Consider the following 144179-nt stretch of genomic DNA (forward strand, 5'->3'; position numbering starts at 1 on the left):
TGTGATGAATAAGCTCCAAACCTAACCAGTTAACACACCACTGAATAAATTGTCTCCTCCCTGCAAATTGTCACATAAGTGTGCTCTCACATTTCACTTTCTGCAGTAGAAAATATTTTTTCCATGGAAAATAAGTTGACAGGCATTGGGCAGCTGACAGTCTTTCAGTCTAATTCTCCTCAAAGGGAAGTTGGGAGGATAATGTGAGGTAATGTACTCATGCTGCTTTGAGCTCCTTAGGTGGAAATAAATAAAGCTACAATCTTGCAAACAGTGGCTGCAAACGGGGAGAACTGCATATGCCGCTGAAGTGATGGTGGTGGTCTTTGAATTTTCCAAATTCCACAAACTATTCTGGAGTTTTGGCAGATCAGAATGGATTTATTGCTAGCTCTGTTAAACTAGTGGAACATCCTGCTCATCCCTAATTTATTTATACCATGCCTTTTACAATGGAATTCCAGCTGGTATACAAAGGGTTGTTTTCAGGCTAGTACAACCTTATGAGGTAGATTAGGGTGAGAAACCATGATCTGCCAAAGGATAGCATGGTCCCATAGAATTCAATATGTTACAGACCACACACTGTGGCTGGTACAGTGTAACCAAGTGTCATTTCATCCTCTTTTGTAATTGACAATCCTTGTTGCTTTAGTGGTTCTTGCAAGGAAGTAATATTTTGCTGGGACACAATTTAGAAAGGGCAAACAGGCTAGAGGCCTCAGGGGATGGAAGCTCCCCCCCCCACTGCATGCACCCCAAACCTTCCCCATATCTGCTCCAGGTAGAATAGATTGAGGGGGTACACAGGGGGAGAAGAGGAAGAGAATTGTCCATAGTACAAGCAGAAATCCTTGCACAGATGGGAGAATTTATTTAGTGCTCCATTGGATTCCACCCTTAGCGCAGTAGAGGCTGAATAGCACCTATCTCCCATACTATTTCACTGAACCGGCAAGAACATCTAGAAAAAGACAAGTCCTGAATCTGTTCCCAAAGGGCTTTCTAAAATCCCAGCTAGAACTCATAGGTCTGGCCTCAGCTGACATACAATTCCACCTCCGTCTCACATTTGTTATATTACTGATTCACCTTACAGGTAGGATAACGAGACAATGTGTATGATGTTATTAGACACTCTAAAAGAACTCTTTGAATGCCAAGTATTGTGAGCAAATAAAAAAATCATGGCAAATAGAAGGGGAAGAAATGGAAGCAGTGAGAGATTTTACTTTCTTGGGCTCCATGATCACTGCAGATGGTGACAGCAGTCACAAAATTAAAAGATGCCTGCTTCCTGGGAGAAAAGCAATGACAAACCTAGACAGCATCTTAAAAAGCAGAGATATCACCTTGCCAACAAAGGTCCGTATAGTTAAAGCCATGGTTTTCCCAGTAGTGATGTATGAAAGTGAGAGCTGGACCATAAAGAAGGCTGATCGCCGAAGAATTGATGCTTTTGAATTATGGTGCTGGAGGAGACTCTTGAGAGTCCCATAGACTGCAAGAAGATCAAACCTATCCATTCTGAAGGAAATCAGCCCTGAGAGCTCACTGGAAGGACAGATCGTGAAGCTGAGGCTCCAATACTTTGGCCACCTCATGAGAAGAGAAGACTCCCTGGAAAAGACCCTGATGCTGGGAAAGATGGAGAGCACAAGGAGAAGGGGACGACAGAGGACGAGATGGTTGGACAGTGTTTTTGAAGCTACGAACATGCGTTTGACCAAACTGTGGGAGGCAGTGGAAGACAGGAGTGCCTGGCGTGCTCTGGTCCATGGGGTTATGAAGAGTCAGACACGACTAAATGACTAAACAACAACAACAATTGTGAGCAATGACCATGTTCACTTCCGTAATTCTCCCTGCAAGTTGTAGGCATTGTAATGAACGGTAAAAGGAGGCAGCAGTTTTAGAATGGAAAGAGGATGTAAATACTAGCCTGGAGGACAGTGGAAATATGTGGGATATAATGGGATATGATGGCAGACACATTGGGTTAGCTGTGAGAGAGGTCTGAGGACACATGACTGCAACCCATCTGCTGAAGTCTGGCCTTGGGCAGTTTCAGGATGGCAGACATGCAGGCAACCAAATGGAAGCTGTTCTGAGTTCTTTGTAAGAAGAGCTGTGCTCAGGTGTAATAAATAATTAAGACAGCATGACAAGGATCTGTGTGGAACACCAATTCTTTTTACCCTCTGGCCCAGCGCAGCCCTTAGTCTGGATTCTGCATATCTCTAGTGATATCACTGGTTGCATGTTTTCAGATCTCTCTTTGAAGTAATAAAAGGGCTATAAAAAAAGAAAAGGGAGTAGTGTCAAAGTCCATCTGGATAGATATATACAATAGACATATATAGCCTTGCTACATGATAAATCTTTAGTGATTTCTCTCCCTAGCACTTAAAAAAAATATTTGTGAATTCTCTCTCTCTCTTTCTCTCTGTTGACTTTGGAGGGTGGTGTTTGGAAACAGCCTGCATCAGATACAGAGATAGGGTTGGGATATATACATATATATTTTTAAAAACATACATTTGGAAATGTGGGAAATGAGATTTGGAATAGTGACGAAGGTGCAACATTTAGGAGTCGTGATAAGGGGGTGTTTATTTCCTGCTATGGGTAGGATAACAAAAGGGTAACATCCTCTGTCATATGACAGGCATTAGTACCTTCTGATGTCATATCCTGTTTTTTTAAATAATATGATCCAAATGAAATGGAAAAAGTGCAGCTCCAGATTCCAAACCCATGTTGCAAAGGTGAGGAATCATGTCTTTCAATTACTGAACTAAAAAAATAAAAAATAAAAATGAGCCATCAGGCATAGTCAAGATCAAAATGCTCTAAGTAGTAATTTCCTAGTCTAAATATTTAAATATAATAGGTTTGATAAATTAATTATTAAATATTTTACATTATGCACAGAGGATGGCTTTTAGATTATTGAAGCTCCTACTAAACACCCCAAAATTAATATCAAATCATCCTTGGGTTCATTGCAAATCTCATCCCACACTCTGGTATTTAAAAGATTAACCATACATTATTCAACTATAACCAAGAATAAGGTCACCAGGAAGAACATTAATCTCAGCAAGCTTTCGAATAGTTCTCGTTTACAGCTATACTAATCATTCATGCCAATTCTAATTTTTGCTTATTCTAAATAGGACTGTAGATTGAATGGGCTCTTCTGCTCATTTATTTATGTTCATGCATCTACTGCTCCCAGTAGGTGTATTCCTTTAGTTAAAGCAGAAAAATAAGGAGGACAATCCAAAATCCAATTTAAATGGTGTGTGTACACCATGTTATGTGATTGATTATGTGGAGCAGGTATAAATAAAAATTATTATTATTATTATTATTATTATTATTATTATTATTATTATTATTATTATAATTATTAGAGAAGGAAAGGAAGAAGGCAAATGGACAAAAGAGAATACTGAAACATTTGAGCTCTGCGGATCAAACCTGACAGATCCTAAGCTATTTACTTACAATACAGTGTTCTGGCCTCCTCAAAAGCAAAGCAGCAAGCATAGTCAGTTGCAGGCTTCCTGATGGTCAGTGATGGATGGTGGACCCCAATGGTAGGATGGTAGGAAGGAGACGACAGAACCTGATGTGAGAGTCTGGGACAAAGGCTTGTGTGCCATTGTTTTCTTTGAAGGACTCTCCCACCCACATTGGGTTGAGTGATACCTGGGTCCTTCTGACCCACCTTGTGAGTTCCTCTCATGTTTGGCAGGTAATAGAGAACTGACTCCTTTCAGGGAGTGGAGGGTGAGTGGTAGACACCCTCCAGGATAAGAGGAAGATGGTGATGTTGATGTTAATTAATGCCTGGATTTTCCCTGAGTTTCTGCAAGATAGAATCCATTGCTAACTTGTGGGGGTTTGATGGGAATTATGTACTGACCTCATGTGAGAAAACTAGACAGGTCTGGGCCTCTCTCAGGCTTCAGGGAGGGCAAGAATCACCTTGCTCAAGAAAATGGAGGCTCAAGAAACTGGACTTTGGTCAGAATATGAAACAGCAAAAAGGTTAGTTGTTCCAAGTTAATACCCAAGCTACACATACCTATGTTGGCTGGACCATTAGCTTATGTTTACTCAGTTACTAATACAGAGATAGAAGCAGATGGAGGGTGAAAAGTTGCCTTATCTGGAGCAGGGCAGGTGTGTGGAAACTGGCAGGATTGCTGATGAAACCTAAACACACAAGGGGCAATTCCTGTATGCAAATGACTGGGGATTAGATTATGTGAAGACAGGAAAATTTGAGAAGTGAGAAAGGTACAGAAAGGAGCAATGAACGAGACGCCAATAATTACCAGTCCTGAGGAAGGGAGACTAAGGTGGTTCTTGAGTTTCACTGTGACCTGCAGGTGTGATGTTATGGCTGTATATGGGTTCCTGGCAGCAGTTTAGTTGATTAGATGGTTGCCTCTTCCAACACAAAGAGTTGGTTAGCGCTGCCTCTGTTTTCTGGGAAATACCCACAGGGTCAGGCCCTTAATAAGGCATCCATTCAGCCAAATTCCAAGGAACACCCTGCTGTGCTTTAGAATCTTTCTCATACAGTTCAAAGATCGAAAGAGGTTTCCTCATAAAATGGGTAACCAACATGGTGCCCTCCAGATGTTTTGGACTACAACTCCCATGATTCCCGAGTATCAGCTGCACTGGCTGGGGCTGATGGTTCCACAGCATGTGGAGGGCGCCACATTAACTACCTCTGCCTTGTAGGACAACGTATTGGCTTATGCTCCCTGCAAGATCCTGACTAATATGAGGAAAACAGAAAATGTGACTGAAAAGGATAGGGAGAGAAGACAAGGGAAAGGAAGCTGGAGAAGTCTTGCTCCTACAGGAATCCACAGGGCTGGAGTAGGCTTGAAGAAGAGAGAAGTGGGGACAAGCTCAGCTCCTATTGCAGATATAGGTCAACTAGAACCAAATTGTGCATATTTTTAAAAAATTGTTTCCAATAAAAACCATTGCCTGATATGCTGGTTCGAATGAACAGGAGACACACAGGTCCCAAGAGGGAGCAATATCAATTTACTGCTTTCAACTGCTCTGGCCAGAGGAGAACTATCCAAACAGCTTTATTTCTAAGCATTTGATGCACTAGGGACATTCCAGTTTTCTTCTAAGCAACAAACAGTGCAGACATTTAAAAGAAACGTCAATTTTAGGGTGTGTATGCAGCTATCTGTTAGCCATAAAGGCTGGCTACAATCCAGTAATCATTTAGAAGCTTCAATAAAATCTAACATCTGATTTGACCAGCTGTCCTGAACATTTCCCTAAACCATGGAGATCCAGAATTCCTTTCACTGAATCAAGGTCATGAGCAACATGTCAGAAGAATAAGAAGAGGGGTAATAATGATGAGCCACAAAGGAAGAAGAAGAAGAAGAAGAAGAAGAAGAAGAAGAAGAAGAAGAAGACGAAGACGAAGAAGAGGAAGAAGGGAGGGTCAGCTACATTTATTTTAAGTGACAGTCTTAATGCAATGTTGATATAAAAGGCGGAATTCCACATTAACTTGCATATGCAAGTAACAAAAGCCAGATGGCCGCAATTCCAGGAAAAAGCAGATTTAGGAGGGGGATTTAGGCTGCAATCCTATACCCACTGGAGAGGTGTGTGTTTTTGGGCTGCAGCACTACACACATGGAACTCAGTGGGAATTTTTAGTAGGCAGAAATAGGATTGTATTGTTAAGAGAGGAGAAATAGTAAAAGAATGTGATGCTTTGCCTCCCTTGCCTCTTATCAACTCCCCTCATCTCCAAATGCATTCGTGCCATCTTTGTTTTTTGTGCTGTGTATTTCTTTGGTGTGAATTTTTTTTACGAAGCATTGATTGTGTTTTTGTGCTGAATTTTCTTTTTTCTTTTCAGCTGCCTGTCTTGAGCAATGTTTTATTGGAAAGGCAGGGTGTGTGTGTATTCTTAACAACTAAGTACTATACGTAAGAAGTACATTGTAGTTAAGCCCTGCTGTAACTGTAGGGCCTTGGACTGCAATACTCACCTCACTTACCTACTGAATTCACGTCACAACAGCCATGGTTAGGCTTGTGCTGGAAATCTGTAGTGCATCCTAATATAGTTCACACTGCTATTCTAGACAGCCAGGATATGCATAGACAGAACTATATAACTTCATTAATAAGAACAGTAACTTGAACTTGAGCTTTAGCTTGCTTTTCCTTCCTTCCTCCTCTTCCTTTTCCACAAGTCTTTTGTCTGTTTTAGATTATGGACTTGAGGGAACTGCCTTAGAACTGATATCCATAAGCTACCCAAAGAGCCTTTTTGGCTAAAGGGCAACATCTAAATGCCTTAAATAAATAACAGCCAATAGGCAATTATGGAAATCTCACTTCCTGCAAGGGTCTTACCATGCCAATTGCCCTTTGCTGCTGTGTGGGAGAGGGACTAAAACTAAGGCCCTTCCCTTCACAAATAGCAATGGGAGCCACGGCTCCTTTCATTACCGAAGGAAGGAGAGAAAACAGAATGTTTCCTCCAGGAACAGAAAGCTGTCCTATCCATCTCTCCCATCTGCTACAAAGAACTCAGACCCACAGCTCCCACTTGTGCAAACCCAGCTTGTGACCTTCCGAGTGTAACTGTAGACTTGCGTAAATAGCATTTCTGTTTAGATGAGCAGTTAGATTTCGGAATCCAAATGTTTGAGATGTCCGTGAGACCATTAGATACATTGCGGTCTGCATTATTTATAGAAATGTATAAGATATTTCCATATTTGTTTGGGTTCCCTGCCCCCTGTCTGGAGAACATGAACTCATAACATGGTTCACTGGCTGTTCCAAGGAAATGGGCTTGCATAGTATTGTTATTTGCTGCACAAAAGTCCTGTACAGTACATTGAGAAAATGAATCACGTTGAAAGCTGCTTACAGACATTGTAAGTAGCCTTTTGTATCCATATCTATTTCACTTCATTTTTATTGTGAATTCTGTTAAACAAAGTTGTAGAACAGGGATGGTTGGTGTTGGGACACCAGCTCCCATCAGTCCCAATCTAGCCAATGGTCAGGAATTATGGGAGTTATAGTCCAATGGTGACTAGAGGACCACAGGCTCCCCATCCTGTGTCTAGAGACTGGATGATAAGTAGTGCCAAGATCAAAGTTAAGAATGCAAGGTTGTAGCGCCTGACTCAGAGTACCCCCATTGAAATTAATGGCTTTGGCTCACTTAGATTTATTGATTTAAATGGATCATCTCTGAGTAAATGTTGGTTGATTACAACAAAGTGTAAGAAGTACTAATCTAATGTTTTCAGTAAGACTCCTTCCTCAGTTGTTTCTTGTGGTTTTGTGCATTTTAACTATGTAATTTAAGATGATTTCATTTGTTTCCACTAGATAAAAATTCTGCATGTCTCCGGGTGTTTCTAGGCTGTCACTATTTTGCAGGAAGTATTCAAGCATGTAGGGGAAATTTAGGTTTGTGCCCTTAAAGTGGATTAGTTGTACCAGGGCAAAATAATACTTTAATCCACAATTTTTTAAGGCAATGAAACAAAACATCCAACTCATTGCAGTTAGGAAAGCGATGAGGAAATGCACTGAAAACTGTGGGGCAAATGAATGAGCAACATGAAGATGTATAAGCAACTCAGGGTCAATGTTGTATAATCACCTTTCAAACAAACCAGAATGAATGCTCAAATAAGGCTGGAGATAATCTAACCTCTGCATAGAGCCAGTGTGGTGTGAGAGCCAGTGTGGTGTAGTGGTGTAGTGGTTAAGAGCGGTAGTCTTGCAATCTGGTGAACCGGGTTCGTGTCTCCGCTCCTCCATATGCAGCTGCTGGGTGACCTTGGGCTAGTCACACTTCTTTGAAGTCTCTCAGCCCCACTTACCTCACAGAGTGTTTGTTGTGGGGGAGGAAGGGAAAGGAGAATGTTAGCTGCTTTGAGACTCCTTAGGGTAGTGATAAAGCGGGATATCAAATCCAAACTCCTCCTCCTCCTCCTCCTCCTCCTCCTCCTCCTCCTCTTCTTCTGCATATGTTTTGGGTAAACAAGTCAGGATGAATGGTCAGTAAACAGGTTATTTGGAGGAGCCCTTAAACTGGATTTGGGATTTCTTCCTTACTGTGGAACTACCACAGTTTCCAGATCTGGTGTTTCATAAGCAAAAAGCTGTATTGCTCATGGAACGGGGATCATATTCCTCACTCCCAACTATTTGTGAGCAAGCATTACTTACTTCCTGTTGTTGCTTAAGGGTAGTGAAGTTTTACCTTCTTCTTGCCTGGGAGTTTGAGTGATCAGAAAGCATGATGTGCTGACACTATCATGCAGTGTGCTGGTTTGTCTTTTCTTTCCAACTCTGCCTGTAGAGGACCAAAATCTGGTTATTCATTTTAGACTTACTGGGTCCATTTTGACTTCACTATGTCCTCTTCCCTGACTGGACTAGATTTAGCAGTCCAGAGAAGAGGGGCAGGGATGTCTGATTTCTGGGGTGGCCACATGTTCTACTTTACAAAGGAATATTCTCTCTTTGAAGGTGTTTTCTACTTGAAGGGCTGTCTGGTCCAAGTCCAATAAAGAACTACAAAAGAGCAGGGGCTTTGAAGTTGCCCATCAACAGCTAGCATCTGAAGAGCAGGTTGAACAGGTACACAGATCACCTGCCTCACTGTGTTGAGATGAATTGCATTTCCATTTAAATTACAGTAATTATTTCCATATTTGCATATATACATATAAAGTAGAATAAGCAACTTTATACAAAACTGCATATAACACTCGACTGGAAGCTGCCCAAAGTGGCTGGGGAAACTCAGCCAGATGGGTGGGGTATAAAAATAAATTTTATTATTATTATTATTATTATTATTATTATTTTTATATATATATATATATATATATATATATATATATATATATATATATATATATATATACTGTATATATTTTGGCAATTATGTCCTGGTCTTGTGGTGATGCATTTTCTTGAAACTGAGCCCCTGTCTTTAACCTTTGTTAAGCAGCTCCAATATTAACACTATCCATCAAATTCGCTGAAATTATTAACAATGGAATTGTTAAAAACTAATAAGGTAACAAATATTCTCATATTTTGCATACAATTCCTTCACAGTATTTGTGAAAAGCACAGTTCATAAATGTATGTAACTTCATTAATAATATTTAGCTGTGACTTCAGGTTAAGTCAATTTTTAAAACAAAAACACAAAAACCAAATGAACCACCCCCTAGGCATCAATAGATCAAACTTTACAATCATAGTACCATAAAATTCTCTTGCACTTGCTGCTCACTTGATGGATGAAGGGAAATTCCTCCCGGATTTAGCCTGTTAGCAATAAAACCAAGCAGATGATCTGCTGTGCCTTCCCTTGGCAGTTATAAACTGGGGGCTGCTGCAAGCCACATGATTATATTACTCTACAAGCCATGCTGCAAGTCCTGTGGGTAACCCCAGACTGCAGCAAACACGCTCTAACCTGGAAGCAATTATCCAAAAAATCCTGCACCACAAATCCTTTTACCTTCAGTCATAGCAGTTCCCTTTGCAATCCTATAGCAGTGGTCATCTGTAACAAACTCCCTTTTTTAAAGGGGGCTAAGCAAAAAGCCACCTGTGAAAATGTGCTTGAGGCTAAATAAACTGGCAAGCTGTTATACTTGAGGGAACAATCAGGGAAAATATATCAGATTTTGCAGTAATTACGCCTGTCATTTTGAGGCTATATGGATTTGGATGGGAGGAGAGGACTGAAACTGAAAACTGGTATCTGCTGAGATGCAAGGAAAACAGTGTATCCAATGTAGCACTAAGTTGAAGTCACTTAGCAGTACGTATTCTGCTGCCAATTTTTTTTACTCCAGCAGAATGTTGTTAAGCAAGATAATGCACAAGCAGGTTCCTGGTAGCTTTGTTATAGGTGAGATGGCGCAACCTGCTGCACACAGTTCTGCCAGCGCAACTGTTGCATTGGATATCTCTGTAGTGTAAAATTAAAACTCCCCAGTCTGCTAGTGCAAGGGTCCTTGCACTAGTGGGCAGGGAATGCTGGATACATACCTATGGCTTCTATACTTTTATTAGAAAAATAAAATGACAATATTTGAATGAACATGTAAACATTAGATCAGGCAGCATTATAGGTCCTTGTGGGGCATCAATACTAGGAGCAAGATCACGTCCCTGGAAGTCTTGCAAGTTGTTGCAAAATGAGATGTCATTACAAAATGAGATGGATGTCTCAGGCTACTTTATCCTACCCACTGCCTTTGGGTCTTATAAGAAGCTGTTGCAGGAGAGAGACATAATAGGAGGGGTGTTTCTGGGTTCAAGTTGAAACTGTCAAGCTCCCTTGTTATTTGTTGCTACTTCCATCCTGTTAATATAATCTTGTTATATTTATGGTGCTGAAAATTGGTTTTTTCATGTTCTTTCATATTTGCTATTATGTTGCTATTTTGCCCTGTTTTGGAATTGTTTTTGCAATAGTTGCTTTAGACATGTATCTTTGCTTTTTTTGTTGTTGCTTTGAGCAGGAATCATTTTCAGACCCACACAGCCACAACTGTAGCTTACAAAAATGATGGGTAAAAAAACATCACTATGTGCAGGCTGCAACATTAACCCTACACGTTTGCTCAGAAACAAGTTTCATCCAGTTCTTGAGGGGTTTAATCTTATCATCTTCTTCTTTGGCAATCACTCGGAGCTGAGTAAGATTGTCTTCTATGAGCACGGTCTTAACAGTGAGTCCGTAAGGACTGTGGAGGCCAATTCTGGATCCACACATCCTTCCACAGTGGGGACATAGGTTTCCGGGTGGGAGTTGATCACAGTGAGGGTTTGCCAAACGTGTCTTCCTCTTAGCTTGTTTCTCCTTTTCGCCCTGAGTCCATGCTTCTTCAAAGTTCATGACACCTTTGGTAAAGGCTCTTCTCCAGCTGGAGCGCTCGCAGGCCAGTGTTTCCCAGTTATCAGTACTTAAGTTACATTTTTTAAAAAGATTTGCCTAGAGAGCATCTGTAAACCTCTTTTGTTGTCCACCAGTATTTCGCTTTCCATTCTTGAGTTGGGAATAGAGTAGTTGCTTCAGAAAATGATAATCAGGCATCTGAACAACATGACCAGTCCGACAAAGTTGATGTTGGAAGAATCATTGCTTTGACACTGGTGATGTTTGTTTCTTCCAGTACACTGGCATTAGTTTGCCTGTCTTCCCAAGTGATGTGTATTTTTTTCTGGATAAACACCGTTGATGGAATCTTTCAAGGAGTTGGAGATGGCGTTTATAAGTGGTCCATGTTTCACAAGCATACAGTAAAGTTGATAGTACGATAGCTTGGTAAACAAGCATTTTGGTTTCCCTGCAAATGTCCTGGTTCTCAAACACTCTGCATTTCAGTCAGGAGAAAGCTGCACTCGCAGAGCTCAAGCAATGCTGGATTTCGGCATCAGTGTCTTATATATAAGTGTAGGATTGCAGCCTTAGGTTATAAAGTAATGATAGTTGGGTTTTTTTTAAAAAAAGGTTGTGGATTGAGTGCTGCATATGGACTAGAAAAACCCTATTATATCATGAAGATCATTGGGAAGGTCAACCACTGGGTGATATCCAACATTTGTTTCACTCAGGATAGACCCATTGAAATCAAGTCCATTATTTTAATGGGTCTACTCAAGAGTATTATTTACTTAGCTCTCACCCACTGTTTCTCAGCCTAACCTGCTCTGCTGGTGTGCTGTGAAGGTAAAAGAAATAGAACTCCATTTAGTGCTAAAAAGTGTAACTTTCAGGGGCCCTGACTACCAAGATCTTCCCAAGGGAGCCCCTACCATCTAAGGCATGGTGGGGAACAATGAGGAGCAGGGCCTTTTCTCTAGGAATTCCTCTCCTTATTTGTCTGTCAGCCTCCGCCATTTTTATGTATTGGAAGCAGGTAGATATATTTTTGTTAAATAATATTTGGTTTTAATGAGGCTGATTGTCTTATCTGTTCTGTTTTATTGTGGATTTTGTTATATTATTGCATGTGTATGTACACATCTACAAACACAACCGAAACCATATAGCTAGCCATCTGTGGAATCACAGATCGAGAGGCAGTGTATTCATACATAAATAAACAGACACTGATTTGAACTGCTTGGTGAGGGATAAACGCAATCTTTATAAGGGACAAAAATTCAAATAAACTGATTGCATTGCTTTGCATTGCAATAAACAGTCCAATTCTGAGCAGCCCATTTCTTTCTCTTCCCATTTGCCTGGTACATATAAGCTTTAATGAATATAAGCCACTGCTTCAGAAATGCCCTGGGCCTTATCTTTTGTTCTAGTGTGGCAGGCAGAAATTACAACTTTACAGATAATCATGGGTAAACTTCACCACTCAAATGTCTGCCTATTACACTTGTGGCCTTGCCAAGGGGGAAAGGGTTTCTACCATAACAAAAGCACAGTTCATTTTTGCATGGAAATAAATGAGCCCAACATCTCTCTTGCCCCTTTCCTTTTTAAATATATAAAACTTGAATATAATTCTCCAATTTATTTTGAAGAGGTATACCTCATATCCCCGTCTATTGTTGTTTCAACTTTTCAAAAGTCTTAAATTATTATTTTTCTTATTTTATTGTCAGGGTGGCTCACCTGGCACCTTCATTACTTATCATTAGGTGCAAGCTGAAAACATTCCCCCCCAAGCCTTGGACTAATTAAACAATCAATGGCCTCTAAAATCAATGGCCTCTGTATGTGTGTTCGTGGGGGCAGTGATTGTCTGCTAGATACTTTTGTGTATTTTTGTGCTTTTACAGTGCAAATCTTCCTGCGTTCCTCAGATGAAGAGCGGTGTATTATATCATGGGCGTAGTCAAGGGGGGAGCAGGGAGGGGCAGCTGGCCCCCAAAATAAATAAAAATCAATAAAAATACATAGCAAGCTGAGGTTCTGAGCCCCCTAACAAAAGGCCTATTAAAAATATTGGCTACGCCCATGTATTACATATAGCAATAAACAGTGTTTTTTCTGGGGGTACGCATACCCCTAAACATTTTGTGAATCTTTGTACTTTCGTCCATTTACTGTATTTGTTTTCCTCGACGGTGATTTTCTTGAGTCAAAATGAGAGTGCCCCTAAACTTTTTTTTAAAGAAAAAAAGCGCTGGTAATAACTAAAATTATCCATTTATAACAAATTTGTTTTTGTTTTTTTTGTAAGCGGCTTTGAGGGATGTTAAATATCAAGCGGTGTGTTAGATCTTATGAAATGGCTAAAATAATTTCCCCGGGCGACTTTTCTTTCCTTCTGCCTCGCACACCAGCTAACAACTTAAGAAGCTCAGAATGCCAGAGCCAAGGGAAGCCCCCTTCCTGCTTTCCTTCCCTCTTGCGGGCGGCGAGCATGAATGGGAGCCGCCGCCGCGACGTCACTGACGCGGAAGCGGAGGTTGCTCCGCCCCTTCCCTTTCCCCGGCCTCGGTGGCTCACGGGGTTTGGAGACGTCAGATTTGCATGGCAGCCTCCCGGAAGCGCTGAAGTAAGGGAGGCAAAACAGTAGAGGCGGCCAGGTGAGCGATCCGAAGGGCCAGGATGGCCGCTGGGTACAAACGGGGTGGCGCGTCCGGGAGGAGGGCAGGGGAAAAGAAGGGACGCGGAAACTGCAGCTTGATGCATTGCAGGGGACCTCTGGGAAACAGAGGACCCGGCTTTCCAGCAATCTGAAACAAACTAATAAAATAAAGCATTTCAGGCTGTGAAGAAAATGGCTAGGCTTTAATTTCCCCCTGATCTCTGTGCAAAGCCCAAACGGAAGAGTCTTGTGGCATCTTAAAAGAGCAGCACGTTTTCGCTTCCTTGGAGCACAGCTCATTTCATCAGATGCAGACCAGACTTATTAAGTGTGTGCATGCATATGTACGAGTGTGGCGTGGTGTGCATCTATCGGATCCAGTGTATTTTCATTGAGAAGGAAATCCCCATAGGTTCACTGGGGCTTATTCCATAGTAAATATGCAATAGGATCCCAGCCTTCAATGGATATATGCTGAACATTGGCTTCATGGGACTTCCTGAAACACCCCCCCAAATGTTGCTCTGTGTGCTTTCACTTATTAGGAATTTTTTTTAAAGCAGCTGATGGAGCCAGAAGGAAAATATGAGCTCTCTCTTAAGAACAATTGTTTTATTAATGAAACTGAAACTGCATTTGAGTATGACTGACGGGCCAGATGAGAAGCTTTCTTTTCTTTTACAGTAATGAGCAACAAGAAAGAAAAAGAAGAAGCTGTTCTGTTAAGGTTATAATGCAAGATTTCAGGTGTGCATGCACCTGAGAAGCAAACAGAATTTTAGACATACTGACCACTTTATTCTAGCATTGGTTTAGTATTCCTTAACTAGTCTTCTAACAAGAAAAAACAACACTTGGCTTGTATGAAGTCAGCACTTCTAAACTCAGGGTGCCAGGTACTTCACAGAGTTCCCCGAAGTAGTGAAGATGAAAAAGACAGGTTGTTCAGTGAAAAGCTTTATGCCTCAAGCTAAAATCCTGTGAACACCTGCCTATTGAAACATATTGAACTTAGTGGGATTTATTACTGAAGAAACATGTATGGTTGGACTGTAAGTTGCTTATGTAGGCCAGAATGTGTCTTAATGGCAGAATTCCCTAATGTACAGTCCTGGGGACCCATTTCCTGAATGCCCATGTAGCAGCCATAGTAACAGTTTCATAAATAAGCTATTTTATATACTCTGCATATTTTGTGGAGAACTTATTTTCCCAGGGGCTACTTAAAGACCCTCAGTGCACCCTGAAGGAAGGTGGAAGAGGAGAAGCTATGAACAGAGAGTTCATTTCACCAGCTCCTGAAGATGCCACCAGAAAAAAAACCCTGCTTTTTGTGGTGTGTGTGTCTTTTGAACCTGATTTCTGTTACAATGCTACCTCAGGTTACATACGCTTCAGGTTACATACGCTTCAGGTTACAGACTCTGCTAACCCAGAAATAGTGCTTCAGGTTAAGAACTTTGCTTCAGGATGAGAACAGAAATCATGCTCCGGCAGTGCGGTGGCAGCAGGAGGCCCCATTAGCTAAAATGGTGCTTCAGGTTAAGAACAGTTTCAGGTTAAGTACGGACCTCCGGAACGAATTAAGTACTTAACCTGAGCTACCACTGTATTACTCATTTATAGGCCTCCCTTCCACCCCATTTAGTATGTTACATTTCATTGGGGGTATACAAAGGCAGTAGATAGGTAGATAAATAAAATACAGATAGTGGGTAGGGCTATTTTTAGCTACTATTTATTCTATTCGATTGGTTAGATTAGTAGAATTGTAGAGTTGGAAGATCATCTAGTCCAACCCCACCCACAAGGCAGGAAACCCCCAACAATTAAGAATATAAATAATCAAACCAAAATCTTGATTATTTTGGTTTGATTAGTTATATTTTTGTTGAAAACAGCTTTGATGGTTTTTAATAGAAAAGCAGGGTACACAAATTAAACAGGCGCACTGCTATTTTAGCTTAGTTAGCCTTAGTTAGTTAGTACTCCTGCCTGCCCCCAACAGCTCACATGTGTGCACACAACTACAATGTACTTTGTCCTCCTTGCAAGTGTTGCCATCCCCCGTTATGTTTTCTAATCTGTAGCCGTTCCAGAATTAAAGTCTAAACTGATTACATATGGCCTGGACCTTGCTGACATTTATCACAATTTGGATCCTTCCACCAACCTAGCAGTCTGAAAGCACATCAAAGTGCAAGTAGATAAATAGGTACCGTTCTGGCAGAAGGTAAACGGCGTTTCCGTGCGCTGCTCTGGTTCGCCAGAAGCAGCTTAGTCATGCTGGCCACATGACCTGGAAGCTGTACGCCGGCTCCGTCGGCCAGTAAAGCGAGATGAGTGCCACAACTCCAGAGTCGGTTACGACTGGACCTAATGGTCAGGGGTCCCTTTACCTTTTTATCAAGCAGTTCAGAGTAACATAAATGGAACCATTTTGTGTATCTTCATAGCAGCCCTGTGAGGAAGGGGCGTCCCTCTTGGGAGTTCTACCTCCCTTAGATGTTTGGGTGTGTGTGTGTGATGGCCTGGGAGGGGGCCTCCTCTGTGGCAGCCCCTAAATTGTGGAATTCCTTTCCCACAGAGGTGTGCCTGGCTTCTTCGCTATACAACTTTCATTTCTTTACCCTGGCCTTTGACCCCCGACTTGTGTGATTAAAGGGCCCACCCTAATCCTCTGATTGTAATCTGTTTTGAGTTTCAAATTGTAGATTGTGGTAACCCACCCTGGAGCCTGCTGGAGTTTAATGATGATTATGATAAAAATCAAGTTTCACGTGGCCTTGAGCCAGCTGACTGGTTTGAGCCCAGATCTAAGCGCAGCCCTCTCCCCTCCACTATGGCACAATGCTTTCTGTTCTGGTGTTGTGAACTGCAACTAGAACAATCCTATCGCTGCAAGGATCGCTGCTTGAGATTAACCACTGTGGGAAGAGAAGGGTTATTGTGGCAAAAAGTCTCTGTACCTTTGAAATATTGCCCTTTGCTTTGTCAGGCACTGCTGAGTCAATGAAGAGCAAGGAAGGAGCTGAATAGTGTTTGTGCTGTCCAAAGCTGGGGAACCCAGGATTTCAAGGAAGGACTAACCAGGACAGGTATTTTTTTTTTTGGGGGGGGGGCATGTATAGACTGTGGTTCTGTCCTTTAAACTGAGGTGGTATTTTACACTGATGAGAAAATGTCGTTTAATTCCAACTTTGTTTGTCTTTGAATACCACAGGGGCAGATGATAGCAGGGAAAGAATTAAAAGTTACTCCTTGCCTATAATTTAGTGCTGTCAAAGTGATGGAGGTAAATGGCACCATTGGGAATCTAGTGAAATTGGACTAAATGACCACCCAAGGAAAATGGAAGGGAAAAGAAAAAGAGCAGCCCCCTCTTTTTTTGCTAGAGGTCGAATAGGACTGTGCCAAAGATCTTATGGACACACAGTTTGAAGGTCTGGTCTTCTCAAGTCAGGAAAGAGGCACACAACACAAATGAAATGAGAATGAAAAAGTTTCTTTTTTAAAACAAAACCAAAATGTACTTAGCTATCCATGGAAAAAGTAAAATTGTTACTGCTTAGTTCTCTAACGGTTTCTTTATTTAGAAAAAAAGAGAGCAAAACAGCTTAATATTGTGAGATACATTCCCTTGAGTTCTGAAGGATTTGTTTCCTTAAGACTGAATTCTTTAAGAGGGAAGCTAATATAGGGAAACATAAGTGAGGACTTGTGGAACTGGGCAGATCTAAAGTGAGAGAGTGATTTGCAGGCTGTGAGGAACCCTGTGAGGAATCTAACTGTTTTAGAAATATAAACCTTCTAGTCCTCATTGCTGTGGGTTTTTTTTTAAACTGTGGTATTAAGGGGGGCTTTTTGGCAGTAGAATTTTGTCTTGGCAATAAGGATATAAGGAGCTGGTTTAGGACAGTATGGATAATAGTACAGTATTGGCCTGACAGGCCACCAGAGGCTCTTCAGGAAGTTCTGAGACAGTGACCTGTCTCATAAAGATATTTTACAGACAAGTGGACTAGAGGCTCAGGAATAAACTAAATGTGTGACATGACACACACTGTTTAAAGCAGCTGGGGCGGGGGTGGGAAGAGGAAAGCATTGGATTGGGAAAACAGTGCTGGCGAGGCAGGGAATTTTCCTGATCAGAACTGCCTCATCTAAAGCTAGCTGCTATTTGCCCTGGGGGAGACAACGTACACACTTACCCTGGCAATATTTTCATTACAGTGTTGGAGTGACAATTTGGTCTTGCTTAATTATTATTAGCTTTTGCACCATAGCTTTTCAAGGGAAGGAAGTTTAGATTGGAAAATATATGTGTGTCTTTGGGGGGAGGGTTAACCCCTTCCCCTAGTCCTGCTTTCTGTCCAATTCAAACCCCTCCCCCCCATGCAGCTACTTTTACCTTTGGGAAAAATACAGGAGATCTGATTACAGGTCTCCCAATGTCACATGCAGTTTGGCCCTCAAAAGCGAACCACACTGGAGAAATGCTTGTGACATTTTTGAAGCGTTGCAACTGTGAATGTATTAGCACAGGAACTAGGTCCAGCCTCATGGTACTTACACTTGATTTTTAATAGGAAACCTTTCCCCCCCAAAGCAGATATGCTTTTAAAAATACCCACAAAAGTGGGCTAATGAGAGTAAATTTGTTACTTGTGTGCACTCCCAAACTATTTTTTTTAAAAGAGCTACTGTCATGCGTTACCCAAGTTGTTTCAGACCTTGCTGTGTCAAGATCGCAGTTTTGGAGTGTGTCATTGCCTTTTGATCCCAAATCCTCCTTTCTGGTTGGACAATTGAAGTTAAATGCCTTGGTCTGATTTTTGCTTCACAACTGCACTTCAATCACATTCATTGGCCACGTGCCATACTCTTGCTGAGGGTTAGCATGCAGCAAGCATACCCCATTTTTAATACTGGGCTTTGGCTGCTGAAGGCCCTTTCTATTTTAGTGGCTAATCAATGGCCATGGAAGATGGTGGCCTGGTGACATGCAGGCAAGGCCATCTGTTATTGAATTTCTATCGACAGAGGAGGCCGGTCCATTAGGGCAAATGAGACACTGCCTCATCCAACCTCACTGTGTCCTCAGCAGTCCCACTTGCTTGCCTTCCTTATTACAAGCAGTCAGTCCTCAAAAAGCATATTGTCCTCACCACAAAAAGAATATTGTGCAGTTGGAAAGAGTTAAGGAAAGGCATCCAAAATGATCAAGCGACTCTGCTGTGGGGAGAGGTTGTGGCCTTGAGAAAAGGCAGGCAAGAGGAGACATGATAGATGTTCATACATTTATGCACGGCACAGGGGAAGTGGATAGAGAAAAGTTCTCCTCCCTCTCTCACAATGCTAGAACTTGCTGACATCCAATGAGGCTGAATGTTGGAAGGTTCAGGTCAGATAAAAGAAAACACTTCACACAGTGCATAGTTAAACTTTGCAACTCATTCTCCCCTCAGAGGCAGTGATGGCCACCAACTTAGATAGCTTTAAAAGAGGACTGGACAAATTCATGGAGGATAGGGTTACCAGTGGCTGCTAGGCCATGATGGCTATGCTCTGGTTGGAAACTGTAGGAGGGGAGAGAGCTCTTGTGCTCAGATCCTGCCTGCTGGCATCTGGACAGCTACTGTGAGTATTGGAGGCTGGACTAGATGGACCATTGGCCTGATCCAGCAGGCTGTTCTTATGCCAGCCCCTCCCCCTCAATCTGCCATTGTAGAACTCAGCAGGGAGAAATAGGGGGGCAAAACTAGAATTAGTTGGCTCTACTCGCCATTGACTGATGGCCTCTCTGTTTTCTGTCCTACGGATCCCGATGGGCACCAGCCATCGTCGTCAATCAGCAATGGCTTCATGCCCTCATGCCAAGGCAAGCTGCAAGTTCCAATAGAATCCCCATGGAGGGATTCAGTAAATTGGTGATATGGTAGTGAGCTCCAGTTTCTTTAAGTAGTATAAAGAAAAACGAATTTCCACTGGCACAGTTCCCCCGCCCCCATCACAATGTTGGAATAAAAAACAACCCTGCACTCACTGAACATTGTTCTGCAGAATAGCTCTTCCAAAGATAGAATCTTGGTCCCTTTTGGAAAATGGTTACCTGCCCTGACCAGATGGTATGTTCCTAATTAGAAGTATGAACTTGTAGCTTCTGTGTCATGCTGAATGAATATTAGTGACTCAGTAGCAGCTGATTCAGGGCCAATTCCAGTGTGAAGTTGCTTATTGTATATGCCAGTTTCCCCTTTCCCCCGTTTCAGATGTTAATTGACATATCTGAATGAGCATCCACTGTTCTTTGTGAGTGCCAAATTAATAATGTAGATGTGAGCCCAGTTTAATCTGCAGATGGACCTGCATGATTTTGTATAGTGAATATTCCACTACCACTGGAATAGTCCAAAATAACTTCAGTCTTCTGGGTAATGGAGTCATTTGTTAATGCACAAATGGTGCCAAAAAGAATTGTAATCCTGAATTGTAATCTGGGATGGGGATGATCAACGTATGCTGCTTTCTGGGATAACCGACCCAAGACTGTTTTGGCATTTAGTGGCATATAAATAAATGATAATGATAACTAGAAAGAAAGGGTTTTACACCTGCCAGATCATCTATGATGAGAGGCAGGGTATGAATTTTATAAAAATTAATAAAAATATAGACATATCTTCCAGTAAAATGGTAGCTCTGGGGATTCAGTAATCTGTGACACATGAATTGGCCAGAGAATATTATTATGCTCGTCTTATCTAAATACACTCCCCCAACAAGCCATGTTTCTTATTTCTCTATTTATTTTGTTTATATCTTGCTTTTCCTCCATTGAACCGCAGGGCAACACACATGTTTCCCCCCTCCCCATTTTATCATCGCAACAATCCTGTAAAGGAGGTTCGGTTGAGAGATAGTGGCTGACCAAAGGTTCATGGCTGGTCGGGGATTTGAACTGCCAGTTTCCCACATCGTAGCCCAAGATACTAACCACTACACCACACTTACTTTGATTTTGGGAAGGAGACATGGAAAGTTGCAAGGGTAGGGCTGCCAGATCCAAACTTGGAAAAATGAAACGTTTTCTTTCCCTTGGGAAACGTGTTGCTGAGAAAGGAGGGATTGTGGAACCTACTGACTGTCCTTGGCAGTAAATTATAATACGATGGCACATAGGAAGCAGTGAGAAGCTCTAGGAACATTCCCCACAACTGAGAGCAGCAGCAGCAGCTTGTGAATTGCTTCCTTCCTGTTCGATGTCCTTGCCCTTCTCACATGCCTCAGAGCATCTGTTGTGCTTCGTTTCCTAAAGTTTCCCATGCACAGTACTTCCTCCAATCTGCCACTCATGAGGCATCCACTGCCAAGAGATTCATCATTACAAATGCAAGGTCCTGGAAGTTGGCCGAGTGCGGGTGGGGGTCAAACTGTACTACAGTAAAGTTGCCTGTGGGAGAAGAAAGGGAGGGAGGGAGGGAGGAGAAAGAGAGTTCACTTGCAGGTTCTGATTGGAAAACATGGAGTTTCTTTTACATATTTGAAATATTTAGGTATGAAATCCACAGGACTCTCAGGCTTTTTTTTTAATTAAAAAAATATATAATTCCAAATAGGAATATGGCTCCCAAGAAGACTACAGAGCTGCTTCATCTGCTTCGACAAGCAATGAGAAACTCCAAATACGTTCCAGAACCGATCCAAGCCTACATTGTACCCTCCGGAGATGCACACCAGGTATAGGATTCAGCAGAATTGTCTTCTGTTGGTAGAATTCTTCCCTCCCCCGTGCTCCAAGAGCTTTAGCCAAGAGCTAAAGATTAAGTTTCTTTAGCCCAGTGTGTTTAATATGTAGAGGTATCCCTATTCTATGCCACCATATCCCAGGTGATGCACACTGTAAAAAGGTCCAGTGTTCTATTCTCACAGTGGGAATGTTTATGGGAGCCCACAAATAGGCTGGGAACACAGTAAGATTCCTGTCCCCCAGCAGCTACCACCATCAATTTATTAATCACCTTCTGAACAGCCGTCTCAAGGCAATTTACATAACACAAAATCAGCAAATACATTTAAAACAAGACTGAAACCCTAGGAAAGCAGACACTCGTGGTTAAGGCCCATTTCTTTGACTGGGAATAAAAAATACCGTATTTTTTGCTCTATAAGACTCACTTTTTCCCTCCTAAAAAGCAAGGGGAAATGTGTGTGCGTCTTATGGACCGAATGCAGGCTGCACAGCTATCCCAGAAGCCAGAACAGCAAGAGGGATTGCTGCTTTCACTGCGCAGCTATCCCTCTTGCTGTTCTGGCTTCTGAGATTCAGAATATTTTTTTTCTTGTTTTCCTCCTCCAAAAACTAGGTGCGTCTTGTGGTCTGGTGCGTCTTATAGAGCAAAAAATACGGTATCTTCTGTTGTTTCCGGAAGGTGCAGGTAGTGGGGCAAAAGGGGGGCAGCCACGTGGAAAGCCCTGCTCCAGGATGAATGGCTACTCCATTGTCCACGTTTTATGCTGTATGCAGAGAACAGTGCCTCCAGCTGCCAGTGCGCAGTGTTCTTCATCTAATCAAGCAAGCAAACCAAACACGCACACAGCTATTCTGCTCTCAAGTTGCCGCAGGCAAGAGGGTTTTATTTTTATTTTTTTGCAGCTGCTACAGGTGCTTCTTTTCCTGCCTGAGCCTGCTTCTCTGTAGCTCTGGTTACACTTGTGAGACTTTTAATATGTTCCTGTGGATCTTGGAATATGACCTGCAAGTTTCTTTATTTCTTTGTGTTGCTTTAGGGAATGCAGTAATGCAAAGACCTCGCATTATGCTTTTCCTGCTCGGCAAGTTTATCAGGTTTGTTCTGTTCTGTTCAGAGAGCTGAATGGACAGGAAGAAACCCACCCCTCCTTATTTTGTATCCACTAGATTTGCTGCATAACATGACTTCAGCAAAACCATGTCCCCCCATGTACATGGTTTAAAGTCTTGATTCTCGGGACACAAGTACATGTGTGCTGAAGTAGACAGAGTGACCAAGGAGTCATGGGTTCAAAACCCCACTTGGTCATGAAACTCACTTGAAAGTTCTACATTGGCTCCCAGTACGTTTCCGAGCACAATTCAAAGTGTTGGTGCTGACCTTTAAAGCCCTAAACGGCCTCGGTCCAGTATACCTGAAGGAGCGTCTCCACCCCCATTGTTCTACCTGGACACAGGTCCAGCGCCAAGGGCCTTCTGGCAGTTCCCTGACTGCGAGAAGTCAGGCTACAGCGAATCAGGCAGAGGGCCTTCTCGGTAGTGGCACCTGCCCTGTGGAACGCCCTTCCATCAGACGTCAAAGAGAACAACTACCAGACTTTTAGAAGACATCTGAAGGCAGCCCTGTTTAGGGAAGCTTTTAATGTTTAACAGACCACTGTATTTTAATACTTTGTTGGAAGCCGCCCAGAGTGGCTGGGGAAACCCAGCCAGATGGGTGGGGTATAAATAATAAATTATAATTATTATATTCACTGGGAGATCTCGCAATCTATTAGTCTACCCTACCTCGCAGAGTTGTTTGGAGGATAAAAGGGTGAGACTGCCAATGCATGGTTCCCTAAAACTTCTTAAAGGAAAGGTGGGATAAATGAATTAAGGGGGAGGGGGAGTGAAGAAGAATGAACTGCCGGACTGATTTTCTACCAGTGTTCCTCAGCAAGGCTTCAAGTGGGGTGGTGGTGGTGGTAGGGCTACCTACCATTTCACAGCATCAAAGTTATCTTATGCAAAGTAAGCATATATACTTAATTTCATAAATTATTTGTGGGGCTGGATGGAAGCTGATGGTGGTTAGCTGTACTAGCCATGGTTAATGCTAACCAGAGGTCCATTGGAATCAGGGTTTGATGCACTTGTAAACCTCTGTTGAAGGGTACCTGGCTAGGTTGAAGCATGATTAGCGTTGATAAAAATATCACGGTAAACCATGATTCAGGCCAACAAGAAAATGGAAAATAGGAAGAGTAGGAAGGATGCATTCCCTAGGTTACCTCAGTTTGCAACCACTGTTTGCATGGAGCTGGTATTGTGACTGCACTAGTCTGTGAACATCAGAGCTGAAAAGCTACCTTTCTCATAGTTTTAGAAAAAGTAGATTCTGCCTTAGCAAATTAAGTTCTGAATTGCATGGGGTACATGCCGGCAGTGGAGACTTCTAGGCTTCTTTGCTTTGAGCTTATAATCAAGGCCAGAACAGCTTGTTGTCAGTGGTTGAAATTCTTAACGAGGAGATTTTAGGCAGACACCCATTTTTGAACACTTCTCATAAAATCCAGTTAGAGGATGCCAGTAAAATAAAGCAAAGGTTACAGATTTGAGGCATATCATCTATTACAGCTTCCAGGATCAGAAGATATTGGGGGCGTTTCTTCCGCTTGTGTTGCCACATCAAAGGCCTGACTTGTTTGGCGGACAGTGGTGTGGTCAAGAGTGAAATAAACATGAGCGCTGGGAGAAATGTCAGGGAAAAGTACTGCAGATCTGAAGTAAACAAATGAAGAATAAACATGGAGGTTTAAATGTCTCAGCGGAATAATTATATGAAGGCAGCCTTCCCCAGCCTGGTGCCCACCAGATGTCTGGGATTCTCACCAGCTGTGCAGAGGAAGAGCTTGTTCAGATTTTTAAGTATTTCTTTGCATCTGGAAGAGCACCTGATAGGGGAGCACAGCTAATTCAGGAAGCATGTTCTGCTGCTCTTGGTGCCTCTCTCTGCTGTTGTGCATCATTAGGCTCACTTTCCCCCTTTTCTTTTCACTATTCATTTCTAGAGTGAGTACAGTGCGCCTTGTGATTGCCGAAGACAGTTCATCTGCGGGTTTGATGGCTCAGCAGGTATGTTCCCAGAACTGTACTTGACCCCGTCACATTTGACAGTTCTTCAGCTTTGAATGCCAAGCTCCTCCTCTGAGGTTCACGGGCCAGAACATGAATCTCTCCAACTTCCTCTAAAGCTAAAGTGCTGTATGGTTGTTGCTGTTATTTTACATCCAATCTGGATGTGGCTATTTAATAATCTCCGTGTAATTTGCAAAATGTCTTGATACACCCACCCACCCACCGCTTAAGACAATCTCTAAGTGGTTTACAAAATGCATTCAAGATGTATAGATAACCCAACACTGAAACTGCAAAACTACAATATAATACAATGCAATAAAGCAATAGCATTCCTAAAAACATCAACATAGCAGCTCACTTTGAAACACCGTTAGAGTCAGTTCCATTCTCTCTTCTTCCTTCCTCTTGCCAAAGCACATCCTGACTCACGAAATACAACACCCATATACAACACTTGCGGGGTGAATCGGGAGCAGAGAGAGGTGTGGCATAGGGATATGGGGTGTGGTCTGAGGAGGATTCTCAGAGCAAGACAGGGACACAGGCTTTATGTTCTCTACCCCTGGTGTGTAGGATTGCAGCCTTGATCATAGTGGCATTTGTTGTATAAATTAAAAATGAAATGGGGAAGGTGATGTCAGCGTCTGTTTCCTGATGCTTTTATATACCAGAGAGAAGTAGGGACTGGTCCAAACCTGGCTGCTGTTGTGTGTAACTTTTTAAGGGGAAGAAATCAGTCCCTACCATGCAGCATAAACCGTTCTCTCCAACACATTTAAGGCAGACTTGGTATATATTCCATATTACATTCTCTGGGCAGATAAGTCCATAGCAATGTTGCTGCTGAACTTTGGTATGTGCGTAGGGGTGGGGTGGAGAGAGTTGGCTCAGCTCACTTCTGGAAAAACTGTTGTGCTTTGCAGTTTGCGTGCTGGGCTGAAAGAAAAACACGAAGGAAAAGTTTGACTTGTCCCTTCCCCTTTCAGCATCCACACCAGCTGGAATGGTGACGTAATACCCGTGTAGTAATGAGCTTTTGCCGACCCCCAGATGACCCTTCAATAAAGTGAAAAATCCTGTTAACTGTTTCATACAGTGATCGCAGCTTGCCTTTCTTTTTCCCTCTGCGAAGCCAGTGGAAACAGATTTGCTTGTAGTTTGGCAGATTGGGGGATTAAGCGGTAAACAGTGTTGGTTAGCCAAGTTCAATCTTCTTAAAAAACATTTTTTTCTGCATCTGAAATCGCTGGGCATTGAAATTCGGCTAATGGGCGGGAAAAGCCTTGTTTATCTTTCATAGGGACAGTGTGTTCTGTGTAGCAGCATGTCCTGTGGTAACACGCATTAAACTACAGCTATGAGATGTAGGTTCCATTTCAAGCTGTGTGCGTGATATATATGCATTGCAAGCATTGTCAAGCCAGCCATTCTGTGGGGCTTTGTTTACCCCTTACTGTAAAACAGCCAAGTCCAGGTGTCAGCAGCCTAACTATGGTTTATGTCCCAGGAAGTATTTTAGCTCAGGCCTTCTCAAGGTAAACTCTACTGCTCTGGCCTGAATTTCAGATGCTTCGGAACAAACTTAATTCAAGTTTGATCATTTTATTTCCCTTCATTTATTCAACTGGCACCACTGGCCATGTGTGTGTGTGTATAATATATGACCACCTCTCCCTTCTTCACTCTTTCTCAGGAACCGCCATAATAACAGCACAAGATGCTGCCATGTGGACCGACGGACGCTACTTTCTCCAAGCTGCTGAGCAAATGGATACCAACTGGACACTCATGATGATGGGTGTGTGAGAGCCCAAACTAGTGCTTTGCTTTAGGTCTCCTCCACGGTTCCTTTGGCTGTGCTTCTTAACCCATTCACGTTCCCTTGTCCCTGTTGTTACATGGAGAAAAGAACGTTTTCTTGAACATGTTAACAGGAGCAGGGCCTCTTGCTTTCCCTTCCTAGTATATCTGCCCAAAGTCAGTGGTTATTTGCAGGCAGAAAGCAGGCAAATCCTAGTTGTTAGGCTGTACCCTTCACCAAGTGTGAGTGTTCTCTGGAAAAATACAATAGCATTTATTGTGTGAATGGTATAAAAGTGAGTTGCAGCTTCCTGTACCAACCCTATGAGAAGAATATAATGGAGTTTGCTTGAATGCAGCCTGAGTGATTGACAGCTGCTGAGCACAGGCGATAAAGGTGATGTGACCTTGCCCCATAGTGACCTCTTCATTTTGTGATAGGTCTGATTACTTCCAGGCTCACTTGAAGGTGCAGCTGGGGGCCTGTGAATTGGGCACCCAGCTTTCCAAATGCCACAGTAAAGAGCCATACTGTGCTTGCAGAAAGTCTGCATTTAATATCTGGACATGTAACTCAACATTAAGAAAACTTTTGTAAATTTTTTTGGGCATAATTCTAGCTATGGAAATTGTACTGAATTGCTGTCATTTATATGGGCGTTTTGGGGAAAGATTGAGGAACAGAAACTGTGTGTGTGAGAGGCATGACATTAAAATGTTGCAACGTTCAGGGTACCCTGAACCACAGAGATGGTTTCAGCTTCCCCAATGGAGGCACTAAAACAAGGCATCAGAATTTCTGACTAGTCCAGCATTCCTCATTCTCTTCCTTGTGCTGACCCCCCTTTCACCATTGGGCTTCCCGAACACACCAGTTCCTCCTTTATTGCTGAACTTGCTGCCAGTACTTGCAACTTGTTGTTCCTCGGCCCATCCCTTGGTTGCTTAGCAACTGCAGTGCTTTCTGACCTTAGTGAGAACAAAGGCTGATGAGGGAAGGGAGATAGGAGAAGGAAAGAGCTCGCATGGGCAGCACTTCTCTTTTCAGTGGTACTCAAATCAGTGGAGGCAGGCAGGGAAAGGAAGGGTGCTCTGTTTGGCTACCTCCCAGGTGCTTTGCTCTTGGGGATAGCAGTAGCTATAGCTGAAAGGAACCATGCTTCAGTGTGAGGAGCGCATGGTTTGCGTGCAGAAGGCTTCAGGTTCAAGGGTATCGGTTGGCAGAAATGGAAAAGTTCTGATATCTCCTAGGTGGTGTAGGCAACACTGGTCCATCTAGCCCAGGGTTCTGACTCAATTGTTCTCTGAAGCTGATTGCTCATATCATTTCCCAGGGCAAATAGTAGGGAACAAACTGAGTTATTAAAGGGGCAACATTCTGGGCCACACTGCACTGTATCACAGTGCTCCAAGCTCCAAGTCTGCAGTGTTTTTAGGAGTATGGAAAGGAATCCATAAATGGGGTTTGTTTTGGGAGCAGAGGGCTTCTATGATAAAGGTTGGTGAGGGGTCATGGTTTTGGAGTATCTGTTCCTAGGGATTTACACATGGTTTGTTTCCCCAAAATACTATTGGGTATTCCAGGCATGAGGAAGTAGATCTGACCTGTGTGCTGGGTCCTTATCTCCCTCACAGGGCAAGTTTGACAGGGGAGAGGGCACTAACCACCTGTCGGTAACCTGTATTGCAATTATGTGCGCAGCACTTTGAAGTCCTGACAATTAGTCGACCGCTGCAACTTCAAAGAGCCTTGCACAGCTCTGTGCAATCACAGCTCATCAGCCGATTGGCAAGGCTTTCAAAAAGCCACGGGCAGGGCTCTATTGCGGTGTTTCCCAACTGGGTGCCATATGGCTCCCTGGGGGGGTCTAGGATATTCCAAGGGGGCCACTGGTGAAAATCGTGTGAATGTGGAGCCGCAGCACAAGGCTAGGGGGCCACAGAGGGAAGTGAGCAGTGAAGAAAAGAAATCATTTTTTAGCCTTTAGCTGCCCAAGAAGGGTGTGGCTTGGCCAAAATTGCATTGCGGCCAAATAGGGAGGCCTGGTGGGCTGGAAGTTCCCCACTGCTGGTGCTATTTCCATCTCTGGCACTGCAGTCTTACTTGGGGTTTGGGCATGCATTTCTGCACTTAAATTTGGTTATAAACCGCTGTGTTGAGGTTTACTGCTCCCTGGTCTTGTGATCAAGGTCTCCATGCTTGTGTTCCTTTTCTTTAAACTTTGCAATCTCTCTTGAATTCTTTCTTGCCTTCAGGTCTGAAGAACACTCCCGCGCAGGAGGACTGGCTTGTGAGTGTTCTCCCCGAGGGTTCCAAAGTTGGAGTAGATCCTTTCATCATTCCAGCAGGTTAGTTTGCCCTTAAATGCCTTCTGATTTGTGTAAATGGTTAGATTCTCCTGACCTGTGCTGCTTCACCACACAGCATCAAGGGGTTGGCTCTAACCAGGGTAGTTGAACTTGTCTTTAAACCCTTTATCTGCAACAAGGTAGTTGGGGGTAGGGAGGCTGATGTTTTTCCAAGGAGTCAGTGAGATATCCTGATTATTCAAGAAGGAGGTGGATTGGTTGCCCTATCCAGTTTCAACTGCAAATGAATCTAGCAAACTTTTCAGTTGGGAATTTGAAGAAGGTCACAGGAATCTGTTCCCCCCAAATCTGGTTAATGGCAATATTTTTACTGCTTTCCCTCTACAATCCCACAGTGGTTTGTAAGCTAACCATTCATCTCCAGTTTCTTCTTCAAAACCATAAGGCGTAAAAACTTTTGTTTCTTTAAAAATGGAGAGCGATAAATTGTCTGAGATGTGATACGTTTCTGGTCCAAAGTTTTCTGATGAAAGTCTAGGGTTTAGTTGACCCTAACAGGAGAAGTTCTTGTTCCCTAATTCTCGTTGTAATGTACAGAACATGCGCACACAATTTTGTTCAGTTTTTTTATTGATTTTATATTTCATGAATGCAAATGGTGAGGTTCTTAATAAAATACTTTTTAAGAAATGCAGTGGATAAATGATTCTGTTACCAACCCATGTGTTTAGATGTGTACTGTATCCCCCACCTTTCTGCTTACACAATGTCGCTTCACAGGGAAAGCTAGCAGGCTGGAGATCTCAACAGCAGCATGCTTCTTACGTCACTCTTTCTGTCATCCCCAGATCAATGGAAGAGGATGTCCAAAGTTCTGAATAGTGCTGGCCATACTCTTGTGCCTGTCAAAGACAACCTAATTGATGTCATATGGACAGATCGACCACCACGGCCTTGCAAACCCTTGATGACTCTAGGCTTGAACTACACAGGTTAGCAGGATCCCAGTCACGGCCGTAAGAATGTTGTTGATAATGAAATGACAATCTCGACAGGCTCCCCGTTGAATTGCATATTGGGCGGAGGTACTGTGTGTGTGGAAAGGATGAGACTAGTCCGGCTGCAACCATCATTTAATATCCCTAAAAGCAACTGAGATGAATTGGGCATAAACGGCACCTGTGTGTAGATAAAAGAACTGCTTTGTTACATTAACCCTAGAGAATTTGGCCGGATTAAGTTCTCGCTTTCATTGCATGATGCAGGGATCAGCTGGAAGGACAAGATCACAGCCCTGCGGGGGAAAATGGCTGAGAGGAAGGCTCCGTGGTTTGTGGTGACCGCCTTGGATGAAGTGGCTTGTGAGTACAAGTATCCTGTTTCCTTTAGCATTGTTCAATTCCATGTTCATTATCTACTCAGGAATCTCTACGCAGCTGGAAATGAGAAACCCTTCGGCATCCCCAGGGGTCAGTAGGACTGTGGGCCAATTTGGACAATAGAAGTCTGTCCCGGTGTCATCTTTGGAACGTAGAGATTTCAGTTGCTGGCTGTTCACTGGTCAACCTTGTGCCATTTCCAGGAGGGCTGCTGCTGGGCTCAGTATTACTAATTACCACGAATGGATGGAAAAACCACCTTGTGCTGCACTTGTGGGTAGCTGCTGCCTGCTTACAGTCTGCAACCACTTAGTTCCCAAATACCCACCAAGCACAGCTGAGGAGCAGCCAGGAGCCCAGTAAAGTGCAAAACAGGAAGTGGCATGTTTGCCTATTGGGGGGCAATGGGGCCCAAAGGATAACGTGTTGGATTTGATCTGGAGAAACGGCTCGGTAGGCTGTGGGCTTGTCTAGTGGCCTGCTTTCTGCAGGGCTTTGCTGCGCGAGTGACTTCACAGTGGCAAACATGTTTGCACACCCTCACCAAGCAGAGTTGAACTCCCTCCCCATCATCAGAATGACTGCCGGGGCTGGTGGTGTAGCAAAATGCTTGTGTTCTCCTCTCTGGGAGCCTGGCTTGGCTTAGTGTGATATGTGAGACCGGTCTCAGTCTCTAGAGACAGATGTGAGTAATTCCTGGATTTTACATTTTCAATAATAAGGAGTGAGCCGCTGAACCATTGGATGTTCTTTTGTTTTTGTGTATAATCCCAGGTGTAACCTGCAACCTGCACAGCAGCTCCATTACGTTCCTTATCTCTTCCTGCACTTGGTCACAGGACTGAAACCAATGCAGACTTTATGGTTTTAATACCAGCCATGTTCCCTCTCCACCATCCCACTCCTCCTGCTTTGCTTCCCTCATCCTCCAGCCTCATAAAGCGATCTGGAGACCTTGAAAGTTTGCTCACTCTTTTGTGGGTGGTCCTAATAAATACAGGGTCCCGCTGTGGATTTTCTACTTTTTCCTTATGGTCCAACTTGGCTTCCTTTGTACTTCGTTTGTCTTATTTTCTTGTTACCAAAAGATCTTCCTTGTGCGTAGTCTGGACTTCTAATGCCATCTTGTGGCAAAAGCCCCTTATTGTTCATTTAAGTGGTTGTGTTGCATCTCACTATGGATGGTGCTTCCCCACTGCTTTCTTAAAAGAAAAGAAAGTACGGTGGTACCTCGGGTTACATATGCTTCAGGTTACAGACTCCGCTAACCCAGAAATAGTACCTCGGGTTAAGAACTTTGCTTCAGGATGAGAACAGAAATTGTGCAGCAGCGGCGCGGCAGCAGTGGGAGGCCCCATTAGCTAAAGTGGTGCTTCAGGTTAAGAACAGTTTTAGGTTAAGAACAGAGCTCTGGAATGAATTAAGTACTTAACCTGAGGTACCACTGTAATGTTGAATTTTAACCAGGTTTGTGACACCGTCTTCTCCGTCCTTATTTTTTTAGGGCTCTTTAATCTCAGAGGCTCGGATGTTGAGTACAACCCGGTCTTTTTTGCTTACGCCATCATAGGAGCCAATACAATCAGGTAATGGAAAAGGAGGCTTTCTCATTTATTTTGCTCACATTTACTCTGATGGTCAACATGTGTATATATTTTCCTTCAAGAAACTGATTGGGTGAGTGGGCAAGGACAGCAGGTCTTAAAAGCAATAGGCTGCAGCCTCTGAAGGGGGAGGAATGGCAGTGGTGCTTGCCTAGTGGTGGCACTGCACTCACTGGGAAAGAAATAGGCAGAAGTGAAGTCTGGGGAACTTTGAGTAGACAGCAGCCCCACAAGGCAGGTGTACCTGCAGAGACATTACTGTCCAAATGAATGAGGAGGTGGAGAATCATGTACGACACCTTGATCTCTTTGGCAAAAAGATGCAAATGCAATAAATAAAACATTGTTCAGTCATTCACTCTTTATTTAATTGTGTGTCCCACAAGGCTCAGGCTTCTTTTCTCTCTCTCTCCAATATATTCCTCTAGGTTGTTCATTGATGGCGATCGCATGTCCGACCCAGGCGTGAGAGAGCATCTGTTGCTGGACTCTGCTCAGGACCCTGAGTTCAGCATCCAAGTGCTGCCGTATGACTCCATCCTGACCGTTCTGAAGTCCATCTGCGACACCCTTTCTCCCCACGAGAAAGTTTGGCTCAGTGACAAAGCCAGCTATGCCCTGACCCAGGCCATCCCCAAGGTCCGTAGGCTTTGGCAAGGCAGCAAATGCCTCTCACCCCCCCCCCCCAGCTCAGGTCTGCAGCTATGCACTTCCACTTGGGGCGGATGCTTCCAAGCTTCCTTCCGTGTGGGGCTGTTGCAGGCCTCTTGTCCTCTGCTGCAACGTGGCTTTGAAACCCAAGCCAAGCTCTCCATGGGTTGCTTATAACCCCTGTGGCAGGAGGAAATGACTAACTCATTAAAAGAATTTATCTGAAAGAGTGTCAGATTAGAATAAGGCAGGGATTTGGAAAAAAAAATTGGCCCTGCAGCAAAAAAACTACTTTTGCGGATTGGGCTGGAAAACATTCTAGCAGAGAGGAATAAAGAGGTTTTGTTTTCATCGTTTTGTTGAGGGACGACGACACAGCAGCCTCTTCTGGCTTTCTGTGGGGAGGCTGTGACAAAACGCACCGTGAGACTTACTGTTATCCCATGTGAGGCATTTTCCTTCTTCACCTGTATGTAGAACATGAATATAGAAACCTCCATTAGCTAGAGCAGTGGTAGCTCTTGTGGTGCCTTCAGATGGTGTTGGACTCCAACTCCCCTCATCCCTGGCCATTGGCCATGGTGGTGGGGGCTCATGGGAGTTGGAGTCCAACCACACGTAGAAGGCACTCCACCGGCTACCCTGGGCTGCAGGAGCATGCCTTCTGTTTGAAATGGGCTCTTCTTTTTCTTTTTCTTTTCTGTGCTGTGTTACATACCTAACACAGAGTGCAAGAAGATTCTAAGGTACTTTTAGTTCAGTGTCCCATGTATATGGCAGTGTTTTGGCACAGTCCGCAATGTTCTTTGAGACCAGACTTCGCCCTGCTTCCTGCTCAGCTCATAAAGTGGCTTGCACAGAGCTGGAGACTTTCCAGAGAGAACTATATGCAGAGGTGTGTCCGCTTCATGGAATCATAGAATTGTAGAGGGACCTCACAGATCATCTAGTCCAGCCCCCTGCAATGCAGGAATCCTATCTAAATATGTAGATCCATGGAACTGTAGGCTTCAGATGGACCATCTCCTGAAGGGCTTAGAACTGTCTGAGCAGAATCGAGGGGAAATGACTGGAAAAGGTGCAGGAAAGGGCATGCAAAATGATCTGGTGGTCCCTTGTAAGGAAAGGCTACACTTTGCCTTTCATGCAGACAGAATATGATAAAGGATGCTCTTGGCTTGCCTGCATCCTTTCTGTCTGGTCCCTGAGGCTTGGAAGGATACAAAGATGTAGCTAGCCCACTTCGGTGTAGTCTTAGTGGCCAGACAGCTCCAGGGTCAGCAGGCAGTTTGGGCTCCTTGCCAAATTTTATCTTTTCCTTTTGGTCTTAGGATCACCGCTACCTCACCCCCTACACTCCCATATGCATTGCAAAAGCTGTGAAGAATGCAGCGGAGTCAGAAGGCATGAGGAGAGCTCACGTAAGTGATCTGCCCAGTTTAGTGGCTCTTTTCTGTTTCAGAGCTGCAAATTATTAATTCTACTGAACTCTGCAATAGTTTTTGCAGAGTGCAGAGTGAAGTACAGAAGTTTCTGCTTGGAAGTACAAATGTCGTCTTTTTGCTGCTGCCTACTAATATATTCCTTCCATTAAAATGTTTGGGGCCAATTTTTCAGTGGGTTATTCCATACAGGTGTATTTCATTAATCCCTTTACCTTGTTTCTTCTTCTCCTTTTATTAACAGATTAAGGATGCTGTGGCCTTGTGTGAGTTATTTAACTGGCTGGAGAAGGAGGTATAGTTTTATAGATTTTTACTGAGAGAAGACTGTTACTGTATAATAGAAGATTGCATGAATATAAGCTTTAGTATTGCTCATGGTAACTACTGATTACCATGGCTTAGAGGGACGGAGAAAGCCACTGAGACTTTTAGGGGCTGTGAAGGCTGTTCATATTTCCACCTTGAGAGGAAATGATGACTTTTGGAGACTCTTTTTGCTTCCCTTGTGTGATCGAAAGAGGAATGGTGAACGATCGGCTTGCATACAGGAGAAAAATCATGGCAGAGATTGCCATAGTGGAATTTTACTGGAAAGCACCAAATTCTCTTCTGTTTTTTTATATGCTATATTAGTTTTCTCACAATGGCCATGTTCAGATATCACACTAAACTATGGTGCTTAGCACTACGTAAATGGGCCTGCGTTAGCCTCAAACACTTTCCCCTCGCTCTGCTTTTCCAGTGCAGCCACATGCAGGGGATCAGAAGCTTTTGCTGCTGTTTGTCACCAATCACAGCTTAGTGGAATGTCCAAACTCAAACAAACTGTGTCTAGTCTTAACCATGGTTTATTGAAAGAAGTCAACTTTGGAAATCAAACTATAAAGCTGGTTTCAATATATAGCATAGTTAAGATTAGCCACAGTTTTAAGTTTTCCAAGGTAACACTAATATTCAATAGCTGTAGTCTACTGAGGAGAAAGTCCCATTGGTTTAGCCACTGCTAATGTCGTTGAGCCCTGATATTGATGCCCAAGGATAGCATGAGGGATGGGGAGTCAACAGTGGCCTCTAAGGGAAAAGAGAGGGTGACTGGGCAAGATCCCATGAAGGCTACAACATGCTGTGTTTCCATTGTTGTTTACCAGGCTGCAATCTTTTCTATTAGGTTCCCAAAGGGAATATTACTGAAATAACAGCAGCAGACAAAGCAGAGGAGTTCCGTAGGTAAGAAGATAGACAGATGTGGGCAATCTCTGGGTCATTATAGGCACTGAAGTTTTATATAGACTTTGGGGGAAACAGGGTCCATTTGTTTTATTGAGAGGCTGCGGAAAGAAGGGGTCCGACTTCCAAGGCAGGCAGTTTAAAGAAGAGCAAACCTTTAGGAACATAAGAGCATCGGAAGAGCCTGCTGGCTCAACCTCACAGTGACTAGCTAGATAACTTTGAGGAAAGCCACGAGCAGGACCTGAGCATAAGAGACTCTCTTCTCCCTCAGTTTTCAGCACCTGGCATTCACAGGTGTGGCTGCCTCCTGGAGGGAGAGCATAGCCATCATGGCTAGGAGCCCTGGATAGACTGATCCTTCATTAATTTGCCCAACCTTCTTTTAAAGCCATCCAAGATGGTGGATGCTACTGCCTCCTGTGGGAGTGAGTTTAACTATGTGCTGCATGAAGAAGTACAGTGGTACCTCGGGTTACATACGCTTCAGGTTACAGACTCCGCTAACCCAGAAATATTACCTCGGGTTAAGAACTTTGCTTCAGGATGAGAACAGAAATCGTGCAGCGACGGCGGCGCAGCAGCAGGAGGCCCCATTAGCTAAAGTGGTGCTTCAGGTTAAGAACAGTTTCGGGTTAAGAATGGACCTCCGGAACGAATTAAGTACTTAACCCGAGGTACCACTGTACTTTCATTTGCCTGTCCTGAATCTTCCAACATTTGGCTTGATTGGATGTCCACAAATTGTTTCGAGAGAGGGTCCATGTCCTGCATAATTTCATGATCAAACTGTTGCCTTGTCTTCTCCTTGTTTGTCTTGCCTGGTTTCATACCTCTGTCTTAGACAAGCTCAGAACAATATTATGCAGTTCTTGGCCTTCAGGCTTATTCATCACATAGAATACTGTGCATGTCATTTTGGGCAAGCAAAGTGAACCCTGTATCTAAGACCAGATTGGCAAACGTGGCTAGGGAGTCTGCCGTGCATGATGTGGGGAAAGTACACCAACTCAATATGTTTCAGTACTCCAGCTGATACCTTTTTGGATGAACCAAGCAGAGGGTATAGAGCAAGCTCTGGTTTGAGATCATCACTAGTCCAGTTCCCAATCTTCTTTTTTGGGTGGTAAAATAGGAAGCTTCTTTATAACACATCATCACACCATTGGTCCACCTAGCGCAATATTTTCTATACAGAACTGCAGTGTGTCTCCAAGTTTTTAGAGGGCATTCCCAACCTTACCTGCAGATGCTGGGATTGAAGCTGGGACCTTCTGCATGAAGAGCATATGCTCTACCACTGAGCTACAGCCCTTCCCCATACTTTAGGTTTGATGTTCATTGTCTTGCTAGAACAACCTGAGCAAGTTTTGGCCCAAATGGTTAATCGAGACAAATTGCAGGAAGACTCGCCAGGGTGATCATGAATGATGAAATCTCAATGAAGGGCAATGGCAGAAAATGAAAACCTTTGTTCTCATCCTTTGAGAGGCAGGATGTCTCCTTGCTGTAGAAGTTCTAAATGACCTTTGCTCATGAAATTTCTCTTTTTTCCAGCCAGCAAGAGAACTTTGTCGACTTGAGCTTTGCTACAATATCAAGTACAGGCCCAAACGGTGCTATAATTCACTACAAGTAAGTAAGAGCAACAGAGTCCTTGCACTGGACACTTCACTACATAGTTGGAAGAACCTAGAGCACCATCATGCTAGTTTATCGCTGCTTAGTCTAGATTAGGAAATGTTCGCTACTGTTAACCTTCAAGTTGGCTTCTATGACCAAATCTTTTCTCCAGGATCCCATTGCCCTTGGTGTGGACCCCATCTGAGGCTTAACAGAACTTCAGGGAATCACGTCAGTTGATGTTATTTTCCATCTAGTGATATAAAGAGAGTTTGTGGCTGAAGCAGCAGAACAATGTATCTTGTTCCATAACCATCTACTGTGGATGTCCAAATTGTTTTCAGGCGGTTGGCTTCATGAAGATCGGTTGTCCCTGTTTGGCTAGCTTCCTGTTTTTTCCAAAGTTACTAATGAGAGAGTTTGAGGGGTGGAGTCATTGTGGAGGGCTGAGGTTATTTGCTGCTGCAGAATGCAGAGACTAGAGGATTTCCTTTTGTCCTTTTACAAGTTTCTCAGGGATTGCATGATGTTGAGGCTGGAAGTGGTTTTTTTAAAAAAAGAAAAGATCTTGACATCCACTGATTCAGTGAAAAATTTAACCTTGTCCCAAAGTGCAGCTTTCAGTGCAAAAACTGATAACAGTGCAGAATTTAGCACAACCCTAGTTGAAATAATGGTTGAATGAAGTGCAAATACATGCAAATACTTTACTTTATCTATATATATATTTTTGAAGTGTTGGAATATTTCTTGGTGGCTCATAGACCTGTCTCCTGTCAGCTGTAGAATTTTCAATAGAGAATCATGTGATCAACAAGTAGGTGTAGATAACAAGCTCTTCCAGCCTTCTGATCGTCATTGTGAATGTGCTTCCACCACCAAATATTGCGATTCTATACAGCCTCTTATATAAGTTACAATAGTAAACACATGCTGTACAATGCTGAAGATGCCCTCAGACACATGATGCTGACCTAACTGGGCAGCTGATTTGATCCAACAATCCATGAAAATTTACTAAGGACAAATACACTCGGCCCAGAGTTCATAATTTAATTGTATAATTGAAGGAAGAACTTGTAATTCAGTCTGTTTTCACTTGCTGGTTTCAATGAAAAGGTGAGACAAATCATTTTTCTTTTCTTGAATAGGCCTACACCTGAGACAAATAGGACTTTATCCATGAATGAAATCTACCTCCTGGATTCTGGGGCTCAGTACAGGTAAATGAAGCTTATAGGCTACTTTACATCGGTGAACCTACACTAAATCAAATCTCACCTCAGATATAGATTTGGTATGGAAAAAGACACAGCCGTATACTGTACTTGTTTAAGATAAACATCATGGAGAAAATATGAGTCATAGCAATATTATTCTGGCAAGTTGGGGGCTGTGCAGTTGCCCTTTGCTTTGAAATAGTGCTATTTCACATACAGTATAATTTTTTATTTAAGCTTAGAGTGAGTGGCTTGCTTAAGGCAACCTAGTGTGCTTGCAGAGGTGAGATTCAAAAGCTGGGGACTTAATTTCTTAGCCACAGCAGCATTAAGATGAAAACTATTTTGTTCAGCAAGGAATGGAGCGGAACTGATCTGTGGATGGAAATTGCTTCTTTAGAACTGGGATGGGGAACTTGTGGCCCTCGAGATGTTGTTGGACTACAAGTCCCATTATCCTTGACCATTGGCTGTGCTGGCTGCTGGGAACTGGAGTCCCATAGCACCTGAAGGGTCACAGGTTTTCCCTTCCTGGCTTTAGAGGCTTGGCATTTTTGTTTTTTTGAAATTTTAATGGCCCCCCTGAATGGGAACTGTGTGGATAAAACTTGTACAATGAGAGCCTTCTTCTCAGGCAGCCTAATTATCGACTTCCTCGGTGCCACATTGTGAAGCAGCCACTTGAATATAATGAGTTATGCATCCATGACATTCTCTAGGCTGTGGGGCAGCAGGGCTGAACTGGCTGATGTTGCAAAGTTAACTCAAGTGTTTTTAAAGTCATGTGCTAGGGCAGAGTGCCTGGAGAGAGACTTTGCACAAATCCGCCCCCCCAGGGGGAACTTCTCAAGGTCCTGCTTAACACCTGTTAATGTCAACAGAGGTTGTGGAAGAGGAGTTATGTGTGGATTGTGCTCTTTATTTTCAAAAGTATGGATAATTTGGGAATTCTCAGAGAAATACAGATCCTTTGACTTTTTTTCAACACGGTACATATAGCTAAATTCGATGCTTGAACAAAGCTCCATGACCTTAGGACCATAGAGATGAAGGAGGCTTCCTTGGTCAGCGATCCCAACCCATTAGATAGAATTTCTTGATGAACTTGAAAACCTACTTTGCACCGGGGCCATCTAATGAAATTAAGTGTGCATTGCACTTTCTGAACTCCCAACTTTCAGACTCTTAAGGATTTTCCACTGTACCTGCCTTTTTCTCCCCCCCCCCCATTTTTTAAAAAAGTGTTGCTTAACACCCAGTCTGCAGAAGAAGTTCTGGAGAACTTGAAATATTTGCTCACTCCTTTGGGACAGAGTAGAGGAGTTATGCAGGGGTCCTGATAGCTTCCAACCCCCATGGATCAAATCCTGCTTGACTGGCTTTGAATACTTCCCCAAGCACTGCTCACATGCTCTCCAGCTCGCTTTCCCTAGTGCTGTCCTCAGAAGGTTGATTTTTGTTCCTTTGTGCTTCATGCACAGAGCTGCAGGATGCACATTTTGCCCTGATTTTTATTGGATTGGCAGGATTTATTTCCCTTGTTTTTGTTGGTTTGACGTAAGGAAGTGTGCCCTGCTTTTCTCATCCTCTGAAACATGCCCCACAGTACCAAATTATGTATCATTTATGAAACATAGCATCCCAGAGCCTTGAGTTGCATCCAGTGACTTCAGTTTGTATGCTGGCAGAGCTAGCCGGGGGGGGGAGGGGGGCAGAGGTCGTTTAGTACAATCTCTTGTGCTGGAGCCAAATCCTTTGTACCTCAGCTTTCCGAACAGCTTGCCCTGTGCAGAGACAACAATGCAGATGGTTATCCAGATTGGAATGTTCCATAAGCAGAGAGCAGGAGGAACCAACGGACACCAGGGCCGGGATAGCTGGAGGGATAACAGAATAGATTTGTTGGAAGAGAGTTCATTTCCTCTGAGCTACAGTTACAGATTCCGCTTGACATCTCTCCAGTGGCCTTGCAGTCTGTGAAAGCTTACTTGAGCATGCATTAACTAGAGAAAAGTTGGGATAGGGCTGGAGCCAGCTTCTAGAAGCCGCTCCCTTTAAAAAATAGCGTAACTAAATAGATTATACTTTGAGGTGTGGCAGAAGACACCTGGGTGTCCATTGGCTAGCTGATACCTTATCTCAGTAGTGCGGGAGAAACCATCTGCTTTGGGGGTCTCTAATTGGGAGATCTCTTGCTAGCAGGTTTGGAAGGTCACAACTGCCACGACCAATTACCCGTCTTGTTATTCCACCCTCTGTAGGCATACCTTGTCCTTCTCCTGCCCCGTGAACTTCTGTTCGTTGATTGCTATTTCTGCACTTTCGATTCCAGTAAGAAGGACAAGGCCCACAGAATATCTTGCTGTGTGAGCTGATTGGTGGGCAATGGTCTCCTGGCATTTCAATGAGGAAATCTTGACCTGTTTCGTAGCCTATTTCGATGTGACCCAGCAAGGCCAGCAATGCCCATTCTTGTTATAGCTGAGCCTTACCTACTGCAGAACAGTAGGAGAAGAAGCTCACAAAATTTTGCACTAGGCTGGCTATGACTTAAAGTATATTCTTGACTTTTCCGGAAACTGCCATAGCTCAGTGTTAGAGCATCTGCTTTGCCTGCAGAAGATACCAGCTTCAATCCCCAGCATATCCAGGCAAGACAGGGAGAGACCCCTGCCTGAAACCCTTGGGAGTTGTTGCCAGTCAGTGTAGACATCACTGAACTAGATGGACCAATGCTCAGATTCGGTATAACACAACAGCTTATGCCTCCACCTTTCCCTTTTGATAGTTAGAATGTGTTTTTCTCTTTCTCTTTTTGGAAGGGATGGAACTACAGATGTGACAAGGACAATGCATTTTGGCACCCCAACAGCTTATGAAAAGGTATGCAAGAATTCGGTTTTCATCGTTGATTCCACCAAACGGGTTGACTTAGGCAATTTTAGATACAATAAGCACTGTAGGTTTGTTTGTGTGCAGATTTCACTTACTACAATGGACCGTGAGACGATCAAGTAGCTCTGCTTGACACCCCCCCCCCAAGGCAAGGATGGCCTTATTGTCTCTGGGCACCTGCAGCAACTCTCCCTCTTTATGGGTCCTGGTTTCATTACCCCCCCCCCTTGTATCTATCCATCGGGAACCTTTTGGATATTCAGTTTTGTGGCATTATTTTTTCATAATCAAAACCACCTGAATATTTATAGAAGCAGCATTTTCTCCAAAGGGGGTGGGGTGGGGCAGATGTTCTGGATGCCAATGTGTACAAGAGCCAATTAAAACGTCTGGGGTGTAGTCCATATGTAAGTTGAACATCCAAGCTCTGACCACTGCTAGAAATTGCCCTCTATTTCAGCCCTCTTCCCTGCGCACACACACATCTTAGGGAGATGAGATATACACTGGTCGCTTTTAGTATCAAACTGAGCTGCTGCTTCAAATATATTGGCAGATCCCAGTCCAGAATTCTTTATGCACTTGTTCTAGGTTGCAAGTGACTTGTGGGCCAGGCCTTCCAATGCCTTCTGTTTTGTTCATCGTCTTCCCTTTCCTTCCAGGAGTGTTTTACCTATGTGCTGAAGGGTCACATAGCGGTCAGCGCAGCCATATTCCCCAACGGGACCAAAGGTTGGTCAGTTTCCCTTTCCTCTTCCTCATCTGCAGTGACACTCGGAATCAGATTTGTGTTTGCTCTGTTATCTAGTCATCAGGCCTTCACGAGGGAAGGGTTTAATGATGTGGAACTACAAACCTGTATAAAAGTAACTTAGGATGAATAGAATTGCCACAGACGCAGGTAAAGCATATATACAAACTAAAGAAACTTAAAACTAAAATTGAATATTTCCCTAGCAAATCACAACAATTCCCCTTTAAAAACGGGGTTCCTGTTTTAACACGTTAAGGAAAATAAAATTGACACCTGAAATTTAAGCCTGAATAAAATTATATGGAACCTGAATATAAGAGTGTTAAGAAACTTAGAACATAGGAAGTCGGCCTCTTTCTATGGAGTCAGACCATTGGTCCATTCAGTTCAGTATTGTCTGCTCTGACTGGCTGGCAGCTGTCTAGGATTCCAGGCAGAATTCTCTCCCAGCCCCGCCTGAGGATGTGGGGGGACCCTTGGCACACAATGCCAGTACTCAAGCCCTGAGCTATGGCCTCTTTCCCCTCAATTTACAATTCTGAATCTCTCAAGCAAGATGCAACATTATCCCTTTAAAAAAATGAATCAATCATGCAGATAAAAGGGGTATCTGTATTGTTCCCTCAGCATAGTACACAAAAGGAAAGGACACGATTATCTACACATCACACAATGGTCAATTGCTTTATCTGAGAAATTAGCTAAGAGAGTACATGCCCCAATGATGCGACTGATACGGATGAAATACGGCATCCCTTTATAAAGTATCCAATTGAACTCTGATGACTAGCATCCACTATATATGCATATAGATTTATGGGGAAATTTGTTGTATGAATTAGTTTTTGTTCTGGGGGAGTGGGAAACCAATTGTTTGGATAATATTATGGTCATGCTTAGATCCTGTTTCCAAAGCTTTTTTTTTAAAAAAAATCATAGTATATAAAGGACAGTATAAAATTGTATGCACATCTTTTTCCACCTGCAAGTTCAGGATATGACTGTCACACATAAGGCCGCTTGCTTTCTGCTCAGCTTGTTAATATATTGTGGACCTGCAACTTCCTTTTGTGTCTTGTAGGTCACCTCCTGGACTCCTTTGCACGCTCTGCATTGTGGGACCAAGGCTTAGATTACCTGCATGGCACAGGACACGGAGTTGGGGCTTTCCTAAATGTCCATGAAGGTCCATGTGGCATTAGCTACAAAACCTTTGCAGATGAACCTCTGGAAGCTGGGATGATTGTTTCTGATGGTAATTAATTTATTCCCATTGACTCATGACTCTTGTTACATGAACTAGTGTCTTCTGCCTCTTTGGCTTTTAATATAAGAATTTCATGTGATCCTCTTGGCTCTCTAGGTTGTTGTTTCTGGGAAAGAATGGGAGGGTGGCACCTCTCCAGTCCTTAAATATCAACAATGATTATATTAATACTTAGCATTTATATAGTGCTTGCAAGTGTCCAAATATATTTGAATCACAGACTCATAGAATTGTAGAGTTGGAAGGAACCACAAGAGTCATATGGCCCAACCTCTTGCAATGCAGGAATTATTTGCCCAACGTGGGGCTCAAACTCATGTCCCTCAGATCAATAGCCTCATGCTGTACTGTCTGAGCTATCAGTTTGCATGCACTGATCTCAGTAACCCTTACATTCCTGTATGGTAGCTCAGTATTATCATCATATCAGGAGCAGCTTGCCCAGTGGGGCATCAAACAGGCTTTTAACACCTCCTAGCCACCCCCTCCTGGTAAGCATCAGTAACTCCATGATTCAATGAGAAAGAAACATTTAAACAAACAAGAAATTAGACCCGCTTTGAGGAGGAAGGAAGTCTATTAGAATAGAATAACAATCAAAAATTGAAAATAGGGTAACATAAGTCCGTGTGTAAGAGCTTTCAGATTTATGGTTATTTGTTTGTCATTTGTTTTGTGTTTCCTTTTTTAGTTTGTTTCTTAAGTATCATGTTTTTATGTGTTGTAATAAAAAGTTAATAAAAAGCATAATAAAATAAAATAAAGTTAAGTAACTCCATCTCCAGGAAGCTGCTGCTCTGAACTACTCTTGCATCATTTGATAGATGAGAGCCTGAGAAATGGTGCCAGGGCTCACCTAGCAGTGAGTGAGGTTTAAGGCAGGGATGTCCCTTAGCTGTTATGGTAGCAATTTGTCAGCCCAGGATGTATGCATTAAGGTCTGTTTTTGCTGGCACAAGTGTTTAGTAGATTTGGTGCACATTATCTCTTGTCTGCCATGTGAATTTTGTGGGGTTTTCAGGCAACATTGCTGTTCAAGGGCTTTGGTTCTGCCCCTGAATAAAAAAATCATCCATCCTGGTTTCCTTTCTTACGGTGCTGGGATTTTCACCCCCAAGTGCTGCCTCACCAATGCAGCCTCTGTGATCAAGCCATAGAAGAAGCCTTTACTGCCTTTCTCTACGAAAGGTGTAGATGTGTCTTTGGGTGTGATATGGAAGATTCTTTGAACTCCAAAATCTTCAGGTTGCTTGAGCAGAAAAGTTGGGCCTTACTCCCAAGGTTGTTAGGGGGTTTGCCCTTTGGGGGAAATTTTTCTAACAGTGTTCCTGGCTAACTTTGTCTCTGCAGAGCCTGGTTATTATGAGGCTGATGCTTTTGGGATCCGAATAGAAAACGTTGTCATTGTCGTTCCTGTTAAAACCAAGGTGAGCAGTTTCTTTGCATGCCTGAGAGAAGCAATGTCTCCTTGCTGTGACTTGTGAGCACGATGTCTTTCCAATGGGGAGTGAACCTGCCTTCTTCCAAATGTTGTTGGGCATCGTGGTCCATCATCCCTCACAACGGGCCATGCTGGCTTGGGCTGATGGCAGTTGGAGTCCTCCAGCATCTCAAGGGCTACAGGTCCCCCACCAAGGATTTCAAAGCCACAGCTTTTCCATCCTTGCAGTGCTTGGTTGTTTCTGCCGTCCTGGAAGCTGAAACATAACTTTGGAAAGTATCCTTAATCTTCTATTAACTTTCCTAGTTGCCGATGAAAGGGAGTTTTTATGTAGGAATGAGAAACGTAAGAGAACATTGGGTTGAAACATGGGGTTTGGCACAAGATGGCCAACCTTCACATTAGGACCTTCAGTGGTGTCCAAACTTGTTTCAAAGAGGGCCAGATTTGATGAAGTGAAGGGCTGTGAGGGCCGACCAAAGGGCCAGCCTTTTTTTAGGATTGAAGTTTTTTTTAATGATTTTACCCCAAAGTTGTTGAGCTCTTTTTAGGATTGAAGTTGTTGAGGTTTTTTAAAGGATTTTACCCAGGAAATAAACTGCCACAGGGGCCAGATTAAACCAACTGGCGGGCCGGATTACACCCCCGAAATGGACTTTAGACATGCATTACGTTACTTGACCGAAAACATTTTTATAAAAGTGGTGAGAACAAATCTAAAGTCAATTTTATGCACCAGAGGCATGGATAACATGTCTGGATTTGCTTAGTTGAACTCTCTCAGAATATACCCTTAATTCCACTGTTCTCCAGTTTTCTGTCATCTCATGAGAGTTGGAGGACACCAGAATGGGGAAGGCTGCATTATGGGAAATCTGTGATGGTGAGAGGGGCACTTTTACTCAACTAGAAGCTTTCTCCAATGACTAGGATATTTTACCTCCGTAGTATAACTTCAGCAACAGAGGGAGTTTGACATTTGAGCCTTTGACCCTGGTTCCCATTCAAACCAAAATGATAGACGTTGATTTGCTAACTCCAAAAGAGGTAAGGAAAATAATAACTATGTTGTAAAACTTGAGGCTTTTACTGTGAGGAAATGGGCTTGGTTTTCTTCCCCCTGATTTCCAGACAGGCCAGGTCTTGATGAAAACCTCCACCTTAGTACTTAGCTGTCTTAGTTTTTACAGCCAAACCTGTCGTGGTCTATTGCCAAACCTGACAGGATACTAGTACAAATGGCACCATGGTTATTTTGAGGATAGAAGGTGGGGAGGGGAACTCCCAGATTGGCAAATATTTCAGGAACTGAGTATATATCAGGTGAAATTCCGGGGCATTTTGCCATTGAGGTTGTTCTGTAGTGATGCATTCATATGTATCTTATACTTGCCATGAAATCAAGAGCTGGAATTTAAAGACAAAACAGAAACATGCTTGCTGGTACTCTTCCTGCCCAGCTTTTCTCTGCGCATCACAGTAGAGGGCATGGCTAGCTGCCTGGAACACTGAACCTTCCACGCTACAACATTTTGCTGCGGGTTCAGCTTGCCCTTGCAATTGCCTTTGACCCCCCATCCCTCCAAAAGTGATGCACAAGGGATTATTGTATTCAGCTGCACTTCCCCATAGACATCAGTACACAAAGGGCTGCTCTTCACTTCAACTATTTGAGCTTTTTAGACATATATAGTCCCTTTCCCCCTTGCAAGTAGCATTCACAGTGGCTGGAGATCAAGGTGCTCTCCTTTCTCTTTAGTGCGACTGGGTGAACGAGTACCACAGAAAATGCCGCGAGGTGGTCGGGGCAGAGCTCGAGCGACAAGGACGGCAAGAAGCTCTCCGGTGGCTCATTAGGGAAACGGAGCCCATCTCCAAGATGCACTAACAGCAGCGCACGTCTCTTTGTGTGCCTATGTGCGTTTCTGCGAGAAAGTCATTCCTTTTTACAATTGCAAGTGCAGTATTGGTTCGGCTTTACAATAATATACCATGCCTGGGGAGGGAGAGTGAAGTGGGGGGAATGTGAAAACCCTTTCCTATCCATCAGGAGAGAACTTGGTGCTGGGGCTGGGTGGGATTGAATATTTTTTGGGGTGGGGAGGGGATTTCTTTCCTTGTGATTCTTTTATTATTATTTTCTTGATAATGAGCAAAAATAAATTGGGAGCTATGGAGTCTGTATCTTACGGAGAAGATGGGTCAGTGGAGAACAGCACGAGGTCACTGAAAACTTGCTGAATCACTGGATTCTATTGTTTATGCAACTGCCAAGCTTATGCAGCTGACTGAAAACTACCTGGGAAGTGTGCAACATGATGCAAGTTAATGGTTGTGATGTCCTGCCAAAGCACTACAGAGAACAGGGCTATGGATCAGGTGGAGATGCGTAGTAAAATGGGTCTTCTGTAGGGGCCTGAGAACAGGTGTTCCCAAGGACCCTGTACTGAAAACTTCCAAAGCCTTGCTTTTCTGCATTTTGCACCTCTCAGAAATGCAGCTCAGAGCAAGTTCACATGTACACAGTGACTGCAGCATCGTGTTATCTCTTGGCTGCTGTGAAGTGCCCCCCCACCCAGCTCAGTCCTGTGCATGTCTACTCTGAAGAAAGTTCCACTGTGCTCAGTGGGTCTTACTTCCAGGTAAATGCACAAAGATTTGCTGCCACAGAAGAGAATGTCCAGATAGTCTTGGCTTACCTTGAGCAAAATTATTTTTCAATGGATGCGGTTGTGTGTCATTGAGCAATAAGTGATGGGGAAAGGTACCTTCTACAAACCAGCCCCGACTTGCAGCGTCTGTAAGTTGCTTCTTGTGATGAAAATTGTTTTGGACACCTGTGGTGTTTAAGCATGTAGTATAATGCAATGGTAGCCACTTGGGTTTTTGTTTCCCCCCAGCTCTGAGGGTGTGGGCTCCTGGGTGTGACCATTAAGCAAACATTTAGTGTTGAGGATGGAGAATGTTCAAAAGCAGCCTTGATTGTTTTGAGTGAACCTTTTACACGACTAGGAACATGTTTTGCTCTACCTGCATTCAAAATCTGGAAGTGCCAATAAACATCATATACTTCTTTACTGCTGTGTCCAATTTCACAGATTTCTAAAACCCCACAAATGCATCCCAAATTTCTGCAATGGGAGCAGGCTGTGGACACTTAGGCATTTCCCCCCTTAGTTCAATGCAGTCTGATTGAGCAATGTGAGAAGCTTTGGAGGCAGGAGTAAGGGTTTTAGTCTTCCTTAGGATCAGAGATCTGAATGTGAGCTATCTACTCTTTCACTCACAAATTAGAGTGGACACGTAAAAGTTAGATCTAGTTTATTTGTTAACATTGTTAACTCACCATTCTCCAAAGAGCTCTGGGGGTTCTGTCAAGTCCACCCTTCAGTCCAAAGATACAAACCAGGTAGCTCTTAATATTTCTGCAAAAAAAAATGTTTCAGCTGGGAAGTTGGTGCTGAATTGCTCTTGCCTTGGGCCACTGAACAAATATTCAACATTAAAACTCTACTCCATTCCAGCAACGGAGAGTGCCAGGAGAGAGCACACCCACACCCATCCACAAGTAAACACGGGAAACAACTTGCTGCAAAATATTCTTGCATACACAGTTCTTTTCCTTCCATTTTATCTTCACAACAACACTTGAGAGGTTGGATAGGCTGGGAGAGGAGGACAGGTCCAAGGTCATCCAATCAAATAGGGTCTCATTGTTGTATGGGGATTTGAACTTGGGCCTCCCTCATCCTATTAAGGCATTTTAACCACTGTATCACATGGGGTCTCTTTGTACTCCAGACCATGCACTTTCTATATTATTGAGCCTGGTCTGAATCTTTAACAGGAGGAATTGCTGCATGGGCACTAAATAATGAAACAATTCTCCTAAAATAATGGTATTCCAGACAAACACTCTTCAAGCAAATCTTTGTTGAGGCTCAGTGTCATTAATTAAAAATGGAACAGGCTTTCGCAGTCCTTAAGAAGTTAACAGCGACCTGTCTCTTGCTGTATTTCGTCTGATTTCTGTTCATGCAAATCCTCTTAACTCTCCCTCACGGTGGCAATTTGCTAGTGCGGCTGCCATAGTCAGGCCCATATTGATTCCTACTAATATTAAAACACATCACTCTCTGAGGCAGGAGTTTGATGGAATTAGACCGGGTTTTGCAAGACGAACGCAAAGGTGCCACACAATTAAAAGAATCCTTAAGAAGTGCCCAGTCATTTTGTACGAAGAAACGGACACATCAGGATGAGAGAAGACACTCAAAGGCATGCTGAGGTGAAGATAGAAAAGCAATTAAATTTTTTTTTTTTGGGGGGGGGGAACATGGAGTGAAGAACTGCCATTCGGCACCAGAATCAAACCAAGGGTACTATTGAAGAGGGGGCAAAATATCCCTTCCAATACTGGGATAACCACAGGATGGGGGCAGGATTTCCCCCTCACCTTAAGTTGTCCTCTCCTGCACTTCCTCTACTTTTCCCCACAGATTAGAGTCATTTGCTTCCATGTAGGAGATGTGAACTCTCCCCATACAGTGACCTAGTGGACGGAGGCGGCTGCTGTGGTTTCCATTGCAGTGATACCAGACATTGCAGCCTCTTTATGCTGCAGAGACTAATGGGAGCCATTTGTGTGTACAGGAGAAGCAAAGGGTTCAAGGACAAGAAGAACCTCACTAGATCCTGACCCAGAGACCCATCTAGTCCACCATTCTGTTCCCACAGTGGTCAACCAGGTGTTAATAGGCAGTCCACAAGCAGGACATGAACACTATAGCACCCTCCTGTTTATGTTCCCCAGAAACAGATTCAGAAGCACACTGCCACTGATGCTAGAGTTGATCTCATGACTGGTGGCCATGGCTAGTTTTCTTTTCCCTTAGTGTGTGGAATCCCCTTTTAAAGCCATCTTAAGTTGGTGGTGATCACTAGGCCTTGAAGCAGCAAATTCCAGTGTTTTAATGATGTGCTGCTGTGTTATTTTTTTGTCTGCCTGAATCATTCAGCTTCACTTGCATGACCTCAGTTTCTAGTACTGTGAGAGAGAGAGAAAACTGCCACAATTCTACTTTTTCATATAAGCAGAGACTTTTAGGGAGGCTTTTGGGTCTAGCTGAAGTTACGGTAGCAATAAGAAAAGCACATAATAAGAACTTCACAGGCTACGAAAGGCACCGTGTTGGCATTTTAATTAGCTTGCCTTTTTAATGCTTGTGTACTAGCTTGGAAGAATTTTAATACAACAATTAAAGCCGGGGCCTATCTCTTCGCTGTTCTGTGTCCTTGGGGGATTTCCAGTGGAAGCTTCTCAGACTGGGGGGAGGGGGGAACCCACTTTGCTTTTCTCATTAAATTTTTTCAAAATGTGGGTTGCTGCAACAGATGCATACTGATATAATAAGATGGTGAAGTAGGGAGAAGTTCTGAGAAAAGGAACTTTCTCTGCCATTTTTGAAAGGAAATCAGTGCCATGAACAATATTAGCTTATATATCTTTTAACTGCAAGAATGAGTGTGCCACATATAACCTTAGCTCAGACGAAATTCTAATTCTGAATCTTTGGGGATACACCTGTCCTATCAGAAAGAACCTTCTAGAACCTTCTGTAATTATTATTTAAAAGCCTGCCAGTTGAATATCAGATTTAAGACTAACTCATATTGGCCCAAGTTCCCAAAAGCTGGGAAACTGGAAACTAAGGCTAACGCCTTGTGCTCATATGACACAAATATGTAATATGTTCAGACCTTCTGGTCAATAAACAATAATCTGGCTGCTGCATTCTTTACCAGCTGTAGTTTCCGAACTGTCTTAAAAGGCAGCCCCAGGTATATAACGCATCAGTGCAATCTAATCTAGATGCATTTGAAGATGCTTTGCAATTTTCTGGTATCCTCCCCCCCCCTTTCTCATAGAGGCCCCTTTCTTTAGTGGGCCTCAGAAGGAAAGTATATTCAGAACTGAAATTTTGATCTGAAACCTTGTTTAGGCTAAAGAGTTTCTGCTGCATTTGAGATTTGAATAAATAATCCATTCAGCAGTCAGAAAGACCTGGCATTTGTTCGGCACGCCTAAGGTATCTTTGCATGGCTTAGAATAGTTGATCCAGCAGACAAGCGAGCAAGTCTATCCAGGCATTTGGGCTAAGTGCAAAGTTGAATGAAGCATCCTCTTGTATCTTATTAATATTTAGGATCTTCTATCAATGATTCATTTCTCCAGGGTGTTTTTTCCTCATCTCAGTGCCATCAGCTTAACTTGCATAACTTCCCTGGGTACTGAGATAAGAACTTTACTTCTTGCATCTGCCAAGGCTTTTTCTGAGAGAACTTCTACAGACATGCCACATATTGTCTGATGTCAGGGAACGAAGGATCAAGGAGAGAAATGTAGAAGAAGCTTCACCACTGGGATTTCACAAAGTAAAAGTAAATCTACTTTTTAGAATCATTCCTAATCCTGATGAACAACAAATTTCAAGATGAATAATAATAATCCTGTTTTTTTAAAAACAAATATACCTAATAATCAAGGTACAAAAAACTATAGAGTTAGTTCTATGAGGCCAAGAGGATCTTTCAGCACCGTCTTAAGCATGTTTACTTGGAAGTAAGGTTCACTGAGTTCAATGTGTCTGACTCCCATATGCATGGGATCACAGCCCTAGCCTTGTTTTCATTAAACAATAAAACTTCACTGCACTGCAAACTGCTTTTGAAATGGAAAGGGGTTTCCAAAGCAGTTTGTGTTATGGCAGGGGCCACAAATGTGGTGCCAGGGAGGTGCCAAGTTCTCACTAATACATCCTATGGCCCTTGCAAAAGGTCTCAATAAATATCCGAACTCAGTTCCTGTTTGCATTGGTTTAACTATGTTAAACCACAGCCCCTTGAACATGGTCACATTTCATTGGATGCCGGGATTGGACAGCCATCTTTCATTCCATTCAGCAACAGAGGAGAAATGCAGAGTTTTCAAGCAGATTCTGCACAAAGAACCAGGAGGGAACGTGATTTCCATTTCCCCACCAAAAACTGATAAAAGTATGCCCTTGTGGGAGAACCACTGCTCTCATCTTTCTGGAATTTGGCAGGCTTTATTGCCTCAGAACAGGGAAACGTGTCTGGAATTTGCATGTACTTATGGCAAAAATTTAAAAACTCATCGAAAAGTTTCTCTGCACAACAACCCCCTGGGTGAATCAGCACCTGAAATTTGGTAGGCTCAAGCTATTCTGGAGGGACTCTTAACTGCAAATTCCAGCCATTTCTGTAAAAAAGGAGAGCCATATTTATTTTCTCTATCATTGTCAATGGGGAAAAGTAGAGTTTCTGATTAAACAGGTCAGATTTGGGTCCTGGATAACAAACTGAATCAGAATGACATAAGCAGATCTAAAACCTTATCAGGTTGTTTCCAAGTATTACAGACACAAGGCAAATTCTGAGGGTGCTGCTAACTTCTTATTTCTATTAACATCCAAATTATGCAGATTGATTAACCCATATGATGGACTAATATTTCTTAAATTGGGGGATAGCCTAATGTTTAGAGGATATGCACTGTTCTTCTGAGACCTGCCAGACATTTCTGATGCCAACACAACAAACCCTGGCTTTACAGCTGTGATCCTAAAGCCACTCACAGGCTAGTAAGTTACACAGTAATCAGCAAGACTAATTTCTGAGAAAACATGGTTTGTACTACACTGTTCCAAGCAGCTCCTTCCACTAGGAAGAAATTGGCCTGTCCCTGACCAAGCTATTATCTATCTTTATCCACTGGCAGCAGATTCAACCCTCCATTGTGGACAAATTTGATAAAAGGAGGGGAAATCTTTTGGCTCTGGTTTTTAAGCGTTGCACTCCTGTTGACAAGGTTGTGTGTTTCATTGCTGGTGTTAAAAGTGGCTGCGTTGGCATTCAGAAGCAATTGGCTCAGCAACAATAGTCAGGAAAGCTGTTCTGTATTGCTTTCAATAAGGACTCCATTATACCTCAGAGGTCTAACATGAGGGAGCTATTTTCCACCACATTGTTTGTTTGTTTTTGTTGCAAAAATACCCTCTCCTGCTGATATAGCAGCCATTCCACACTTTAAGAATTTATAGCACTGGCTTTCCTTAGGAGTTTATTCTCATTGATCATCAAGAGTCCTAATACTGCACTTTCTAAGGAAGGGAAGAAATAAAACAACTTCCTTTGATCAGGTATTCTACTATATACGGAATTGAGAACAGATGCTCTGAGTATTGTCAGTGAGCCTAAATAAGAAAATATCAATTACTGGGACGTGTATCATCAAATGCATGGTCATGTTGCATCTAGTGTCTAGAGTCCTGTCTGAGGAAAGCAGTTGCAGCCAAACTAGGCAGGGGACAGGCTAAATTTGAGTACAAACTAAAGTCAAGTCAAAGTGGCCAGTGGTAAGGCACTCTGTACAGCAGTGACAGGAGACTTGCAGGCCTCCAAATCTTACTGGATTCCAACTTCCACCAGCATATCTGCATGGCCACATGTTCCCTCTCCCTGCTATACATAAAGTAGAGGTTAGGGTAGCAGTCTAAGAAAGTACTTGTGGTTACCAATGTTTGAACACCTCACATACTCATGATAATAGCACATTGCTATGTATCTGGCCAAATGAAGTCTACAAGCATGTTAAGGAACAGGCAGTTTCACTGTTCTGCAATCAAGGGCCCAATACCTCTCAATGGATTTCTGGCTAGAAAATGTGTGCAGACCAGGTTGTGCTAGAAGCTGTAGCACTTCCATATTCAGCTATGAGACACCCTGAGGTGTCTATATGCCAAACTTGTATTGCTGCTCACATGCATTCATTTGGAAGAACTAATCTCTTTCCCGTTGCGATTGCTAAAGCGAATATGAACCCCACCCCCACTTTCATCCCTAGGTATGCACTGAGGGCTTATCTACACTTCCTCTTGTTCTGCTACTTTCCCCTGGGGAAAACTGCTCTTTAGTGCTTAATAGGAGCAAATGGCAATTCAGTTTTTCTCCGGATTGCCATTTGCTTTTATCTATTGCTAAAGAGCGGATTTTCCCTTGAAAAGGAGCAGGGCAGAATAAAAAACTTCCCAGACCCGTGCTTTCTATGCATGGTGTGGATGAGCCCTGAAAAGAGTAGAAAAGTATACCTTTGCAAAACAGCGAATGCTGTCCATTAAAGAGTATTAAGCGGAGTAAACAAGCTTGTGTTAGGTGATCTTCAGTGTGTGCCTTGAGTCCTAAGGGGAAAATAACAATGACATGTCCCTATGGGGGTGACAGGGATAGTTTATAGTAGATTTTCTCTGACAGGAAAGTGAAATGTGTGGTCACCTGCGTGTCTCTGACTATCAACATCACAATATGTGGAAGCTTGTTACGCGTCTGCAGCAAGAACACAGAAAGTGGTGGTGATTTGCTGCTTGCACATGCCAAGCTGGTCATCTACAGAGGAGTTTAATCCCCACAGGAACACTCACTCCCAAATGGAAAGATGGGAGCCAGCCTTATTTCTTGCAAGCCACCTGAGACCCTGCTCACCAAGCAGAACTCTCAAATTTTCAAAGAACCACGTCGGCAAGTGTAAATCTAATGGCTCACAAGAGATACCAACGCCTCACTCCCAGAAGCAGGGCGTGGATGCTGTTAAAAGCAAGTCGGAAGCCTGATGCAGTTTTAATGCAAAGGAAGTGTATCAAATAGCAGCTTGTTTTTTATTTTTAATGTTCCAGTTCTTTCCTTCCCTTTCTTTCTCTCCCCAGTGTAGAATGAGAGGAAGAAATAAACAGGCCCTAAATGCAACCAAATCAACAAGGCAGCTAGCAGACCCTACGTATATATTTTATTTATATACACCACGACTAGCGACCTCGTAGACAATAAAATGGAAAACCCATCTCCAGCGAAGTGTTTTTGACCTTTCTCTCGGTGTGAGAGCGCGAGAAAGCGAGAAAGATTTTAATGACAGAAGTGAAGAAACTGTATAATATGTCCTAAAGACAAAGAATATGCAGTGAAAGCTGGCAAAAAAGGTGCAAAGCCTAATGAGAGAATTAGTCTTCTTGGACATTCAATAGATATACTGCATCTAGCTCCTCACCGTGGAGGCACCTGAAAATTAGGGCCACCCTGATCCACCCTGTCATCTCTGGATCAGACTGATTCAGTAGGTCTCTCCTTTTCATGGTTTCTCCTTTTTCTTGCTCATGCCTTCTTCTCATTCCTTCTTGATGCCCTGCTCTCTGACAGCCCTGGATGACCCAGGCCTCCTCAACAAGTAGTGATCCAGGGTTGTTTCAACCCAACCGAACTGAGGCCCAGATCCTGCTCTGATCCTTGGCTCAATTTGGATTAGGATTCAATCTGGTGTACCACCCTGCTGAAAACCCATTGAGTATCAAAAAGATGATAGACCATCAATCGTTTGCCATTACAGTCTTTCCTTGGATCCCGAATGCCTTGCAAGTCAAACGTTTTGACTCCCAAACGTCGCAAACCCAGAAGTGACTGTTCTGGTTTGCGAACATTATTTGGAACCCAAACGTCAGACATGGCTTCTGATTGGCTGCAGGAACTTCCTGCAGCCAATTGGAAGCGGCGCCTTGGTTTCCGAACATCTTGGAAGTTGAACGGATGTCTGGAACGGAGTCCGTTCGACTTCCGAGGTACCACTGTAGTTTTAAATAAAATACTCTTGTTTCAAAAGTCACATCAAAATGTACGTCAGTCATATGAAAGGCCTGAGCTAACATGCATCCTGTGACTAAATGGGAGAGTTTCAAGAGTATGGCAACTGAGATCCATCTTTTGATTAATTATCCACGCTACAATGGTTGTTTGCACTTTCCTCTTTTGCTTGTTAGCAAATAAGACAGTATTTACTATTCATTGCTTGATTAATATTTTACACAGCATGCACAAAGTATCAATCAACTGCCATTAGACAGTGTAGCTTGATTTCCAAGTGTATGTCCATACATACATCTAACCCATTACTGTCAGTGAAATCAAATATTCAAGTTACACGTGTTCCATTAAGCAAAGGAGTAAATAGGTCTCAACTCTCTTTTTAAAGATATAATGAGCCCCACCACACACACAGACACACGCAAACACTGTTTACCACATACATAAGCCTCAGATGCTCGACAGCCATCTCAGTGGTGCAAGCAAAGTGAACCTTCTGACATTTCATATTCCTGCTTGCATATCCTTTCTAAGGTTGCAAGTCTGTTTACACTTACCTGAGAGTCGGCACCACTGAGCACAGTGGGACTTCCAAGTAACCATATACATTGTGCTCTTGGCCACCTCCAACATAAGCATCATGTTAACAGTGTGAGGGGACGTTCTGCTGTATTTACCTCTCAAAGTGTTTAATCTTCGCCCCATGAGCAAATCAGGCCAGAAGCTGCTTTCCGGCATGTATTCAATTCATTCCGTTTTTCTTTCACACCACAAGGGGTCCTTCTTCTACCAGAGACTTGCTTGTTCCATCCCATCAGTATTCCACGGGAGTCTTTTTAACGGTGGCCTTTGTGTACGCTGCTTGAAGATATAAGGGATGCGTTTTATTTATTTATTTCAGTTTATATCCTCGCTCCCTCTGCCCATAGGCTCAAGGTGGCTAGCATTTTCACGGGACTCGCCATGTTGCACAAATCTCATGTAAATATTTCCCTCTCCTTTCAGATTTCCCTGCCCTCCTTTGAATGTCAAGGGTGTATATTTTCCCAGATAGATTTTAAAATATTTTAAAGATCAGACATGCAAAATAAATGCTTGCCCTGATTAGTACTCCACTCATATAAGTTTCCCTCCTTGCTCAGCTGAGTTTGTTTGGTTTAAAACATGCCGAGGCTGGGTTTTATGTTTCTCACTGTGGCCCAAACTATACCTCATATAAGAGGGTCTATGATCAGATTCCATGACATTTGACTGCACCCTGAAATAAGGTATAGCCGAAAATTCAACTGCAGCAGCTGTTCTGGGATAGGGCAAGCTTCACCCTTCTTGCCATGCTATTTCCCCATATTAATTTATTAGTCCACCTAACGAAGAAGAAAAATACAAGTATCAGAGATGCCAATGAATCAAGCCCATATCACACTGTCTACACCCAAGTAATGAACAGACTTGTCAAAACAGTGTTGCTAGTGTGTCTTGTGCTGTGACGGGAACTCAAGAATCAAGACTTTTAGCATATGCCAACTACAGTTCTCTGTCAATGTTGGGACTTTTTAAGGAAGTACTCAGGAATTGCATATAATCGGATTGCTGTGTATAGGACAAGCATGTCCACAAGGGCCAAAGAGGCCAATGCGACCAACGCTTAAGAATATGGAGGGTGCAGAAAGGTGGGAGTTGGTGATAGGGCAGGTGGAACAGGACGGAGAGGTTTGCAGGGTTGGAGTAGGCTGGTATGCCAGATAGCAGCTACCTGTCTAGGCAAAAGCAAAGAACAGAGCTGAAAGCCAAGGTCACAGGAGACCTCTGGTAAGGTTGTGGGTGAAGCAAAACAGAATGCAACCTATTCCTGATTCCTTCTAGTAGCTTGAATGATACTTGAGAAATGTTTCTGGTAGGAAAATGAGAAAGGTCATTTGCTGTAGAGACCATCTCTTCCTAATGCATAGGTATAAGGGTTGATTTATGAGCCAAAAAGCAAGAGAAAATTAGGTGTGCCTATGGGTATGTCTGGGACGCGGGTGGCGTTATGGGTTAAACCACAGAGCCTAGGGCTTGCTGATCAGAAGGTTGGCTGTTCAAATCCCTGTGATGGGGTGATCTCCCATTGCTCGGTCCCTGCTCCTGCCAACCTAGCAGTTTGAAAGCACGTAAATAGGTACCGCTCCAGCAGGAAGGTAAATGGCGTTTCTGTGCGCTGCTCTGGTTTGCCAGAAGCAGCTTAGTCATGCTGGTCACATGACCCGGAAGCTGTACGCCAGCTCCCTCGGCCGGTAAAGCAAGATGAGTGCCACAACCCCAGAGTTGTCTGCAACTGGACCTAATAGTCAGGGGTCCCTTTACCTATGGGTATGTCCAGACAATCTGTTTATTGAGCATTCATCCTGATTCACTTGTACAAAAAGCTTACATGCAGGTTAGATTATGAACAGTGGTCACCTAACTTTTGTTCAGAGTAGATCTATTGAAGTTAATGGACCTAACGTAACCGTGTTCATTAATTGAAATGGTTTACTCTGGGTAAGCCTAGTCTCAGTTTATCAGCCCAACATAACATTTGCCAAAGAGTGGATTGGTAATACTCTGTTGATTGCAAACATATAGATGGCTTTTGCTCACTATGACAAAAAGCAACTTTTTCTTTCTCCTTGCGGTGAAGCTATATCAACAGCAGATGGCCTAAATGCTGCTGAATTTATCCGGTGTTCTCTCCCCCATACTTAGGAGGGCACTGAAGGCCATTTCCCAACCTTGCCTTTGACTCACTCATGTCTTAAGATGTGAAGCACCTTCAGAAGATGAAGAAGATGCTTTGTAGGCTTCCCATTGGCAACTGATTAGCCACTATGAGAACAGGATGTTAGACTAGATGGGCCTTTGGCCTGATCCAGCAGGGCTTTCCTTACGTTTTTATGTGCTTTCTCACTAAGAGAAAAAGAAAAAGAAAACCACCATCAGCATTGTCTCCTGGAGTCTTCTCTCCAGCTCTTCCCTTCAATCTTTCACATGCAGACAACTTGCTCCAAATCCCTTTATTCTCTCCAGTGGTGTAGTGAGAAATTATGAAGCGCAGGAGCTCATCATGACAGGTCCCAGCAGCAGGGGCATTGCTTGATCTTTTGGAAGAAATCTGGAAAAAAAGCACATGCTGATTTATATGCATCACTGGCTCTGGGCAAATGAATGTGTGGGTGGCTGGGCCTCATCAGGAGTGCATCTGGCTGCACTGTAAAGGGAAGAAGAAGGGTCAGGAGATGCAGGATTTGGCACAAAGGACCCCAGGCAAAGCAATGACCTTGTCCTGCAGCAATGAACCCAACAATGTAGGCAGGTGTGTGGATCCACTGATATATACCACAAAGCAGCTGTACAAAGTATAATGCCCAATAATCCCATGTTAGGATCAGCATGACTGCAATACATAGCATAAGTGCCATTGAGCTCAATAGTGCTCACTTCTGACTGCATAAGTTCAGCTTGAAGGAAACATATTGAGCTTCAACAAAAGATCTTCAGTCAGCTGAAATGCAACCTTTAGCTTTCCATTTGAAATTGCAAAGAATCTCAAGAAAGAAGGGTTATCGTTTAAACTGATAGGATGAAGCAGGAACCCCACCAAAAAGAGAGAGAAAGTATCCAACCTCTGCTTGAATAATTCTCTCCTTTTCTAACTTCCTCTATGCAAGTGTGTCAGAAAAGGAAAGCCTCCCCAGCACCTCATTCACTTGCCGGAGGAAGGAAGGACTATCAAATTTCCCTGGCACTCCAGCAGATGACATCATTACACCAGCTCTGGTAAAAGTCCCTGGGCACAACATGATGCTCCAGGCACAACAGAAAATATGGCTCCCCTCCGTCTCTGCTTCCATGTCCAGAAGTTACTGCCCACTGCAGTCATGGACTCATGGCCACCTCCTCTGCACCTGGCCATGGCAGTAGCTGCCTCCTCCTGTGCCTGGTCCCTTTCTGTGCTGCCACCCACTGCTATGTACACAGCCATGGGTGAAGGAGGTGGGCCCAATGGCAAGTGGGCGGGCACAAAGAAAGCTGGATCAGCCACCCGAGGCAACTGCTTGCTTCATGGGTGCACTGGCCCTGGCCCTGGAGCTACACTTTTCCATGCTCCCTCTTCTACTACCTCACTGAATCTTCCAGCTCCTCCAAGATGGAAAACAAAGGCATGACCTTAAAAATGGGCCATCTGTATAAAGAGGAGATGTCCACAAATGCCTGATAACCTGCTTGCCTGCCTTTTCCCTTCTCCCTTTAACACTGTGTCACAGAACAGTTGCCCCTGTGGAGTAAATGCTATGAACCCTTTTCTCTCCAGCTATGCAAATGTATACTGATATCTATCTATCATCTATCTATCTATCATTCTTCTATCTATCTATCTATCTATCTATCTATCTATCTATCATCTATCTATCTATCTATCTATCTATCTATCATCTATCTATCTATCTATCTGTCTATCATCTATCTATCTATCATCTATCTATCATCTATCATCTATATCTATCATCTATCTATCTATCTATCTATCTATCATCTATCTATCTATCTATCTATCTATCTATCTATCTATCATCTATCTATCTATCTATTATCTATCTATCTATCTATCTATCTATCTATCTATCTATCTATCATCTATCTATCTATCTATCTATCTATCTATCTATCATCTATCTAATCTATCATCTATCTATCTATCATCTATCTATCTATCATCTATCATCTACCATATCATGTTATGTAGACACATATTGATCTCTTCAGATTTTTTCCAGGTGTTGGTGTAATGTGTACATTGCCATTGTTACGTTGAAATCATCTTAGATTTCATTTCTTACTAGGAATCTGAAATTAGGTACATATGTCCCAGGGATCTTTATTGATCATTAACTGGACAGAAACGGCATAAACAAATCTCTCAGTTATTGGGCTGTTAAGATTTGTTTGCATGCTTTGGTTTTTATATTAAAAAAAGCTGTAATATGTAACGGGTTTTAAGAATGACTGTATAGAAACATGGATAGCCATGTTCTTACATGGCTCATTTTCCTGAGCAGCAAGAATTCCAGGACGACTTTATTGGGTCAGTTTATTTTTTGGGAGTGAGAGATTTACATGTTGAGCATGTATTTTGTGGGTGCAGAAGCACTTCATCAACACTTTGAAATATCACAAGCAATTTACGCTGGTAGGAATCTTCTTGGAAACTATTTAGGTGGTTTCCAAAAATAAACTGCTTTCTTCTCTAGATACTTCAGGCTACATCTCACCTTCATAAGCCCACACTAAGGTGCCCATCTAAACGGCCACTGGTGATCTAATGAACTGAATGACCTGTAAGCATCCTTCGTTGCAATAATAATAATAATAATAATAATAATAATAATAATAATAATAATAATAATTTATTATTTATAGCCCGTCCATCTGGCTGGGTTTCCCCAGCCACTATGGGCGGCTTCCAACCAAATATTAAAAACAATACAGCATCAAACATTAAAAACTACCCTAAACAGGGAATTATTATTAGCGGCTACCTGCCAAAGCTGTCAGAAGGTCTTGAAAAACAGGACAACATTGATGATGATTGCGATGATGAATATTAATGAAGTTTTGATAGCATATTCTTTCCTCTTTCTTGAGAAAAGGTAAGTGTATGTGTAACAGCTGGTGTCATTTCAGTAGGAAGAACGAAGTTTGAGACTGGCTAGATTTAACCTGAATAAATTTAGCCTATCCCTACATTTGATAGATCTTATCAAGTTAATTGTTTGCTGATGTTTCTGTAACAAATCTCTTGCTAAATGAGGTTCCTGTGAAAGTGCTTTAATCAAAGATAGCACTGAACACACACACACACACACAGCGCTTCCATAATAATTTTTTTCTGTCTTTCTTTAAAGCAGGAGTAAAGATAAAATTCACCACTCATTTCATCACTTTGCTTTAAACTCAGTGCTTGCCCCTACAACATTGCACACAATGGCAGCCAAATATATTTCAAAATCTGCTGGCTTGCTCAGCAGGAGGCTGCATTCAAACATTCCCACCAGCTGTGGGGCAGGCTGCTTCATCTCAAAAGACATGGCTGCTTCTATTTTTCAGAGCTTCACATACACCCTTCCCTCCTCTCTCTGTTAGGGTCCCGTGTATGCACATGCTCTTGCTAACTTTAAAACACCCTTGTTCCCACCGCAGTGTGTATGCCGGTGATGATTAGAAATTTATCCAAACGGCTTGATGTAAAGAAACCCTGAGATGTTTACCTGGTGAAGGTAACAATAAATTACTAGATGGAAAAGAAAGGCAATAGCTCAAGCAGGCAAGCTGGCATCATGTCCAAGAAACTGCATGCCCAAGTACTTCTTACAAAACTGGATTTATAAACATGAAAGTGTGAGAATGAGACTGAATTTGAAGATTATTTCCCCAGCAACTTCAACCTTCCAAGTCAATGGAAATGTTTTTCATTTACGTTAGCAAATTTTGGAGCAGAGCCTTGCCATTTCTGCAAAATGTTTCAGCATTTTGACTTTATCTTCACTGCCACTTGCCTTGCCAAGTATAGTCTGCAGACGTGTTTCCCCTCCCCAATATGATTACATCTGAATCTTATACCAGCAGTTTATACCGGGTTTCCATGTGTTTCACTGATGCGATGAAAATATGTATGTTAGGCAAATATTAGGCAAATATGTGTATATTAGGAGAAGATTGCAAGAACTTCTTTGGGGTTTTTTTTAAAAAACATAAAGTGGTGTAGAAATCTGGAGAACAGAACACAAGACTGGAAAAAAATGAAAAACAGAGAGAAATCCAAATGATTCTGGGTCTCCAATGAGTTTTCTCCAGGTTTAGGGCTTATCCAGACTTCCTTTAGCATGTTTTCCAGGCACAGGACCATATTTGAAAGCTCTGTATCTGAGGGTTTTTCATATTATTATTTTTTCAGAATCAGAGCAAATGGCAATCCAAGGAAAACCCAATGACCATTTCCTCTTATTATTCAGCGGTAAAGCTCAGATTTTCTGGAAACAAAAAGAACATTCAGACATATATCGTTAAAGCCAGGACCTGCTCCTAGAAATGCAGCACAAAAAAGAAGTCTAGATAAACCCTTAATCTCACTAGTGACCTTGGCAGGTTTCCACGTTCAGACACAGAAGAAGAAGAAGAGGAGGAGTTTGGATTTGATATCCCGCTTTATCACTAACCGAAGGAGTCTCAAAGTGGCTAACAATCTCTTTTCCCTTCCTTCCCCTAAAACAAACACTCTGTGAGGTGAGTGGGGCTGAGAGACTTCAGAGAAGTGTGACTAGCCCAAGGTCACCCAGCAGCTGCATGTGGAGGAGGAGGGAAGTGAACCCAGTTCACCAGATTACGAGTCTACCGCTATGCCACACTGGTTAACCAGAAACAAAGGAGAATCTAAATCTCGAATAGCTGTGCCTGTAAAGGGAATTTTGGCAAGTGCAGCTTTTCTCAGTTGTCCTTCAGAATCTGATCTGCTAAAACTCCTTCTCCACATGATATTAAGCATGGAAACAGTCAATCACGCCCCCCCGACAATTAAGCATAATATGAGGCATTCTCGCCAGAAGTGTGTACATTCAACACACCAGTGACTTCAGTAAACAGCATTTGCAAGTTTCAGAAACATGCAAAGCCTTTTTGAACAGAGGTGACAGTGAGACAGAAGGGCAACAGAACCACTGTTACATTATGTTTGACCCTCTTAGACTATACCTGTGCTAAAAGTTTGTAGTACCTATTTAAACGATCATGGCGACCCTCAAAGATTGCTGCAACTTGGTGAAGTTGTATATGAAATCCCTTGCTACAATTTCCAGAGTTCCCTGGGGAAAGTGAACATAAGTTGAATCCTGAAGGATCAGTCCAATGGTCTATGTATTGCAGCATCCTGTTTCTTACAGCGGCCAACCAGATGCCTATAGAAAGCTTGAAAACAAAGATATTGCTAGTGGGTAGCCCAGGGATCTCAACTCCTTCTTTTGTGCCAAGCTCTCTTGCACCGTTCCCTCTCATTAAAAAAAAAGGAAAAAGAAAAAGTAACATTTCTTTTCTTTTCTTTCTTTTTTTAAGAAAACCTTGCTTACAGATGTATAGATGACTCTAGGGAAATTAAATGGTGGCTCACCATGTTAATTTCCCTAGGGCCATCTTTGCATAAGCACATCTCTAGCCATGCCCACAAGCAGGTTATGAGGGTAACAATCCTCTCCTCCTATTATTCATCAGCAGCGAATATTCAGAGGTAATATCCTCATCCTGGAGGTAATAGATACCTATTATGACCAGTGACGGCTGGTAGCCCCTGGACCTGGTGGGGCAGCCTATAGCCAAGAAGGTCATGTAGGTGGAGCCTATAAGGTCACATGGGTGGGACCAGGGAAGTCACATAGTTGAGGCCATGTTCTGGTTTTCTTCCCATCCTCCTCCTTCGTAAAGGTGTGGACACCAAAACGTTGCAGTTGCACAAGTGCTTTGTGCTTAACTAAACTGAAAAGTGTCTATCCTGGTTTTTGATGGGGTCCCTACTGTCACAATTTCTAGTGTGGATTAATGTCACAATAACCACTCATTACTTAGAAGCAAGCCCTGCTTAATTCCATGAGAATGGCTCCCAGGTAGGACCAGAGGCTGAGCTGATTAGTCTTCAGAACTGACAGCAAGATTCTTGTTAAACTTTCAGCCCTACAGAAAAAGATTACAGCCCCCATGTTATTCCTTTCTTTGCCTTTGTTCCAGAATGCAGAGAGATATTAAATGGATTAGGATGTAGGAGACAAGGGTTAAAATCAGCACTCATCTGTGAAGCCGCCTGGCTCACCTTGGGCTATTCACTGTCAGCCTATGTCTCAGGTTATGAGGCTAAGATGTGGAAGAGGGGAATCATGAAGCCATGAAAGGAAACCTGGCCTGCATGCTTTAATTGGTTTAACAGAATAGCTGGTCATGGGAAGGGTTTGGAAGTTTCAGAATCTTGGAAGGTCTATGCCCCACTTTGTCCAACAGAGGGGCCTCCACTGATCATGGCCAGTCAAGCCACTGATAACCTTGTTCTCTGTGAATTTGCCTTTGAAGCCATTTAAGCAGGTGAATGACTACTAACAAGCAATGGAAATGTCTGGTATAAATATGCCATTAACAATTCCCATCTATCTTCAGCTTAAAGAAAAAGGAACCCTCCCATTCTTTAAATATAGCCACCCGAGGGCCTAGAGAATTGTCTTATCCATATGGTACGAACATCACAGCATGCTGAATCCCATATGGTAATAGCAACTACACTGTTCATGCTTTAAAAGCTGTTATTGCTTAGCATGGTGATAGTTTGTCAAGACAAATTTCCACAGCTCTGTACATGGGGAATATGTAAAACATCATGAACCTGCTCACATGACAATTGAGCACTCCTCCTTTATTCTAGTGTTAGTTCCAACTAAAATATAGAAGATAGCGCTACCACTAGACTGTTAATAAATAAAATAATAATAATAATAATAATAATAATAATAATAATAATAATAATAATAATTTATTTATACCCCGCCCATCTGGCTGGGTTTCCCCAGCCACTCTGGGCAGCTTCCAACAGAATATTAAAATACAATAATCTATTAAACACAAAAAGCTTCCCTAAACAGGGCTGCCTTCAGATGTCTTCTAAAAGTCTGGTAGTTGTTTTTCTCTTTGACATCTGCTGGGAGAACATTCCACAGGGTGGGTGCCACTACCGAGAAGGCCTTCTGCCTTGTTCCCTATAACTTGGCTTCTCGCAGTGAGGGAACCGCCAGAAGGCCCTCAGCACTGGACCTCAGTGTCCGGGTAGAACGATGGGGGTGGAGACGCTCCTAGACTATTTCTCCCCCAAGAAAGGAGGCCCTGCTTTGTTCACCTCCCATTCTCTGCATATTTGGCCTTTCAATATCTCTCAGGATCCACTCTCTTCAGGGGCATGGGGTTATATTTAAATTTGCAGAGCTATATCAGTCTAGAGCTTTTAACCGCCACTTCAAGGTATTTTCTTGTAAAATGTAAGACACCAATAAAGATGGGGAATTTAGGAAATAAGCCCAAATATAAATTGTTTTTATTTGGCTCTACGTTAATGGTCATTTGCTGAGCTGGTCCTAAAGGCTTTAAAGGGTAAGAAACAACATCCATAGACATATTTCGATCAGACGCCTTCCCCGCACCACTAGTTAGGCAATGCTGATCCCATACCATCACTTTCTCAGAAGTAATTTTGAGAAGTTTAATTTTCTTTTGGACCTTTTGGCCAATTAGAGCCTGAGGGCTGGACTTAGGAGCAGCTAATGGAGAAGTTAGTTTTGAAGCTAGCCCTGCCATGTGGTATATTAATTCTAAAAGGTACGTGACATTTCTCAATCACTACCACCTTGGCCTACCCTGACTGTAATAAAGGCAAAAAGAACTCTGTAATCCCAGAAGAAAGAATGAAAACAATATCAATGCACAGATGAACTTTAAGCCCTGACTTACATCTTATAAGACCTCAAACTTCAAAATTCAGTTGTATCCTGGAAATTGCATCCTACAATTGCATTGTATCCTGCTTGCAGACTGCGGGTTCTGAGTCAGGAAGAAGGGACTCTCTCTTTAGCCTTTGCAACTGTAGGTAAATCGCTCTCTTAAATTTGAGAACCATGTGTTCCAAAAACATCTAGATCATCCTTATGAATCAATATGCTGAGAGGCAACCAAGAATCTTGAGGAGGCGTGTCAATCCCACGGTGTGGTTCTGCTACAATGTCTGGTCTTGGCTCTGGCGCTTTCCTTTGGTCACCTCTTGGGTGACAATTATGGGTTTTTATATCTCAGAAAACCTTTGGTGTTGCCTTGGCAAATGTACAAGCAGGAGGGAAGCCCACTGGAGCATCTTCAGTGGCCAGAGGATTGGAGAAGATCAGCCTGCATCCCAATATCAAAGAAGGGCAGTGCCAAAGAATGCTCCAACTACGCCACAACTGGGCTCATTTCACATGCTAGCAAGGTTATGCTTAAAATTCCATGGTCCATGGGGTCATGAAGAGTTGGATTCGATTAATGACTAAACAACAACAACAATTCAACATAAGAAGAACCTGCTGGAACAGGCCAGTTGCCCATCTAGTTCTGCGTCCTATTCTCACTGTGGCCAAGCAGATGCTTATGGGAGGCCTACAAGCAGGACCTGAGCTCTCTTCTCTCCTGCAGTTTCATGCAACTGGTTTTCAGAAGCCTATTGCCTTATTGATCTGAAAGGGAACATCCTGTAATCAGAAGAATGATGAATCTAAGGTAGCTCTCTGGGTGCTGTTGCTTCTTCCTGGGATGTAACCAGTCCAGCGTGGTTATCTGACTCAGTTTTGAATTGATAGGTAGGTAGCTTTGGTATCAAAATGCACTGAACAAAAGTGGGTTCACCATCACGTGTGACTGTCAAATTCTACATGCTCATTTTGTCCAGAAGTGGGTCCCATATTATGAGTCCTAAATATAATGGGTGAACAAACCATAAAATGACTCACACAATGCTGAACTCTTTAAAAACAACAACAACTATAACACCCTCAAACCCTTCATGTTGAAATCTTTAAAAAAGAAGGTATGCCCTCCTCACTCAGATTGCCTTCTAGCTGTGTTTTGAACTATTTCCATCAGCTACAAAACACGTTAAAGTTTGATTTGTCGACACAGCTTGAACTTCCCATCAGCATTTTACATCACTGAAAATTGCAGTCTGTCGGAGGATTGGCTGCTATGACACTTTGTGCATCTGCTTAAAAAACACAAGCAATTGAGGCAAGAATAACCTCAAATCCCCCCCCCCCCACAGTATGTTAAAGCTTCACAACAAGGTCTCTTTCGAGTTTAACCATAAATATGTATGATTCAGGCAACCTAGAACAGCAATCTTGGTATAATGATGACGGAGGCTAAGAAGACTTTTGTGGGATGACCCTGGAGCCTCTGCTACCTTCACTAAGGTGGGCCACTTTTTTTATAAAAAAAAAGAAGGAAGAGGAGAAAGAAGCCTTATTTTTAACTTACAGTGTGCATAAAAAATGATATTTGAGTTTTAAGCATGTTAAACGAAAGTAGAAGTTGGCTGTATTATGGATGCATGCTCTATATTATTTTATTGATATTATCGTTATGAATTTGTGATGGCCTTCACCTAGAACAATAAACTTATTGACTGATCGAGAAGAAGTTGGGTTTTTTTCCACGGAGTCCAGGGCTGGATCTAAATGCATTGTAAACTTTGTATGAGAAACCGGGTTAGCAAAAATGAAACTCCACAGCGCCATCTGGTGTCAGTGTTATAATGCACATACAATGCATATAAAGCGCTTTTGCTTTGCCAATATAGCTGAGTCCCGGTTAACACAAACTAATGAGCGTATTGGGGGTCTGAGTGGAGTGAATTGGTGCAGAATGTGGCACAAGATGAATTGTGCAATAACTTCACCTTGCAGCCAACTCACAACCCAATGCACAACACATAGCTGCTGCAAAACTGCTGAAAGGAACCATTCCATCAGTTGAAATCCTAAGAACAGACAAGGCTAGAATACCTTAATATGCACCAGCAGGACTTCCTTTTTGAAGCTTCCTTCTCCCCAGATGTTTGCTCTGTCCACTGCTCTGCCTGTATGCATAGTTTTGGGGGTAGCAATTTTTGGTAGGAAACTGGCATGAGGAGAAAGGGTTATGTCTCCTCCTCAGATTTCAGCATCAGATGCCTCCTTTTCTAAGACACATGGATCATGTAAAAATCAATCATGGGACTATATGCAATGCATAGCTCCACCTCAAGTAATTTCAAACCTTTATAAGTCAATGTTTCTCAAATTAAGAAACCACCAGAAGGCTAAGACAGATTCATAGGGGAATTAGTAGCCTATCGGAGATGGGTTGTGGTCATATGAGGAAATGAAAGGAAAGATTTTTCTTCTGGGTCAGAAGTTGCTGGAACGGGAATCAATTGGTGCATTTCAGATAAAGACAATTTCTGTGGACTGATGCCCTTATAAAAATGATTGGGAATGGCTACATTAGGGGAACAAGTTCTGTAGAGTAATCAATCCTTTCTGCTATGTACTTATACCTCACATCCTATGAGAATCACTTCTATAAATAGAAATATCATTCAAGAGCAGCAATATTCTGCTGGCATTTACCTACCATCCTGGCCCCACTGAGCAGACCTGTACAATAATCTGCTTATCTTTTCCAAGTGTACCATGTACCATTTGCTTCCCCCAGAAAAGAGTGTCAGGAAATGGAAGTTGTTGCAAATCAGGAAGAGTTTTTGGATTTGATATCCCGCCTTTCACTCCCTTTAAGGAGTCTCAAAGCGGCTAACACTCTCCTTTCCCTTCCTCCCCCACAACAAACACTCTGTGAGGTGAGTGGGGCTGAGAGACTTCAAAGAAGTGTGACTGGCCCAAGGTCACCCAGCAGCTGCATGTGGAGGAGCGGAGACGCGAACCCGGTTCCCCAGATTACGAGCCTACTGCTCTTAACCACTACACCACATTGGAAAGGAAGCTATGGAAGACTCTGCCTGGGAAACTGGTTTTATACCTACTCTGAAAGTGGATTAATCGCTTGACCATATGAATGAACTGATTTATGTCTTCTTCTCTAGGAACTTAAGTTTCAGTCACATCTGTGGCAAAACACCACATGCAGCTGAAAAACAGGCATGACAAATGCCTCATGAAGTTTCACCGAAAGGGAAATTTCACTCCAAAGACTCAAACCACAGCACTGAGCTGAAAGTAATAAGTTTTTGAAGAAAACAGGGGAAATTCTGCTAGTTCTACTTAAGTATTATGTTTCAGGTGACATGAATGCTACATTTCAGTCACTTGTGGTCTGTGATGGCCAATTCATACAGTCATCACATGATATTGCAGTCACATCAAAGTCCTACTCCAGCTGACCTGGGATTGGTTAGAAACTGGATGGGGCCAGTTTAAGGTGCAATCCTAACCTTCCCCATGTTGATGGGATTTTGTGGGGCCACCACTGCAGCTGCAGTGGAAGGGTGTGTGTGTGTTGGGAGAGGAGGGGAGAGACAGGGCAATTGGGCCCAGTTTCGGTCTAATGCTATCATGCAATGCCTGTGGGATTGTTCTGGAAATTTCCTCTCACCAGTGAAGACGCTCCAGTGGGCTTCCTTCCCACTTGTACATATGGTGAGCACGACGGGGAAGGCATTGGCTTTGGAGTGATGCTTGTGTCCTTTTATCAGCACAACCCAAGGGGAAGCTACTTCAGCCAGGAGAGCTGGGCAGGGATGCCCTTCTGCGTAATCCAACCTCTGCCCTCACTCAGCCCAATGTAAAGTGGGATTGGACCATTCTACCCCACAGGCATATGCATAAAGCTACCTTCCACAATTTCCCAGTAGTGATGTATGGAAGTGAGAGCTGGAGCATAAAGAAGGCTGATCGCCGAAGAATTGATGCTTTTGAATTATGGTGCTGGAGGAGACTCTTGAGAGTCCCATGGACTGCAAGAAGATCAAACCGATCCATTCTGAAGGAAATCAGCCCTGAGTGCTCACTGGAAGGATAGATCCTGAAGCTGAGACTCCAATACATTGGCCACCTCATGAGAAGAGAAGACTCCTTGGAAAAGACCCTGATGTTGGGAAAGATAGAGGGCACAAGGAGAAGGGGACGACAGAGGACGAGATGGTTGGACAGTGTTCTCAAAGCTACCAGCATGAGTTTGACCAAACTGTGGGAGGCAGTGGAAGACAGGGGTGCCTGGCGTGCTCTGGTCCACGGGGTCACGAAGAGCTGGACATGACTAAATGACTAAACAACAACAACACCTTCCACAAAAACAGAGGCAGATATTTAGTACTGAAAAACTTCATTCTCCTTCCATTTTCTTCACAGACTGTAAAAAAATAAAGATGCTCTCCAACACCTTGACCTATCCTGACTGTAATACAGGCACAAAGAGAACTCTGTAATGTCAGAAGAAGGAATGCAAACAGTCTCAATGCACAGATGAACTGCAAGCCCTGAATTACCTCTTATAAGACCTCAAACTTCAAAATTCACTTGCATCCTGAAAATTGCATGCATGCAATTGCAAAATGCATGAGCACTTTTGGGCATATTTGAAAAGAACCCAAGTCTACCTGAGCCATTTAACCCTCTGCTTTGAACTCGCAGAGAAATGAACTACTTGTGCATACTTGACACAACAGCAAAGCCCTTGCCCCTCTCTGCTGTCCTCTGCTGAACAGCTGATAGGAAGGAGAGATCCAAAGAGCCAGATGAAATCTGGTTGGGGACTATATCCTGCTTGCTGACTGCGGGTTTTGAGTCAGGAAGAGGGGACCCTCTCTATAGCTTTTGCAATTTTAGGTAAATCGCTCTCTTAAATTTGAGAACCATGTGTTCCAAAAACATCTAGATCATCCTTATGAATCAATATGCTGAGAGGCAACCAAGAATCCTGAGGAGGCCTGTCAATCCCACGGTGTGGCTCTGCTACAATGTCTGGTCTTGGCTCTGGCACTTTCCTTTGGTTGCCTCTTGGGTGACAATTATGGGTTTTTATATCTCAGCAAACCTTTGACGTTGCCTTGGCGCCCCTTATTCTTTTATCTTCGGTGACCTTAGCGGCAGCGTTGTCACCATTCTGCATCGGCTTTTAATAGCTTCGTTACAGTCTTTTGCTGACTGAAGGCAGGAACACGCTGATGGAGATAAGTGTGGAGAAATGTGGGTTTTTAGAGATAACCACAGCTGTCTGTGGGATAAAAGATGATTGAACTTAAAGGATAGGAGAATTGATTCATCTGCTGTTGGAACACCTAATGGTATTCTCTGTGTTTTTAAGGGCATAAATTGCATGACACAGAAGAAGAAGGGGGAAAAAACCACATCGCCCATAAAGCTGAAGAAGATTCTAGGATTTCAGCCTAAAACAGTAAAGCTCCGTGACCTTTTCTTTCTTAACGTTTATAGCAAATCATTATGATGTAATGGAAAGTGCTTCATTTTTAAAAGAAAATTCAGAACAACTCTTTGCAGAGAAATCCTTCAGAATTCTGTAGGGGCTTAACTAGATATAATATAGTAATCAATACCTTACCCTTGCAGAAAAAATGTTCCCCAAAGAATCAGCCTCACAACAAATTGGTAGGGTAACCACCATCACTACCCATGTGGCCAAATGCTGCATTGGGGCTTCCTTATTTGGAGGAAGATATTCATTGGGCTAGGGGTACTTGCTTCATTGAAGGCCCCCCCAATAAACTGCATGGTTGTACAGGCGAGCGTGGAGATTCTAGGGTACCCTGTCTGCAGGAAACATCCAGCATTCCCTTTCTTGAATGTACTGGAATGGCAAACCCCTCTTGAGCCCTCCTGCTTCTGCCTCTCAACCCTCCATCTCTCCAATGGGTTTGGAAACCAGGTATATGGCACAGGTGGCACAGGGATAGGTTAATCCCTCCTGTCTGGAATGGTGGCAGAATTTTTGTTGGTGGTTATAGGATAACATCCCAGGTTCATTCAAAATGAAACCTGTCTACCAATTCCTACAGGAGAATGTGTGTTGAAACCTGCTCTTTGCTCAATCTCTAGCGCTCCTAATCGTATGATATGCATAAAACGATGGACAAAATGCATTAAGGGATGCCAAATTATATAAGGGGTTTTAAGAATACTTTTCACAGTGTGAAAGGGCAATGGTTAATACGTTTGTGTGGTTGTAAGGTCATAACCAGCAGATGGTATTTAATCTAAACGAATAAATCAGTGTGATCTCAGGAAAGCTCTCTTGGACACAGAGGCTGTTGGTGGCAATGAAACGTCTGAGACTGCAAGGATTGGCGTCATCAGCCATGTAGAATAATACTCACATGTGGCTTCCCTCGAACCATTCAGGTGAGGATCCCGTTTCCACGACACCTAGCACCATCCTGCAGAGTGCTGCTTTAATCCTTTCCTCCGGTTTGAAGGGAAAAGCCATATCCCTGTGTTAAAGATGCAGCCTTCCCCAGAGAGTCTTTTGCTTCTGTCTCCTGAGGGGTCAATTAAAGTTTCCCCCATCGCTTCCTGCGGCACAGGCAGAAAATGTGCCTTGGCTCCTCTTGTTTTGATTTACTATATTGCTGTAAACAGATGATGCAGCACAAGAGAGAGAATCTAATCTGCTTTCTTCCCATCGTCATCTTCAAGGCTCTTGCAAATGAGTCAATTAATTTGAACCAGTGCACCCTTTTGCATGAAAAGGTGCAAAGCCGGCAGATATCCAGACTCTTGCTGAGTTCTCAGGGGAAAGAGGGGAAACTCAGTTAAATGTGGAAACATGCACACAAACGCACACTCACAGACAAAGATGCAAAGCTTGCAAAGGCTTTAAGTGTCCTACAGATACCTTTCTTCAGTTTAAGAGATTTCCTTCGCTGCTCTTCACCCTCCCCCCCCCGCACCATGTAAAGGATACCACGAAGCGGGCATTTAAATTTTTATGAAGTGCCTCCTTTATTGCCTTAATAAATCCTAGTTTGGTTTGCAGAACGCAACCCCATTGATGTTAAAGAGTTTATATGAAAATTAAGCTGCCAATCTATCTCCTTAATTAGACAAACGCCTAGATTAAAAATAAAACAAATGTCAGCTGGAAATGAAGGGTTAGCTTAGCTCGCCTGGGAGAGGGATTTCTCCCCACTAAAATTGTTTGCAAAGGTTAATGGACTCATATCTTATCGTTAGGATGAGCAAGGGGACAGCTACCCCACTCCCGCGTTGCGCCTTTCATTCGCGCTGAATTATTTACACCTAGAAATGAGTTACATAATTATGAACGCCATAAAAGTTAAGCTGAGTTCATTTTTCAGGAGATTGCAGCCAAGCTCCAGAGCCTGCTGTGCCTTTGATCTTCTCTGCCCTTTAAGGTATATGCTGGCTGGCTGGCTGAGCTGGCACAGACATTTGTAAACTGCCAGGGCAATGTTGATTAATGAATTTTTAATCCAGAACATCTTTTCATTCTCCAAAGCAAGATGTTTCTTAGCTTGTTGTGTTTTATTCTCTTTCTCTTTCTTCCGATAAAGATCATGGCTTCAAAGCAAGGCTGGCTTTTTTGATATGTTCTGCAAGAGTGTTGGGTAATTACTGGAAAGGTCAGGAAGCAAAGTTCCGTTCAGGCGCTTGTAATGGTTGAGAGGCAGAATGGGTGAGGTGCGTAAAGCAAAAGTCCAAGGAAAACACACACACTCACATCCTACTTCTTGTGTGTTTTTACACATTTGGTCAATTGCCTCTCTTGAGTTCACAGTCCTTGGAAAGGATGGTTTGTGATCCATTAGGGCCCCTGGGTCTATTTAAAAAAAACACATAATTTTATTGTTTTTCTTTTCTCATAACAAATATTCAATATCATCACTTGATTTACTTTGCTACTGGGCCAGATTGAAGGCTCGTGTTAATTAACTGTTATGGGTTAGTGGAGGAACAGGGATCCCCCAGATCCCTTGCTGCCAGATTCCCCCCTCTAGATTTTAATAATAAATTTCACAGGGATTTAAGCATTTGCCACCATTTTTCAGTTGTGGACTTGTTCAAGAGTACTGAACAAATATCCACTGACAAACGTCTTTCTGAAGAACGAAGACCTTGGGAGGCGTTTGTTAAAATTGTTATCACATTATAGAGCCACACAGTCAAACATGAGAAAATGCCTGGTTTGAATTTGCAAGGAAAATGTCAGTTCCGAAAACATTGACCCAAGCATGACGAGTGAGTCCTTGTAAAGCTGTTGTTGCCAAGCCTGGAATTGGAGAAGCAAATGAGGGGAAAGAAAGATTGGGGATATAAAAAGCATAAATGTTTGTCTCCTCTCAAGGCTGAACTGTTTTGCAGAGGACACTTTCCATTTACCTTACCGCATAGCTTAAAAAGCTATTGGAAGCAACGGCTGTCTAAATGCTTTCTACCAGTGGCCCCTATTCATCTTTCAGAGTTACATGTTTATTGGTGGGGAGGGGCTGGTGTCCTCCAAAAGAACTTGACAAGTTGGTAACGGATCCCTAGCTGAGTGAGCAGCGATGAGGGCATTATCAAAAAACAAATCTTCCGCTTGGTTTGACCTGTTGACATGCCTGTTGGTGGCATTGGAAGATCTGCCAATTTGTTTGAGTTGATGTCCTCTTTAGAAATGAACCCATGACAGCCTTTGAACTGTTTGCAGAGGTTGAGTGCATCCTTTCATTGCATCACTGAAGTTCAAAGATGTGAATTTCTCATTCAGAACGTCCCTGTGGACCACCCAGTTTTAAAGTATTGTAGAAAGAGGAGTGGGAACCAATATTCAGCTTCTCTTCCAGGGCTGGGGAAAGAAGGAGGGAAGCTCAGGGCAGACATGTTTTGGCATGCAAGTAGCAGGTTTATGGCCTGGATATGGCCCCTGCCTGAAATTCTGGAGAGTTACTACCTGTTATGTAGATAACATTGAGTTAGGTAAATGAATGGTCTGACTCAGTTTCCTATGAAGCAATAGAGTTCAAATGTGAGGAAGCAGATTTAGATTAAGCATCAAGGAGTGGGAATGATCTATTGAGCCTCTTCTAATTCCTCAATTTATTATCCTGTACAAGTCAATATCAGCCCACTGGAAGTGTGGTGCTTGCAAATTTGCAATCTACACCCCATTTACTTATAGAAGTTACCCCACTGAAGTCCACTGGGGTGTGTAAGGGGGTTTAAGTAGTTTATTTATTTAATTATCTGCAATTCAGGGATGCCACAGTCTCTGCAAGCTCATATATAATATAATATTGCCACTTTCTGGAAACAAAAGTTAGGGAAAGACAGAGGTAAGGAACATATTTCAAAAAGCAGATGTATTTTAAAATATAAGTAAATATTTTACTTCTCACATACTTGCATAACAGCTGCCATTGAGGTTCAAATACTGCATAAGAGATAGACAAGAGTCCTCCTCCCAAGCTCAGAAACATTTGAATATTTTATATTTTCTGTATCCACAGTAAGCTAAAATAAAATGTTTATAGAGCAGGTGTGACTAACCTGTGGTCCTCCAGATGTTGTTGGACTCCATCACCCCAGCCAGCATGGCCAGTGGTTAAGGATAATGGGAATGGTAGCACAACTATGTCTGGAGGACCACAGGATAACCAACCCTGTCATAAAGAGGAGCACAGACTTCTGGATATCCAGAGTTTTCTAAAGAGCAAGCCTCTGGCACACACACAAAAAAACAAACTATGAAAGATGTGAAAGTACAGCCTAAAAGAGAATTTGAAATAGCTGCAGTGAAAGTGGTGAATCAGAGAGGGGTAGGGACATGGTTGAAAACATTAGTCTGCATTAGTCAAAAACCGGCAATTTGAATGTGTTGTAAACAGGCAACACCAGATGGTGCCTGAGAGCACAAAACATTTCTAGTGTTGCGTTTTTACATAGATTCCCCCCCCCTTGGTTATAATAATTTAATTTCTGACTTATTTATAGTGTTTTCCCCCTGTGTATAGATCCACCCAAGGTAGGAGGAAGGGGTGGGGTGTGTGAGAAAGGAGCACCTAGAGAGTAAGAGCAGCCTTGCCAATGTATTACAAGGTTAAAGTTAACCATTGGTACAATATATGCCTCCCGCCTATCTGCTTGGTCAGATAATGGTCTTGGTCAAACAACTATTTACTTCAAATAATTTAAAAAAGTAGCTCAAATAATAAAGTCAAGTAACTCAATACTTGGGTTGTCAGTCCGTTAAGAAATGTATAGCTGGATACTAGGGCGGAATCTACATACACATAAAAAACGCTGTGAAAATGCTTTTTTAAGAAACGTTTTGAAAAATACATTGAATTTTGCATAACTGTCGCCATCTAGTGTTACATTTGTATGTTGCACTTTACAACACATTTAAAACGTTTTATTTGCAGCTGTGTAGCTGAGTCCTAGGCTAGTGTGGTCTACAATAGGTCAACAGTGCTCATTAACATTATAAATACTTTTTGTCTAACATAAATAGGATGCAAAAGGCAATTTAATATTGTGCGAGATGCCCTCAGTCTTTGGCTTTTAACCTTTCTGGAGTACCAGCTACCTAAGACCACAACTCTTCTACCTGAGCCTCCAACACTCATATAGATAGCTAATAACTGAATAAGGGGGACTTGTCAATCACCCCCACTTGCCACATTTAACCTTTTCTAGAGCTTTTATGACTACCAATCATCATCGTTTCATGTTGCAAAAATCACTGGGAGAAAGAAAAGCTGGTTAAAGAATGACAATCTTTATCTTTTTTGAAGCACAGGGAAAAGCCCACTCTCATCTGATCACACAATCTAAGGATTTGCTATTCACATTGTCAGATATTCAGAATTGAAGACTCTTTGCCTGTGAAGTGCAAAATATTTCATCTCCTATTTCCCCCCTGTTATTTCCCCGTTATTGTATATACCTATTAAAGAATGCCTGTGCCTTTCCTTTGCCATTCACCTATAATTTTATAAGCGATCTAAGACAGAGCAAGTCTGGGGTAGAAAAGATGTATCCTTAGGTTGGATGAAATTGCTGAAAAGAACTGACAAAGAGAGACAGACAATTGAATTTATTGTCCTGGTATCTTTCACAAGATGGCCTCCATTTTGTGCCGTGAAGAAAACCCAGTTGGATAGGTATTGTTAGTGTACAAAGTCCTGACTCTTTCCCTTACTTGGGGTCAGGAAGCATTTTCTCCCAGGTTAGATTGACTAAGGATCCTAAAGTTATTTGCTTTGGCCCTTCATCATTGAAATTGTTGGCTTCTATCACAGCTCACCAGTAAGAGGAAATACAACGGCCAAGAATTAACAGTGTTAGGAAAGGATAACTTTTTCTTTAGCGCTTTCTCAAAATTCCAAATGTGCCTCCAGACTCAAAAGGTTGGTGACCACTGGGCTTAGCCCCTTGGTTTTACAGTATTCATATTTAAATGAAGCCTTTGGGCATTCATCCTGATTGGTTTGCGCAACGTTTACACTGAGGTTAGATTGTACCTGGTTTTATTGAGCATTCATTCCGATTTATTTGTGGGACAGTTGTACAACAATGAACATTCATCCTACATTCATTCAGATTTTCTTTTGGGGTGGTGAAACATCTTCCTGTTAGTCATTCATTCACCTCACGCTTTTCAATGCATTTTCCTGCCACTTTCCTAACTGCAAATAGTCTGCTTTTTGTTTAAAATGGATTTGTTGTGAACCTATCCTTCCTGCATGATCATGAATCATTTTAAAAATCTGATCCAAACACATTTTAAAAACTATGTTTCTGCTACTCATTCATTCATTCAGTCATTCACATGAACAGCAGTGAGAGGCTCAATAACACTTAAGTGGCACATGTCTAAGTACTACAGTATGTGTATATACATTACATACACATTCCCTCATAGCCAATATCATTCCTTTATTGCCTTGCTGTACTTTTCTTCCTGCAGTTTAGGGTGTATAACTTCAGGGCATAGACCTGTCTTTTTCTATTCTGTACTAATGAACCTGCTTTAGTACTATACCAGATATCCCTGGTGGCACTATATAAACAACAACAAAGTAGTAAACTGCCCTACAAGTATATTAATTAATATTTTGCAGCTAGGGACTGGGAAACACACACACACACACACACACACACACACACACACACACACTTGTAATCCTTGGCAGTCCCTGTAACATGAGGACAAGTTCAGCTGCTCCTTTTCTTTATGAGCAGAGTTTATGGAGGCAATTTTCAAAGACTCTTACAGGTATGTGGGCATAATCAACAAGGCAAGTTCTCACAAAGTACATAAGGTGGTAAATCTGTGTCTGGGCTGCTGAACCACTTCAGACTGCGGTGGCTTAAGCACCTCATTCCTTCTACGCCTTCACTACAAATCACCCTCTGACAATGGTGCATTGCAAGGCCGAAGCAAAGGCTGCAGGGTTTGTAGTTTGGCAGAAAGCACACCCACTCATCCTTCCAGGAAGTCTTAATCTGAGGTGAGCAGCACCCATGCATGGTGTGTGTGTGTGTGTGTGTTGTGTGAAGAGAAGAAAACTGAGTGAGTCAAGAAGTGTAATGTCCTGTGGCTGGAAAGTAGCATCCACTCAGGTACAAAAACAGAAAGCCATGTATGTCCCACTTCCCCTTTGCAAGTGCGCCAGACAGTTTACAAGCCTTAAAACTAGCTTATGTTATATACAATGTCTTTCTTTCTTGTTTCTGTATGTTTGTAAGATTTATTACTTCATGTACCTGACATTCAACAAAAACTGTTCAATAAAACCCACAAAGTGGGTTCATTCCCAATAAATTTCTCTTAATTCAGGAGTGGAGAGCCTGTAGCCCTTCAGATGTTGCTGGACTACACCTCCCATCATCCATGACTATTTTTTTTTTTTAATAATATTTTTATTGAACAATTTTTTATATAACAGAAACAAAACATACATGAACAAACATTCAACAGTAATAAAACATAAAACAAGTACCATTTCATAACCCAATTTCTAAACCTTACTTCCTCGACCTCCTCTTACTTCCCGTTTCTGTATTCCAAATTCTTACAATTATTCAGCGAAATCTTACCTTATTTTATTATAAATTTATGCTAATCACCCTTATTCTCTTTGTCATAACCATTACTGATAGTAACCATTTGTTTTAATCCAACATCATTCTAACTGTCTCCAATTTTATAATATTTCTTTAAATAGTCCTTGAACTTTTTCCATTCTTCTTCCGCCGCTTCTCTTCCCTGGTCTCGGATTCTGCTCGTCATCTCTGCCAAGCTCATATAGTCCATCACCTTCATCTGCCATTCTTCCAGTGTGGGTAGATCCTGTGTCTTCCAGTACTTTGCAATAAGTATTCTAGCTGCTGTTGTAGCATACATAAAAAAAATTGTATCTGTCTTTAACACCCCCTGGCCGACAATACCCAAGAGAAAGGCCTCTGGTTTCTTGGGGAAAGTATATTTAAATACCTTTTTCAGTTCGTTATAAATCATTTCCCAGAATGCCTTAATCTTCGGGCACGTCCACCAGAGGTGAAAGAATGTACCTTCCTTTTCTTTACATTTCCAACATTTATTATCAGGCAAGTGATAGATCTTTGCAAGCTTGACTGGGGTTATGTACCACCTATAAATCATTTTCATTATATTTTCTCTTAAGGCGTTACACGCCGTAAACTTCAACCCGGTGGTCCACAACTTTTCCCAATCAGCAAACATGATGTTATGACCAATGTCCTGAGCCCATTTAATCATACTTGATTTTACCATTTCATCTTGTGTATTCCATTTCAGCAGCAGATCATACATTTTTGACAAATTCTTAGTACTGGATTCTAACAGTTCAGTCTCTAATTTTGATTTTTCCACCTGGAAGCCTATTTTTCTGTCTAGTTTAAACACTTCATTTATTTGGTGATAATGTAACCAATCTCTCCCATCATCCATGACTATTGACCATGTTGGCTGGGGTTGATGGGAGCTGGGATTCATCATCATCTGGAGGGTCACAGCTTCCTCAGAGCTAACTTTGAAGCAAATTACATCTTCTCTTCCTTACAAGTTAAAAATTCCCTCTACCGAGGTATCTTTTCATCCATCTATCTCCCAGCATTTGTATATAGTCTTTCCAATCCAAATGCTTATTGCTGCCTACCAATCCCAGGGGCTGACAATGTGCATTCCGATTCCCTAAAGAAGAGGGATATGAGCAAGGCCTAAACACTCTCCCCTCTCAAGTGTGCCAGTCCAGGTTCTTAGCCTTAAGCAGCGAAATTCGATGTTCAAGTCCTGGAGTTGCTGATAGAGACTCTCCTTTTCCGTTGTCTTGTACGAGCTTTGGGGCAAGAAGCTTAGATGTAGCTGTAAAAGTGCTGTAGCAAAATGACTGCGAACCCCTCTAACTTCTAGGTGCAGGATAATGGCCTTTTATTAGTTTTGGCTGACCATTATTTCTTTTGTTCCAGTATTAACAGCCTTTGCTCTGGGCTCTGCAGAGTGGCTGGAGTTCAAGCTTTAACTGATAAGTGACTATGAGGATGATTATAGTTACTGAAGATGAAAGGAGCTCAACAGGATAATGAAGCAGGAGCTCAGAATTGCCTTTTTACAGCTGTTTGGACCCCTTTCATTTCCCTGAGCAAGTTAAGAATATCTGAGATGCTTTTTCTAAATTGCTAAAACAACAATAAGAGCTTTGACAAAGGGTGCCCTCTCCTCTCTCCCCTCCCTGCCTTACTTCAAGTCCTGTATCTGTTTAAAAGTATTGATCCCATGAAGTCATTTATTTAGACAGTTCTATACTACGGCATGATATAAGTGGTGTTGTCTCTTCAGGAATCAATGCCTTGGTACGCTTTGTTTCATCTATTGAAAGAGGGATGCTATTTGCCCTGTGGTGGCAAGACTTTGGGCTGCCAGCCCATCAGATTTAATCAGCTAAGCAGGAATGGACCTGTTCAGTGAATAGGGGAAATTCAGGACCTGAAAGAAGGCGAAGTCATGAGACTGGTCAGTGCGAACATAGGAAGTTGCCTCATAGCAAGAGACACCTCTTGCCCATACAGCTGAGTTTTGCCAACACTGGCTGGTAGTGGCTCTGCAGGGTCGCATGCAAGATTCTTTCCAAAGCCCTTCTGGGAGAGACCAAGAATTGAATCTGAGACCTTTTGTAAGCAATGCACATGCTCAACCTCTGAGCCACATCTCTCCCTCTGGTTGGACTCCTTCGTTCCATCACTTATCTACATGTACCAATCTGCTTCACTAGTTGTTTATTTAGTTACTTATTGACTTTCCGCCCTGTCCTTCCTCAAAAAGGAACCCAGGGCAGCAAACGAGAAATATAGCAGCATATTTCCTGAAATATTCCCCATCCACCAGAAGGGGTCTTTCTGGGAGCCAAAGCAGGCAGAACAAAGGCATCCCATTGTTAACATCACCTCTCCCCTGCAGTACCATATAGTACAGTCTCTGTACTGCTACTTTTTTGTCCCCCTGCCCTTGCTATCAGCAGCCAGTGATATTCAGCTCAGGTGGGAAATGCACAACCTTTTGTCAGTAGTCTGTGGATTTGGGAAACAGGGTTCATTTTTAACAACATAGCCTCCTTTCTGGGGACCGTCCTTGACACATGAGAATGTAAGACGATTCTGCTGAATCAGGCCAATGGCCCATCTAGTCCTGTTCTCACAGTGGCCAACCAAATGCCTGTGGAAAACTCGCAAGCGGGATCCAAACACAAGAGCACTCTCCCCTCCTGTGGTTTCCAGCAGCTGTATCCAGCTGTGGCATATCACATGAAGATTTTTCTGTAACAGAGCAGATGAAGAGAAAAAGAAAGTCTTCACTTAATGAACCACCCTGTTCCAAATATTCGCTCTTGGTGCACTAGAGCATTTCTCTCATGTCCTTTCCTTTTTGAACCCTGCTGTGTGTGTGTGTTTATATATATATATATGCGCTTGCCTTTTGCATGCCACAAAAATATGCATTTTAATAAGCCTCTTTCTTCAGCCAGGTTTCATTCTAAGTGCTGAGTTCCTTTCTATTTTCCATTAAGTAATTCCATGTAGGGGTTTCAACCCTCACAAATGTGCTGAAAATACCAGTATAAATCCATTCCTTTCCTCCATTTTACCTCTTAAAACTTGTAACTTCTTCCTGATGGTTCCCTCTCTCCCTTCCATTTATGTTTGACAGTTCTTAAATCCAACCTGTTTTAAGAGGAGCTGAAGAGGTCTAAACAGAGAAAATCTCAAACTAAACCAGCCTGTGGGTGACAGATTACAAGCTGTTTTGGGCATTAAGGCTGGCGAAAACCGCTTACAACTGGCTCTAACCAAACCTACAGATGCCAGAACCTTTGAGAGTTTTCTTGTCTATAAAGTCACAAATATTTTACTCCCACACAAAGCCTAGGGGATATTTCCACACTTGGTTAGAGCACCTTTCTGGTCTGGATAGGTTTCTTTACATTTTTTAAAAAACAACAATGACACAGTTTTAACATTTCCAGCACATAGAAATGACTCATGTTCATTGCTTGCCAGTTTGATGAAAGCAAGGTAACACAAACCTCAGTGCAGCGCATAAACAAAATGAAAGAGCCCTGGTAGTTTTCCTCATGTCCCCCCCACCTTTGTATTTCTGAGGCTTCAAGTAGTCCCAGTTCATAGGCCTGATGCTGGAGACCACCTTGCTGAGAGCGCTGGAGGACCTGGGAAGGCAGGACCCTGACTCACTCCAGCTAAAACAAACTCTTGAGTTGAGGTATTGTCCAGGGCTTTCTGTTGGGGGCTGTTATGGTTTTTGCTACCTTGACTCTTCAAAATGTTTTAAATTGTGGGTCTTTAAATTGTGTGTGTGTGGGGGGGGTTTGTTGGGGTCTAGGATGTGCCTGGGAAGCGAGGAGCAGGGAAGGTCCTATTGTGGTTCAGGGGAGGGGAAGGTATGGTGTGAGAGGTGGGGCAGGCATGAGCAGTTGGTGTCCTATCAGCCTGTGACTGCTGTTGAAGAAGAAGGGTTTGGATTTGATATCCCGCTTTATCACTACCCTAAGGAGTCTCAAAGAGGCTAACAATCTCCTGTCCCCTCCTCCCCCACAACAAACACTCTGTGAGGTGAGTGGGGCTGAGAGACTTCAGAGAAGTGTGACTAGCCCAAGGTCACCCAGCAGCTGCGTGTGGAGGAGCGGGGATGCGAACCCGGTTCACTAGAGTCTACCGCTCTTAACCACTACACCACACTGGCTCTCCAGCATGTTGCTGAATGCCAGGTTGGCTTGGAGTAAGACCTCCCTCATTCACGATCTGTTTCTGGATGAAGAGGCTGATCTGGTCTGTATCACTGAGACCTAGGTGGGTCTGTTATACCACGATGTTCCCCAGCTGGGGTTTGCACTCTGCACATATCCTGCATATATGACCAGTAAGGTATTCCCTTAGGTAACCATGTCTATGAAACATTTGCCTCTAATTGGGTTCATTTCATTTGGACCTCCTTTGTAATCATCCAATTTCCCTGCGCCTCTGGATAGCATATTCATAAGGCTACCTTTGCCTTATTAGTCCTGTGTGAAATTTAAAAGCAAAATGCATTCGAAAATGGCCTGACTTTGCTACATGGTCAGGGTTAAGGTGATGCTGCTACTGTGCCTTTTAGCCTCATCATGCAGCAACTGGCTATATGGGATGCTGAACTCAAAGTTCCAGACACAATTTAATGGCAGAAGAGCACACAATTGAATGCAAAAAACATGTGTTGTCATCACTAGCTGGGCTGCTGTCATCTGAACTGCCCCTTAGGTTACAATCCTATGCATCCCCATTGGGATTAATTTCCAACGAACGAAGTAGAATTTATTTCTGAATAAACATGCATAAGATCAGGCCAGAGGTTTGGTATTTTTGTTTGTTTGTTTAGAAAATGCTCAAGTTTCTTATCTGTCTTATCCATCATAATATTCTTTTCACTCTGGGGATTATTTTTCCAGATTACTACAATGCTGGTGACAGCTCCCGGGTCTGAAATGTATTTAAAAACTTTCCATGAATATATAAACATGGGTGTATAATTCATTGTTTTCAGCTCTCGTATAGATACGCTAGTTTTAGAATGATGGCATCGGTCCAGCTGACATCTATGCTTCATGCTAAACCTGACAATTAAACTGCATGAAGAGGAGAAGCTCTTAAGTATGCAAAGCAATGCGCTTCCGACTTGGATACACTGTAAGCGTGTGATTTTTCAAGATTAAAAAGGACATTTCTGCATCCAGATAATGGTCTGAAAATGGCTGAGCCATTGTTTCAATCCAATGGATTAGTGTAAGAGATATAAAAGGGCATTAAATGTGAGCTTTCATGATTTATTAGCTATTCATATATATCTGCCTTTCTCTTCCAAGAAGCCTGCTTCTAAATTTGATTGGGAACAAATATTTAGCTTGTTATCCGAATGAGAAATTGTGAAAGTTAACACCAATATACATCTATGTCTCCCCTTGCTGCTTCACAGGGGTACCAACAGAATTGTCTGGGCCCAGTGTATATGTGGGTTGGGTCTGCCACCTCTGCCCCCTAAAGAGGGCACACTTTGGCATAGGATGAAGAGCATATGCAAATTTGCACCAGCTTTTGTGGGTGGGTCCCAAATATAAATCGAGGGCCACATAAGCAACAGGGTGTCTGATAGCTTTCTCCATAATTGTGTTTCAGTATTAGAAAAGGCCAATTCTGTTGCTTTCCCCCAGGGCCATCCCTAAACCATGTGGAGAACTCAAAAGTTTCATGAGCTGTAAGCTAATTATATCACCATAGGCTTTTCATCAATTTTAATCAATGGCTCTTAGGCCAGCAATACTGCATTCAGTGTAAGAGCCAGTGTGCTGCTTGAAATGGGCAGGTGGGTGAGAGAAGTGAATGATGAAAAAGTGTGCACACCCACAATACCCCCCAACCACCACGCAAAGACCAGATTGTGCCTTTATTTATTCATTTGTACAGGAGTAAACCCTCAATTTTGTAGCCGATCAGACAATGCATCAATGTTGCTTTGTAAAATATGGCACTACTGCTCTGAAAGCATTAGTTAATGACACAAAAAGAATTGCACGATAAATTGTAGGCATAAATTGTCATGAATTATTTTTCATTTAAGGAGTGGTGGAAATTTACATATAGATTAAACTCTAAATATACAAAATGCCAGGTTTTTTACGCTTTCTGACACCCTCCCAACTCTTCTACCCCTGATGTGTGACGTAAGCTCAACCATGCCCAAGCCCGTCCTATTGAATTTTGAAGCAAGGGTGGGGAATGCTATTACCCATTGTGCTACAGGGCAGTGAGGGTTAAAGGCTTGCAAATTAAAGAGCGGCAGGCTATGCCACATTTTAAAAATGAATGCAAGAGAGAATCACAGCAAGCGTAGAACCAGAACTTGACCCTGGGATATGAAAGAAGAATGCTAAAGCTGAGGGCATCTCAAAACATGCAGAGAGTATTTTTTGCTACAGGAGTTGGGTGGGTAATGCAGTTAAGTTAGTATTCTTGATGAGCTCTCTCTTTGTAAATTAACCATTACAGTGGTACCTGGGGTTAAGAACTTAATTCGTTCTGGAGGTCCGTTCTTAACCTGAAACTGTTCTTAACCTGAAGCAAAGTTCTTAACCCGAGGTACTATTTCTGGGTTAGTGGAGTCTGTAACCTGAAGCATCTGTAACCCAAGGTACTACTGTACTACCATGGGGCACATGGTTTAGAGAACAGGTGGGATTAGAGATTTGCCAATAGATCCTGACCTACCTTCTGCCAACTTCTGCCCTGGATAAAAACAGTCGCTTCTTCCCCAAATATGGGTGACCAAAGCAGTTCCTGCCCTTTAATATAACTTTTTTTTTTAAGTATCCAGTATCCAGTTGCTACAGTATCCAGGCAACTGGCTCACCTTAAGGAAGCTTGATTGAAAAACAACGAACTCTGATTTGCAGTGTATATGAGGAGCCTGAAATGAAAAAGTAGCATTGGAAGTCACATCAGGACTGCACCAGCACTGCTGTATGAGAAAAGCAATAATTAACTCGCAGGAAAGGTGAAGAAAGTTCCCAGCACTTGGACACAACAGGAATTGTATGAGGTCTAAAGTATGTTTGAGTCTTTCCTGGATGACATTAAAGAGATCACCAGGCCTTGAGGGCAGGTGTGAAATGAAAATTTTCTCGTCACAGATGACATATTTTACTTATTAAGTAGAGCCTTGGAGCCATCTTTGAACAAATATTAATTATTCTTGTTCTTTCTCGCTTAGTTTTTTTTGGTCTTATTACCTGCAAGATATGATGTCTTCAGCATATAATGATCACTATATAATGTGGCCTCTTTCATTGCTGTTGTTGCAAACCATGCTTTTAACTGAAGGCATTAAAACCTCACAAGCACACATCCTGCTTTGATTGATTGATTGATTGATTGATTGTACGATAGTTGTCAAGTAAATATTTTTCATATATAGTCATACCTTGGTTTTCAAACAGAATGCGTTCCGGTAGTCCGTTCGACTTCTGAAACATTCGGAAACCAAGGCGTGGCTTCCGATTGACGGCAAGAGCGTCCTGCAGCCAATCGGAAGCTGTGGAAGTCGTGCCAGACATTTGACTTCTGAGGCAAAGTTCACAAATTGGAACACCTACTTCCAGATTTGTGGCGTTCGAGTTCCAAGTTGTTCGTGAACTAAGCTGTTCGAAAACCAAGGTACAACGGTATTTATTTTGGGGGCAGAGAATATAAATGATATCCCCCCCCTTTATTTTTGGGGGGAGCAATCAACATGGGCACTTGAGAGAAGTGTCCCTGGGTAAGAAATCTGTCAGTGTTCAGATGATTATTCCTACATTGCAGGAGACTCGACTGGATGACCCTTGATTCCTTCCAACTCTACAGTTCTATGAATAGGTGCTATGATGCCTGGTGATTTTACTTCCATTACAAAAAGCTAGAAAAGCCAACCATTTTTTTCTCACCCCACCCCACCCTTCTTGGAAATACACTCTCTGAAGAAACGGAAGAGAGTGAGCTATGGTTTTTAATTGTTTGTGAGGGAAAAGAATGATGTTCACTGGCTACCCAGGGTATACCTGGTACCTTCTTACGTAAGAAGAAGACTGTCAGGAGTGCGTGCAGGAGCCGGGCCCTGTGACCAGTAGGGTTTCGCAGGACTGGGGCGTTCCTAAGTTTGTTCTGGAGAGGCCACACAGGTGAGGCCGCTTGGTAACTCACTGCACCTGGTGGTAAAAGCCGGGAAGGGATTTAAGGTCAGCATTTCCCTTCGGCTCTTTGCCACAGCAACACGTTTCTTGTCTTGCTGCATTTGACTCCTTGCTTCTTGATCCTCGGACCCTTGACTTCATGACTCCTTACTTCTCGACCCTCGGACCCTTGACTTCATGACTCCTTACTTCTCGACCCTCGGACCCTTGACATTGTGACTCCTTGCTTCCTGACCTTCGGACCCCTGGGTTCTAGACTCTCGTTCCTGCTCCCACCCCGCCATCTTGCCCCTGGTCCTGATGTCCTCAGCTGGGACTTCAAACACCCGTAGACTGGACCGTGACAAAGGCTTTTGGACGCAAGCTGTGAGGGACTTATTTAAAATGGCAGAGGAAAGTACTTCCTGGCCAACATGTGGCATATATCTGTTGTGTGGCCATTTAATCAGTATTCTGAGGATCTGTGGAAAGTCACGGCACCTTCAACTATGCTGATAAATGTCCAACGGCATGGATAACAACAATTACATACAACTATCTTTGCAATATCGTAGACCCAGGACAGAAAAGATAAATGCAGCAAGTCACATCTACACTGCAAACCATGTCAACAAAGGGAGGTACAAGGGATCCCTAACATCTCTGGCCAATTCACCTTTTATATTATATATGCTAAGACTAAGAGCTGATATTCAGCATTGTTTGACTTTAAGTGGAAAAAGAGTAGAGGAGAAGCTAACTTTATATTCCCGACCTTCTGAATGTAGCTGGAAACCTCCTGGTGCCTCTGAACAATTAGGTAGCAATCCTGTGCACACGTTGCCTGAAGTTAGCCCCACTGATCTCAGTAGGACTGATTTCTGAGCAGACATGTACAAGATTGCACCGCTGCTCTAATAAAAGACCCTGAGGCATTAAAGTCTTTCATACATTTTATGAGCACTCCAATTCGCCTCAGTACAATAATTTCACTGAGAACGCATAGTCAGTTTCTCTTCTGCTTGTTCTTTCTCAGCCGATCTATTTTCGAGTGTTCTATTGGAGTCAAAAACCCTGACTTTAGAGGAGGGCCATAACTGAGTGGTAGAACATTTGCTTTGTAGGCAGCACATCCCAAGTTCAGTTCCCATTGTTTCTGGAAAGGGCTGGGAGAACCCCTAAAGAAACACTGGCAGTCAAGCTTGCTGGGGCTGTTGGGAGGTGAAGTTTAGAGACATCTGGAGGGCCAAAGGTTCCCAACCCATGTGTGGTCAACACTGAGGTAGATGGGCCAGCTTTTTATGTGCATAGGAAGAAATATAGGCAGAAGTTAAAGGCAGAGAAGCCCTTAAATAATGCTCCGATTTCTATCCTCCCAATACAGTACTATTGAATAAGGACAACATAAGATATAATCTGATTTTAAAAAGTTAATTATATATTTAATTAATATCTTTTTGGCCAAGCGTGCTTTCCTTCTGTTTGAGGAGCTCTGTATTTATGATGGGTCTTGTCATTTAATTACCTTTTATGTTTAAAGAGCTCTTGCATACAAATTTCGTTGGGAACTTGGGAGAAAAAGAGTTCAAAGCAGATTAAAGGAATACTTTCACATTGTTGAACATGATGTCAATCTGGGGTTGATTTCCCCTCACTCCAGTGCATGTTTTTAGTAACCATACAGGATAAAAGGGGTGTTAGAGGAGGAGGAGTTCCTCTGGTGGGGGACACATTATGCTACCAAAGGTAGTTTGTCCAACTTTGGTCCCCAACCGCACTCAGCTCTCACCTGTGGTTCCTAAAAGCTGTCAGTGTGTGACAGCGGCCACACCCTGGGAATGGCTTTGATTGGCTGGCTAAACTAGGCGAGGGTAGCCGCTGGATCTCAAATCCTCAGTGAGTTAGGGACTTCCCTTGCATGCGAAGACAGGCTCTGGTGGATTGTGTGGACAAGACCAATAGTCAGGAAGGTGGTTTCTGCACATGCTAAAGAGGGAAGTGAGGGGCAGATGGGGCTTGTCAACCTGGGAAGGAGAAGGAAAACTTTGATCCTAAACTGCAGCTGCCATGTGGGAGAAGAAAAGGCTAAGAAGTAAACCCTACACAAATCCAGAGTGGAGTCCCTAAAACAGTTGGATGGTGCCTTGTTGGCCTCATTCCAACAACAACTGCAGCCAAGCTGATGCCATACGTATTGCTCTCTTTTCCTTTGGCCCATATCAGCGAGACCAAGAAGGGGATCTTGTTATCTAGGCAGCCCAGGACCTCTATACACACTACCCAGGCTTGTGTCTCCATTGTCTCTCAAAACAGACTGATGCCAACAACAACAACAACAAGATTAAAGATGTAACAATAATGCTAATTGGTTGCTGCCCTGAACTGAAAACCAAGTGGGCTTTGTTCATTTGAATGGATCCAACTTTTGATGGATTATGTAGCCACTTTGCAAACCTTGGCTGTGTAGTCATTTGAACATTGGACTTCTTACAAAGTAAGATGTATATTTTATACAGTAAGAACTCACTTCCTTTATGCACAGGAACTGCAAATATCAATGCATGTGGAGGCAAGTGTGGGTCGTTTATCTTATTTCAACTCCATGCTTCCACCTGCTTATATATTCCACTGGTTTTTTTGCCCAAACTCAAAGCAGACAGGTTAAATACACTTGCTTGACCCTTAGCTCCCTAAGCAGGTGATTTGGGTCATAGAGATGCATGTGAGAAATATATTTGTATCATGTAAGTCCATCTCAGCTCTGACTACTTGATAACACTTTCAGTGTGTGGCAACTCCTTTAAGAACCTCCTCCTTCACTCTATACTTAGCAATAGCAAAAATCTTTTAAAAGGCCACATTCAGTATTTCCTTAGATGAACTTGTCAGGCTCCATTTGCTCCTCAAACATCCCATCTTATTTTACAGCTTTCAGATGCCTCACTTGAGAAAAGTTCCATGTTTTTGCTATTTTCCCCACTCAAACAATTTAATTTCTCTCTCTTTCCTTTCCTCATTCCCTGAAAACCCCTTTAGGAAAGGAGCAGTGGAGTGGGACAGACAAGATAGCAATTGCAAAAGATTTCATTTTTAAATCTTTACCTACGAATGAGTTTTATGCCACAATAAAGAGGGTGAAGGGGCTAGGAGTCAGGTGGTGAAGCTGCAGAGCGTAGCTGTTTAAATAGTTTGCTCCCTAAAATACATCCCTATGTTGTTTGATACCTTTTTAATAGGCTGTAAAAAACAAAGCTGTGGCAGACCCACAGAGGGAACGACCATTTGAAAACCGCAGTGGTGGAGATGAAGGGGACCTGAAAGATATAAAAGCTTAGGCCATGCTCACCCTTCATGGTACAGGAATTGCTTCTCCACAGAAAGACCCCACACCACTCCCGTAAGAGTTTGAATCCAGGGATCTATATGCATTGCACCTAATCCAGGGCTTGCCAATGTATTTCACTTCAGATTACTGTTAGTTACCATGTCTTGCTAGACTCCAACTCCCATCATTCCTGATAGTTGGCCATGCTGGCAGGGACTGACTGTTGGAGTTGGAGTCCAACATCTGGAGGCCACCACATGGACTACCCCTCAATTCTAATAATTTCACTGTGCAGCAGTTGGGAGGGTCTTTGTTCAGCCCCCTCTTGGATAGCTATAATTGAGAAAAGTGTTGGAGAAGGAAGAACAAGGAGCAAGAACAAACATAACTGAGGGCCTGCCCTGGGATTTTCCAAGCTGCTGACTGAATAAGAAAATGCAATTAGGCTAATTTCTACTGAAGGGTTGAGAGGAAGAAATCTCTTCAAGGGCCAAAACCTGTAGCTGTTGGAGACAGTATTTGGAGGCTATGAAGGCTGAAAGAAAACAATATTCATCTTCATTTTGTATTTATTTTTTATCATTTCCTTATCTATTTCTTTTAAATTAGCAACCCTGCTCCTTATCAGATCCCATATGCACAACTGCAGATGCATATAAACTTGTTTCACAATGCACAATCTGTTTTTGAAATTGCACAAAATGTGGTTGCTACATGTTAGAATAAACCATGACAGATTCTTATTCACCAGGCATCTGTAAAATATCTGAAACTGGTCTGACTCCAGCAATGGTGAGCAAAGGCTTCTGTATATCCATCAGGTGATTATTTTAATATGGAGTTAATATACCCCACTTCCTCAAAAACCTATCCCATCGCATGAAAAGAGATGTGTTTGCTTGATGTTAAAATCAGGCCTTAAAGTTGCTTTACAAAGCCTCTTCCCCAAGAAGAATTAACTGTTCTTTCCAGATGGTTGAATATGAGTTGCACGGCTGGTTTTACTCTTTCCCATTGTGGAAGATGACCTGATGCTCTAGGACTTTCTCACTCTTTCATTTAACAGAGCAGAAGCTACAAAACAAGCCACTGGACCATTAGCCAAAATCAATTAGTCAGATGAGATCAGGCATCCAGTGAGAGAGACTGGAATGCTAAATTCTGCTTCAAGAAACTACTTTGATAAAATGCTGAATCTGTGCTCATTAAGACAGAGGGGGAAAAATGCTTAAGAGGGAGTTTAGCCAAAACTGTATTCAAGTTGCTTTAAGTAACATAAAACCTAAACCATGACAGCTACTATCTTGGTGGTATTTATTATCCAGTGAAGAAGAGATATTATTAGTAATAAACCAAATAGACAACAATATTAAAGTTCATTAGATGCTTTGCTTAGCTAGCAAGTTGACCGGGCCATTTGTTGGGGAAAGACAGAATGAGTTCAGAAGTTGCTTTTTGCACTTCAGTGGAGGGATCAAAATTTGCCTTTGGAGAAAACACACACACAACCGAATAATATAGCTTCAGACCAAAGATTAGTAAGAATGTCATTTTAAGATTTTACAGACCTAATAACAAAAAAAGATCACTGTGAGTTGTCAGGAAAGCAGTGCCAACAGAGGAAATGTGGATAATATTGATAAGGCGTGTTTGAGCACCTCAGCTCAAACTAGGTGATTATCCAGCCCTGAAAGTATGTGGAAACATGTGCAGCACTTACCTACAAAAAGAGAAATGGAAAAAGCCGATGGACCAGAAGATAGAGCGTATATGATGGCCTTTGACTCTGTGACTCGCTGTGGCTAGAGACCAGGGCCACATTCACATCATACATGAAGGTTGTTATGAGACTCCTATTGTCTTCACAAAGTGACAATTCTCAGAGTTTTCTGCAAAGAAGGGTTGTTAAGCTGGTCTGGGAATGGTAGCTCTGAGAGGGGAATGAGGATTTCTTAAAAACTCTCAGCACCCTTAACAAGCTACAGCTCCCAGAATTCTTTGGGGGAAACCATGACTGTCTAAGGTGGCATCATAGTGCTTTAAATGTATGGGATGATTGTGGCCCAGAGCTTTCACCCACTATCTCCTTAGTTCATCAAAGTCTTGGTTTCTTACCTCACAATGTCTATATAAGATTAAATTGCTGTGTGGTTGTCAGGCTTTTAAACAGAAAGACATGGTTTAGGTGAGAAGTGAATTTTGTGTGAAAAGAATCTAGAAAAATGACATTCCTGGGGGAAAAAAACCTCCAACCCAAGAATTTTGATAGCGTTGATTTACACTGAAATCTTACAAATGCTTAATTGGGAGTTGGATTGTAGGGCAGGGATAGCTGTTGGTTCTCATTTAAAGGGGCACTTGACATAATTTGCACTTTCTGAAACAATACCTGAATGAAAACACAACCACACGTCAAAATGTGCAGTTCTCCAAATTTTGCAATGCAGTTTTCTGGTCATCTAACATGTGCAAAAATGTGTTTGTCATGATAAATAATAATGAATCTGTTAGTGAAAATAACATACAATATAGTTCTTTGAAAAAATGTGTATATTTGGCAAAACCAGATACGAATGTGTATATTGGGAGAAATTCACCATAAAATGCTGATGAATTTTGAGAACTTACAAAAAAAAAAAAAAAGCAAACTGATGTGGAGAAGTGTACGTAAGATTGGAAAAATATGAAACTGAAAGAACTGAAATAGATTTGCCCATCCCTACTTGGGTGTAAGTCCTATGGACCCTAATGGAACTTGCTTCAAAGTAGATGTGCACAGGAGCTGAGCTTCTTCTTTAACAAAATCTTATTGAGGTTCTTTTCAGAACTTATGCTTCCTTGATAAAAAAAATCTCACGTTGCCGAGGTGCTAATTTGATTGGAAGTATAGCCTAGAACACAAAATTACTAAGTGAGTAGCATTTAATTCCCACCTTGATGTTAATTAGTTTGTCATGCAGAGCATCCTTGGGCTAGAGATATATCAAGAAATGAGCATTAAGTAACTAAATTGAAGAAGTGTGTTATACAATCTGGCAATACCTTTTAAAGCTCAAACAATTAGCTTCCCAGCAGTGATTTTCTTGGTCTTAATTTTCTGTTTTGCTTTGCACCTGGTTTTTACCTACAGAAAATGGCACACAGTGTGAAGACATAAACTGATATCAAATGAAAGAATCTGGATGTCTAACAAGATAAAAAATAGCCCAAACTTTTACTTTAAAATATAGTCAGCCAGACAGTTCCAAGTTTATGAGATGTTTTATATTTCTTTGTCTAGTTTCTCCTTTGCTGTTAATATGTCAAAAAAGTAAAGGATGGAAGATTTATTCAAAGTCAGGCACTGAGCAACACTGGAGGTTAGTATAACCTACTCTAGTTTAGTGCTTTGAAGTGACAGTCTAGACCAGGGATCCCCAAATGTTTTAGGTCTGGAGGAACATTTGGAAATCTACGGAGCTGCTGTGGGCACCACTAAAACCCCCATTTTGCAGGAGGAAAACTGGTGATGCTCAGAATCCCCCCCACTAATACACATAAAACACCTCCCCTCTGAAAAGAACACAGACAAAAAATCAGGCAACACCTCCCATAAAAAGGCAACTCCAATACAAACAAAAAAACATACTAGATTTTTTAATTTTAAAAATGGAGTGGGAAGATACAATGGAAGGCTCCAGGGGGGCTTTCTGGGAATGCCATTGGGTTCCATGGGTCTTCTTCTTTGGTGAACACGGTCTTAACAGTGTGTCTGTAGGTGACTGTTGAGGCCAGTTCTGGATCCACACATCCTTCCACAGTGAGGACATAGGTTTCCGGGTGGGAGTTGATCATGGTGAGGGTTTGCCAAGCATGCCTTCTTCTTACATAGCTCATTTCTCCCTTTTGTTCTGAATTTGAGTGTCTTCAAAGTCCATGCCACCTTTGGTAAAGGCTGTTCTCCAACTGGAGTTCTTGCAGGCCACCAGTTGTCGGTGTTTATACTACTTTTTTTTAAAGATTTGCCTTGAGAGAGTCTTTAAACCTCTTTTGTTGACCACCAGCATTACGCTTTCCATTTTAAAGTTTGGAATAGAGTAGTTGCTTTGGAAGACGATAATCAGGCATCCACACAACATGACCAGTTCAAAGAAGTTGATGTTGAAGAATCATTGCTTCGACATTGGTGATCCTTCCTTCTTCCAGTACACTGGTATTAGTTCATCTGTCTTTGCCTGTCTTCAGCATGCACTGATCTCCACACATAAAACAAATTCACACACAGGTGTCTTCCAAAAACCCATCCCAAACCCATTCTATGGGTGCCATGTTGAGAACCCCAGGTCTTGACTGAAATGCTTAGAGTACCTTTAGTTTCTTCCCATGGTCTTTTTTTCTTAAAAGGGTATGTTAATCTCTGGTACCAATCTCAGAAGTAGCTTCCCTTTGGTAGTAGTTGCAATATACATGATCCCCAGTAAAGGGAGAGATATTTCCTGTCTGTCACATTCTAGGCTGTATTTCCATCAGTGCAAATCCACGAGCCAAATGCTCCTTAGAAGCTCAAACAACCCACTTCATCTGCATGATGCAGTGGGTGGTCTACATTTCAGATATCCAATCGAATAGTGTACATTTGCACTGCAGAGCAGGCAGGTTTAAATCACTAATGCCATGATGGCCATCAGCATAGATGGCTTAAAATGGGATTAGACAAATCCATGAACAAGAATGCTTTCAATGGCTACTTCCCATGATGGCTGTTGGCTACCTATGGCAGCATGCCTCAGAATACGAGCCTCTGGGGAGTATTGGCAAGAAAGGGCTATTGCACTCATGTCCTGCCTGTGGGCTTCCATAGGCCCCTGGCTGGCTACTCCGTGAAACAGGATGCTAGAGGAGGGCTCTTAGCATTGTTTTGTTAATGCTTCTGCACTGCCCAATGCTAGCTATGCACTGTTCTATTTTTATAGAAAAAGAGGTGCTGGAACTCACCGTGAACTTCTCTCTTGTTCTCTTAGAATGGCAATGGCGCCCACCTGAGAGGTGCTGGAGTTGAGTTCCAGCTGAAAAAAGCTGTGGCTATGTGCTAAATTTAGGTAAGTAGTCTATAGGCCAGGCCAGATAAGTAGCCTGTAGGCCAGGAAGGATGAAAACAAGAGAGAAAGTAGGTAACTTGTCCTCTTGAACGAGAGAGATATTGCTCGGTTATAGATAGAGCAGGTGACAAAGGTTTCTAGTGCCTTCCCTCAGTTCTAAGCCCTCTATTCTGTGCTCCACAGAATAATACTCCAGCACAGACTTCTACATCATGGGATTGCTGGGACAGCAGAGCAAACCTTCACTCACTGTGTCCACATTTCCAGCTTACAGCTGGTCTTGCTGAACAGTGATTGCTAGTTGGATCATGGCCTCTTCTTCAGACCTAGTTTGCAGAAAGCAAAGAGATGCAGACAGGCTGCTAGGGCCCCTGATCTGAGATCCATGACATTTTGATGGATTGTACAGCTTCCCTCTTTTGTAAGAAGACAGATATTTTCATTTTGTTACATTATGAGCAGCAGAGCTAAAACTTCTGCTGGCAATGAAAATGTTTATTACGCCTCTCTTTTGCGCATAACTTTTTATCCCTTTTGCTCAAAGCAGCTGACAGCAGTGCCCTCCCTGAACAGGCATAAACATGGAGGGAAAGGAAAGCAATAGGCTTCTATTAGCCAAGTAATTGCCCTTGCTAGAACCGTCAGCATCCCATCCCAGGGCACAAAATGGCAACAACCTTCTCTCATGGATTGGCACTATAGTGTAGCAACTAATAATAATGCAATACATGCCAGTGGTCCTGCAATTGCGGGTGAGTCCAGTGAGTCCACGGCTATTGGGGGCCAAGGCATGGAATATGCAAATAATCATAGGACAAACATCTTGGGATTTAGCAGGCCACAACTTTATTGATTACAGATATCAGCAGGTTTGGGTGTAGGCATTGGGTGTGCATCCTGAATCATATAGCCCATCTGTTGGGTGATAATTTGGCAGTGTCAATCCTGGGTTAAGGATCACCCTATGACGTACATTAAATTGGAATGACCCATCCAACTTTTGTGGGGGATGCTATGGTCCATTGGCTCCTGTCTGGACTTTCCTGCTCCCCTCCCAATATTTTTATTCAAGTTGGTACCCCTGACCACTGGTGTACAGAGGGGGGGGGCAGGGGGAGCGCACTGCATCAGGTACCATTTGGCAAAAGGGTGCCATTGTGGGTGGCACGCCACACCCCCGGGGTGTGTGCCACCCACGCCTCTGCCTGTTCTCCGCTCCGGGGGCTGCAGCATGTTGCTCCGCCACTGCCCCTGACTCAAGATGTGTTCTGACCAAGGCAGAATAGAGTGGTACTATTATTTCCCTGGATTGGGACACTATACTTCTGTTGATGCAGTCTTGTTCAAAGGAAAATTCCACTGGGTGAGTCCAAGCATCTTTGTCTAACTCTGAGCAGCTCCTTGGATTCCATCCATGAAAATTAATTAAGAACTACTAAAGAACAGAAATAAAAAAGCAGGGAGGGTGGATGGACAGTCTCAGCTGCTAATAAACATTTTTAACCAAACACTTGGTTTGGGGCAGGAGGAAAGGAGTTTCAGATCAATATGCTGTACTGTTACATCCATCAGACCTGGTGCATGGTGATATGACAAAGGATGCTGATTTGTTTCTGCTGTTTTCTACACCACTGCTTCATTTTGCTCCAGCACTTTTAAAAAAACCCCTGTACTTACGTGAAAAGCAAGGAGCTGCTGCTTATTGATAGCAGGGGTAGTCTCCTATATCAGGAACAGAAGCAAGCTCTGAACACAGCTGACAGTTTGGGCTCTCCTAGGCATTTATCATAGAATGGCACGCTAGGTGCACAGGCCAAGTATCATTGCTAATTCAGTGCTCTCCTTTTGTGGAGTGAACTGCATGGCTCCTTCCATGTGTTCATGCTCTTTTTCACCTTGAGAGCACCAGTTCATTACAACGGGGGGAAATCCATATTAATGCATTTAGTCAGTAGCTTAGCAGCGAGTGTCTCGCCATGAGCTAACAGGCCTGAACTCCAACATCTGAAACATTTATATGGAGGAATGATTATGATAATGCCTTTCTGGCTGCATCTATCATTTATGCATCTGAAATTGGTCTTATGGCAAACAACGGCTGGCATGTTTCTTCCCTTGTTCAATTAGTAGCAATAGGGACTTGGAAATCATAGTCAACTTGCAGAAAGTTTAAGAGCTGGCCTAGAGCTAAGAGCCAAGGAATTGCACAGTGCATGTTATTCTTCCATCACCATAAATCTGGACAAGCCGTCATATGGTGAAGTTTGATCTTACAGCACCAGTCCCTCCCCACACTTGCAGAGGTGGAGGACCTGTTACAATAGAATCAGAGGGTTTCAAGTAGCTAGAGCTGGCAGTTAAGTCTAGTTCTTTATTGATCCATGCAAGGAAATTCAAGACACAATTGCTCCTAAGTGTCCTCTCTAGCACTGCAACAATTTTGCAAGACACTTTGAAAACAAAATGGCACCCAGACTTGAACACTGCCACTGCTGCAATGGTAGTGATGGCTGCGGCATGCTCCAATGCTGGCTCCTCAAGGCCTCTTTGTGAATATGAGGTACTGCTGGTTTCATCCCACCCGTAGGGAGGAAATGGCAGGGGCTGGCCTCTGGGGTCTGAACCCACCCAGCATGATTCAGAGTGAGCCCCACACCCAGTGATGGCCTTTGATTCCCACTTCAACCATCAGGTAAGGTTGTTTTGATTCCTCACCCACAACCTATTCCTGATGTAGATTTTTATTCCCCACTTGTTCCTGATGTAGATCTTCACTTATGCCTTCTTCCCTGGTGGTAGTGAGGAGAGGCGCCATTTTGTGAGTCGCTTCAGGTGCTAAAATGTATTGGGCTGGCCCTTTTGTAATGAGGGCTTAACAGGGTGGATCCAGGGAGTGGTTAATGCATTGCTTTGTGATAGTGTGGTCTCAGCTGCAGTTCTCACTGTGGTTTAACTATCAACCCCTCTTCCCAGGGAATTCTGGGAATTGCAGCTCTGTGAAGTGAACAGAGGTCTCCCAACAATGCTCGGCACACTTATTTACAGATCCCAAGATTCTTTGGGGGAAACTCATGATTTTTGAAGGTGGTATGATACTATTTAAAATGTATAGTGCAGAGGGGGTCATAATGTTTGACAGATCCAGCACAGGTCTCACATATTCACTTACAACTGCCTGTTGCTTCTGTTTGCTTCACTGTGGCCCACTCCCTACCTAACACTGGCCTCCATGGGAACAAGGGGGCAGTGTGGAGCCACAGATGGCAGCACCTTTGCAGGTGACATATGAAGTAGACCTTAGGTAGCAGTGGATGGCAGTGTCTCTGTGATGTTTCTCTCTTAATGAGCAATTGTGACTTTCTTGATGTAAATATCCTTGCATCCTTCCTCAATGATTCTGCTGTTGTTATTATAATCATTTGCTTGACATTCCATTTATTATGAAGCCAGTTATTCATGGAGGGCCCTTTAAAAATCAAGAAAAAAATATTCTCTTCTTATTCCAGATGGCTTCATAATTAGTTTTAATACTTTTGCAGATGTTATATGGAAACTTTAGGATGTTTGCCAACAATGGTTTGATAAAGCTAATGAAAGTGAGTTTTTCAGTTGATTATTCACAGCATGAAAACAAATAGGTCTTTCATGTCAATTAAATGCAATCTGGACTGTTAAAACACACACACACACACACGCACACACGCACACACACACACACGCACACACACACATCTGTGGCATGGGAATCCAAAGCAGGGTTTTAGAATCCAGCAACCAACATCAGGAGCTGTGATCAGGATGCTGTGATTAGGCAGGAGTGAAACAGAGCTGCAGTTAATCACTGGATACAGTGACGCTGTAAAACTAATGCAACTAATGGATTAAACAGCAGAAGTTAATATAAAGTAGTAGCTAATTTAAATGAGAATATGTGAGTCTGTTGAGATAGGCATCAAATCCTATCTTCAGAAGGTACCGAGAAGGTACCCAGGCATCTCCAGGTAAAAAGGATCAGGTAGAAGGTGAGACCATACAAAGCAAAGTACAGTAACTATTATGCCTGAGACCTTACATGCTGCAAAGCCCCTATCAAGGAGAGGGGTCACGACCTCTCATTTATTTATTTATTGCATTTTACCTCCAAGGAGCATAAGGTGGATGGTTCTCTTCTTCCTCATTTTATCCTCACAACAACCCTGTGAGGCAAGATCACCATGTGAATTTCATGACTGAGACTGAGAGCCCTAGGCCAACATTCCAACCATCGCATCCCACTGGCTACTTCAGCAACTTCCCATCTTCCAATAACAGCTACTGGCCAATCCTGTTTGGAACGAAGGCTTTGTAACTTGTTCCGTGATTTAGCTAGGTGCCTTAAGAATATGGAAAGCATGTCCTTCTCTGCCACTTTTGATAGCATTGAGCCTTCTTGGTCATCTGGCATGGGTGGGACTAGGAGGCAAGATGTTACAGTGCCTCCAGTCCTTCCCAGAAGGTTTGGCCCAGAAGATGGTGCTGTGGGACTTCTGTACCTTTCTTCCAGGAGAAGGTATATATTTGGCAGGTCTAAGCTATATCTGAGATCTGTAATGAAGCATAAATATCTATTCCCAGAATATGTTGTGGTGTTTTTTCCCATTAGCCTGTAGCTTAAACATTTGATGAAATATGGAAAATCACTGCTTACTTTTGCTTTGTGTGGTGCTCCTTGTCACAAAAGTGAATGTGCAATATGCAGAGATATCCCCTGAACATCCTCCCATCCTTACAAACACTAAGCTCAACTTGTTCACTCTTTTGCTGACATTTTACAACCTTTTGATCCCCTCAAACAAACATCAAAAGGGAGTATCTTTTTCGGATGGTACAAAAGTGTTCCTGATGCCCCTGTTTTGACTCGGCACTACTAAAAACATTCTTTGATTAATGTCATTGATTGTTTATCTGAATGCATAATCATCTTGGGAATAATCATGCTTCTTAAGGAACAACAGCAATTGACGCAGTGCTCAGAAAATAAAACCAGCTTAATACCATGCTAATATATAATTAAAAAATCTGCAGCTCTGTGCCACGTTGAAAATACAGCTCTATTATACTTATTAATATCAAATGCACTCAATTATAAATGAAGTTAACCTTTCCAAAAAGCCTGTTTTAAACTGCTATAATTTTGTTCCTGCAAGTAAATACAGTTAAAAGTTTTCTAGTACTGTTGGCAAAAATGTCCAATGATGACTGTATCTACTCGGCAAGTGTTGCGGAGCTGATTGCTCCTACCAAAGGGCAGAAAAATATCGGCTGCATGTTTGAATCATTTGGACAAAAATATGTGATAAGTTGTTGCAAAGCAGGGGTTACACAACATGGCACCCTCTGGTTGCTGTTGGAGTAGATCTTCCATCAGCCTCAGCCAAAATAGCCAACAGTCAGACATAATGCAGATTGTGGTTCAATAGCAGATGGAGAGCTCCACCTTGGCTATTCCTGCTCTAAAGCACTCATATACTGAATCACTATTAGAAGTGGTGAATTGCCTCTGCTGTGGGATGTCCTCTGTGGCAAGTCCTTGCACAAATGGAAATAAGTTGGAATAGGACCTAACCTTAACTTCCAGCTAATCATTAAGAAATGGGTAAGACAAAGCCAGGCACAGGGAAGATTGTCTTTGTGTGGTTCAGAGTTTGCCAGATCTACAGATGGAAAATTCCTGAGTTTATTTTTTTTTAAAGATATTTATTGAATTTTCCAATTTTTTAAACAAACAAACAAAAACAGAACAAACAAAAAAATTAAAAAGACATATAGTTCATAAAACATACTTTTCAATAACAAATTTCTCAGACCTCCTCATACTTCTCCTCCTCGTATTCCAATTAAAATTATCTGTTCAGCAAATCCTTCACTTAAAGCATTACAGCTTATAATATTACCTTATTTTCCAGACCCTTTTTTCCCATCTATGTTCCTTTATATCATTACAGCTAGAAACCACTTAATTTCAATCCAACACCATTTAACTTTCCTTAATTTTACAATATTTCTATAAATAGTCCTTAAATTTTTTCCAATCTTCTTCTGCCGACTCTTCTCCCTGGTCACGGATTCTGCTCGTCATTTCCGCCAATCCCATACAGTCAATCAGTTCCATCTGCCATTCTTTCAGAGTGGGTAGATCTTGCGTCTTCCAATACTTTGCGATGAGTATTCTTGCTGCTGTTGTAGCATACATAAAAAAAGTTCTGTCCTTCTTTGGCACCACTTGGCCGGCCATGCCCAAGAGAAAGGCCTCTGGTTTCTTCAAGAAGGTATATTTAAATACCTTTTTCAATTCATTATATATCATTTCCCAGAAAGCCTTAATCCTGGGGCACGTCCACCAAAGGTGAAAGAATGTACCTTCATTTTCCTTACATTTCCAACATTTGTTATCGGGCAGATGATAGATTTTTGCAAGCTTGACTGGGGTCATGTACTACCTATATATCATTTTCATAATATTTTCTCTTAAGGCATTACATGCCGTAAATTTAATCCCGGTGGTCCACAACTGTTCCCAGTCAGCAAACATAATATTATGTCCAACGTCTTGTGCCCACTTAATCATTACAGATTTAACCGTCTCATCCTGAGTATTCCATTTCAGCAGCAAGTTATACATTTTTGACAAAGTCTTAGTTTTGCATTCTAACAATTCTGTTTCCAGTTTAGATTTTTCCACCTGGAAACCAACTTTCTTGTCTAAGTTGTAAACCTCCATTATCTGGTAATAATGAAGCCAATCTCGCACTTTATCTTTCAATTTCTCAAAACTCTGCAATTTCAATCTGTCCCCTTCTTGTTCCAAAATTTCCCAGTATCTTGGCCTGAGTTTATTCACATCCATTGCTCTGTTGAGCTCTTTAACTTCAGAGTATGCTAGGTGTGTCGAACTCATACATACAGTGTATCCATAGATGTGTGTTTAGGATAACAAGTGTTGAATCAGTTGGCTATTCTCTGGGTAATATGTGCATGTCATCCTGCCTGATAACCATTTTCTTCAAAGGCATTGTACAGAAATTAACTTTTCATTAACTAACCATTAATTTTCCATTGTTATCAACCTGGGGGCTGAGGTCACCCGGCAGAACAGAACTGAAATATTACATATTTGTTATTAGGCACGATACAACTGTGGATGCTGTACTAGGTGAATATCTTTGGCAGCAATAGTACTGTGGTGATGGATTGTTTTAACACTCTTCAGCAGGCACTCTATTGACTATCTGCCAATCATTCACACCAATTACTTGATCAGTGAAACTGCTGTAGTTTTGACATCAAATTATCAACACCCCTTTGCATCACACCTTTTTTTTTTTGGGGGGGGAGACTGTAAAGTGGCTATTGATGCATGAATTCAATATGTACAAATGCAGACATATAAGCAAGCACACACACACAAGAGCAGAGACAGGTGTTGTTTTTTTTAAATGAAAGTTTAAGAAACTAGCCAGAGTCATCCCTGAATTTAGAATTGCAGAGCTGCTTAAAAAATGAATCCATTTTCATATGAGCCCCTTGCTATCTCTGTAAGGATAGCATTGGATGTGGCACTCAGCTCCCTTGTCTAAGCAGAGATGCTGCTGCTCTCCTTTTATGCCATTTGCTATTCCATAATTAAGTACCTTCAAAGGTAAAGGTAAAGGACCCCTTTACAGGCTGAGGGAGCAGACATTTGTCCGCAGAAAGTTTTTCTGGGTCATGTGGCCAGCATAACTAAGCCACTTCTGGCGAAACCAGAGCAGGGCATGGAAACGCCATTTACCTTCCCGCTGTAGCGGTACCTATTTAGCTACTTGCACTTTGACATGCTTTTGAACTGCTAGGTTGTCAGGAGCTGGGACCGAGCAACGGGAGCTCACCCCGTGACAGGGATTCAAACCACCAACTTTCCGACCGGCAAGCCTAAGGCTCAGTGGTTTACACCACAGTGCTACCCATGTCCCTTTACCCATCCACAACTTTCATTGACCCAAACAAAGCATCTATTGTCAGTGTTTGTAAAAAAATAAATAAAGGGTCTGACCTCCCTTTGACACCTCAGCCTGGTCCTCGGACCCTTGTCAGCATAAAAGAGTCCACAAGAAAAGTATCCTTGCAGAGTACTTTCTGCTTTTATTCTTAAAAGTCTTTCTGCAAAAGCGACTGACCAACTGTACACACCTCAACACTACCAGCTTTCACCAACCAACCAACCCAACAACAAACTAACATTTCTCACTCTATATATACAACCTGGTGCAGGCCGCTGACTCATGCTGACCCAGCTTTTTAAGCATTAAAGAAACAGCAGCCAATTAGCCGTGACATCTATAGACTCTGTCAACACTTTAGTATTTAGCACACATACAGCAAGGTAGTTACTGGGCTGTGGTCAGTTGATTTATTCATGTGCTACGGAAGACTGGAATCAGTTTAACCATACCTTTCCATCTCAACCCCAATCCCGTTCCATAGTCATTCTTGGAGACAAAAGGTGCCCAGAACATCCAAACATCAAATGCAACCAGGGCTAGACTTTGAATCACTCTAGCAGCAGTGCTTTGTAGGCATGCCCTTTTCAATTTGTTGTATAACGTTAGGCCAAAACCAAGAGAGTTGCTGCCAGTAGTGAACTAGACACTTGTTAGTCTGACTTGGTCTAGGGCAGCTTCCTGAGTCATGGCATTCTGTCTCTGAAATGACACAGGAAAGTGAGTAGGCTCTAGAGAGAGACCATGCCCAAACTTGAAGTGGTGGCAAGGAATGGAAGAAGGCAAGCCAAGCCAAGCCACTTGGTATTTAAAGGTAAGACCCTCTACCCTTAATTCTCACCTTCCCCCAACCCCGTTTGCTGAATATACTCCCTCCCACTTTCATATGAGATGAATGGTCGTGCAAAAGCATTTGCGGCTGTTCAGTCCACCTTTACAATGTAATTAAAAGTAAGCCCTATTCACTGCAGTGGGGTTTACTGCTAAAGGGTTAGGACTGAGGTGTTAAATACAAAAGGGATGAGGAGAGACGAAGCCTCACTTGCTTTTCCAGACATCCCCTTCATTTCTTCTGCTTTTTGCAAAAATTACAAATACTGATCTAAGCCATGAGTTGGCACTTAGTATTCTTTTCACAGCATACTTTGAAGGTTGGCATCTGTTGCAATGCCTTTATTCTCATATTTTATAGATTGACCTACCTATTGTAGCAGACTGTGCTTTTATTCATGTAATTGTTTAAATTGTTTATATTGCAGTTCATATTTCCCCCCTCTCTTTTATATTTTCTTGTCTATTTGCTTCTAATGATCGGAACTGGCACAAAACAGGATAAGAAAAGAACCAAGATACTTTATTGTTGATATCCAAAGGAGTGCAGTATATTTATAATTCTGAAGTGTTAGGGAAGTCTAGGGAAGATACTAAAGATTTGCACACACATTGACACTCTCCAGTATTTTTTCCATATTGATCACCACTTTCTTCCTAACATAAATAGCTTATTCTCAAGTAAAAATCAGCACATATTTTTAATATTTTGCATCTAACTGAAATGTTTGAGATGGTGAACGATTGTTTAAAAACTATATATTTTGAATAATTTATTAAATCCTGCACACAGTGCCTGATGCTGTTCTCAAAGTAAACTTGAGGTTGACAAATCTCTAGGGTATTCTGGTCAAGATGGTACCCTCCTGATGCTGTTGGACTCCAACTCCCATAAGCCCCAGCCAGAAAGGCCAATGGTCAGGGATGATGAGAGTTCAGCAACTGAGCTGAGTTCAGTGGTACAAGGAGGAAGTACTGAGGATGCTCTCTCCATAAACTTTTTTTGTTCATTTTTGATGTGTGGATGGAATTGTCAAGAGAGATCCCTATCAATCAGAAACTGTGGAAGAACAGAGTTAAGAAGAACTTATTTAATATCTTAGCCACCTCAAGTTTTATGGGTCAAAGCTGGTACCCCCAAAATATTTCTAGAGCAAGCTGTCATCGGCTGGGGACAAAGAACATTCCTAATTTGATTCTTTTCAGGACTCCTTGTTCTGGTGACATTTGAGTGGACATGAAGGGGAGGGGAATGTTGAAGAAGACCTGTCCCCCTTCATTCTGGGGGAGGGGATGGAGTTGCACTTATGCCATGCCATACCATGTGTTGTTCCCATTTGGGTAATTATGGAATTTGGTGTGTGGGAACAGAAATTTCTAGCTCAGATACCTGCAAAAATAGAGTTGTGAGTGGTTGGAGGATGCCTTGGGAATGTAAGAACTAAGTGGGCAGTGCTATGTAGGATCTTTAGTGCTCAGTAGTTGGCACTTCAGTGGTCTTTCCATCCCATAATTAGAAGTGGAGTAAGTCATGCAAAGATGTGCATAATGGTTCTAAACTACAGATTTCCAGGTATTCCTTGGTGCAGGATGCGCTAAGGTAATCTAGATTGTTTACCCATTTGTAGCAGACACATTTTGGATTACTAGGCAGGGGCAAAGGCATCTGACTATTCTGAAGTTCTAATGCCTCTTTGCATAGCTGGAACAAGAAACTCATAGTGAAGAAGCTCATAGTACAGAAGGAGAATAGCTAGTGCATAGTTATCATTCTCTCTCACTCTCTTGTTGTGGGTCCCTGAGCATACTACCTCATGGAGATTGGAAATCCAAGTCCTGTGTTGGTACTAAAAACAGGGTAGTGAGATCCAACTCTTCCTCTACTCAAAATTAGGAATGTTACCAGGGTAACATTTTTGATGGAGTGAGGAGTTTCCCAGAATCATATTTGTAAGATTTCTGCAAAACAATTTTAGGCATGATTGAGCCAAAGTTAAGTACTTTGAGGTCCCATTGATTTCAGGTATGGAGAATTAAGCACATGCTTAACTTTCTCATTAAAATCAGTGTCATGTAACTAATTATGCTTAACTTTAGCTCAATCATACCCATAATCTTTGCACGCCTGTTGTCTCTGAGGCCATTTCTCAAGTTGTGCCCATGTTGCTTAGGGTGTTGAATAGCTCATCTGATTTGTTGAACCAATATTATTCTAGTTTGACATCCTTTTTGTCCACTTGAACAGACAGTCTTATTCACACTTCTGTATCTGACATCTGATCTCATTGAAAATTGATTACTTAGCATTTCCCCTGCATAGCAGGGAAGACCTTTTGCCCAATACCGTCTCCAGACAAGGGATCATTTTAACAGTATTTGACAGGAGAGCCTGTGGTATAGCTGCAACATTGGCAACCAATTAAAAGAATTTATGGGGACGGAAAATAACAGGGATCATCACCTACCACCCACCTTTGAGTGACAGAAAGAGAAAGTTTAATTTGAAAACTTTATAAGTGTAAAAGTAAAACATCCATTAAGGACAACCCAACCATAGAATATTCAGGTTTGTGATTGAACACTGAGGGGAAAAGGGCATAAAATCATTTCTTAACTTTCTTTGAAGTTTCAGAAGAGTTCAAAATGTTAGGGACCAACAACTTGTCTTGCAACTGAGCCAATTGTTCATTGGGAAGTTGAAACAGCATCAAAATCTGCTTAAATTATATGACCTCAGTTTCAAATTGCACTGTCTATGAAGCGCAAATAATAACAGGTTTGTGAAGATAGTGACTTGGGGCCAAACAACATGCAATATAGTTCTCATCGTAGCTAAAGTATGTTGTTATTAGAACCCCAAGTGAATAGGAAAAGCAAAACAAAACAAGCAGCCTGGTCTTTTCCAGTTTTGCTTTTTGATCTAGGGTAGAACAAGGCAGAAGGTAGAATGGATCTATTAGTAAATATTTGGGTAGTTTGCTGTAGATCAGTAGGGTTTCTGACTTGCAATGTTTTTAAACAATAGCAGCAATAAAGCTACTTTCCCCATCCAAATTAGGCTGCAATGAAGAAAATCCAACCAAGAGTGGACTTTGAGTGAAAAAACTGGGAGTTTCATTCAGTGCTGGTATCAAAAACAAATTCCTTGGTTCAGGATATGCTCAGAGATGCCCTTTTTCCTTTATAAAAAACAAAAATCAAAATGCAGATCTTGTATAACTGGTGGTGGTTGGTAAATCTCGGGATTCTAGTAAAAAACAAAGTAGATCAGAAAAATCAGAAGTCTGTCCACCTCAAGAGCCATCTGCTAGAAAAGATAGGGTCAGTGCTGGTTCTTTTTGTTTAGCCTACACCCACCCACACCCACCCACCCCTCAAGATAGAGTTGAGGAGTTTGTGGCTCTCTAACTAGGGATGTATGAGGGCAGCACTGTTTCCATTTCACTGCAATTCGGTTTCGGTCAGATATGTCATTGCCTCACTGCTATTTAACATAAATTACATACATATTGAAATAACTTACATTCATTTCAGCATAAAGTAAACATCAAAACACTGTAAAAAAGTCATTAATTATGTATGGTTTGTGTACTTAAAAAAAAGATGAATACCAAATGTATTCACTTGATTGATTTCTGTTCCTGACCATCAGTAAACACGCTTGCTGCTGATGCATTTCCTGGTATATTAAACCAGAATTTATTTATTTATTTGCTTAGTGTTCTGCGGAAATACAACCATGGTTTGACAGACTAAAATTACGTCAAAAAGTCACTGAATCAATCTGTCAAACCTTAATAAACTATTCATTGTGGCAGTGACATTTTTATTGTTTCATGTTGTCCCATGTATGAGATTATCTTCCAGTTACGCTGGAAGGCAACAGCAACATTTGAAACAAGAAGACTGGAGGAAGTTCTCCTTTCTGTATACATTATAAACAACAACCCAAACCTGAAGAATAAGAGGAAGTGCTCTTGGACATGTCTGTTACTTAGATCAGAGGTGGAGCTTACTGTGAACTATTCTGTTTCTTTTGAGAGACTTTTTATGTTTTATAACTGTAAGCAAAATTAAATCCCTGCTTCAATTACAGAGCAATGGCAAATGTGGGGCTGCTCACTCTCTGGAATAGTTTCTATATTATAATACATACTGTAAATGACTCCAAGGATCCACGCAAATCAAAAAGAGTGGCGAGGGTCAACTTCATCTTTATTCTGTTTCCATGGTACTTTTTTGTGGGGATCTGAAGCAGAGCAAATCCCAGCTTCTAATTTGTGGAACAGTTTTAAGGGTTTGTTTCCTTTTTAATGCTTGAATTGGAATCCTCTCCCTTGGAGAACTTCAGCTAGCAAGCAGCGCTGACATTCGGGTTTTTTGACAGCTTGGGGAAAATCAAAGGGGAACAAAGCAGATAATTTGATATGTAATAGGCAGAGAAGCATAAGGAGCTGAGTTGTAAAATAAGAAAAGCCCTCATCTGACCAAATAAATAAATTAAGCAAAACATACATGGATGGTGTAAGTGAGTAAGCCATTGACTTTAATGCATAAGGAACATAAGAACATAGGACAAGCCCTGCCAGATCAGAACAAAAGCCCATCTAGTCCAGCAATCCTGTTCTCACAGTGGCCAACCAGATGTCTGCTGGGAAAACTGCAAGCAGGACCTGAGCTCTAGAACCCTCTCCTCTCCTGTGGTTTCCAGCAACTAGTATTCAGGGGCATACTTTTAGCAGATTCAGGACACTAGAGCCAGTGTGGTGTAGTGGTTAAGAGTGGTGCACTCGTAATCTGGTGAACCGGGTTCGCGTCTCCGCTCCTCCACATGCAGCTGCTGGGTGACCTTGGGCTAGTCACACTTCTTTGAAGTCTCTCAGCCCCACTCACCTCACAGAGTGTTTGTTGTGGGGGAGGAAGGGAAAGGAGATTGTTGGCTGCTTTGAGACTCCTTAGGGTAGTGATAAAGCGGGATATCAAATCCAAACTCCTCCTTTTCTTCTTCTTCTGTGTCTGAAAGCAGAAACCTGCCAAGGTCACTAGTGAGATTAAGGGTTTATCTAGACTTCTTTTTTGTGCCGCATTTCTAGGAGCAGGTCCTGGCTTTAACGATATATGTCTGAATGTTCTTTTTGTTTCCAGAAAATCTGCGCTTTACCGCTGAATCAGAGGAAATGGTCATTGGGTTTTCCTTGGATTGTCATTTGCTCTGATTCTGAAAAAATAATAATATGAAAAACCCTCAGATACAGAGCTTTCAAATATGGTCCTGTGCCTGGAAAACCTGCTAAAGGAAGTCTGGATAAGCCCTAAACCTGGAGAAAACTCATTGGAGACCCAGAATCATTTGGATTTCTCTCTGTTTTTTATTTTTTTTCCAGTCTTGTGTTCAGTTCTCCAGATTTCTACACCACTTTATGGTTTTTTTTAAAAAAAACCGCAAACAAGTTCTTGCAATCTTCTCCTGCCTCCTTGATCCGTGCACGTCTTGGCTGATTAGGGAGTGTCCAGATGTTGCGCGGACGCCCTGGTTGAAATTATCAATTTGTCCCTTGACACGGGGACATTCCCAGGGGAACTGAAGGAAGCAGTGGTGTGTCCACTCTTAAAGAAAACTTCATTAGATCCCTTAGACCTATCCAATTACCGCCCAGTTTCAAATCTTCCATACCTGGGTAAGGTAATTGAGAGAGCGGTTGCTGAACAGCTTGGTAGGTTTCTGGAGGAAACATCGGCATTAGATCCATTTCAGTCCGATTTCCGTCCTGGTTTTGGGACGGAGACAGCTCTGATTGCCCTAACAGATGACCTCCGTAGACAACTAGATCGAGGCGGGTCAGGACTGCTGATCCTTTTAGATTTGTCAGCAGCCTTTGACATGGTCGATCATGATCTTCTGGACCACCTCCTCGCAGACGTGGGGATACAGGGCATAGCCCGTAACTGGCTGTGCTCTTTTATCTCTGGTCGGGGACAGAGGGTGGCACTAGGGAGGGAAATGTCGTCGCGCCACTCCTTGGTGTGTGGAGTGCTGCAGGGCGCAATTCTCTCCCCGATGCTTTTTAACATCTTTATGCGCCCCCTTGCCCAGATTATCCGGAGCTTTGGGCTGGGCTGTCACCAATATGCTGATGACACTCAGCTCTATCTGCTGATGGATGCCACACCGACTCGGCCCCGAACACACTGACCAGATGCTTGGAAGCTGTGGCTGGATGGTTTCGTGGGAGCCGATTGAAACTAAATCCTTCAAAGACAGAGGTCCTATGGCTAGGTCAGGATGGCATGGGGATGAGGGACCAACTCCCTTCTCTTGCGGGGGCCCAATTAGTGCCATTGCCTTCCATTAAGAGTTTGGGTGTAATCCTTGATGCCTCCCTTTCCATGGAGGCGCAAGTTACAGCAACAGCCAAGGCGACATTTTTCCACCTTCGCCGCATCAAGCAGTTGGTCCCTTACATTTCCCGCCCCGACCTGGCCACAGTGATCCATGCGACGGTCATCTCCAGGCTTGACTACTGTAATTCGCTCTATGCGGGGCTGCCCTTGAAGCTGTCCCAGAAACTCCAGCGGGTACAGAATGCTGCAGCGAGGCTCCTCACGGGGTCCCTGCCATGGGAGCATATTCACCCAGTGCTTTTCAAGCTGCACTGGCTCCCGGTGGAGTACAGGGTCAGATTTAAGGTGCTGCTTTTGACCTTTAAAGCCTTTCACGGCCTAGGACCCTCGTACCTACGGGACCACCTCTCCTGGTATGCCCCACGGAGAGCCTCAAGGTCCATAAATAACAACACCCTAGTGGTCCCAGGCCCTAAGGAAGTTAGATTGGCCTCAACCAGAGCCAGGGCCTTTTCAACTCTGGCTCCGGCCTGGTGGAACGCTCTGCCTCATGAGACCAGGGCCCTGCAGGATCTGATTTCTTTCCGCAGGGCCTGTAAGGCAGAGTTGTTCTGCCTGGCCTTTGGCTTGGAGCCAATTTGATTCCCTCCCTCCCTCTCTTTCTTTTTTCTTTTCCTTCTCCTCCTGCGATGAGGCTACATTTTAATATTTTAATGTTCCATTATTTTAAGGTTGTATTTTATTTTTGTTTTTAAGTTGTAATCATTCATCTTGTTTTTATTATTGCTTGTAAGCCGCTCTGAGCCTGGCCTTGGCTGGGGAGGGCGGGGTATAAATAAAAAATTATTATTATTATTATTATTATTATTATTATTATTATTATTATTATTAATATACACATGCTTATTTGCAAATTTGCCTAACATACATATTTTTGCAAAGCAATTTCCCCTAAAACATTGCACTTGTGAATGTTATTTTCACCAATTATGCATTTTTATGGACTCTTTATCCCAATATATGCCCCTCCATCCATTTTATCGAAACATGAGAAATAGATGCAAATTGAATTTAAATATGACAGGATGTCCTTTATAGAACCATAGAGTCATCTAGCCCAATCCTCTGCTTGATGCAAAAAATCTAGAACTACTGCATCCTCAGCCCATAACTGTCAATCCTCAGCTTGAAGACATCCAGTGATGGATAGCTCATTATCCTTCTAGGGCTACAACAAACATTGGGAGCAAGTCCCACTGTGGGGGAAATGGCCTTGATGCAAAAAAATCCAGCCAAAGCTGAGTACTTTACTGTGCAACCCTTTAGGTGTATACTTGGAAGTAAGTTCAATGGGGCTTACTCCCAGTGATAAATGCATAGGAATGTGTTGCACAGATTTTACTAGTTTCAATGGGAGAGATAAGCATGTAGAATATACAGTTCTATGCACACTTACCCAGTGACTTCAGTAGGACACTGTATATGCGCCTTTTGAAACAAAACAAGAACCAAAATGCAGTTCCCCAGTGAAGTATTGTGTACAAGAAAGCTTAAAAATTAACTCAGCTATATCATGTATGTATTAGATTTCTGTAAGGGAAAAAGGAGGTTAGATCGTTTAAAAACTGCGGGTCCAGATCACCCATTACATTGGAATGGAAGCTCCATCTGGCTTGTTTTGTTAAAACCACATGAGGTCCTCCTAGTATCTTAAAGCTGAGCAGCAGATAAAAGGCAGCAGTGCTCAGAAAGAAATTAAATTAATCCAAATTAATGAAGGGAAAGCAGGACGGAGCACCATAGACGCAGAGAATTGGGAGTAAATCTACTTTAATTCTGTAGATGAGATGTGTTTGTATTGATTCCCTGTTTTCTCCTGATCAAACGCTTTGCCAGGTTTGCAGGGGTCAGAATTACCTCTTGTGATGCTGATGAGGGCAAAACCTCACCGGCAGATGCTTATTAGCTCACTTAGCTTGCCGATAATCTAAATAGAGAAGAGTGTGGGCCAAAATGACTGTGCTGGACAGTGGCCTGGGAAGGAAGCTGCTGTGCATGCTTAATTTATTGTTTCATTTTCCCATTTCAATCTGCCATGCTGCTTCTAGGCACCAAAGTGGGCAACCAATGATAAAAACATATGCATGCAAGTCATGCCAGCTCTTCCCACATTTGGTCAATCCTTTGCATAATCAAAAATCTCCAGTGCATGCCGTGTCTCACCCCTCTTCCTCTCTCTTGTAATACTAAAAAAAAAGGTAAAGGATCTCTGTTAGGTCCAATCGCGAACGACTCTGGGGTTGCGGCGCTCATCTTGCTTTACTGGCCGAGGGAGCTGACGTTTGTCCGCAGACAGTTTTTCCGGGTCATGTGGGCAGTATGACTAAGCCGCTTCTGGTGAAACCAGAGCAGCACACGGAAATGCCATTTACCTTCCCGCTGGAGCGGTACCTATTTATCTACTTGCACTGGCATGCTTTTGAATTGCTAGATTTGCAGGAACTGGGACCGAGCAACGGGAGCTCACCCCGTCATAGGGATTCAAACCGCGACCTTCTGATCGGCAAGCCCTAGGCTCAGTGGTTTAGATCACAGTGCCACCTGCGTCACTAACAGTTCTTAAAGGCCCAGGGACAGATGGAATCATACCATAGCAATACTGGTGATGGGAGCCACCAGAAAACATTTTTGTATATGACAAAAGCAATCCAAATTAACTCTCCTAGAAACAGAGCAGATGGGGATACAGAGGAGCCCACTGGAGAGAGACATAGGCATGCCTTGGGTTTATCTCCTTGTAGCCACATTCCAGGAGAGGAAGTCTTTGTTAATGCATATGCATCGTGGGAGGGAAATGGTGGCAATTGTCACACCAACGCAAGGTATGTATGAAGAAACATACACAGAGCAGTGGTTGCTAGATTGCTAATAACTTGGCACCCCTAGTTAACACATGTATCCTGCCAGTAGTCATCCAGTGGCAGTAGATGCAGTGGGTGCCGTTGTGGTCTAAACCCCTGAGCCTCTTGGGCTTTCCGATCGGAAGGCTGGCGGTTCAAATCCCCATGACAGGGTGAGCACCCGTTGCTCGGTCCCAGCTCCTGCCAACCTAGCAGTTCAAAAGCACGCCAGTGCAAGTCGATAAATAGGTACTGCTGCGGTGGAAAAGTAAACAGTGTTTCCATGTACTCTTGCACTCATCAAGGTGTTCCGTTGCGCCAGAAGCGGTTTAGTCATGCTGGCCACATGACCCGGAAACCTGTCTGTGGACAAACACCGGCTCCTTCAGCCTGAAGCGAGATGAGTGCCACACCCTATAGTTGCCTTTGACTGGATTTCACCATCCAGCGGTTCTTTACCTTTAGATTTGTTGGACTGTGGTATTGCCCTGGTAATGGACCTGATGAGAGCCAGCAGACTGAAGCTCAACCCAGATAACACCTAAGCACTGTTAGTGGGCTCAGAGGATGGGAGGTTGTGTACTCTTGATGGGGTTACCCTCCCTCTGAAGGAGCGGATATGCAGCTTGGGGGTACTTCTGCCTCCAAAGAAATGGCACCAAAAGCATTTTGCTGCTGTGCACAGCCGTGAAACTGAACTTGATCTTCAGTTATTCAAAGTTTGCTATTTTAAAACAGGGCTGGGGGAAAAAGAAATGCACATCATTAAACTCCCTTGGCTCTAGAATCACAGCGAAGTTGCTATTGTTATTACTTAATCAGTAGAGATATTCTTTAACCAGCTTCATATCGTCATATCTGAAAGCAAAAATCAAAGAGCAATTAAGCAACTCCACTTAAAGCTTAATTAAAATATGAAACCTTTGCTTTCAAGCAATTAACCTGACATTTCCCCCCTTTAAATTGCATGTCCTTATACCCTCGTAAATGAAATAAAATCTTAATTTGAAAGCTAGGGCACTGCAAATCGCTCCTGTGACTTTGTAAGAGCTCGGAGAAGTGATACTTCCAACTAATGCCGCCAAACACAGCACTTTAATCCAGATAAGAGGGACTAGCTGTATGGCATATTTAAAAACACACCTTGTTATTAAAAGACTTTTCTGTGATTAAACAATTATAGGATAAAGATGATTGGCTCAGAACATAGCCGTCTTCATTTGAGAGCAACAAAATTTCAGCAGGATGAGAAATGGAAAGAGTGCACCTGAAAGGTTGGATATAGTTTAATTTTTGCCAGGTTATACCTGGAATGAGACCCAGCAATCAGGCAGTGTCAGATATTAATAGAAACATAGGAAGCTGCCACGTGTCACATCAGACTCTCAGGTGAAGCTCTACAGGTGCTGAATCAGTCTCTGGGTTTGGTAATGAGCTTCAGGGTGGCCAGTAAACTGAAGCTGAATCCCAAGAAGATGGATGTGCTGTGAATGGGTGATTCCTTTGTCCAGGAATTCAGTGTCTTTGGGATGCGGTTGCACCACTCTATAGTTGGAGGCAGTACTCCTTGATATCTCTTGTCACTGGGGACGTGTGGCCTCAGTAGCCTCAGTAGGCTGGTGCCAACATAAATGAATTTTCAGCATCAGGCAAAAACCTCCCCTTTTGGAAAGCCTTTTAAAGTAGTTGAATAATATATTTTTAGAAGATACATGTGTATTAATTTCAATCTGATTTTGCTAAATTAGTTTTTTTTATGGAACTGTTGTAACATGTATGCTTGGATCATTTATGCTGATTCACTGGATCATTTATGCTTAGGAAGCAGCAGGATATTAATCCCATAAATGATATGTTTCCATCTAGCCTAGTATTGTCTACTTTGACTGGCTAAAATGCTTCCAGTATGTTTCCTTACCAAATTCAAAGGGTTGTTATTGACTTATAAAACCTTATTTGATTTGCGATCCTATTACCTTATGGAGCATCTGTTCCCATATAGATTTGCCTGGTACTCAGGTCGTCATCTGTGTTCCGTCTCTGAATACTGCATCTGACTGAAATGGAGATGGTGGCTACTAAAGAAAGGGTCTTTTTGGTTGTGGCTCCCAACCTTGGTAATGCTCTCCCCGGGGAACATGGCATGCTGCTGACTTGTGGTGATTATGTTATTGTGTTTGATGCCTGAGGGTTTTTAATTTTTATTTTAACTGACTCTTATGTGGATTTTTAATATTTACTCGTGGCATTTTACAAGGTGCCGTGAGAGCTTCAGGTATAAGACAATGCATAATACTGCTATCTACTTTTGAAATATCTACTTTTGAAATATATACCAAGTCTTTATATCTTAGGCTTACCATACGTCAGCTTAAAATCACTATTTTTGGTGGGTTTCTATAAGCTCCACAACATTGTGAGTGTCAGTAATTTTACTTTTTGAAATATGACAACCCTATTACATCTACTAATTGGTATTTCTCCTGTTCTCCTGCTTTCCCCTTAAATGACCTTTTCCCACCATCTTGTATGCTCTGCACAGTTTGGATTGTGTAAAAACTATAAGTTCGTAACATTATATTCCAGATTTGTATCCCTTCCCTGTGACATAGACAATGCATAGTTAGTAGGGACTTGGTGAAACACTTTGCCGAGTCATCTAGATAAAAGACACTATCATTAATGTGAGCTCATAAATGTAAAATGATTAATATCATTTTATGAGGGATATTATCAAGAGCTGTTTGAATACCCAAATAAATCATATCCAATGGGTCACCTTGACACTAGTACTCAAAGAACAGGGCAGAACAGGCAAGAGGGGGTTGGGATGAAGCTGGTCAAAAGGTTTTCGCTGCCCAAGGGATAGACAAGCTTGCACCCTCTTCTCGTTGTAGGCTTGGATGCCAACTGGACTGGCAGTTCAGGTCTTACTTCCACTATTGATTTCTTTAGACCAAGAAATTAAGGCTTAATTTGGACAGGGGAATGGGAAAAGAAGTGCCCATTATTGTACCACAAGTGATTGATAAAGTGTCATTAGGATTGCAGTTTCCATACGAATGCTGCTAATACTGCTACCGGTTCTAGCATCACTTATATGATTACATTTATTTTGTCAACAGTACACAATGCAGTCATGGCTCAGATAGGAGTGCAGGTTGCAGCTCCTTGGACACTGCAGCTGCATGGGGCAGAGATCTTCTCTTTTCCTAGCTGCCACTCAGTGGTGGTCTATGGGAAGGGCCATGCTCACCCCTAGATTGGCCATTTCAATGAGGGATGGAAGGATATGTTGATTTTGGTTCTCTCAGATTCTCATTTTTCCAATCTTAAATCGACTTCTCCAGATTTCTGCACCAATGTGCATTTTTAACAAATCTTCCTCAAAATTCACCAGCATTTTAGTGTGTTTTTCCTAATGAACCCATTTCTCTATGCAGTTTTGACTAATTGTGTTTTGTGTTGTGTTGACTAATTGTGTTGTGTTTTGGTTCAGATAAGTGCTGTGTTGTGACTCTCATATGGTTTAGAGGTGAATCTGATATGGACAGAATAAATTTTTTCTCCCATCCCTACTGACTACATACGTTACACAAATAAGACAGATGGGAGGACAGGAAGGAGACTCATACACCAATGGAGGACAGGAATTACAATGTTGGGATAGTTGAAGAAAACCTTGATGAAGCAGTGAGTTTTCAAAGGGTGCTTGTATTCTTTTTTACAATTCTTTATTACAAACCTGGTAAGTTCATTTTGTGTGTGCTATAACTATGGTTCTTCCATTTATCCTCTGCCCTTCCCCTCTTATCTTCTGAAAGTAGGTGCAGAGCCATCTGCCATTCTAATATGCTTTCTCTCAAATAGCCTCCAGACCATAAATCAAAATAAACCAAATAGCCTTCAGACTGAATTATGAATTAGCCTGATTTGCCAAGTTTATCCTTAATGTACCTTCACCAGTTCCACCGGAGTTATCGGCTGTGTGTATTTCACTTTGACCTTCATTCAGTCTGCTATTAATCAGCATTCCCAACAAGTTTGCAAACTTGCTGTTTTAAAGTTCACCCACTCTGCTCTGTCCCTAAGAGGGTAACCTTCAACAGTGATATCAAAACTCAAAATACATTGAGTATGGAAGACCAGCTGGGATATGCACTTCCCCTCAACCTCAGTGAATGATTTAGCTAAGTTGAGCCAGCGTCTTCTGTACCTTTGGGTAAAGCCTCACTTAAATGGATTAATTATGGCTGAATTGTGTATTGGTACTAAGACATAGCCTGCTGTATACCTGCCTGCCTCGGAGCAGAAATCATTCTTTGACATTTTTCAGAGCAATAGGAACAAAGGAAGCTCCCTTATACTGAGTCAAACCATTGGTCCATTTAGGTCATTTCATCTGTGCTGACAGGCAGTGCATCTCCAGGAATCTCTCCTAGCCCTACATGGAGATGCCAGGAACCAGGTACCTTCTGCATGCGCAGCAAATGCTCCACCACTGAGCTATGGCCCTTCCCTAGATGTCATACAGTCATCTGAAAGGATAAGGAGGTGTGCTAAGAAGAAGAAGAAGAAGAAGAAGAAGAAGAAGAAGAAGAAGAAGGGGAGTCTGGATTTGATATCCCGCTTTATCACTACCCGAAGGAGTCTCCAAGCGGCTAACAATCTCCTTTCCCTTCCTCCCCCACAACAAACACTCTGTGAGGTGAGTGAGGCTGCGAGACTTCAGAGAAATGTGACTAGTCCAAGGTCACCCAGCAACTGCATGTGGAGGAGCGGAGATGTGAACCCGGTTCCCCAGATTACGAGACTACCGCTCTTAACCACTACACCACACTGGCTTAGAATGGAGACTTCTTTATTTTTTAAGATATAGATGTGTTATTGCAGAATAATGTTTTCCTGTCCTATAACCAACTAGACCCCATAACAAAGGGGCCAGTTGCCACCTTTCTCATGTGGATGCTGCTGAGGAAAAAAACGAAGTATCATGGCTGTTGTATTTAGTAATTTATTCAAGATAATTACAGTGGTACCTTGGTTTTTGAACATCTCCGTTAATGAATTTTCAAGCCCCATGAACCCGGAAGTAAATGCTTTGGTTTTCGAACATGCATTGGAAGTCGAACATACCGCATGGCTTCCACTGAGTGCAAGATCCTGAGGCCTAGCTGTTGGCTATTGAGTTTTCGGTTTTCGAACATTTCAGAACTCGAACGGTCTTCCGGAACAGATTATGTTTGAAAACCAAGGTACCACTGTATATTCTACCCATCTTCTATCTATCTATTCAAACCAATGCAAGCCATATGCCCTGCTGCATGGTTCACGTCCACATGGAATAATTTTCTGTGGAGTTTATGAATAATGTTGGAACTAGCCCTCATAAGACAGCCAAACTGCAGAGAATAAACATAACAGATACTGTAATATATGTTGCTTGTTCTTCTATACATTTTAGATTGCTAGCCTGCCATACACAACTCACAGTTAGGCGAAGGAGAAAAATCACCAATGTAGCCTTAAGGCTCCTTTTCTGCATTTGTCTCTCTCTCTCGCTCTGTCTGTCTGTCTCTCTCCTATTCCACTTAATGTAAGGGAATAATAGCATTTGAATGTGCAAGTACCACACTCCACTGAAAACCAAGGAAAGCTTTCCCATTTAGACTGAAGCAACACTGAAAGGTCAACCTATTAACCTCTGTAACTTAAGAGCTCCAAGGGTCACCTCCTACTGATTCACAGGAGTAGGGAAGGTAAAATTATCCTTCCTGATGAAAAGAGCTGTTACCACACGATGGCCCTTTTATTATAACTGCAAAATCCTTAAGGCATAGGTATGGCTAAATTGTGGACCTCCAGATGTTGAACTCCACTCCAGCTAGCATGGTCAATAGTCAAGGATGATGGCAACTGCTGTCCAACAACATATGGAGGGCCACAGGTTAGCCAGCCCTGCTCTAGGGCCTTTAAGAGCATCTTACTCTGATTTATTGGACTACTTCTCCAAAAGTAGTGAAACATGATTTGGAACAATGCAAATCCTCATTTATTTCAGTTCTGGCTGATGGCAATAAGTTTCTGTAGGTAGCTGGTATTTTACCATGGCATTTGCAGATGCTCAGCTATTTCCCTCACTCTTCAGGATCATGTCTACACCTAAATATCAACAGCTGTGAAGAAGAGAGGAACAGTATAGTCCAAGCACTGTTGTTCTCTTGACAAGGAAGCACCCAGCAATGTAAACATGCAGCATGACACGAACTTATTCATCAAGGCCCTTTGTTTCCTGGCTACATCCTATGACATCCTATGCCCTTTTAAAATGTGTGGGGGTTTTTTTGGGGGGGGATTATTGGGTTGTTCTTTTTATTTGGATTATATATTTTGTGTTTTTATATTTTGATTTTGTTCTGTGAACTGCCCTGAGACCTCTGGGTATAGGGCAGTATATAAATTCAATCAATCATCAATCAATCAATCAATCAATCAAATAAATAAATAAATAAGGCTGTGATCTGCACAGATAGGCTTAAAAGCACATAGTGAAGAAATCATGTGTGGGAGTCAAATGTGGTCATCATGTATCATTACTGACAGATGTTCAGTCAGTGGTCAAAATGTGTGTGGTCTTCGCCTGCTTCCAACTAGAGGGGAAAGACTACCAGACTGCACCAAAGAGGCTGAACTCAATTTTTATGGCTGCTAGATCTATCATTAGTATTCTCCACATAATTCAATTCTCTGCAGCCCTGGAATTAGTGCAACAATGGGAGAATCTGGAAGAAGAGCTAGAATTGGCCACTAAGATGCAAAGGCAAATGAAACCCAAATGAGTGGAGGCAAAGGCTAAAAAACCCCCCACTAATTAAAATCCTGCAAAGTTTGATTAATCAGATATATCTTCACTTGGCACTGAAATGACAACAATGTTTGCACCTGACATGCCTGTAAGGGGAGCAGTTCCACAAATGAAGAAGGCTTTCTCCCCTGTCAAGTGCTAATGAGACTCCCTTAACCGTGGAACACAAAACAAGTATTCACATGTTATGTTCACTGAGTGTACAATCTGTGCACCCATGTACACAGTAGTTGAGCTGCACAAGTCATCAAGTGTTTCATCATTTCTCATAAACACTTTTACACATGTGAAGACAGTTTGTACCTGTGTAATGTGTGAGCAAACCCAAAGAAGTGCCCTGATCTTAAAGCATGGGCAGGCCGTGTGCTCTTCATCAGCTATCTGGGTCCCAAGCCATTTCGGACTTTAAAAGCTCACCAACACCTTGACTTGGGATTAGAAGCAAATAGGCAGCCAATGCAGTTGTTTAAGGATTGCAACTTTTCTAGAATTGTGGGATTGCAACAACGGCATGCAAGTACTAGGGTAGCAGTTGCCAGTGTGGTAGAAGAACAGGAGTGCCTCATGAGTGTTCATGCTAATCAAACATGTATTAAGTTAAGAACAGGTTGTATTGGCTTCAGCATCTAATAACACCCCGATGATGATGATGATTTATTGGCCCAATCAAAGTTGCACTCTTTGGCAGAAAGGCTGCCCCTTAAGACCGCCGGCTGAGGGGAATTCCCCAACAACGGCCCACGGACCAGTGGGGTTGAAGGAGGAGAATATGAGGCTGCAACTGTTGCCCCCCCCAGAAGCAATGAGTGTCCATTATTGAAATACAGTGGTACCTCGGGTTAAGAACTTAATTCATTCTGGAGGTCTGTTCTTAACCTGAAACTGCTCTTACCCTGAGGTACCACTTTAGCTAATGGGGCCTCCTGCTGCCATCGCACGATTTCTGTTCTCATCCTGAAGCAAAGTTCTTAACCCGAGGTACTATTTCTGGGTTAGGGGAGTCTGTAACCTGAAGCGTCTGTAACCCGAGGTACCACTGTAAATAGATCTAAGTTAGTCATGCCCATTATTTTCCATGGGTCTGCTTTGAGTACGACTACCATTAGATGCAACACAATGTTTTTGCCTTCACAAGATGTATTCATGAATATAAAACTCAATCACACAACCAATTCTCCCTGTCTGGAGGCCTGCCTGCAAGATGGAATGAGTCACAGGCAATTTGATCCTATATCTTTGTTCCACTGACTTCAAATTGTACTTACCACCTCAGAATCTGGTGCATTTACATCCTTTATTTGCTTTAGCATGGAATAGCTAAAGCTAATAGCATCAACTCTGTAATTCAGCTACTACTAGAACACCAGGCTGCCTTTTCCATCCATTCTTCATAAATAAGGGATGATTCTGGCCAAGAAATGAAGGGTAGAAACTGATCCACAAGGCTAGTTCACTGCAGCAGAATTTTCCCATGTCAGAGCAAAGCAGTACAGAGTTTTAACTGCAGCAAACACAAATGAGCATTTTCTGTTTGCTGTGACGGCTGTTAATATGGGTATTTAGCTAAAAGCATTTGGGCGAAAGGACATAAAGTGAAATAAAGTTCAACGAGTTGTTCCAAATGGACTGCAAGCACTGGCAGCGAAAGGCATACAAGGGACAAAAGAGGCCACTGCAAAGTGCTCTATGAATGTATGCCAGCGGACCTGAAAATAACATAATGGGCTATTGCTTTCCAGGTTGGTAATTGTCGCTCCATAGTGTTGGAGAAACCTTGTTCATTTTTGAGTGGGACATGCCAAAAGGAGTTAGGACAAAGCAGCAGCTTGGCAGAGCAAGATACCGGCCCAGCTTGTTCCACCTCACCTGTCCCAGTGACTGTCTTCCTTGTGATGATCTGCTCACTGACAGTCCGCATTTGGCTCTTGAGGTACAAATAAGCAATTTCATGTTCTTGGAGGACATATTTTTCTCCCTTTACAATCAGGGGAGACATCTGGCTGCAGTGTGCTTTTGCTTGTTTTCTCTTGACTGTTCAGGAGTGCCCTAGTCATTTTGTTTTGCTGCATTTGTAGCTTTTCCTTTTCCCTTGTAGAAAAGGAACGTGTTATTTGTTCTGGCGATCAAACCAGGACAGCCACTATTGTCAGATTTTCAGTCTTCACAGCAGAAGATACAGGGCGGACCCCAGTGCCTGAAATAACTCTTGTAGGAAGGGAGTTGGAGGAAGTGAGGCTGGTAGCAGTTCTATGCCTATGTTTTCAGATTGTATTCTAGGGAGTCCTGGGGTTGGATTACTGAGTTTTACAATAAAATCAGCAGTGGTGGACTACTGGTTCCTATGTCAGAGTCCTATGGGATTGAAAGTCTACCCAGAATGAGAATATGTCTCTTTATTGCTCAGACCACAAAACAGGGACAGGCAAATTTGTCAGTTTTGGATTCTCTTGGTTTATCAGTTTTCCAATCGTAAGTTTGGTTCTCTCCATTTCCATATCATCTTTCACTTTTTTTTAAAAAACCTCATCAACATTTTTGTGAAGATTTCTCCTCATATGCTGGTTTGTATACAATTTTTCCTAATACACACCTTTTTTGCAGAACAGTTTTCCCTAATAGAATACTTTTTTTTGTATGGTAAATTCACTAATACATGCAACTTTTGTACACTTTAACCTAGTACATGCATTTTTGTATGCTGGAGGGTTGCACTGCAAAATCCAGAGAATTTTGAAGGATGGCTGTGTTGAACTGAAATAATTACATTGTTTGAGAAAGTGCAAATTAGGTAGATTTGCCTTTAAATGTGCCTGAATTGAATATCTCCCCTACCCCTAGGAGCAATCAAAATGTGACCCGGAAGCCTTTATATGGGTTAGGGAGCATCAGCTGATTAATGATGGCTTTTATATTTGAAACCTGTTCTCAGCTCTCCTTTCCACATATTTCCTCTAAGCTAACAAAGTCTAGTTCCATTTTCTAAACCCCTTAATCATCTTTATTTATACTAGCCCTTTCTCTTTATTTGCAACTGAATTGTCTTAAGTGAAATGCTTTAGTCTATACAAGCACCAAACTAGAGCTGAGGAAAGTAGATCAGTTACCTTCCAAGGTTTGCTTGCAGTGCTGCACTTCCAGTCCCTCTGATGTGATGCAATTAAAAAACCCTTGAGTATAATTAGAATCTGGGCTCAGTAAAAAATGGCCCTGGTGCTTGTATAAAGAATTTCTTGTTCTTTTCTCCCCGGTTTTGGGTGCACAAAGATGCCTTTTGAAATTAAGAGAGAAGGGGAAATAACATAATGCTCACAGGCAAGGCTCTATTAAGTCTTAACTGAAACATTTCCCATTATTATGGGAACTGCTATTTCAAATTATGTGACTAGTACATACACAAGAATGTGAACAGATGAACTTAATTTGTACCACGCGTGTTGTGCATTGTTGTCTAGTATGTGAGTTCTATTGCCAGTCATCAACGCTAACTATGCAAATTGGGCAACCTGCCTGATCCTCTAAGCTGAGGTAGGTTGTTGACCTGTCACAGTTGACATCTTCTAGCAGATGCTTTCTGCTGAAGCTCTTAACCTGTTTTGGTATTGTTGTCTGGAGAGCAGTGAGAATTACAAGGTTGGATTCCGGGTCCTCAAAATTCCAATGCAGAATTGAGTGCTAGAAACCATATCTTGTGACTGCAATATTTAGTACTGGGATACTCGAGGGACTATCTTTTCCCATATGAACCCACTCACCAATTAAAATCTTGTACAAGATTTGAATGTGAATGAAAGAGGAGTCCTCTTGCATTAGATCAAAGGGCCATCTAATCCAGCATGTCAAACTCACAGTGGCCTGTCAGATGCCCATGGAAAGCCTGCAAGCAGGAGCAGTTTGCAGCTGGATTCTCCACACCTGCGCTTTCCAGCAACTGGTGTTCAAAAGCATAGCCATTGATAGCTTTATCATCCATGAATTTGTCTAACCTCTTAAAGTTGTCCAATTGATTGACCATCACTACATCCTGCTTCACTGAATTCTACTTTTTAAGTATGTGTTGTATGAAGAAGTACCTTCTATTGACTGTCCTGAATTGTCCAGTATTTAATTGGATGCCCCAGGGTTCTATTAATACAAGAGAGGTAGAAGAACATCTCTTCATCCACCTTCTTCACACCATGCATAATATTATATATCTCTATTGTGTCCCCCTTACCTTTTTTTTCTAAGCAATGAAGTGCCAAATGTTGTAACTTTTCCGCATAAGGGTGTTGTTCCAGCCTCATGATAATTTTTCTGTCCCTTTTCTGAAGTGTTTCCAGTTGTATAATGTCCTGTTGTTGTTGTTTAGTCATTTAGTCGTGTCCGACTCTTCGTGACCCTATGGACTAGAGCACGCCAGGCACTCCTGTCTTCCACCGCCTCCTGCAGTTTGGTAAAACTCATGCTGGTAGCTTCGAGAACACTGTCCAACCATCTCGTCCTCTATCGTCCCCTTCTCCTTGTGCCCTCCATCTTTCCCAACATCAGGGTCTTTTCCAGGGAGTCTTCTCTTCTCATGAGGTGGCCAAAGTACTGGAGCCTCAGCTTCAGGATCTGTCCTTCCAGTGAGCACTCAGGGCTGATTTCCTTCAGAATGGATAGGTTTGATCTTCTTGCAATCCATGGGACTCTCAAGAGTCTCCTCCAGCACCATAATTCAAAAACATCAATTCTTCGGCGATCAGCCTTCTTTATGGTCCAGCTCTCACTTCCATACATCACTACTGGGAAAACCATAGCTTTAACTATGTATAATGTCCTACAACATCCTTTTTGAGTTGAGGAGACCATATCTGTATGCAATCAACTCTATGATTTCAAATGCCCACTAGTGAAAATATCTACACTAATTTTGGTTTCCTCTAGTTTGTCCAACAAAGCCAAAACTGCATTGAGGAATGGCCACAAACTTATCTAAGTTTTAAAACAAGATGATTCAGCTCTACCCACACTTTCCAAATTATTTTCTACCAATAACCTTGCTTTAATAATCAATAGTAAACAAAATAAAAAACACAACTTGATGGTCCTCAGAACTGCAAGAAATATAATGCAATCCATCTGCAGAGTTGGAAGAAAAAGACAAATGCCGTGGATGAAGTTCAATTGGGAAGTTGTCAAGAAATTTAACTGTTTCCTTTTTTTGTTGACTGATAATCTCCCTATTTAATATTTCTTTTTACCATACTCTAATTTAGGGGGGGATAAATAATTATTTGACTGATGGGCCATAAATCGTACTAACTTTCAGTGCTAGCAAGGTTAGAGTTAATAGATTATTGATCAGCATAATGGTTTGGGGCAAAGTCATTCCCGCCCCCCAATGCTTTTATTGGAGAGTTGTCTTTTGGATCCCAACCAAGTAAAAGCATATTGTCCTGTTTTGGATAGAGCATCCATCTGCTGATTTCAAGTCCTGACAGTTACCAGTATCACCCCAGGGTTATCTGCATTATAGCTGTTGTTCAGCAGCTCCTTTCAGAGCTATTTTTTCCTTTCCCTCTGAGGCTGGTAGATATTTTACAATGGACTATGTTAGGTTTAGAAACACTGTAATGTGGAGGCTATATATTCTTGTAACTTCGCCCACTAACACCTGCTGACACTTGGCTAATTTTCCAGTTGTGTGACTCTGTGCAGTTCTGTGAGCAGAACAGCCAGAAATGGTACATTGCTGGCAAACCCTCTGTGTCCCACAAAGTTATCTGAATAAATGATTAAAGATGCTCTTGACAATGCTGACATCAAGATGCCCAAATGCCTATGTTTACGGGAGAGAAGTTAATGGATTTTGCAAATTATACACACTGTGAACTTTTTACTAAAGGTGGAATCATGAAAAATTATTCACAGATATGACTTTAGGGTGGTTTTTTTTAAGGAAGGGAATACTTTTATTTCTGAAGGAAATTTCACCACTGAGTTAAAAAATTAAAACAGAGATGCTATAATTTTGATAGTGGAGAGATACTTCATGAGTAGAAGCTAGACTTGTAGACCAGCACAGCATTCTTTAAAAACATAAACCATGAAGTTTGTTCTACACCTGGCATGGCCAAACTTGGCCCTCCAGCTATTTTGGGACCACAACTCCCATCATCCCTAGCTAACAGGACCAGAGGTCAGGGATGATGGGAACTGTAGTCCCAAAACAGCTGGAGGGCCAAGTTTGGCCATGCCTGTCAACTGGAGCTTTCATTGAGATGTAACTTCTAGCTGGAACTATCAAGCCCCTACTCATACAGCACCAAAAGTGTCTTACGAAGCACAAGATACTTAGTAAAGCTGAACTGCTGAATGTAGGAATAACTACAATTTGACACAGTGCTATATCACTTGTTTTGAATCCTGGGAGAATATTGTTGTTTCACAGAATTGGGTGTGGTGTTTTTGTTTCAGGGCAGGAATCCTGACTGCCCAAACTGAGTCTTGTCCTAGGGTTCCCCATTCTCAATCTATCAAGATCCAAGATAGGCTCCTAGTAGTCTGATGGAACATGGGACTATATACTGGTAATCCAGGGCCTTTAAAACTATGCTCTAGGGAAGTATAGAGTCTCTTGGAGGTATATCAGGTTCAGTGAGAATACCAGTCATTGTATACAGCAGGAGTGAGTATCTTCAAGCCTGGAGGTCAAATGGGACTCTCCAGGCCTCTTTATCCAGCCCTCAGGACTCTGCCCAGGCTATGACCTCTCTAAAGGTCACCCCGCCTCTTCCATGGTGTCACTCACGGTGAGGATCATGGAGGAAGCCGGCAGTGTCCAATCATGCAAGTCTGAGTCAAGCAGAGAACATACCAGACCTTGGACAGCTAATTTACTCCTGTAGGTTCTTTTGAACCCTAATTCCGATCAAGTGTCCACCAATGTGGAGTTGCAGGAGGTTATTTCCCAAGTCACACTTTCTGTTCAAGCAAGGCAACAATATGGCACAATAGAAATGGCTGGTGCCCATTATGAACTTAGTGTGCCTTAGAAAACCATTGGAATGCTCCATTGCACACTGAATTTCAGTTGCAAATGTGCAGGGGGTTCCTTGGCAGATAGAGTTTTGGAAAGGATTCCCATTCTCCAGGGAATGGAACGGCATGATGCTTATTATTTGGCTTCACTAAAAGGAAGAGGACCCACCAACTCATGATGACCATTTGGACAGAGTGCTGTAGGTCTCAAACTACGGACAGTGTCTCCTTACCTGTAAGGTAGTTAGCCTGAATATGGTGCTGCAGATATATCTAATAAAGGTGACTGGATGATGCAGGTATTTCAGACATAGTCAACTGCAGGCTGAGAGCTCATGACCCAGCAACCTGTGAAATGATCCAGGGAACCAACGATGCTTCATCTTGAACTGCAAAACTGGAGTGCCATCTAACTTTTTAATATCAGTAATATGCATCTCAAGTGAGGAGGAAGCTGTTGGGCCCAGCTTCACCTCCTTTGAGTTTATTTTATACATAGATTAAGTGCAATCTATCCCACTTTCCTTGTAGAGCTGTGCTTACACAAATACCTAACTCCCCATGCTAGCCTAAGGTTTTATTAAGGGCAAAGTACACATGAAGTTAAGGACACACTTTAAAGTGCTTTGTTGTTCAAAAAAGCAGCTGTGGGTCCCCTGACCTGAATCGAGACCACAACACAGAGAAAGGGAGGTTAACCTTTCCTCGTTCTTGTGTTTTTGTTTCTCAACATTGCTGTTTGCCTTCAAATGTATTCTTTGCACCGTGGTACTGATCTGGATCTCCCCACAGCTGAAAGGTTAAGCATGCATTTTAAAACTGTGCTTGCAGTAAAGTGTAGTTTAACCGTCTTGAGAAGGACATTGGCTAATAAGAGAGAACTGCCAAACTCAGGGTAAGGGAAGTGTTTACCCCAGATGTTGAGACACATTTATTTTTTACTTCAGCAGAAATGGGCAACTCTAGAGCGATCCCCAATTTGAGACAATCCCAGTTTTCATTCCTAAAGGGAGATGGTTGATGTGTTCAGATCTCAACCTGAGAAATTTCCCCATGTCCCTTGGGCTCTAATTAAGCTGTTCTTACACAGGATTTTTCTATGTCGCCTATGTTGTATGCCCGCTCTTCACAGAATTAGGGAAAGCCTGTTTGGGTTTTTTAAAAAGAGGGAAAGAAATGGATTCTGCAAAAGCTCTTCATCCAGCTTTTCCCTGCCTTGAATTGAAATCACCTTTTAAAATATTACACCACCACCAAAACTGAACATGAGTAGAAGCAAGAAAAATAGAAAAGTCATTCCTGTAGAAGCAATGGGCATTTACTTGTTCACAAAGGGAAGGAACAAGAATCAATAGGTTCATTTGCCAGGAAAGTCAGCCTCTCTCGAAATTTCTGCTGAAAGAAAAGTCTGCCTATGTTACGCTGAAAAAAGTACTTTTTATTTTTCCCAAGGCCAAGCCTAGAAGATCTAACTCCACTATTGCTGTGATCAAAATACAGAGGCATTTTGTAGTGGCAAGGAATACTATTTCATTGGGGTAATTGTATATTTTCAAGATTAAATTTCAAAAACTGTGCATTAAAAAAAATAATCATTGAAGTTTTTCTCTGTTTCTTTTAAATCTCAGCATAATTAACAAACAGCCACCCTTGACTTTTTAAAGCAAACTTAGTAAAGGGATATATCCTCTTGGCATATCTTGAAAATGTAGATTCATTTAATTGCTTATAGTAATAAAGTGAAGATTCAGACTAGATGCAGGCATGTCTGTGTGTGTGTGTGTGTGTGTGTGTGCATGCCTCTCTTTGGCTCATAGCTCAGAGCTATTGGTAGCAGAAAAGTGGGCATGCAGACTCATACAAACGCACGCACTTTACGAACATGCCTCTAAACTTAATACCACTGGCCGGATGGAGCAGCCATGGCATAAAACAAAGGTAATGCTTAGCTACAGAGTTTTCTTTTCAGAGAGATAATCAAAAGAGAAATAGGAGAGACATTCAATTACAAAAAGCCCTGGTGATTTGAGCTGCAGAGCAGTACAATATGTATCTGTAATGGTTGAAGGCACATGAAATTGGAAAGCACTAATCAGAAGCAAGGAAAATTCCTGTGAGTGTACCCAACCTATACAGCATGCTGACTTAGGAGAACTTGCTGGAGGAGAAAGTGCCTACTTGAAGACATTTGCACTGTGGAAGGGAAAACCTGAGGGAATGGATGGGTTTGCTGGGGAGAGTGGGAGACAGAGAGAGGCCGGGATATACTCTTCTTGCTGTGTTTAGAGAAGGGTTGGGAACTTGTTGCCCTCCAGCTGCTCTTCGTCTCCAACTCCTTTGGGGCCCTGTGCATCAGTGAATGTGTTTCCGAGAACAATCCTTTCACCTCAGCTAAAGGCAGGCTTTCTCAACCTCGGCGCTCCAGATGTTTTTGGCCTACAACTCCCATGATCCCTAGCTAGCAGGACCAGTGGTCAGGGATGATGGGAATTGTAGTCTCAAAACATCTAAAGGGCTGAGGTTGAGGAAGCCTGGCTAAAGGCCTCTTACTGCAAGACATTAATCAAAGTCCATGTTCAGGGGCCATCAGAATACATTTTTCTAAAATGGACTCATACCCTCCAACATTTCTCTGATAAAAATAGGGACGGCCCATTCCATCGTAATAATTTAAATATTTATACCCCACACATCTTACTGGGTTGCCCCAGCCACTCTGGGCAACTTTCAACACATATAAAAACATAATAAAACAAACATTTTAGAAAAACACTTCCCTATACAGTACAGGATTGCCTTCAGGCGGCTCAGGGGTCAGATACCGTCCAACATTTCTCTGATGAAAATAGGGGCATCCTAAGGGAAAGAGGACATTTCAGAATCAAATCAGAAACCAGGACAGTTTCTCTAAACCAGGGACATCCCTAGAAAATAGGGACACTTGGAGAGTCTGATGGACCAACTAGGGAAGGGTTCCATAATAAGGTTGGCAGCTACTGATGGAGAGGAGCTGTGCCCTGTGAAGGACCTCTGCAGGTACCTTTGGCTTAGGACTCCTGAGACTGGGCTATTGTTCATATATGAGGATGGGTCACGTTAAGCTAAATGTCATTTCTCACAGGTGCTCAAGAAAGCACTTATAGCCTGTGGTTTTCCTCCATATAAATAGTGATCCCGCAGGGATGTCCCTACTTGATGTAAGTTAGAGGACATCCCTGCAACACATCCAGCAGGTGGACTGGATGTCTAATGGTTATACCCAGTGCCTATGCCAAACATCTTAGACCTATAATCAATAAAGCCATGGTCTTATTTGATCCAAAAGTATTTATCTTGTATGGTTCTTCTTGTTGGGTGGTGGGGCAACGCTTGTGCATGCAATGCACGTGAATGATGGGGAGAGTGGGAAACAGAGAGAGCCCAGGATATACACTTCTTGCTGTCTTTAGAGAAGGGTGGGGAACTTTTGCCCCCCCAGCTGCTGTTTGACTCCAACTCCTATCAGCCTTAGTATGGCAAATAATCTGGGATGATTGGCACTGGAGTGCCACAACATCTGGAGTGCCACAGCTTTCCCATCCCTGGAGGTAGGAGTTGGGGGGGTAGAAGAGGCTCCCTGATTGTTCTCATCATTTGCTGTCATTTCAGCCAGGTAGATCGGCTGTCTGCTTTGAGGAATGATCCCCAAAGAATGGTTTTCGTCCTCTCAGAACCTGAAAAGGCACTGTACTCTGAGGAGCATCATTGTTTACTCTGACAGGATGGATTTTCCAACGGCAACTAGAAACAAATAAATTGTCTGGATGTCATTGAATATCTTAAAGCAGCATGAAGTGACAACAGAGTTGTCTGCATGGGATGAACACATCCAGATATATAATTAGATCCTTGCAGCACTGAGGAACAAGAGCGGATGACCTGGAAATCTCTCGTCTCGGACATAAACTGCTTCATTACACCTTTGCCAAACAGTTGTGTTTATTTAATGGAAGCAATGGGACAATAGCTATGGGAGATCTTGAGATTTTTTTTACCCCTCAATGCTTATGAGGCAAGTGCTATAAAGGACTGCTGGCCTCATTTTTGGTGGAACATGCCAGCGATTATTTTAAGAGCTTTCCCCAAGCTTGTTTCCTCTAGATATTTTGTACTGCAACTCCCATCGGTGCCAGGCAGTGCTGGCTGGGGCTGATGGAAATTATAGTCCAAAACATCTGGTTGAGGAAGATGACCCCTTTAAATATGTGTTGTGCAGTACAGTTCTAAGCATATTTACTTGGAAGTAGTTCTCATGATGTTTGATGCGGCACTTCACGTTGCAATCCTATAACCAGGTGGGTGTCCCTTCAGATGTTGTTGGACTACAACTCCCATAAACCCCAGCCAGCATAGCCAATGGTCAGGAATTATGGGAGTTGTCCAACACCATCTGGAGGGACACAGGTTCTGCATCCCTATTGTACGCAGTAAGTCTTACGGAGTAAGTCCAACTGAACACAAGGAGGCTTACTATTCAGCAAACGTGTATAGGATTGGATTGCCAGATACCTAGTTATGCATCCCTTATTGCCTGCTAGGGTTTATTTCCCCAAATTTTGTGTTCCTTTTTGTCATCGTCCTTTGGGTAAGACTTCCACTTTTTGAGAGAAATCTTCTTGCCTCTGCTTGTTAACCAGGCTGACATGTTCTGGGACTTGGTAGCCCCTTTCCTTATCTGTGAGATACATTCTAGCTGACATTCTATTATAGTGATTTTGAATAACCCTCAGACATTCTGAAGATATTTGACCCTTTTGACTTTCAACAACAACTTCTTTGTGCCAATCGCCTCATTTTTGAGAAGTATGAGAATGGGAAGTTTGAGAAGTTTTGGGGAGAATGAAGCAGGAGCACATTCAAATGAACAAATCCATTTTTTCCAATTAAGAATTGAAAACATACATCACTTGCTAGTTGTTTGACAATCACTGATATAGATTAGAATGTTCACATAGATATTTCACAGTATTATACAATGCACAAAGTTAACACCTTAATACTGGTTTAACCATATGCTTTTTGTATATGGTTAAAGCATGGGTTTCCAAAGCTTTTGGGACTGGGAAATCTAAATAACTGTCGTGGGCACCATGAAATACCCATTCTACAGAAGAAAAACTGGCATTGCTCATACTACCCCTCCAAGCAACAGGCAAAAGATCCAAAACAAAATAGACAACTAAAAAATCAGGTAATGCCATCTCCCACAAAACACTCCATAACCATACAATAGAAAAAGCGTGCAATCTTTCCTCCCAAATAACCTGGAAAAGCTTAGGCTGCTTGGATGCTTGCATTTCACTTCACAACCAGCCCAGCACCTGCCACAATTAAGTAGAAGCACCCCATTTTTTTTTAATTACCAATGGGAGGGCCAGTGGGCCTTGGTAGACACAGGGGATTGGGGAGAGTCAGAGGGAGTTGTGGTGTGCCCATTGGTACCATGTTGGGTTAGGGTTACAGTGTGCTAAAGGGGGGGGGGGTTCTGCTTTTTTCAGTGTCGTTTATGGGAGACCTCAAAATTCCAACACCCATCAAGTATTGTATTATTTATAGCACAACCCTATCTACTTGAATTCAAGAGTATCTGCTTCCATGTAAGTGTGTTTAAGGACTGCACCCTTACAACACAACCCTATATCCTATTAAGTTCAAGGGAGCTTACTCCCAAGTAAGTGGGTACTGATTTACAGCCTTAGGTGGCAGTACCTGTCAGTAAGCCCCATCAAACTTAATGGGCCTTACTTTTGAATTGCCATGTATAGGATTGTACTGTCACTGTTATAAACCTAAGTGTTATTGCAGCCATGAACACAAATTAGACCTAGTAATTCATCTTTTAAGAATGGCACGAGTGTATGTGAAGGGAATCTAGATCATATTACATATAAACAGTTTACATTAACCTTCTGTGAATGTTTGTTGAGATTAAATATAACCATTCAATTTTAATTCAAATGGATTAATTCTTTTTAATCCCATTAAGTAACTGTCCCAGAGTGGGGGAAGAGTTTATTGATGGTTGATCTTCAAATGCACAAATAATATGCTTTTGGGACATTAAAATAGCACTAATAGGTTAGCAATAAATTTTCTTTCCAATAGGGGTGATTAGAAACTTCAGGGATAAGAAGCCATTAATGTGCTTGACATAAAGGATGAGAACCCACCCTAATAAAAGTCTCATATTGACAGCTCAGCTTATAAATCTTACAGGAGGTGGAAACAGCCCTGCTTCTGTATGTAGCACTTTCCACAAAGGCATTTGTGGCAGCTCTATGCATCCTGCTATTAAGCACTATTTTTGGCTAACAGCTTTCTCCAGACTCTTTGCCAGGACTCCTTGTAAATAACTCTCCCTCTGTAATGGATTTCTGCAAAACAAAAAAGAGGAGGAAAAAAAAGAGATTAAATAAATGGCACACTTTCAAGAATGGGGCTCAATGTGAGCAAAGTTTCACCAAAGTCCAGGTTTCAGTCCTATTTTAAGTTTTGGAGTTTTTATCCATAGAAAACAGCAGATTTCAGCAGCTGTTTGATCATGTATAAACAGGAGCATCTATGAACACCTCTGAAGCTTCATTCCTAAGTTCTACTATCTCCTATTTGGGATTTTAGACTGTAGGGCAAAGGTGGGCCATCCAAACTGCTGTATCATTCCTGACCATTGTCCATTATTCCAGGCTGACCAGACCAGCAGTCGGCAACCTGCGGCCCATGGACCACAAGCGGCCCACAGGGGTTGTTTAAATGGCCCACGAGCAACCCCCAAACTGAGCCGCTCGCTCGGCCAGTCCCCGTGCGCTGTGCTAAACCAGTGCAGCATGGAGCAGCGGTTCACTTCCACGGTGCTGGAAATTGTATCTGCACATGCTCAGACGTGATCTGGCCCATGAAGTGATCTCTGTGGGAGTGAAACAGCCCAGGTGAGATTATGGAAGTAATAGTCTGGTCCAGGGGTCGGCAAGGTTTACCTCACCTGGGCTGTTTCACTCCCACAGAGATCACTTCATCATCATCACTGCAGTTGCAATGTGTGAGGTGCAGTACTGCTGCCACACTGCCCTGCTGCATCCCTCAGCCCAGTCCTCCATCTACTCCTGCTGCCGCCCTGTCTCATCTGTCTCCTGGTAAATGGAAGCCCCACTGCAGTCAGAAGGCCGGTCCAGGAGTGGTGACTAATCTTACACACCACAACTGCTGGAAGATTCAGGCAGTGGCAGAACAAGCTGATCGGGCGCCTGGGGCAGCAAGCGTGCCCTGTGTTGGGAGGGGCCAGCAGCCCGCAGGGCAGGGTGAGCTGGGGCAGGATGCTCCGCGGGGCCTCTGAGGAGTCTGCTTGCCTCCTCCCACACAGCCGCCCTACAGCTGAGGGGGAGGCTGTGGGCGGACTGTTTGGGGCAGTGTGGAGCCTGCGGGCGCCCAAGCTACCGCATCACTCCCAGGAGAGACGCGTGGCTCGGGCGCACTGCAGGTCCCGCAGTGAGTGCCGCCTGGCATTTTGTCACCCCCCCCAGGGGTGACACCCGGGTGGCCCGCCGCCACTGCACCCCCTTCCTCCGCCCTCGGATTCAGGACAGACAAAATAAAGGACTTCACATAGTGCTGCAAAAAGAGGCAATGTTCAAAGTTCAAAGTTTCCAGCTTTGATTACCAAAGCAGCTCCTGCCTAATCACTGTCTGTTTCTACCAATCTAGCAACAAATTTCTAGAATTCCTACCCATTTTTTCCACAATCCAGAAAGAAACACCCTGAATTGTAAAGTTTTCCCCCCTCAGTTATGAAATATGTGTATTCTGGTGTGAGATGTAGTGTAGTCTTGTTTCTGAAGTTATTACATTATAATAAAATTGACACCAAAAGAAAGAGGAAGGAAGGCTTAAATTGTCAGTAGTTTATTTCATGGCACTGCAGGCTTTAGAAGCCTCTAAATAAAATTACAGTACTTCTGGCAAAATTGCAATATTTGCACAGAAATATGATCAAGAGCAAAAGATGGTTTCTTGCTTAATTAAAAGATTCTCACAGCTCCCTGGTTTGAAAACTGTTCAGTGAAATTTTGGAGTGGAACTGCTTGCAGAATTGGAGGGAGGAGACAAAGAACAGAATTCATATGTTCACTCTTGTTCTTTTAACAGGATGCAGCTGCGCTAGTTATTCGGCATGCAGACAGTAGGAAGACCTGGTTCACAATAAAGCCGTACTGTGGCTGGGATGTCAGATGCAATGAGGGCCATGACAGAGCCATTAAGCTAAATGTATGATGCTCAGCAGATAAATTGCTCACTGCTTTCTCTGACATGAAGTGAGACATTCTTCATTACTTCTGAGCACTTGTGCCACTGTACATTATAGCAAGGAATATGATGCCGTGTGTCATCCGGCAATATGACATAGGACACCGCTATCTACCGACTTTTTCACCCCTCAGAAAAATGCTTGTGATGCGTGTGGTTATGTTAGACTTTGAGAAGCCTTGGGTGCCTTGCTGCTTTGCATTGATTTTACATCTCAGAGCAGAATAATCAGGCTGTTGAAGTGAAGCTGGATGCCAGATTCTGAAATATTAATCCTTAGCAAACTCTTGCCATCTCTTGACAATGGATCCTAGGTTCAAGGGAGGTTCATATTGAATATTAGAAGCTTGCCCTTTCCTAATAATTCTGAAAAGAACATATATGCATGTTGGGTGAGATTGTCCTAAAATCAAACTGTTTGGTAAATGAGTGTGACAACTGATAGGACCAAGATCAGGCCCACCAGAAGAGCCACAAATGATTTTGTTGAAATATATTCAAGAGATAACAAAAAACCAGAAGAAAGACCATAATTTTTATTTTGTATTTACTGACATATGCGGTGAAACTTTGGAAGGTCCCTGTGATGAAATTTTAGTTGCAAAAGCTCTGAAAACTACCACTAACGGGGAAAAGAGAAGAAAAATAAAATGTAATCCATTCAGGGAGCAATTCTATGCACAAGAAGCTGGCATAAAACAAGCCAGTATAAGTTTATGTCTGCTTAAGTTACCCTAGATTCAAAACCTGTTTAGCAGTGGAGCTGCTGCTACAATGCCTATTCTGGATGTGGGAAAACAAGCCTTTAAAATAGTGTTCTAAACCCGCATGGGCTTAGGTTCCAGTCTACATCCCCCAATCTGATTCTATCCCTGCCACACCCTAGAACAACCCTTTTGGGGGACTTAAACTTGCCACAGATTAGCCAACTTTAGGTGAGCTGGCTAAATCTTTGTTGAGTCAGGATGGGCAAGTTACAATGGTGTACCATTTACTGAGCCGAGGTTGGGGACTTAATGTTGGCTGAGCCCAGCTGAGCTGGGAATCAGCTGGCTGAGCCAGCAATCTGCTGCACCCTAAACTGGCCAACCTGACATAACTTGCCATAGCACTGCCCCCCATAATGCCTGTGACAATTTTTTTTTAAAGAACTAAAAAGACAGACTTTCTGTTCTATATGAATTGTAAGGAGGGGTAGATTTTGCACTGTAAAATTTGCCTATTTATTGCCTTTTGTTTTTCTAAAATGATTTTTAAAAAAACTTCAAAGAGAGTTATTATCTTTACCAAATAAATTAACCAAAGGATTAGCCCAGAAAGTAATCTGGCCACACCTTTGTCAGGGCTCTATTAAGCCTCCCCAATCTTCGCAAACACCTAACCAGTGTGGTGTAGTGGTTAAAAGCGGTGGTCTCGTAATCTGGTGAACCGGGTTTGTGTCCCCGCTCCTCCACATGCAGCTGCTGGGTGACCTTGGGCCAGTCGCACTTCTTTGAAGTCTCTCAGCCCCACTCACCTCACAGAGTGTTTGTTGTGGGGGAGGAAGGGAAAGGAGAATGTTAGCCGCTTTGAGACTCCTGAAGGGGAGTGAAAGGCGGGATATCAAATCCAAACAGTTCATGTCAAAAAGGGGATGGTGGCATTGTCAGTTACTCCCCAACAAGAAGGGTCACAGGCAGCTTATTATGTACAATTAGATCCCAAACACACCTGTTATTCACAAATATCCTTTACTTCTTAGTTTCCACAGTAACCACAATGTATTTGCCTTTAGTCAGCATCAGAAAAGGCTGTTTTCACAATTAATGAAGGTATTTCAAGGTAAATGCATACCTTAAACATTTTTATCATAAGCACTTTATAGTAAAAAAGAGATGGCTGACTTTAGTCTATGTATTGTATAGCTCACTCATGTATCGTATCTTTGACAGTATTGCAGAAGATGTAATATAGGCAGGTACAGTTTCTCAAAGTGCTGCCCTTGCCTCCCCCAACCTAATGCCCTCAAAATGTTTTGGACTATAACTCTCATCAGCCCCAATCAATATTGTTAACTGTTTTGCTCTGTTAACTTGAATCTCTCTCTTTTACCTGTGATTTCACTGCACCTCCAGATTCCAATTCTCTTCCTATCGTCCTTCCTTTTTTTTTTTTTTTTGCTGATGCAAGCAACAAAAGTCAACAGATAACAAATGAACAGAAAGTCTCTCACTCTCCCAGAAATTCACAAGCTCAGGACATTTGAGATGTAAATAGGTCATGCAACACAACTGCAACAGGTTGGAAAAACTGGTGCCAACATCATGGCATGCCCTTGAATTTAGGGAGAGAAATAATGATGCAGAACAGAGCCAGTGTGGTGTCGTGGTTAGAATGTTGGTCTAGCAGCTGGGAGACCAGAGTTCAAATCCCCAGTCAGCCATGAAGCACACTGGGTGAACTTGGGCCAGTCACTGTTGAGGTTCTTAATATTGCACATTTGGATGCAACAGGATGAATAAAAACTGACTCTTCTTGAAATAAAAATGGTCCAGTCGAACAACATGGTTCAAAACCTTTACTAGAAGAATTTGCTTCAAAACTTAGAACAAATAAAGTTACATCCAGATAGTTGCATAATATCATGTGCTTATCCCAGCACAAGGAAAACATCTTAGAAATATGAAATAGCTTCATCCAGAACTGGAATCGAAGTCCTGCCTCTCCCAAACAGCTTGCATTTTAGCTTGAAACCTCAAGCTGGAGATTAGCAGTCCTTTCTCTTTGGTGACTTTGGAACAAAGAGCTCACTCATACAAAGTGGAAGCCTACAGATTAACATATGCGCAGAGCTGTAATAAAATCCTTTCTCATGTGATTTAAGTTAAACACCTCGTGAGAAAAGCCAGCAGAGATACAGTCTTACCAACTTGTTAGGCACTCTGCAGCCCTAGTTTAGCTTCCGTTGAAGTTTCCATAACATGCTTAACAATATACATGTGGAGTTATTTTCCATTTCAATGCGTAATTAATCAATTATACTTAATGTTCATTGCCTCTCAGACTAACCTAGCAAACATGGTTGTTGTGGGGATTAAATTAGGAAGCGCAGAACCATGTATGCCATCTTGAGCTCCTTGGAGAAAAATGTGGGGTATGAAGAAGATGAATGAATCAACAAATAAATACAGTGTAAGGTGGTTGATGGTCCTGTGTAGGCTGGTTTGCAGACAATCAATGCAGGGATAGCAAATAGGCATGGAACTGTTGTCAGCCTGCTGCATGTAGGCCTTGTGTTGTGCAGGCCTAGGACTCAAGGTGTTAACATTTCCTCCCCTAAAGACACTGTATTCCAATGACTGTTTAAATTCATTTGCACTTTATTGAGTGATGGTGCTGTGATTAAAAGCTGAGGTGTACATCGGCTAATTATATTGTTGGTTTTAGTCCAATGATGACTTAAACCTGAGCTTATTAACAGTGTTTATTGGATTGCCAAGTCAAGCATTTATTAGAATAAACAGCAATTTCCCTTAATTTTCCTGAAACCTTTGGGTGGTTACAGTAATATGGTGAAAAGTAATAAAGACTTCAGAGCATTAAATAAAATATCAGAAGATTTGGTTGCTCATTAAAGCAGAACTAATCTGCTTTAAAAATAGAAGGATTTCCTATTGCTCACTGAGGATGCTTAAGAAAATAAGCTCTTGTTCCTGACAGAGGCGAAGCAGAAATCAACCTATTCAGTTGGTGGGAGCTTGCTGGTACTGCTGGGTTTTGCATGTGGATAATGATAAGCCTGAAAATCCAAATAAAATTTAGGGTGCTTTTTTGGGGAGGGGGACTGTGAGTTAGAAGAAATCAGTATTTTTATTCAGTTTCCCACTGATGATGAAAAGATCCACAGGGAACACTCCTGGGTTTGGTTTCTTTGGTTGAGAAAGCACAGGAGACTTAACACATCTTTTAAATATTTGCATTATTTACAAATATTTGCATTAAATACTCAACTAGAGCATAAGTGGAGGCACTGAGGCACACCAGATCCACAGAGAAAGATTTTCTGAATCCCCAAGGTCCCTTCAATGGTCTCTCTCTCTCACACTCACACACAATTTGAGTGTTATGTTCCTCATGTGATTAGAATCTCATGCGAGAGAGAGTGAGGCTATGCTTACTACTCTGTCCTTTCCCTCATGTTCCCATCCCCAGGCCCCCTCATCTTCCAAATGTTAGAAGGAAATGTCTGAAGTGGGCTAGCTGCTCTACAAATGTAGGCTCCCTCTCTGATATATAATTCCGGGCTACAAGGGTTCTAAAGCATGTAGTAAGCCTGTGCATGCAGAGTGGACTCCTTCACACAGAGCATCTCTAGTGCATGGAAGGTGGCAGGCAGGACTGAGTGACAGGGATGTGATGGATGGGGCTGAGCACCAGGTATATGTCTCAGCTGGACAAGTGAGTGCGGCTTGACATCCTGTGTCATGAGCCCTGTTGTGAAGCCTTGAATGCTCAGATATGATTTTTGTCTCTTCCCATTTGCCAACTCTTGCTTTTTTCACACACAACTTATATCTACCTGTATTTGAGTTGGGGGTGTCGCCTTCTCTGATGACTCTTGATGCAAATGCCCCCACTTATCAAGAAGTGACCAGGTATTCATTAGCTCCCACCTCTCTCTCTCTCTCTCTCTCTCTCTCTCTCTCTCTCTCTGTGTGTGTGTGTGTGTGTGTAATATTTCTAACCTGCCCTTCCTCACAAAGTGCTCAGGGCACTTACTAAAATACAACATTTTAGCAACACAGCAATACAAATAAATAGATCCAGGGTAGAAGATAGACAAGCTAGAGCAGCATATGGCTCATGAAAATTCACAGAAAACGAGTTACCAAATGTCTGGTTAAACAAATATATTTTAAATTGGCACTGAAAACTCATCAGAGTCAGTGCCAACAAAATATGTAAGGGGAATGTATTTCATGATGAAGGCACTATAGCGGAGAAGACCCTTTCATGGGCAGCCATACAGAAGATGTCATGGCCATGTGTCACTGCTAACATGGCCTCTCCTACTGATCTTAAACCATGAGCAGGTTGGTATGGGATGAGGCACCCCTTTAAGTATTTAGGTTCTAAGCTGCTTAGAGCTTTGTACACCATCACAAGGACTTTCATTCTTCTTTGGTAGCACACAGGCAAGCCAGTGCAGCTTCTTTAGAACTGGCGTCATATGCTCCTGATCTGCAGCTGCTCAGTGATTCACAGGTTACCTTCTGAAATATTATCAATGACAGCCCTGCACAGAGAACAGCACAGACATCTGTCATTGAGTTTAGCAGTGCACAGAGCACTGTGGCAAGGCTATCCTTGTGGAGAAAGGGTTGTAAGTGGTGAACCAGCTGAAAGCCACCTGTGCCTCCAATGATGATGATGATTCAAGGGACGCCTCCAAACTACAAACCTGCAACACCATCAATAATGGGTAGCCCAAATTATAGACCCTTGGACCAACCACCCAAAGAGCCTCTGTCTTGTCAATATTCAGCCTCAATCTCACTTAACTCCATCCAGGTTGTGGATCACCTTCAGGTTTTATTTCCATTTCCATTTATGGGGATGTCCTCTACAGAGGTGCCAGGGTTCCTGTACCTTCAACAACCACATAACAGTTGGCAGCTCAGGAGGCAAAGATTTTCCCATCACTGGCATCTATTTGCTGCAAGAAGCCTACCCTGCTGTCGGTCTGTCTCGCTCCTGTTAAAGGTGCAGGAGGGTCCCTGGCTCAACTTCGCACCTACGCGTCTATTATTAGACACATGTCAAAGGGAACTAGGGAAGGGATTAACATCCTTTTCATACCTGAGTTTGTTTAACTGGCAGGCAGCAGCATGAGCAGAGGGAACAGGAAAGTCTTTGAAAGATCAGAGATCCTATATATTTTAGATGAACCTGTATGTGTGACATTTACAATGACAGGTTTAATAGAAGCCAAATGAATTGCTCCATGGGAAGACTCTGCTTTGATATAACACAAGGAGGCTCCTTTTTTGTTGCAAGAAATTGCAAAAGGGATGGAGTGTGTCAGCTGAAAGTTGAGAAGGATTGAAATGGGACTACATCACGGTGTCTGAAAATGGATCTTTTCATTATAGGTTGCAACAATAAGGAATTTTCAAATGAAGAAACGATTCATGAATAGAAAGGAAAGCACCCGGTGTTAGATAAGAGCAAATACACACACACACACAGACACAGACACACACCCTTTTGTCACCCTTTGATTCCTCTCTCCCCTAACTGTGACAAAGAAAAGATCATGCTGGAGATATGGAGATTATTTTGGCAATGAAACAAGGTTTGCAGAGATACATATCTGACAAGAACTGGAAAACCATCCACGCAGAAATGACAATATTAATCACTGGGAAAGGGGCAAAAGGGAGGGAAATGGAAGAAAGAGCATGCACTCTTACACATGCACAGGGAATGCAAGGCAATAACTTCAAAGGGCAGCACGGTGATGTTCACAGCATCAAGTTTTGTCCAGGAAATTCATTCTTTTTAGTCCAGAACTCGAAAGTAGCCCTTCAGAATGAAGATGCAGAATGACGGCTGGCTTGAAATCCCTTTCTGTGTTTCTCTAAAGGAGTTTGGAGTTGGAGGGGTTGTTAGATTCACCACTGTCTTCTAAATCATAAACCTCAATGGGAAGAAATAGTTTTGCAAACACTCCAGAAAGAAGACTTGAGGACAAGATTATGGGAAACAGGTTGTATTGATTAAGGATAACAAATTGGAGGATCTGCAAACCAACTTCACTGAACCACATTAACCAAATCAAATACACCTGAGCTGGTGAATTGTTATAAATGAGGGGATTCTATCGCTGCCATCGCCTGGGCATGTTTACAGTCACACGTTGTGGTCATGCAGCAAAGTATGGTGAGAACCCTCTCTCCTGGAAGGGTGGGGGCAAAAAGAAGGAAGAGCGTGAGGCTTAAGAAGAAGAATAGTAATAGTAATAGTAATGGTAATGGTAGTAATAGTAATAATAGCATCAGAAGTAAACAAGAGACACTACTGGATACTGTTAGCACATCCCCTTCTAGGGATCACTAGTTAGTCATGGGCAAAAGCAGATAGGTGGAAAAACGAACATCAATTTTACCTTTGTCCCATAAGCTAGAATATATATAGTTGTGCACTGGATACTGTGGGAACTGTAGTTCTGTGAAGGTGAATAGGGATCCCTAACAAATTTCTCAGGACTTTTCTGCAGCTTTAGCTTCTCAAATCTGGTGGTGCCAGCAATGAAGCCAAGTGACTGAACCCAACACAAAACTTTTAATGCATATATGTTAGGGTTGCCATATTTCAGAAAATGAAATCTGGACACTAAGGTTGTCGAAGTTTTTTTTTTTGCAAAACCGCAAAAAGAATAGCTGTTTTTGAACTATTTGGAACTAATATTTACAAAAAGGGGTACTGCCAACATGGCTTGCCATACATCCAGATTTCCCCAGACATTTAGCCAGTTTCTGTCAGGACACTGCTTTCAACTACAGTATTCAAGATTTGTCTGGAAAATTCCAGACATGACAACATGAATATATGTAAAAGTGCTCAGCGTGATGGGGCAGTCCTGTGGAGTCATGCTCCAGACACCAGCGTTGCCGGATTGTGTGGGGATATGGCAGGATGATGACAAGGTCAGGCACATCAGTGGAGCCAATGCAGTGCTCTGCCCGTGCACTTGCGCTGCCCCAAACATGCCACCACTCTGCGTCTGCTCCAACCAGGCAAGTGGCAAATCTGGAATGTGCCTCTGCAGCACTGGCCCACTTTCTCAGCTGTTTCTGAATATATGCTCAAAGTCTTATTAGTCACTTTCTGATGTTTGATGATGGCAAAGGATAAAGGGTGGGACCTGCTCCTGTGATCCCACCCCACCTCTATATCCTATGTGCTTCCAATGAACACAGAGCCTCTCCTAAATGTCTGAAAGTGGCTACAGCGAAGGATTTTTAAATGTCACTCAGCTCTAACAGATTTGTTCCTCTGAGTTACTAGCACTACTACTACCTATTTGTGAAAAATGGGGATGCTGGTACTAACACCTTGATAAATATTAAAATGCATCTCACACCCATCCCATTCTGTGTCCCTCCCCCTTTGTCTATTGATTTTGTGACAAACTTTTAATTAAACAGCTGATCATAAAACACTCTAAAAAAAAGAGGTGACAGTAATATAAATCAGTAGAAAAAAAGGAATATATATACTGTGAATATTATATGTATCTTTGTTCCTGCTGCAGCTCTGAAAGGTACCAGCAATACTATAAAACTTGAAAGAGTTCTGGTTATAAAATCATCCACATCACCTTTTGAACTCTGCCAGGCTGGAAGCTGCTATAAACACCCTGTGGAGACAATCACATATGGAACATACTGGTACTTACATTCCTTTTCTTGGCCTTGCCAATTGCAAGAAAACTATTCCAGTAATGAAAGGTGGATTGGGAAGAGGCTTAACAATGATGAGATTCCCCAGAAGAACAATAACCTCTCTAATTCATGCGATTTTCTTTTCCACTTCTGGAGGATTTGCTAGGGAAGGAATTTAATATTTTCCCTAGATAAATGGACTAATATTTAATAAAAGCAAATCCAGGTGGCAATGTCAGAAAAAATAAGGAATTCACATGGAGTCTGATCATATTGGAACAAAGCAGCTAAAATGAAGGTTGTTAACTCAAGGATTTTTTTTTTTAAGGGTCATCAACTTCAGAAATGTTTTTTTTCTTGACATCTCATATCTGATGGCCTT

General features: G+C 42.4%; 1 protein-coding gene and 1 long non-coding RNA gene across 2 annotated transcripts; both read left to right on the top strand.

Moving 5' to 3' along the window:
* The first annotated feature begins 303 nt into the window (after positions 1–303).
* XPNPEP1 (X-prolyl aminopeptidase 1) lies at positions 304–47200 on the top strand. The gene is made up of 22 exons (XM_053389261.1): positions 304–319; positions 13617–13629; positions 16630–16729; positions 21251–21371; positions 24438–24501; positions 26201–26305; positions 28564–28656; positions 29466–29609; positions 29883–29978; positions 31501–31582; positions 32029–32239; positions 33583–33672; positions 33938–33988; positions 34865–34923; positions 36481–36558; positions 37698–37769; positions 40589–40649; positions 41324–41393; positions 42497–42670; positions 44033–44109; positions 45072–45170; positions 45883–47200. Exons 4-22 carry the CDS (start codon positions 21255–21257, stop codon positions 46009–46011), a joined length of 1872 nt encoding a protein of 623 aa, XP_053245236.1. The 5' UTR covers positions 304–319; positions 13617–13629; positions 16630–16729; positions 21251–21254; the 3' UTR covers positions 46012–47200.
* A 17620-nt stretch (positions 47201–64820) lies between these two features.
* Positions 64821–68828, top strand: LOC128414251 (uncharacterized). Its single transcript, XR_008330624.1, has 2 exons — positions 64821–68186; positions 68426–68828. It is a non-coding gene; the product is annotated as an uncharacterized LOC128414251 (long non-coding RNA).
* Positions 68829–144179: the final 75351 nt, after the last annotated feature.

This window comes from Podarcis raffonei, chromosome 5 (genome assembly GCF_027172205.1).
Source record: "Podarcis raffonei isolate rPodRaf1 chromosome 5, rPodRaf1.pri, whole genome shotgun sequence".
Taxonomy (NCBI): Eukaryota; Metazoa; Chordata; class Lepidosauria; order Squamata; family Lacertidae; genus Podarcis; species Podarcis raffonei.

Bases quoted from the DNA above. Each gene is read 5' to 3' on its own strand.
- XPNPEP1 (XM_053389261.1), top strand. From the start codon at position 21,255: ATGGCTCCCAAGAAGACTACAGAGCTGCTTCATCTGCTTCGACAAGCA. The intron at 33,673-33,937 runs GTAAGTGATCTG...TTTTATTAACAG, and splicing joins AAGGCATGAGGAGAGCTCAC to ATTAAGGATGCTGTGGCCTT. The intron at 36,559-37,697 runs GTAAGTAAGAGC...TTTCTTGAATAG, and splicing joins GGTGCTATAATTCACTACAA to GCCTACACCTGAGACAAATA.